Here is a 144,179-nt window from a genome sequence, read left to right on the forward strand (position 1 = left end):
TTGTGTGATTCAAAGGCCTTAAAAAAAGTCTCTTGGCATTCACGGTTTTTGTCAGTGTCTCAGTAAATCTCAGCACATTCCCCAGGTTCTCAGTGGAGTTCATTGCCATTCTCTGGGTCACAGTGTTGCTCAGGTCCTGCCCAGAGTCTTTGTCCCAGGGCATTCCCCAGGATTACAGTGATCTCCAGGAACTTCTGCAGAGTATTGTGGTGTCACTGCCTTCCTAGAGACTCAGTGATGCTGTAGTCTTCCCAGGAAACACTGATGATCATGGTCTATGCTAATTTTTCTGTGACAGGAAGGATATCAAAGGGATCAGCTTCTTTCCCAGGGTCAGTGGGCCTCAGGGCCTACCCTAGACCTCAGGAGGGCTCAAGGCCTTCCCAAGAATTTCAATATTGTTTAGAAAGTTCTATGTGTTATTCATGGTGTATGTAATATTGCCAAGTATTTAGAAGAGGTTCAAAGCTTCAACAAGAATCTCAGATTTGTTAATTTTCAATGGTGATCTAAATGATCTTCAGAATTTTTGGAAAGCCACAGCCCTTCCTTTGTTTTACTGATGTGTGCACAACCTTCCCAAGAGTTTAGTGGTTTCAATTCTGTTCCAGATGTTCAGTGCAGATCGGCATCATTCACAATTTCACCATGTGCTCAAGGCCTTCACAAGGTTCTCAATGGGTCTTATTGCTTTTGCAGTAGAACACTGAGTTTCAGAACTAAGCTCAGTATCCAATTATTTATGTATTTTACAGGTTGTCTCTGAGGCTCAGTGGTATTCTCAGTGTCTTTATGATGCTCAGTGCTTCTTCTAGCTTTGGAGCGAGGCTCTGAATCTCCTCAAGCAAAACACTGTTTATGGCCAAGGAGGTTTTCTCAATGCATCTCAGGACCTTGAGCAGGGTCTCTGTGAAGCTAAGTGCCATTCCCAGCATCACAGTTGTGCTCTTCATCCTCCATAGTGTTCAATTGTTTGTAAGGCCTTTCAAGTACAGTAGTGTGGCGTACAGCCTATAGTACTCTTTTAGTGTATTTATGTACTCTGTGCAATATCTATTGGTGCTCAGATCCTTCCACCATATTTTGTGAAACAATGGCCTTCCATAATGTCTTATTGGGGAATAGAGCTTGCCAGTGTGTCATTATAACTGAGAGATATTCCCATTGTCATGGTCATTCCTATTTCTCAAGGACTTCTTCACTGTGTCAGTGGCACTCAGGGCTACTCCATGTTTCTTAGGGTAAGCTCAGGGCTTTCTGCAGGGTCTCAGTCTGGCTCAATGCTTTCCCCACTGACTTAACACAGGCTCAGGGATGCTCTTGGTCTTTTCTGAGATCTCAGGTATAATTGGATCTCAGGCTAAACCTCTTCAATAAATAGCATTACAGTGGTGTTGAGGGCCTCCACCAGGGTCATTGGCATTGGGGTCTTGCTCATGGTCTCCTTGTTTGTCAGTGCTTTTCCAGCTCAACAATAAAGCTGATAGCCTTCTCATGTTCTCTATTGGGTCTCAATGACTTCCACAGGGTATCTGCAGTACTTAGGATGATCTCTAGGATTTCTTTGTCACTAAGGGCTTTTCATGTCATTTCAGCAGTGTTCCAATGCTTTTCATGAATTTATGTGATTCAAAGGCCTTCACGATTGTCTCTTTCTATTTGGCTCTTCATTGGTTTTTAACTGGTGTTCTGGCCTTTTCCAAGTGTTATCACTGGAATTCAGGGTTTTTCAGGTCACTAAAGATGCTCATGTGCTCTACTACTAATTCAGTGGATTGTGAATCCTTGCCCAGGGTCTCGCTAAATTTCATGGTCTCCTCCAGTCACAGTCATGCTCAGACTATTCCCTCAGAGTCTTAACATTCTTCTTCCTTTCATCATGCATTCAGTTGTGCCCTTAGACCTTTTCAGCTTAGTAGTGTTGTTCAAGGTATTCTCCAGGTTTTCAAAAAGCCTTGCCCAGGGCCTCAGTGGACCTCATGGCACTACCAGGTTCATGGCCATGATCAGGCTCTCCATTTGTCTCAGGGCCTTTTTCAGTGTCTCAGTCAAGTTCAGTGCTATTTCAAAGGGTCAGCTTGGACTAGATAATTCCCCAAGTATACACTACATTCAGGGTTTCTACCACAGTGTCAGAAATATCTTAGCACCTTTCCCATGTTCTCATTGGAGTTCTTTGTCATACCCAGGGTCACAGTGTTGCTCAGGACCAACCCAGTTCCTTACCATTAGAACAAAGAGACTGGGCTTGAGGCAAACTTCACAGATTATTTTAGGTCTTATTCAGGTGCCACAGTCTGGCTGCAGCAAAGTAACCGGGGGTGACAAGGAATTTGTGAAGGTTGATACAGCAGGAATGGGACCCGCTTTATTACGGGACAGAGATATATACATAACTGAATACACAGCTTAACTTAATACACAGCTTAACTTAATTAACAAACTAGATACAGCAGTCAACCAATAAGGAATCATCATCTTAATGATTACACACAGCTTAACTTAATTGACATAATCTAGACACAGCAGTCAGTCATTAAGGAATCTCTATCATCTTAATGGCTCACTGGCATTACTTCTCAAACCACTCCCTCTGTCAAAATGCCAGGCGCCATCTTGACTTGTTTATGGACCCTAACATTCAGGAGCAGGACTCACCAATGAAAATGCACCCATTTTACTGGTGGAACATGAGCTATAAAGGAGGAAAATGGGCTTATGTAAGTTGAGTGTGATTTAGTGAGCTTGTGAGTCTGGGCACTCAGGGATTTGAATCCTTGTGCTGGGGTGTTGGTGGCCAGTACTGGGAGATGAGTTGTATCCAAGGAAATTAATGTTTTTTAGAAAGTATCACTTCTAGGTTGACTGAGACACTTTCTCCCTTTCTGTGCTCAGTGTTCGGGAAGGATTTATAATGGGAGAGAAGAAAGTCATAAGTGTATGGCTTTCTATTCTATTTCTTTCTCCTAGGTCTCACAATTTGTGGGTATTTCTTTTTTTATATTAAACAGTTACTGAGTCTCAGAGCATTCTCCAGGGTCACAGTGATGCCAGGGCCTTCTCCAGTATCTTAGTGGCTTCACAATCTTCCTGGGACTCAGTGAAATTATATTATTCCCAGGTTCTACTGGTGATCAAGGCTTGCCCCAGAGTCTTAGTGATCCTGAAAGTTTCTTCAGGGCCTTAGAGGGTTTCAAGTCATTTTCCAGTGTCAGTGGGTCTGAGTCCTACCTTAGAGTCTCAGGAAGGCTAGAGGCATTTCCCAGAATTTCATTCTTGTTTAGAAAGTTCCACATGCTGTTTGTGGTCATCAACATATTTCCCAGTGTTTAAAAGAGGCTAAAGTCCTCAGTAACAGTGTCAGAGAGGTTAAGTTCACTCACAGTTGTCTCAATGATATTCAAAATCTTCTTCAGAGTCTTCAGAAATCCAAGGACCTTTCTAGGGTTGACAAATGTTTGCACAACATTCTCAAGAGTCTTAGTGGTCTCATTTTATTCCCAGGATCGCTGTGCATCTCCGCTCCACTCCCAAGGTCAGCAAGTACTTGGACTTTCCTGAGGCTCTCAACAGGTCTCTTTACTTTTTCCAGAGGCTCACTGAGTTTCAGATCCATCCTCAGAGTCTCGTTCTCTTTCAGGGTCTTTTCCAGCTTCTTCTCAGGACTCAGTGCTATTCTTAGAGTCTCAGTAATGCTCACCACTTCTCCTAGACTCAGAGCTCCCCCCAAAATAGTAGTTTTAGGGCCTTTTAGGGTTTCTCTCTGAATCCCAGGCCTTGCCCAGGGTCTGTGTGGAGTTTAGTGCCATTTCCCACATCACAGTGTTCCTCGGCATAGTCCCCAGAGTATGATTTTGTGTCAGAGTTTTCCCAACAGACTTGAATAGTTCTAGGGCCTAGCCTATTATTTCAGTGGGTTTAAGGACTCTGCAAATTATTCAGTGGTGCTTAGATTCTCCTACATCAATCTGTGAAAATAATGGCCTTCTCTAGTGTCTCAAAGGGAAATAGTACCTTGCTCAGTGTGTCATTGATACTCAGGGATATTCCCATTGTCATAGTGGAGCTCTGGGCCTTCCCTTCTGTGTCAGCAGCACTCAGTGCCACCCCAAGTTTCTGAGTGTGAACTCAGGGATTACTCCTGGGTCTTAGTCTGCTTCAGTGCTTTCCCAATTGGATTATAGTGGCTCAGGGCATCCTCTGGGGTCTTTTGTGGATCTTAGGTATGATTGTGTCTCAGATTTTTCCAGAGCTTCTGCTGGGCTAAAGGTCTTCAGTATCTCCTCAGTGGGTTTTAGGGCCTCCACCAGTGTCTATGTTAACTTGTAGATTTTTCCCAGTTTATGTTGTGTTCCAGTGCTTTCCAAGTCAATAGTGTGTTTCATGGCTTTTCCGTATTTTCTTTGTGGGCCTCAGTACTTTCTTCAAGATATCAGTAAGTCTCGAAACTCCTTTCCCACGATTTCACTGTGGCTCAGGGTTGTCCACCATATTTCAGGTGTGTTTAGATCATTTCTATGAGTTTGTTTGTACCATCTGTATCTCCAAAAGTGTCTCTTGGGAGTTTCCAAGGTTTCTAAGTTGTGTTCTGTTCTTTTTTCAGTGTACCATTGGGTTTCAGGGATTTTTTAGGTCACTAATGAGGCTCAGGTTCCCTTGTACTGATTTCATGGATTGTGAGGTCTTGCCATGGGTCTCAATAAGTTTCAGGGTCTTCTCTAGTCTCACAAATATGATATGAGTGTTTCCCCTGAGTTTAGTATTTTCCTTCCTTTCCCTGGCATTCATTGGAATTCTTGGACATTCCTAGCATCTCAGTGTGGTTCACGATATTCCCCAGGTTTTCAACTAGCTATTGGTTTTGCCCAGGGCCTCAGTGGGACTCATGGCGTGTGGAAAGTCACTCTTAATGGACACACTTTCCAGTCCTGAGGCATGGGGCTCTGACCAGTTACTACATTTCTTAGTGACTTGGGTATTGTCCCTCCTCAGATAGCAAGGTGTGACTTCAGGTGCAGGTGTACCCACTGGGGTTGAGTTACACTCACCTGCTCCCTGTAGTCCTACCCCTTCTGCCCTTTTTTGGATAAAACTTCCTAAGAACAGCATCCCCCCAAATAAAAATCCACTTTTGAACCTGCTTCCCTCTCTCTCATCAGCCTCTTGTGATTTTCTCTTGTTCTCCTTTCAGGGGAGCTTGAGTTTGAGAACTGGGGAAGGCCATCCTGAAACTTGTGTAAAGGTAATTTGTGTCTGTATTTTATTTTGCATCACCCCAAATTCACACAAATGATTTTAGTTTAGTCTTCTGCACTGGATGGGGTAGAAATGGCATTTACCAAGATTTACTTTTTCTCAGGGCAATTTGCAGTGTCTCAGTCATGTCCAGTGCTATTGCCAGGGTCTCAGTGGGGCTCAGATAGTTAACCAAGGACACACTGGATTCAGGGTTATGCCAGGGTCTCCGTAACTCTCAGCACTTTTCCCAGGTTCTCAGTTGAGTTTACTGTCATTCCAAGGGTCACAGTGTTTCTTGGGGCCTTCCCAGCATTTTACTGAGTCTCAGGCCTAGTGCCTAGTCCCTAGGCACAAGGGACCTAGTGCCTCTGAAGTTTCTTGCTGAGTCTGGTGTAAGGGTTCTGACTGTGGAAATGTAGAAGACAGAAAATTTGTCTGGTGAGCAAACTCCCAGAGAATACTAAGTGTCTTATTTCTCACAGATGGAATTCTGCAGTTTCTCCCAGAATCTATCAAGATAACTAATGCATGCTTGGCCAGAACTCCTATCTGATCATTAGCAAGAACATCTTACATTATAACCCAATGTATCTGACTTAGTGATATAATGAACAATAATGTACCAATGATGCCAGTGAGTTACTGTAACCTAAAGGTATAAATAAAGATAGCTGCTTAGACAAGCAGCCATTTTGCATGTGCATCTAAGTTTCATTTTCATTTGTTTTCTTACAGCTGGTGCCCATGTGGTGTCTTAACATCTGAAACAGGGACCCTTCTGGACATGTTATTGGGGAAGGGAGCAGCTTATCACCTGGAGCAGGCTGATGCATGACTTTCATCAGCTGGTACTGATCCCCATTGGTAAGCTATGGGAAATTACCTGTCTGATGCTCAACGATGTCACTGGGCTGAGTTCTCCTATTTAGTTTACAAGGCTGGTCATGCCATATGTAATGTTGATCTTGATGCTTTGCTGGCAGAAGTAAGTTCTTGTTGCTCTTGGTACCCAGAAAGTGGTTATTTAAGTGGAGAAGATTGGGAATATGCTCATGAGAAGGTGTGAGCTCTGATTACATGCTTGTCATCTTTGTCCAATGCTATTTGTCTCCCAGCAAACACCTCCTCCTCTGTCTGCTACCACCCACCTGCCACTTGTAATCCAGACATTCTTTATGGAGATGTTCCCTCTGCCTTCACCAACTCCTCCTCCTCTGCTGCCACCACCACCACTGGTCAGATCTCATTTGGCTGAATGTTTACACCAAGTGGAAGAGGAGGAAGAAACTCACAACTTAGCTGTTTGTCCTATTAGGCTAAATCCTGATGGACAGGCAGAGGATAAGCAATATCTTTTGCTGCATAAATGCATTTAACTGTCATTTATAACTAATTAAAACAAATAAAAAATTTTAAAAAGAAAAGCTGCTGGGGGAATGAGATGGACATCATTACCCTAGGTACATGTATGTCTGCACATATGGTGCAATGATACATTGTGTACAACCAGAGAAATGTAAAGTTGTGCTGCAATTGTGTACAGTGAATCAAAATGCATTCTGCTGTCATATATACTTAATTAAAATAAATACATAAATAAAAAAATAAATGTATAAGAATTTCAGTCAGCTCTTTTGGAAAGTGGCAAAAAGGAGGGAAAGCATATTTCTAGCCTTCTCAAGATCCCATGACACAAATGTTCCCAATCCAGACACAGCTGTCTCTTTGGGTTCAAACAGAGCATTGTTCCAGAAATCCTTTCATGCCCCTAGAGGGAGCACTGGCATAGATTTAATTAGTACTGAAAAAGCCCAGTGTGGCTTCCTGGGGAGGTGTATAAAATTTCCACTCAAATTCAGGAGACTTTGCAAAAAAAAAAAAATGTTTTTGTATTTTCTTTTTTTCATTCTCATAGTGTTAAAGAAAATTTGTTATTCCAGAGGTAATTGATTCTGTTTACACTGTATAATATATGGCCTAATGTGATCCCATATGCTCTGAAGACTCCCCAAAGGAACCTCTATTGCTCAATTAATTGTGATTCCCTATGATACTGCTCAACAGCCTTTAAACAAAGAGGAAATGCAAGGTTTCGCTCTACTATCATGGGAGTATGTTTACTGGTCACTGAAAGTAGACCTAAATTGACTCTTTACTTAAATGAACAACCAATTATGGGATCATTGGACATAGGTGCTAATATCATACCCCTTTTCGTATGGCCTCATACATGGCCCCTTCAAAGGGCAACTCTGGTTTGGGACATAAGAGGCAATAATGAAATGGTGTCCAAGAGCTCCCTGTTTTCACAATGCTCTGCCCTTACCAATCCAACACAAATCAACACTCATGTACAGTCATATGTGATGGCAATACCTTTTGCTACATGGGGCAGAGACATGCTACATAAATTCCAGATGTCTGCAGAATTACCTTTTCCATAGGGTTCTCTGCAGATCTGACTGCCTTGTCACTACAGTGGAAATTCTCCACTCCTTTGTGGGTTGAATAATGGCCACTGTAAAAAGAAATTTGGCAGCTGCAGAGGCCCTTGTTCAAGGACAGCTATAATCAGGACATATTGAACCTTCTACTAGCCCTTGGAATATGCCCATTTTGTTATAAAACCAAAATCAGGAAAATGGACATTATTTCAAGATTTAAGAGAAATTAATAAATGTATAAACTCATGGGTCTGCTTCAATGCAGATCACCAAACACAAACTTAATTCCTCAGGATTTTTATTTATATGTCATTGACTTAAAACAATGTTTTAAAAAAGATTCCTCTCTTTATTTGATGATCAGAAAGATAAAAAAATTGCTTTTACTATCCCCATTTTTAACCATCAAAGCCTACTAATAGATTCCATAGGAAAGTTCTCCTACAAGAAATACTAAGTATCCCAACATTATGTCAATATTTTGTTAATACAGCCTTGTTCTCATGTGATCAGAAATTTTCTCATTTACTTCTTTATCATTGTATGGATAATATATTGCTTATAGGATGAAACATCATAGATGAAATTCTACAAACATTACAGGAAGTGTTATTACAATCAGAACTCCATGTTACAGAAAAAAATCAACATTAATGACCTATCACCTACTTGGGATATACATTATTTCAAAAATATTCAATTGCTCACATCCCAAATTTGATCCTTGTTTCTAATTTTTTTTTTGGTTCATTTATAGCAATTTCTAGTACATTTACATTGGGTAATTTCCTATATTCCATTAAATATTGGTATGCTGTCTCATTTTTTCTAGTTGTTAAAGAAACAACACTACACTGCCTTCTTTAAGCTCTACAAAACATTAACAGAAAATTTTTGCCAGTAATGGTGGATCAATCTCCTGCATATAATGGGCTATTATTGTTGCTAATTTTTGTTGGAAAACTTTATGCTTTTATAGCAGTAATTGCTATTTATAATCAAAGATTGTGTATATCAGAATGGTTACATTCTCCTCATTTTTCAGGCTGTAATTTTCTGCCTTTGGCTGATATATGCATAATTAACTGCTGATGGTTGCACTAAAATTTTATCTTTAACAGGCATGGATATTCATGTTTTATATCTCACTTATGGAAAAATTCTACATCTCCAATACTTACAATTTTTCTCCTATTATCAAGTTGAATTAATAGATTATTTTTAAGCACTTATTTCTTTTCACATGTCTCATGATGGGTGAGGCTCTTTATTATGTCATATTACACACTCCCCCTCTTTCTTGATCTCTACCATTCTTCTTATAGCTGGGTTGATGTTGTATACAGATGGAGGTAAGCAAAGCAGGTATTATCTGTTTTTATTAATGATAAATTCCTGGACCTCTGATGGAAGGTAACACACAGATGCGACTCTGAGATCTCTTTATACTTTATTTTCAGATGCTGTAGAAGCTCATAGATATTTTCATCAAAACCCTCGCTCACTAATGAAGATGTTTTCCATTTTTTCCCAACAGGCTGTGCCATTGTCAGTAACTGTTCTCACTGTATGCCCTTCTGGGAACCCATGTGGGAATCTGTAAATCCACAGGGCCTACAGTCTAATGCACTTTGGGAAATGGATAATGTCCATTTCCTTTCCATCTCCCTTTTATCCTTTTTCCTTTCTCCATATTTCCATTAAGACTAATTCTGGGTTCATTTGGGCTAGTGCCCATAGGTCTGAAAAGGTACCTGCTTGCATTTCTCATTTATTACTCTACTTTGCCACTATGGGCAAATACATTTAAAAATATATCAATATATGCACTTTCATATATGTCCTATGCTTTTGCATAATTTTGTACTCATTGGATTGACTGTCAGGCTTACAAACAAACTATGAAATTGGCCTGTGATATGGTGAAAAATATGAATTATAACTCTATGGAAATCAATATGCTAAATGAAGCACAAAAATCATCAAGTCATTCTTCACAATTGGGCTGCAAATGATTATTTATTAGTATTATATCATAAAGGCTGTAATAATCTTAACAATATATGTTGCTTTAATTTAAGTGACAATAGTACCTCTAGTTCAAAAGAGTTATATTACCTTATAGACATCATTAAAAAGATCCAACTGGATTATGGAAGTTTAGATATACTGGATTGGTTAATCGTGTGGTTAACCAATCTTACTTGGATTAAACAACTAGTCATAGGTGAGTGTCTACTAATACTCAGATTGTTGTTTTGTTTTTGTTATTATCATAGCCTACCCTATTTTTTACCTCCACCAATATTGAAAAACAAAACAAACCCCAAATGTTATCCCTCCAAAAGGCCACACAAACCAAAAAAGAAGAAGCTATAAGTGTGTGACTGTGGAAATGTACTAAACAGCAAGTGTCTCTGGTGAGCAAATTCTTGGAGAATAAAGGTGTCCTGTTTCCCACAGCTGGAACATTCTGCAGTTTCTCCCAGACACTATTACGATAACTAATGCATGGTTGACCAGAACACCTAATGTACTAATGGTGCAGTGAGCTAATGTAACCTATCAGTATAAATAAAGACAGCTGCTTAGACAAGCAGCCATTTTGCCCCTGCATCTTGTTTCTTTCTCTTTTTGTTCCCTTACAGTCTCAGGACCTTCCACAGGTCATAGATGTGTGCACGAGGATCTTCAATGTTTTACTGGTTTCTTTCCCTACTCATGCAGTCATTGGAGCTTAGCAACATTGCCACGTTCACAGTCATGCATAGTGCCAACCTCTGACCCTTCATGATGCTAAGGTTTTTCTTCAAGGTATTTAAATATCTTAGATATTTTCTCATCATGAGTGAGTTTCATGGCCAACCCTAGCATCTAAGAAGATCAGGGCCTACCCAAAAGCCTCAGGAGGACCCAAGGACTTCTCCAGAATTTCAGTCATGTTTAGAAAGGTCCTCATGGTCTTCATGGTGCTCAGATTATTGCTCAGGTTTTAGAATAGGCTAAAGTCCTACAAAATCTCAGAGGGGTAAAGTTCATTTACTGTTGACTCAATAGTGTTCAAAATCTACTCAGAGTATTAGGGGGCTCAGGGTCTTCCTTAGGTTGACAGATGTATGCATGGCCTTCCCCAAAATCTCAGTGTCTCATTGCCTTTCCAGATTCTCAGTGAAGCACAGCACCATTCCCAAGGTCTGTAAGAGCTCTGGGCCTTCCTGAAGGTTCTCAATAGGTGCCATTGGTTTCTCTAGGGGCTCACTGAGTTTGAGAACCATTCTCAGAATCCCCTTCTCTTTAAGGCTCTTTAACACCTTCTCTATGAGGCTCAGTGCTATTCTTGGGATCTCAGTGATGCTCACTGCTTCTCCCAGCCTCAGAGCTAGTCTCTGAATCTTTCCCAAGCAAACGGTAGGTTCAGGGTTTTTCAGAGTTTCTCATTGAATCCCAGGGAATTGCCTAGAGTCTCTGTGGAGCTGAGGGCCATTTCCAGCATCACAGTTGTGCTCAGCTGTTCTCCAGGATTTGATTTTATGTCAGGACCTTCCCAAGAGTAATAGTGAGAACTAGGGTCTTCCTTTCTATTTCAGCTTAGATTCTTCTATGGAATTCTAGATAACTAATTGCCTTCATTAATGACTCAGTGGGGATTATTGTCTTTCCAGTCTGTCATTGAAATTCTGGGACATTCTCATTGTCACAGTGGTGGTGAGGGCCTTCCACTTTGTGTCATGGGTCCTCAGAGCCACCAAAAGTTTCTGAGTATAAGCTCAGGGCTGTCTCCATCTGATTTTAACTCTGAAGTATTCTGCATGATGGTTAATAGGCTCTTGTCTGTCAGATCTGGTCTGCTGGAGAACACTTCATCCATGACATCAGTGCAGTTGTAATAGGTTGTCCTGTTCTGATAGGCAGCAGAGTTTCTGGGTTTAGAGTCTAGAAAACTTCAAAAAGCCTATGTGGATTTTCATAGAACATGCCCTGGTATCTGTCCATTCTTTCATTATTCAGCCAATATCATCCTTTGTAATCTTATAATGTCAAAATTAATGAGGAACAGGTACACCTAATTCTTGTTTCATAGCCAGTTTATTAGCTTCCAATACCATAAGGGCCATGACTGCAAGGGCCCATAAGCAAGGTGGCCAGCCTTGGGCTACATACAGAGTCCAGCTCTTTAGATAGATAGGCCCCTGGATGTGCCATGTTCCCAGCATTTGAGACAGGACCCCTACAGCTATTCCATACCATTCATGGACCTACAGGAAGAAAGGCTTTGTGAGGTCAGGGAGTCCTAGTCCAGGTGTATGGGTGAGTACTTCTTTAGTATCCTCCCCAGAGTCCTTTTGTTTTTTTGGTCCTCCAAATTGAAGATTCTGTTTTTCCTTTGTGTGCCTTCATAGAGAGGTTTTGCCATAACTGAAACGTTGGGGATCCATATACAGCAGAATTAAGTATGACCATCTCTATGATTTGACAGCAGGTTGAAGGGACTTGAATTGAGCAGGTCACCTGTTTAGTCTTGTAGCCCAGTTGCCACTGACTCTGAGCCAGACAGAAACTTGACTTTTTCTTAACAGATCTGCGCTTTATTTTTTGAAATTTTGTAACCAGCCTTAAGTAGGAGAGTGAGAAGCTGCTGCGTTCCTTTTATGCCATGTTCTCTGGTTGATATCCCGGTATTTCAATTTAGCAGGCCATGTAGTAGTCATGGCCTGCTAAATTGAAATGCTGGGATAAGAGGAAAGGATGATGAGTTTGTTTCCTGGGGCCATCTTAATTGTGGTCTCTTTCTTTGAAAGTGGGCCCACAGGTTGGGTCACAACCAAATGGTGAGCCCCAGTGTCCACCATAATTTTCATAGGTTGGTTCCCTATAAGTGTTGGGACCACAGGTTTCTGGGTGCCCAAAGAGATGGAGCCCAGTCAGTCCTAGTCCTCATCATAATTTTCCAAGTCTTCAAATCCCACAAAATTTATTCATGGGCATCATAGGGGTGTCTGTGGCATTGAGCATGATGGGGGACATATTTGTAGGGTTGGTATCATCCTTGAAGGACTTGTCCTCACTTATCCTGGTAAGGAGTAGAAAGAACCCAGTTGACTTTCTTCAGTGTGGGGCATTCATTTTCCCAGTGTCCCTCTGGCAGTGGGTGCATTGGTTTAGTCTCAGCCTAGTCTCCAGGTGAGGAGGTTGGTCCAGACCATCCTCCAGCCCTGCATCTGGTTCTGATTCTGATATTTGTTTTGGCTTTGTCCTGGTGGGAACCCCTTTGGGTGACTTCTGGGTCTGTAGTAAGGGCAGCTGCAAGGAAAAACCATCTTCTTCATTTTTCAGTCTGCTTCTTGCTGGGTCTCTTGGTCTTGATTGACAAACACTGTGGTGGCCACTTCAAACAGCTCACTGGCATTCTTCCCAGCAAAACCCTCTAACCTACCTGCTTTTGTCTGTTTTGTAGTTTTGTTGACTGTCACTCTGGGCCTGTCCCACAATGATTGTGTTGTCCACCTGCTGGTTGTCTGGTGCCTCAGGATCAAAGGGAGAAAAGAGAGGCTTCACAAGGTTGTCCATAGAACTGGCTGGGGCTTTCATCAGGCTTTTGGAGTACTTCTGACATCTTGTTCATATTTAGGGCTCTCCTTCCCCTTCTTTGAAGTCTCCTACGAGGGGTTCTTTATATCTGTTTATGTTTCAGAGTTCTTCATCTTTGCTGGGGTCCCACCCTGAGTCTGTGTTGGGGAACTGGGCCTGGGCATAGGATTGGATGTTGCCTTGTGCATCTGGAACATGTTTCTCTAGCCATTTTAAATCACTTGGTCACCCATTTGCCCTCATCTGTAATGAATAGATTAAGAAGTAGCTGGCAGCAGTTCCCCCAGTGTTTTAGTCAGCTATTTTGCTGTTTGACTAAAGGATCTGACCAGAACAATTTTAAAGGAGAAAAAGTTAACTTGAGGAATCAGTTTTAGATGTCCTAGTCTATAGAAGGCTGAGTTCATTCCTTGGGGCTCCAGTTGAGGCAGAACATCATGGCAGATGAATGTGGCAGAGGGACACAGATCACATATTGATCAGTAAGCAGAGAGAGAGATTCCACTTGTGAGATACAAATATATATCTAAAACCACACCTCAATTCCCATTCCCTCCTGCCACACGCTACCACTTTAGTTATCACTCAGTTAATCTGTATTAGGTGATTAAATAATTAATTAGATTAAGACTCTTACAACCCAACTATTTCTCCTCTGAACCTTCTTGCATTATATAACAATAATGCAAGTGAGCTTTTGGGGGACACCTCACATCTAAACCATAACAAGCAGGTAGGTTAGTGGGTCTGGATAATGAATCTCATCATACCAATCATGGTCTGAGTTTTCTCTGTGTAGGAGTGTATGATTTTTCCAATTTTAGAGATAATTTTAGGAGAAAGCCTGATACTTAAAAATGCTTTAGGCCCCTCAGATGATTTTCTCCTGGTCACTGTAGGCAGGTCTTCTAGTCTCTCACAGGGGCATCTGGAGAGGTGTCAGCTGGTTGTGGCTCTGGTCTTAGGATGGGTTCCCATCTTGGTCTTGCAAGGTGGAGGAGGAACCTTTTTCTTTGGGGAAGCCTCTGGCCTTGAGGATCTTATAGAGGAAGGAGGAGCTGGTATTGAAGGGCTATATTCTGCAGTTTCTGGAAACAAGGGGGCTGAGGGCACTGCCCATTGTCTCGATGGTCTTGAGAATGTTGGGTAGAGTGGCATGTAAGGAGGTGGGTTCTCTTCTGACTCACTGGGCAAAATTGGTTCTTGTTCTGCCCTTTGTCAGATTTTCTCTGCTTAGTTGCCTTTTGGGGGGTCATAGAGGCTGGTATAATCTGAGCTAACAACAATTTGGATTGTCTATCTAGACAGGCTCTCAACCAAAGGGTATGTTTCCAGACTATATCTTTCCAGCATTCAAGGGATCTATTCTGGGTATCCAGGGATTCCAACAACTATTAAAAAGACTTCAGCAATGAGAGTTTTAATTAAAGATCCTCCTGGTGGCCACACCTAAGCTTGGCCATTCTAATTCACAGAGAGTACACAACTTTGCTGAGTAAATTTCACCCCATAGTCTCTCCTAAAACCTTTATTAAGGTTTCACAACAGACATTCCAAGGGCTTTAAGGGATTTAGTTACTTTGTGTGCCTCCCATATTCCACCTTGCAACAGTGTCACACACTTCTGACAAGAATCACATAGTCCATCTCCAGCCTTTCTCCTCTTAGGACTTAGGGTCCTCTCAGCCTTGTCGGTCCATGTCAACCCCCAACCTGGAGCTTCCACCTAGATGTTGGTTGGTGCAATTCTGTCACAGACTGTATGAGGTTCCATGGAACCATGAATTGGGACTCAGCACTCACTTTGTACTCAGGTTGGGTCTGAATTCTTCCCTTGTTCATCTCATTTACACTTTCACATAGACATGGTGTTATGGGCCAGGCTCTATGAGCAATGACCAAACAGACTCCATTTTATCCTGAGACTCTATGTCATGTAAGAAATGCTTCTCCCATGAGAAAATTCTGCCTCTGCCATCCTGATCCTGCTTATCACACCCTGCTTAGAAACAGTTTTTTTTTTCTGTTCTTATATAATGTAAAATGTTTTTGGTTCCCATTTTTTTTTTTTGGATAGTGTATCCTGTCAGAAAAATATTGTCTAGATGTTAATAACTATTGTTTAACTGGTACTCAAATGGGGTCATTTTGACTTTCTTCCCCTTCTGCTTATGATTTTAGATATCATGTTGTTTGTTTAGTTTGAATCATAGCAAGAGCCTCTTATAATTAATGTGGTTTTGGACTATAAAGCTCTATTCTAACCCTTTGACAGGGTAAAGAAGATTATAAACTTGCAATCTTCCCCTTAGCCTATCAGCTGGTAAATCCAGACTACCCGCTATTGAATAAATATTCCACATCCTGCTTAAGACAGATGCAGTGATTTACTGCAATCTTGCCATAGCAATTGTCAGAGCAATATTTTACACCCCCATATTACACAACAAAAAGGGAGGCATGGTTTCCCCTATGCTTGCTGACCCCAAACAGAGACTAATTAGGTGACTCCCTGGATCCTTTTTGGCTCCAACTCCTTTTGGAGGTTATTTAGGACCCTCAGATGTTGAACAAGCCTCTCTTCTACCTACATAGGCCTCTTGGTTGAAGTCAGATGGGATATAACTGAAGAACCTGGGACCTACCTGTTTGGTCAGGTGGTGCTCCATGTTCCCTATTCTTGGATTCTTCTCCTCATGGGTTCTGTTATGCTTCAGGGTGGCAGCTCTGAGATGTCAGGTGAGTCGTGCCTCCTTCAGTAGAGTTGCCTCTGTGGTGTGCTAAGGGGTGCAATGTCCTCCAACATCCCAGACTCCAGAGACAAGAGAGGCAACTTCACCATTTCCATCCCATATGGATTGCCAAATGATGCAGGACAGATGAGGCTGCACACCTGAGGAATTAGCAGAAGGAAGGTTTATTGGTGACAGCTGGTTCAGAGTGTGGCTATATCCTAAAATTTCCTCTACTGAACCATTAGTCTAGAAACTCTTTGAACTTTATACCCACTGGGAGGAGGGGCTTGGATTTCCACTTTTACTGGAGTCTACCTAAAAGTATCTTTTTTTCTTTGAGTTCATAGTGCTTTTGTCTCACTTTTTTAAAGATGAGTCAGAGGTTATATGCTTTACCACAAAAGCAGAAGTAACATCACAAAGTGTTTTGCCAAACTTAGCTTTTACAAGACAGAGTAATAGGAAATAGAAAGTCTAACCACATTTGGGTTTTTTTTTTTTTTTTTGCAGAATTTTTTTTTTCTGATGTTCTCTTAATAAAAACAGATATGTTGAAAGTACCTTTAGAAACTTAATTAAGGTTCTTTGGTGGAGGAGGGTGCACCACTACACTGTGGGACTTCACACAGTTTCAGTAGGTCTTATTGACTTTTCCTGGGGCTCATGGATTTCAGAGCCATCCTCAGAGTCCACTTTGTCTTCAGGATCTTTTAAATGTTCTCCATGAGGTGTTGGGGATGCAAATCAAGTCAAGATGGCACCTGGCACTTTGCCAGGAAGAGTGGTTTGTGAAGCAACGCCAGCGAGCCATTAAGATGGTGAGGATTCCTTATTAGCTGACTGCTGTATCTAGATGATGTTAATTAAGTTAAGCTGTGTGTAATTAGTTGAGTATATATACCTCTGCTGTCCAGCAGAAAAGCGGCTCCAGCTACTTTGAGTTCTTGCTGAGTTCCTGCTGAGTTTACTCCCAATAAAGTAGTTCCTGCTTCGACCTTCAAGTTGCTTGTCACCTCTCAGTTATTTAGCCCAACTGGACTATGGCATATGGTGGCCCGTATGGGGAATCTCCACGCCTGGGAGTAAGTGACAAGGTAAGCTGCTCACTCCTGACAGGGCGAGAAGATGTGTGACCATTTCAGGGGGTAGTGTGTTCTTGTGTTGATTTGTTTCATTTTTGTTTCAAGCTGCCTGTCCCTAGAAATAAATAGGATGGGAGAAAAGTTGTTCGCCCCTGATGAAGAGATAGAGATAGACTATGGATGCACATGTCAAGATAGAAAAATTGATACAATGAATTTTGTTCCATTTTTGTCTTGTTTTGTCTCAGATTTGTTTTGCATTATCTTAGTGAGGGGTATCTTTGTCATGGAAATATGGGATTAAAAATTAGTAAGAGGGGCTGAGGTTGTGGCTCAGAGGTAGAGAGCTTGCCTACCATGTGTGAGGCACTGGGTTCGATCCTCAGCACCACATAAAAATAAAATAAAGATATTGTGCCCATTTATAACTAAAAATAAATATTTTTAAAAATTAGTAACAACCAAACCGAAAGGGCATTAAGTAAATTGCTAAAGGAGGGAGGCATCTCAGTAAAATCAAGAACAGTTAGGGCATACGTTAAGATGATACAAAGGTGTAGCCCATGGTTCATTAAAGAGGGGTTGTTAAATATATCACAATGGAACCATCATGGTGAAGATTTTAAAAAGATAGAAAAGGAAAGCCCAGGAACTCTGCCAGTTGTCACATTACCATTGTGGACGTTAGTACGATCCTGTTTGCTTAGTCAAGGAAGTCTCTCAAGTTAGTCAGACAAGGGAAGAAAGTTTAGAGGAGAAAGGGGCTATCAGGGGAGAAGTTACAACAGGAGGTTGCTACTAACCCCTTTCTATCACCAGAGGGCATATGTATTCAACAAACAGCTCCACCTATGGAGACAACATATGCTGAGTGGCCCTCAACCCCTATGGTTGATAGATGGGTCCTGAGACAGGACCTCAAAGATTAGCATGCCCTGTATTTCAGAATGAGGAAGGGCAGCAAATTCACCATGCTTTATATTTCAAAACTGTGAAGCAGCTGAAAGAGGCTGTAACAACCTATGGTCCTCAAGCCCCTTTCAATGTAAGTATGGTTGAGTCCATTGCCAATTTGAATATGCCGTTGGCGGATTGGGCTAGCATGTGCAAAGCTGTGCTGAATGGAGGACAATATTTGCTATGGAGGGTTGCCAATCAGGAATTTTGTATGGAGATGGCTAGGTGAAATGCAGCAGCCGGTTATCCTCAGAGAAATCTAGATATGTTGCTAGCAGAGGGACCTTATGAGGGTCAGCAGCAACAAATTGGATATGATCCTGCCATATATTCACAAATCACTTCAGCTGCTGTTAGGGCATAGAAAACTTTACAAGGACATGGAGATTTACAAGGTCAATTATATAAGGTAATACAAGGAACTAATGAACCTTACGTGAATTTGTAGATAGGCTTATACAAACAGCTACCAGAGTCTTTGGGGATGCAGAACAAGTGATGCCATTGGTGAAACAGCTAGTCTATGAACAAGCCAATAGATGGTGTAGGGAGGCCATTAGACCATGGAAACATGGAGATTTAAACACATATATTAAATTATGTAGACATTAATGAACAAGGGCAAGTTTTGGCAGCTGCAGTACAACAGGCTTTAGGTGCCAGGCCAAAAACATGCTACAATTGTGGACAAATAGGACATTTTAAAAGGAGTTGCCCCATAGGAGGAGGGTTTAACAAAACTGGGTATCAAAGGGGTAGAATACCAGGTATTTGCCCACGATGCCATAGAGGGAGACATTGGGCTTATGAGTGCCGTTCTCAGACTACTGTAGAGGGTACTCCATTGTCAAGAAACAGACAAGGATCAGGTGTTTACCCACGATATTGTGGAGGAAAACATTGGACTCCAGGCCCCAAAAACATGCAGGGGGGCCCAATGCTCTGGGGCCCACAACCACAAATATACAGGGCATTGGAGGAACCCAGCAACACCATCAGGTTAGTGCCCAGGACACATTATCCATTAGATCCCTCATTAGACAAGCCATAGGGAGCACAGAGTTGGACATCTGCACCTCTGCCAGAGTAGTACTAACTCCAGAGATGGGAGTTCAAATCATTCTCATAGGGGTAAAAGGACCTCTTCCCCAAGGAACAGTAGGCTTATTATTAGGACGTAGTTCTACTCTAAAAGGACTTATGATAAGTCCTGGGGTAATTGATCCCGATTTTTAAGGGGAAATAAAAATTATAGCAGTTCTTCAAGGGGTATATCTGTAATTTCACCAGGAGATAGAATTGCAAAGTTATTAATAATACACAGCCTACATGATAAATTTTCCAATTGTACTGTAGAAAGAGGTTCCAGGGGATTAGGCTCCACAGGTGTAGATTGGGCTATGCTTTCTTTAAATTTAGATTCTCACCCCATGATAAAACTAAATATTCAAGGACATGAATTTAATGGGCTACTGGATACAGGTGCAGATGTTAGCATTATCTACCATCAAGAATGGCCAAAACATTGGCCATTATAACAAGCCACTCAAACGCTTCGAGGCCTAGGAGTGGTGACTAATCCCCATAGAAGTGCGATGGTATTAGATTGGAAGGATCCTGAAGGATGTGAAGGAACTATACAGCCATATGTATTGGATCATCTTCTTATAAATTTATGGGGACGAGATGTTCTAGATCAATTAAGATTAACATTGACAAATAACATCAATTCAAATGTGCCCACTATTATGGCTAGACAAGGTTTTAGGAAAGAAAAAGTATTAGGAGAACAAGGACAAGGTATAGTGGCACCAATACAAATAGATCAAAAAACAGATAAACATGGATTGGGTTTTCAGGAGGAGTCACTGGGACAATAAAAATTACTTGGAAATCAGAAAGACCAGTAGGCGTTCCTCAGTGGCCCCTGACTAAAAAAAAAAGATACAAGCAGCCCATGACCTGGTCAAACAACAATTAGTGGAGGGACATATACAACCTTCTGTATCTCCCTATAATACTCCCATTTTTGTCATCAAAAAGAAATCTGGTAAATGGAGATTATTGCAAGATTTAAGAGCTATTAATAATGAGATGGTTATCATGGGACCTGCTCAATCAGGGATTCCTCGATTACCTGCTTTGCCAAAAACCTGGTATGTTTTAGTTATAGATATTAAAGATTTTTTTTTCCATTCCAATTCATCCTGAGGATAGTCCACATTTTGCATTTACTGTCCCTGCGCTGGATCATGAGGGTCCAGATCAGCGATATGAATGGAAAGTACTCCCTCAAGGGATGGCTAACAGCCCAACTATGTGTCAAATTTATGTTAACAAAGAAATCCAGCCACTTAGAAATCAAAATCCTGAACTACAAATATTTCACTATATGGACGATGTATTATTAGCACACAAAGATAAAAACACATTGCTAGAATGTTATGCCACACTTACAAACTTATTAAAAAATTATAATCTAGAGATAGCAATAGATAAAGTACAATTAAATTTTCCAATTAATTATTTAGGAGTTCCATTATCCTCAACCATGGTCTGCCCACCAAAAATTCAAATATGAGTAGATCAACTTAAAACATTTAATGACTTTGAAAAGTTGTTAGGAAACATAAATTGGATGAGGCCTTATCTAGGCATACCAACAGGAGAGTTGGGACCTTTATTTGATATCCTAAAAGGTCCATCAGATCCAAATTCACCCCGAATGTTAACGCCTGAAGCAAGAAAGTCATTAAAACTCATTGAAACATATATGAAAAATATGCATTTGGATAGAATTGATACAAGTTTGCCTTTTTTATTTATTGTACTACCAACAAAAAATATTCCTACAGGAGTATTTTGGCAAAAAGGTCCATTATTATGGATACATTTATCTTATTCTCCTAACACTATTCTTACTAGGTATCCTGAGGCTGTAGGACAATTAATACTCAAAGGAATAAAAGCAGCAAAGGGAGTGTTTGGAATTTCTCCCAATAAAATTATTACTCCATATAATGTGGATCAAATTCATGAGTTAGCTAATGAGTTAAATACTTGGGCAATAATCATGTGCAAATCTAATGTTTCATTTGATAACCACTTACCATCTAATCCTTTGTTGTCTTTTTGGTCCTCGCATCCTATAGTTTTTCCAAGAATGACAAGAAAAACACCTATCATGAATGCTCCAAATATATTCACTGATCGATCAAGGAATGGTACAGCAACAGTAGTTACCCCTGATCAAGGTTTTACATTTTTAATACTTGAACAATCAGCTCAAAAGGTTGAACTTAATGCAGTATTAAAAGCTTTTGTGATGTTTAAAGATTCCGTATTTAATTTATTTTCTGACAGTTTATATATAGTTAATGCTATAAATTCCCTTGAAGATGCTGGTAGGATTTCCCCTTCCTTTATTGTTTTCCAATATACAAAGTCTAATCTGGGACAGAAAAGATCCATTCTTTATAGGATATATCAGGGCACATACAGGATTGCCTGGAGCCCTTAGTTTGGGCAATGATTTAGCAGATAAAACAACATATGACATACATATATTTTTCTGTACTAGAAGAAGCTACAAATTTTCACAAATCCTTCCATGTTAATGCTAATACTTTATGAAAGCATTTAAAAATAACTAAGGAACAAGCTAGACATATAATAAAACAATGTCAAAATTGTGTGACCTTTATACCACAAGTTAATCTTGGAATCAATCCTAGAGGACTGATACCTAATCATATCTGGCAAATGGACGTCACACATTTGCCAGAATTTGGAAAATTAAAATATTTACATGTTACAGTTATACTTCTTCCAGATATTTGATGGGCTCCCTTCATGCCAGAGAAAAAACTAAAGATGTTATAGCTCATTGCTTACAAAATTTTGCCACTGTGGGCATTCCAAAACAGTTAAAAACAGATAATGGCCCTGGCTATAATTTTGCTTCTTTTAAACAATTTTGCCATAATTTGACATTACTCATATAACAGGTATCCTGTATAATCCATAGGGACAAGGCATAGTTGAAAGAGCCCATCAAACTATTAAGATGTACTTATTAAAACAAAAAGAGGGAATTGGGAAAGGATATAAATCCCCCAAAGATAAATTTATCATAACCCTTTTTATGTTAAAATTTTTTAATTTGGATTCATCAGGACTTAGTGCTGCGGAAAGGCACATGTGTCCAAAAAATGTACATAAGCCAAAGGTACTTTGGAAGGATATTCTAACTGGACAATGGAAAGGTTCTGACCCAGTGATTTTCTGGAGTCAGGGGTCTGTTTGTGTGTTTCCACAGGGAGAACAGCAGCCAATTTGGATTCTAGAGAGACTAACTAAAGCGATTTCTACAGACCAAGAAGAAGATGATTTGGCTCAAAATCCATAACAGCTGATATCCAGAACTCCAGTTTAGCTATCTTTACATCTGAAAAAATGGTTCCCACACCTGGAGGCTAATGAATAATAGCACCATTAAGGTCTATTTCAAATGTAAAAAACCTTGAGGCTTACTTATGGGAATACCTTCAAACCCATATGCAAGTTACAAGAAGAAGTTTTCTATTCTATTTTTTGAGCTCATACAGACCTAGGTTAATGTTTTTCTGATTATTTTTATTTTTTAATCAACTGTGGAGTTTTTAAACATTGCAATGGAAATTTCACCTGTGAAAAGCTACAAGGCTTTTACTATTGTGTTATGTGTACACACTTGTGCTATGTGTTGTATGTCTGTATGTGTGTATGTCCATATATCAGGAGCACTCATGAAAAAATTGGATCCAAATATCTTTTATTCACATGATTTAAATGTTTAATTTAAATTGGGTATTGTTTTAATATGTGAACAAAAAAGGAGGTTAACAGATCTGTTTGTTTACTTTCACCTTTCCTTTTCATTATATCTAATAATTCTGTTCAGAATATTGTACTAAATTGTTCAGAAAATTGTTTTCTTAGTGCTTGCTGGAATGCTGCACAATTTTCTTTAGCCATTATTGCTAGAATTCCTACCTTAAGACAAAAATAGAAGAATTACCAGTATTACTGAAAAACTAAATGAGACTTCGTAATTACAGCTAACATCATCACAGTTGTTGCTGTTTCTGCTGCTGCCACTACAGCTTCTGCAATAGCTATCACACAAACTGTATAAACTGATGCATCAATGAATAATGTAACTCAACAAGTAATGCTCAAAGAGTTGATTTGCTGTGAGAAGAAATAGACATATTAATGGACTTCTCTGCTTTGAGCAGAGAACAACAAAATAAAAATAAAATACATACCCCAAAGTAAATAAAGTATATACCCCAAAGTAATGCCCCAATGTCCTACCTCTCCAGTCACACCCTATCAGTCTTCAGCTATCACTCAGTTAATTCCTATCAGGGAATTAACTCACTTATTGAATTAATGCTCTTAGGACCCAATCATTTCTTCTCTGAACATATTGCATTGTCTCCCATGTGAGCTTTTGGGGGACACCCCACATTGTGAACATAACATTCCACACCTGGCCCCCAAAAGCTCACAACCATCTCACAATGCAAAGTCCATTTTGTCCATTCCCAGAGTCTCCATGGTCTCAACAGTTCCAAGACTGCTCTGAGTTCAAGTCCAAAGTCTTCTCTGAGGCTCAATGCAATCTTTCATTATGAGCTTCTATAAAATTAAAAGCAATTTACAATTACCCAATATATAATGGGTACAAAGTAAACATTTTCATTTACAAAATTAGGGGCATAGAAAGAAGGGATAGGATCAGAGCAAGACCAAAATCCAGCTGGTCAAACAGGTCCTGTAGTTCTGTGTCCACATCTGAAACACATGGCATCATGATGTTCTTCCCAAAGGTCTTGTGTATCCCTGCCTCTGTGGCCTTGTTGCTTGTAGCCCAAGTGGTTGTTTTGGGCTTGTCTCTGCTCAATTCCTGCAGCTTTCCAAGAATGATGTCTATGTTACTGGCATTTCTTAATGAGGAGGGTTTATCTCGACTGCAGCTTCAGTTTCCTCCTCATAACTGCAGACTTTGACTTCTCAGGTGCCCACAGGGACTCCAATCCTGTTGCCCTTTGTCTGGTATCCCAGGCCTTCCTTTGAAATCATGGAAGAACCCTCCATAAATCCCTAACTCAAGCATCCTACATTCATGCAGAGCAAGAACCTCATGATTGGTCCCAAGGACTGCCAGTATGTTGAGCAATAACCAAGCCTCCAGGGATGCTGGCTTCAACAGCCTCTGAGTGTTTGTGTAGTGGAGCCTGTGGAAAACACTCTGTAGGCCCCCTTGCATAAGAAGGTTTACCCTCTGTTTTCTTGTTAAGAAAACTCTCACCTTTACTCCCAGGAGCTTGGAGTGTAGACTTGCTAGATTTTGAGAAGCCCTTAAGCCACCTTTCTTATTGTCTCTGTTCAAAGTCTTTAGCATTTTTGTAGTGGTGATAATGGCTTTAACAACTGAAACTTCCTTAGCTTTAGTTTTATGACCTTTCAAGTTAACTATTTCCAAATATTTCTTCTCTGCTTTCTGCTCCTGAATAACCCAATAAATTTTGCTAAAACATGTCAGCAATATCTATGTCATGGCCTATATGCTATGCTGCCTAAACATTTCTTCCACCACATAAGGAAGTCACTTCTGGGGCTAGGGTTGTGGCTCAGTGTCAGAGCACTCACCTAGCATGTGTGAGGCACTGGATTCAATCCTCAGCACCACATCAATAATAAATAACTAAAAATAAAGTTATTGTGTTCATCTACAACTAAGAAAATGTCCACTGCTTCTAAAATCAGCCCCACTGAAAGTCTCAGGACCTGGGCAAAATGCAGATACTTCTCAGCCAGAACATAACAAGAATGGTCTCAACTCCAAATTCCCATAAAGTCCTCCATTTCTAAACCCTCTTGAGCCTGGTCTTCACTGACTGGTGTCCTGTTGCCATTCTGGTCTTCTGAGCTCCCGCCAGAATCAGCCATTAATCTCTGCTTACAAAAATATAAAGCATTTCCATCTGCACAGCTACACATCGCAAAATTCCTCCCACCAATTCCAAAAAGCTCAAAATGCTTATTAAACATGAGTGAAACCCCAGAAGGCTTTCCTGATAAGAGGAAACAGCAAAATCATCAATGTGGAGACCAACAGACCAGATGTTTCTGACCACAGGGTAAATAATGTCACTGAGAAATCTGGTGGTAGCTGGTAAGGATTGAAAAGGTGGTTAAAACCCCCAAATTTTGTATGAATAATAGAGCAAATGAACAAGAATTCAGCCAGCTGAAACAAGGATGCACTCAAGCTGGAGAGCCTTATGAGGACCTGACATCCCATCACTTGTCACATCCCCTGAGCCTCTGCGTAATCGTCACCACTCTCAAACTCTACCACCTAATCTGGACCTTGGTGAGAGCCACAACTTCTCCCTATGACCCTCTCCGCAATTGGTCATCCACTCCATGCCAGGAAAAGCCTGCCTTGCTTCCAGACCTGATCACCGGGTCTGAGTGAGAGTGCATCTGCTGGACTTAAAGCCTAAGACTTGCAGAGAAAATGTCTGTCATTAGACTATCATGATTAAGTGTGTTTTGCAGTGCTTAGAATTAATCTAGAAGTTTTGCTGTGAATTAATTAATCTAGAATTGTTTGCTGTGAATTGATTATGTCTATTGCAATGCCTAGCATTAAGGATTGTCATTTTCTTGATTAAAAACCTATAAAATGAAACTGCATGGAGTAATTTGAGTGAATAAATCATTGAAAGGGGCAGAAGAGAATGGACATTCTTTACTCCTCCCCTCGACTGTGTATATCACAATTTCACCCCTCGTTACAATGGTGAAAGAGTGTGGCAGAGGGAAGAAACTCACATGGCCAACAGAAAGCAGAAGATAACTCCATTAACCAGATACAAAATGTGTATCAGAAAGCCATGCCCCAAAAGTCCCAACTCCTCCAGCCACACCTCAACAGCCTTCAGTGACCACTCAGTTAAACCAAATGAGGAAACTGAATCACTGAGTATGTGAAGGCTCTTAAAACACAATCATTTCTCCTCTGAACCTTCTTACATTGTCTCGTGTAAAGATTTGGAGTATATCTTACATCAAAACTATAACAAGAGTTGTGGTCCTTTCCCAGGGTCTTCTTATATCTCTGAGCTTTTTGAGATCAACAATGAAGCTCATTGCTTTCTCATGTTCATTTGTGGTCCTCAGTGCCTTCCACAGAATATCCATAGTACTAAGGATACACTGAAATTCAGTGTGACTCAGAGCAATGTCTCTAGGCATTCAGGGTCTTCACAGGTATCTAATTTGGGTGCAGGACTCTTCCCAGTGTATCACTGGAATTGAAAGATTTTGCATATCTCTAAAGAGCCTCACAGCATTTCATACTGATTCAATGGAGTGTGGCACCTTGCCCAGGGCATCAGTGTGTTTCATGGTCTCCTCAAGTTTCACAGTTATGCTCAGGGTGTTTTCCCCTGAGACTTAATGTTATCTTTCTTTTCCTTGGGTATTCATCAGTGATCTTAGAAATTTCCAGCATCTCAGTGTGGTTCAGAAGGTTCCCCCAGGTTTTTAAAGAGCCAAAAGCCCTGCTTAGGGCCTCTGGGGATCTCATGGCCATTACCAGGCTCTCAGTGTTTCTCAGGGCCTTTTGTAGTGTCTCAGTCATATTAAGTGCTATTCCCAGCATGTCAGCTGGAATTAGGTAGTTCCTCAAGGGTACCGTGTTCAGGGTTTCTGCCAGGGTCTCAGAAAATCTCAGCACCTGGGTCTAAATGGGATTCAGGGATTTTCCCAGTCAATCACTGGAATTTAGAACTTCTCCAGGTCAGTATGAGACTCATGGCCTTTCATATGCATTCAATGGAATGTGACTCTGTCCTTGCCCAGAATCTCAATAAGTTTTATGGTCTCCTCTATTCTCACAGTCATGTTCAGGGTCGTCTCCCAGAGTCTCAGTGTTCTCCTTCCATTCCTCTGGCATTCAGTGGGTCTCTCAAATATTCTCAGAATCTAAATGTGGTTCAGGATGTTCCCCAAATTTTCACAGAGCCAAAAGCATTGCCCAAATAATCAGTGGGACTCATGACCATTACTGGACTCTCAGTTTTTCTCAGAATATTTTGCAGTGTCTCCCTGGACTTCAGAGCCATCCACAGTGTCTCCGTTTTTTCTTGATTTTATAGGGTTCCCCCATAGGCTCAGTGGTATTGTCAGAGTATCAGTTGATATTCAGTGTTTCTTCCAGCATCAGAGTGACACTGAATCTTCCTAATGGAAACATTGGGTTCAGGGCCTTTCAGCATTTTTTACTGAATCCCAGGGATTTTCCAGTGTCTCTGTGGAGCTCAGTGCCATTCCCAGCATCAGTGGTGTTCTTGGTGTTTAATTGAGTGATAGAGACTTCCTAAGTATCATAGTGAGTCCTGGGGCCTACCCTTAATATTTCAACGGGTTTTAGGATGCTTCTCAATATCAAGTGATGCTTAGATTATTTTCCAGAATTCTTGGAAAATATTGGCCTTCATTAATGTCTCAATGGAGATTAGTTCCTTGCCTAGTGTGTCATTGAAACTCAGGGATATTCACATTGTCACAGTGTTGCTCAGGGCCTACCCACTCTGTCAGTGGTACTCAGGGATACTCCATGTTTCTTAGTGTAAGCTCAGGGCTTTCTCCGGAGTCTCAGTCTGGCTTAAGTGTTCACTTCAATGGCTTATCAGACCTCAGAGTATTGTCTAGTTTGTTTTTTTTTTTGAGGTCTCAGGTATGATTTGGTCTTAGATTTCCCCCAGTATTTCTGTGAGAGTAAAAGCCTTTAGTATGTTTTCAGTGGGATTTTTCAGCTCCACCAGCTCTAAATGTGTTTGTGGACCTTTCCCTGATTCCCCTTGTTTTTGTTTTTTTTTTTTTTTTTTCTGCTCAACAGTGAAAGTCAAGGCTTTCCCATATTTTTTAGTGGGACTCATTACCTTCCATAGCGTATCAGTAGTTCTCAGGACTATCTCCAGGATTTGGCTATGATTCAGTGTTGTCCATAGAATTTCAGGGATACTGAAATTCTTTTCATAATTTTGTGTGATTTAAAGGCCTTCACAAATGTCTCTTGGCATTCAGGCCTTCACTGGTATCTAATTGGCATTCAGAGATTTTTCCCAGTGTATCACTGGAATTCAGGGCTTTCCCAGGTCACTAATGAGGCTCATGGCCTCTGGTACTGATTTAGTGAATAGTGGAGCCTGGTGTTGTGGCATGTTCTAGATAAATCACTGGATGAAGCTTGAAGGAAGACATGGATATTTATTTACTGGCTGGTCAAGGGCCACTGACCACATTGCTTCTGCATATCTCAACCCCTTGCAGAATGTAGGATATCTCTTTTGTAGCCAAAACATGAAAACTACCAGTAATTCAAAACCATAGCAATGTAGGAGATGGGCCAGAATGACCCAGTTCAGGGAACAGTACACTTCCAATGAGAAATATCAACTAAAAGAGAACATCTTACAACTGTATTTCTTGATAATACATTGTATAAGAATAAGAAAAATATTTTTCAACCACCATGGCTTGCCAAACAATGTGTGGTTTGCAGGAGGTGGTAGAGGCAGAGGTTTCTCATGGAACAATCTTTCTTATATGAAATGGAATCTAAAGGTAGAATGGAGTTTGTCTGAGAACATGTAGTTTGGTCCATAATATTCCAATTTTATCTAGAAACAATCAAACCCTTGACTTACCTTCTGAATCCAGGAAGAGGTTGTAATTGCCAAACAAATATAATAATTTGACTGACAAAATATGTTATTTTAATAGCTAGGGTTTTATAAAATGTCTGAGTAATAGACAAAACATGAGCAATATGTTCTAATCTTACATTTAGAGGGTGGTTGGGGCCTCTCAGAGCTATTTGCTCTTTTCTTTTTTTCTTTCTTTATTCTTCTCCTTTAATTAACTCATTCATTAATTATTTTTTTAGCAGACACCTTTATGCTGTCGACATAGTCTCCTGTCTGGAAAGGATATTGAAAATCAGTGGTCTCTTGTGGTTTGTTCTCTCCAAGGAACTTATAAGCTTCAGGTTGAACCTGTTAAGAGACTTAACAATAGGTTGAAACAGGAGTATGCTATCTTAGAATGGAGGAAGTGCTCTGGAGGTCTGAACATTTGAATAATCCAGAGCTGGTCTCCAACTTTTTGGACCCAAAATGGTCTCCATTTTTTTTTTTTTTTTTTTTTTTTTTTTGTGATCTGACCCAATTACCTCTCTACACTAACTGAAATTTTTATTTTATTTTCCCATCTAATTCTAGAGACTCCTTGCTGCTGTAAGAAAAAGGGGGAGGATCACTCTTGTTGCTACAAGGTTATAGGTGACATCATGGTCATGGGACAAGCAGTTGGAGTCCCCTATTAGAGATAGGGTGGGTCAAGGGGTCTATGGTAAAAGTGTGATTTGTGATGAACCTGTTGTAAAGTCATCTTGAGGTGGATGTGGGAAGCCACTTCTGAGCTATTCAGTGTCTTCACTTGGCCTTGAGCCATGGAGATTTCGGTTTGGAATTGCAAGTCATTTTGTGGCTTCTCCCACTTCATGAATTATGCAATACAAGTGACTTCAGTCTTACCTTGGCTGAAGGGGCTGCTCTTATAGCTTCAGAATTAGGTATGACCCACTGGGCCTGGACAGCCCACCTACTACCTTATTTGGCAGAAGAACATTGTATGGAAAATCTTTGAAGTTTCTCCATATATAATAAAGCAAATTTGGGCTCTCTCTTCCCAGTGTGGAAGCTTGATTTGTAAGGTCAAAGAGCCGTCTCACCCTGCTTTTCAAAATTACTTTCTGTGTAGTGTGGGTTTTCTGCTGCCTTCTTTTCTTTCTTTCTTTCTTTTTTTAAATTTTTATTTTATTTTATTTTATTTATTTATTTATTTGCCTTCTTTTCTTGGCTGTATTTCACAGCTAGACTGCTTTATGCAAAAGAAACCCCAAATTCCACCACCTGTGCAGGAGGTTGTGAGGAGCCACTCCAAAGTCATGCACCTTTAAGTCCTGATGCACCACAGGGATCTGAAAGATTACTGCAGTCTGGGATGGTAGTGCCATGGCTCATGACTTGGTCTTATTGTGGGCTGAATTGTAGAAAGTGAATTAGACAGAAGAAAAATCTTGTGACATTATACTTTTAATATTTGGGAATATTTTGCCTTTATAAAGGGAAAAAATAATTTTTACAATTCTAGAGACTCTAAATAAATGTAAAGAATTATTAAGATGACTAATGGGATATGTTGTAAGTTCAGTCCTCTCCCATGAAAAAAGTGCCTCTGTGGACTTTTAAAAATTGTTTTTATAATTCTTTATATTGTAAAATATTAGGTAAAGTTTTTTGGGGGGGGTGGGGAGGTTGGTTATGTACTAGAAGTCTGTGCTTGGAGAGTGAGAAAAAAAAGAAGGGATTTGTGATGAGACTTGATACAAGGATTCTTTACCTGTAGAGATGTGAAATTTCGTTTTTGTGTGTGAATACTCAGTTTATACTGAACCTCTTTGATACATTCTTGTCCTACCACATCAGAATCAGAAGACTTTAGCCACTGTTCTATAATGGGGTCCATAACTAGACCCACCACCAGCAGTGCTTTTAACCCTTAAACAACCTGAACTAGGTGCCAAATGCAGACTGCCTTAAGATCTGATAGTGACACTGGCATCTGCTGTTAAAACACACATTTTAAAGTCCCACGTGCTGCAAGGGAAGATACAAAAGACAGAAGAACACCAGCTGCAGCAGGCACAGGGAGCAGAGACAAGGCAAGCTGCCTCCCACCCTAGGACCCTCCCCAGCTGCAGAAAATACAAGCAAATCAAATGGAATGCAAGTGGCTAGGGAAGCTCAGGGAGCCTTTGCCCCAGACAAGGAACAGCTGGTCCCCGCTGTTTCCATCACCATGGTAACAACAGGAAGCCTGGAAGGCCCAAGCTGGTTTCCGGGTCCTGCCTCCTGTATTTTCTCGGCTTCCCATTGGTCCTTTCACTGTCACTCAGACAGGACTTCTGGTCCCACTTTCCAGCCACTAACCTGTACTTCCTGTTTCATCCCTGCTACCAGGAGCTGTGCAGAGACTGCATTTTTAAGAATATCTACCTAAAATACTAATGAAAGATCTTTTTCTGGCAAAATTTAATTCCACAGGCTTCTACATTCCATCCCTGAGACTTTTTCAAAATTTCTAAGGTAACTTACATTTTTCTCTTTATAGCTGTATTATTAAGAAAAATTGCAGAGATAATGTAACAATTATAAGACATACATATGCTTCTTTATATTTTGCTTTTAATTTTGAAGGTTTTGAGGAGGCATTTGCTTGTCACAGGGACAAAAGCCGGCAATGTCCCTGTGATAATCAAAGAATCCTCATTCTGATTCCTGAGTATAAAATTACAAGACATAAGTTAATGTATACAGAAGGATCTTAATATGTTACGTCAGAAATATAAAACAATGCACTACTAATCCAAGAAAAATTAAAATGGATCCAAATATCATAAGAACCACGTGGTTGCATAAAGTTAATACAATTATATAAGTTATGCTCTTATTCTTTATACATATTTTTCTAGCGATTTGGATAACCTATGGTTGTTAATTCATTAATAATTAGCATATATGTCTAGTTGATTAATTAGTATATATTTATCTAATTGTTTTTCTTCAACAGAAAACATATAATTTATATAATACTTATACATGCATTTCTTTGATGCTCTGCCTTTTAATTACAGGTATTTGAGATAAATGTATTTTACTATAAATTTGCTTTTAAGAGATAATACAACCATCAAGTAATCTCTCCCAAATTGTTGTACAAATTCCATAAGGTAATAAACAAATATAATTAATTTTGTCTAGAGAAATATCTAATGGCTTTAACTATATTTTCATTTGAGATGTTTCTTCTTATCAAGGTCCAATAATTTGTTAGATTCTAAGGTTTTCAAGAATTGTTCCAAGGAAAAAACAGAAAGAGTTCTAAAAGGAAAAGAAGATACTTACACAGAGAGGAAGCACACATTGGAGGTCCTAAGAGGAAGAAGTGAATCATCTTTGGGTAAAACAAGGTCTTTTTAATCTGGATTTTAATGACAAAACTATTTTCCTAAAAAGGAATATCTGTATATCATTATGTAGACAGATGATATAGAAAGTTAAAACAATTGAAAAAGAGATTTATATGTACTGGACTGACTATAAAAATTTTAACTAATTCAAGAGTATTTCAGGCTATATTCTTGATTTCACTGTGCTGATGTGAGTTAAGATTTTGTCCATATTTTGACAGAATAAAGACCTACTAAAATGTTACGTGTATTTTCTTTAAGGAAGGGTTTTATTGCCTAATGATTCGTATTGTTACAGCAAGGATTAATTTTAGTAAATAAATTCACATCCTTGATTAAACACTAAATATATTAAACTACTGACTTAGATTCCAAATTTGACAATTATCCTTTGAGACTAAATTTGATTGATTCAAAGACACTGCTGAAATTTACAAATTCCCTTTTTTTTGCTAGATATTTGTGAGATTTGGAAGAACATTGATATTCTCCAAATTAAAGTCATACATTGCTTTTGAGCAATAAAGGTTGCAAACTTTGCTGGAAATTCATTAGTGTTTTATAAGTTCTTTGACTGGACCTGTTATTTATTTTAAAAATGGTAAAATTTACATACTACTCCCTACACTGGGAAGTAAGCTTAATCGTATTTCCTCAAAGACAATTAAGAGATACCTATTTAAAGGATAATATTCTTAGATATAGAAATATTTTGGAAACTTCTCTCAAGAAGAGATTGAGGGCTCCCTATAATTTAAATTACTGATATTATGATTTATAACAGTCTTTTAAATAAAGAAAAAGAAAAAAAAAACAGGACCCCACAAGCACATACTAGATCTTACAAATATTAAAAAAAATTTTTTTTCTTAAATTGTAATATTGAGAGTTTTATTGTTACTCAACATGATTCAGTAAATTAAATCAGATTTTAAAAGAGAGTTGAAACCTCTCATCATGAAAATGACTGTAGGGCCTGAAATTGTAAGGTAAATCTCACCACTGCAGAATTTAGAGCCATGCAGCTTCATGAGCTTATCAGGCAAGTAAAAATTATGAAGAGACTTGCATGGACCCATTTCTCAGGTCCACCTTTAATGTGCCTTGAAGTGTGGACTGAAAAGTCCACCCATGAACTAGATTAATTGTACTGACTGTAATGTTCAATTATTCCTATATGTTGAACTTATGGTACACAGACTCTCTGGGATTATCTTTTGAGAAAAAGACAGCATGTAAGAAACCTAAACCAGCCAATCATGCTGGTCCTTAAAAGTTAAGATGATATTTACTTTTCTGGACAATTGTCAGAAAGATTATTAAAATAGTTTTTATTCTACACAGGCCAGTTATTTATGTAAGATATCCACCAACATATTATTCTCCTACTCATTCTACAATAGGAATTGTAGTATGGATAGTTGGTGCAAATGTCTTGCCAGTCAACCCAAGATATCTAGAAATAGTGGATATATTTTAGACTGGTCTCCCAGAATTGACAAAGCTGATTATGCAAGGATGCCATAACACATGAAGGTTTATTGGTAATAACCTAGCCCCTCAGTGAGTTGGCACCCAAAAGGATGTTTTGATGTTTGACTTCTATCTTCAAAATATTTACATTATTGACCTAAAAAAACTCATTAAATGTGAGAATTAACTAAAAGGATGATGTATATCCTGTAGTCTGTAAGAATGCAACTTGTCTTATTGTATCACTAGTTATTGCCTGCTAATATTTCAGAGCTATAATATGCTGAGGTTAACATTCAGGCTTTGAAACAGGTGCATGCTAATTAACCAGACCTAGGCAAGCTCCTGCTCTCATGATCCTTGAAGTGACTACATTAAATATAATTTCCTGCTTCTGTAATTATAGTCTTTATGGCTATGTTTTAAACTTAGAACATGTGAATTTTCTTAAGATTTGATTTAAATCACTTCCAAGATCCTTCATAGTCAATTAAGTTCTGATGGAAGAATTGGAACTAAGTTAAAATGCTCTAGAAGACAATATACTGAATAATGCAAATGAGCCTTCTGCTCTATGGTTTGTGGATAGGCTTAAATGCCATGCCAATTAAATAATCTTTGTTAATATGGCCAAATGCAATGCTTCCCAATAAAATTGAAAAAAGATTAAAAATCTTCTGATGAGTGTTTGTCAGAGTAAAAATAATAACTTGGATCTTGCAAGTTGATTATATTATTGAAATGGTATGTTTTCTACTAATTCCTTTTGTGATTCAATGGTAGATTATGTTGAACTTGGAATGTAACAATTATAAGACATACATAAGCTTCTTTATATTTTGCTTTTAATTTTGAAGGTTTTGAGGAGACATTTGCTTGTCACAGGAACAAAAGCCGGCAATGTCCCTATGATAATCAAATAATCCTCATTCTCATTCCTGAGTATAAAATTACAAGACATAAGTCAATGTATACAGAAGAATCTTATTATGTATGTCACAAATTTAAAACAATCACTACTAATCCAAGAAAAATTAAAATGGATCCAGATATCATAAGAACCACGTGGTTGCATAAAGTTAATACTATTATAAGTAATGCCCTTATTCTTAATACATATTTTTCTAGGAATTTGGACAACCTGTAGTTGTTAATTCATAAAATAATTAGCATATATATCTAATTGTTTAATTAATATGTATTTATGTAATTGTTTTTCTTCAACAGAAAACACATAATTTATATATTACTTATACATGCATTTCTCTGATGCTCTGCCTTTTAATTACAGGTATTTGAGATAAATGTATTTTACTATAAATTTGCTTTTAAGAGATAATACAACCATCAAGTAATCTCTCCCAAATTGTTGTACAAACTTTATAAGGTAATAACAAATATAATTAATTCTGTCTACAGAAATATCCAATGGCTTTAACTATATTTTCATTTGAGATGTTTCTTCTTATCAAGATATAATAAGTTGTTAGATTCTACAGTTTTCAAATATTGTCCCAGAAAAAAAAAAAAAACCAGGAAGAATTCTAAAAGGAAAAGAAGATACTTTCACAGAGAGGAAGCACATATTGGAGGTCCTAAGAGAAAGAAATGAATCATCTTTGGGTAAAACAAGGTGTTTGTATTCTGGATTTTAATGATTAGAGTATTTTCCTAAAAAGAAAAATCTGTATAGCATTATGTAGAGAGATGATATAGAAAGTTAAAACAATTGAAAAAGAGATTTATATGTACTGGACTAATTATAAAAATTTAATTGATTAATTCAAGAGTATTTCAGGCTATTTTCTTGAATCTACTGATGTGTGCTAAGATATTGTCCATATTTTGACACACTAAAGACCTATTAAAATGTTACGTGTATTTCCTTTCAAGAAGGTCTTTATTGCCTAATGATTCTCATTGTTTAAGGCAAGTATTAATTTTAGAAAATAAATTCACATTCTTGATTAAACATGAAATATATTTAACTGCTGACTTAGATCCCAAATTTGACAATTCTCATTAGAGACTAAATTAGATTGATTCAAAGAACCTGCTGAAATTTACAAATTACTCTTTTTTTTTTTTTGCTGGATAGTTGTGAGACTTGGGAGAACATTGATGTTCTCCAAACTAAAGTGGTACATTGGTTTTGAGCAATAGAGTTTGCAAACTTTGTTGAAAATTCATTGGTATTATATAAGTTCTTTGATTGGACCTATTATCCACAAAAATATGGTAAAATTTACATACTACTCCCTACACTGGGATTTACATATTACTACTAAGATTTACATACTATTCCCTACACTGGAAGCTTAACCATATTTTCTTGGTGACTAAATCATGTAATACCCCAATTGCCTTTAAATATTAATCAAGGGGAATTTGTGGGTAGCCACTCCAAATTAAGGCACCTTTAGTCCTGATGCACCATGGGGGTCTGAAATATCAATATAGTCTGGAGCAGAAGTGCCATGACTCCATCTTTTCCCATGGTTGGATAATAAGGTATGGCTCTGGGAGTAGCCCTAGGGGTAGGTGGTACCCAGAGGGGGTGAGTGTGGGAAGCCACTCTGAATGATTTATGCCTCCCATCCTGGAGGGGAGAGGCTTTGACAGGCACTAAATATTGTAGTGACCTGGACATTGCCCTGGTCCTGGAAGTTTGAGGGCATGTCTTTAGATGTAGGTCTCTCACCTCATGGCCCTTTGGGTCAAATTACACTCACCTGTCCTTTGTAACCCTGCCACTTCTGACCATTTTTGGATGGAATTTCTAAGAATAAGGGTCACTCAATAAGATTCCACATCCAAATATGCTTACAGTCTCTCACCTGCCCCTTGCGACTTTCTCTTGCTCTCCCATTTGAGGAGCCTGAGGCAGAGAACAAAGAAACCATCCTGAAGTTTGATTAAAGGTACAGTGTGTGTCTGTGTTTTTTTTTTTTTTTTTTTTTGGTGTCCCTGGAAATTCACATGAGCAAACTTAAGTTAACTGCCCATGTGGAAGCAGTTGAGCTACACTCACCTGTTCCCTTGTAATCCTACCATTTGCCTCATTTGAATGGCTTCTTCCCAATGAAAGGGTTCAACCTGTGCTCCTCTCTCTCTTTGCACAGATGCCAAGGTTGCAGGAGCCATCACAGAACCCAAAGAAAAAAGGTATTTCTCAAGAAAAAGATATTTCTCTGCCTCTGTGTGGTTATTTCTTGCCTCCCAGTTCACCTGGAGTGACCTTGAGTGTTTAGTCATGAGACTTTTCAAAACATGGGTGTGTCTGTGAAAGAAACATAAAGACATGAGTACTGTTATGAGATTAATACAAGATAAATGTTTCATCATCTGGAACATGTCAATGAATATCATGAAGATGATAGAAATCAATAATCTCTCACCAGGTGGTGTCAGAGTTGAGAAGTTGTCCTCATAATAAGGCCTAAAAGGACAGAGAGGACAAAGCTAAATTTGGGGATGTAAATCTTTAACCTGGTCACAGATATCAAGAATGTAAACACAACATTTATTTAAGCTACTTAATGCCACCTGATTTTTGTAAAATATCTTTTTATTGGAATGACCTCTGTTTTCATTTTAAGAGTATTTGTTAGATATTCAAGATCAAGCTGGTCAAAGTGAACTTGTTCTTATCTATCATTAGGAGTCAGCTGAGTTCTCTTGGGGTCTCTGTTGGGGAACTAATGAGCAGCTGTTTAGCTCTGCTAATGCCATCCATCAGGATAAGTCAAGGTCTCACTGACCATGTGGCTTCCCTTGGAAACATCAGGGATATCTCTCTTTTTCAATGGCAGTAAGTGTACTGATTGGATTTATTTAAAGATCCCAGTAATCCACCTGATTGGGGGGTCATGTGACCCAGAGTTGCAAAGCTCTTAGAGAATTTCCCTTGTTTCCTGGGTTCAAGCTGACTCAGAGGGCAAGAGCTAAATATTGTGTTTCTTGCCCCCACCCCATCTTTTTAACCTTAATCTTTAAGCCTTGATCTTAAATATCCAGCAACCCAGTCTTAAAGTACGAGTACTGGGCTTTAACTTTAATATTTATAACTTCACAGTCATCTTTACCCCTTTTATTTAATTGGGGTCTCTATTAGTATTGGAAGTTAGCATTATATAGTATCTGTCTGTAGATGATGGCCTTATATTTCAAATTAATTTAGTTTGTTATATTTGAAGTTGTACTTTTGTAAGGCACTTTTGTAAGTAGTTAAAGTTTACAAGAAAAATTTAAAATGAAATTAACAAGAGTAGAAAAAAATATTGTGTTTATACATAATCTTAAACCTTAGCTGAGTTATACATTATATCCTATGTTTGAGACTACAGTAATCTTTAAAATAAATTATCAATCTTTTGAATAAAATTTGAAGTGAGATGAGTCTGGCCTAACTGATTGTGTTAGTTAACACAATATGACATTATCTGAAACAAGAATTAAAGAAAGGCTAAGAAAGGTTTAACTTTCTTTTTGTGGAAAAAGTGGCAAAAAATTTTTATGTTTTACAAGATTAATCTTTAAGTAGGTCAGTCCCTTATTATCTTTTAGAAATACATTTACATTTTTATCCCAGTGTAACAAGTAACATAAGGTTTAGATTTGGTTACAGAACATTCCTTGATATAAATAAATCCCCAATAAAATTTGTTATCCTTATAAGTCTAAAATTATCATTAGAGACAACTTTAGTTTGGAGACCACTAGCTTGATAAAATGTTCTTTCAAAACTTTTTCTTTCAGAGTGGGGTTGTGGCTCAGCAGTAGAGTGCTCACCTAGCATGTGCAAGGGAGGCCCTGGGTTCAATCCTCAGCACCACATATAAATAAAATAAACATATAAAAAATAAAAAAATAAAGTTTTACTTTAAAGACTTCTATGTCTGAAATATATGAACACATTTAATATACAAAGAAGTGTAACAGTGCCATAATTTCATTGATGTTTACATAGTAATCTGGTTTAGCTTTTAAAGAAAAATATAGACTCTGTAATTTAGTACAATACTCTAAAATAACAATATAAACCCCGATTTTTAACAGTAATTGCTCTAGATAGTAAAAGTTAACAGATTCAATGTTAAGAGTGAATTAATATTTGAAAAAAATCCTTGTCATTTCAACATATGTATTAAACTTTGGTTTATATCAGTACATTAATATATGACTTTAGGGAAAAACCTTGAGTAGATTTAACTGATAGTGTTACTTATGTATAACCAATTTAATTGCACACAAACATTTTAAAGTTTACCCTTCATTTATATAGACATTTTTATCAATTATATTCTCTTTTTCTTTTTTTTAATTTAGATATATTCAACTTTACTACATAAAGACTCTCTTACCCAGTGGAAGGTCCTAGCTTAGCATCTGGATGACCATCTTAAGCAACAGCTGCCATCTTAAGAAAAAGGTTTACTTTCCCACCCAAGGGTAGCTGACCATTCTTTCATTATTCAGCCAACATTATCCTTTGTAATCTAATAATGTCAAAATTAATGAAGAACATGGGCACCTAATTCTTGTTTCATAGCCAGGTTATTAGCTTCCAACACCAGAAGGGCCATGACTGAAAGGGCCCATAAGGAAGGTGGCCAGCCTTGGGCTACATACAGAGTCCAGCTGTTTAGATAGATAGTTCCACTGGATGTGCCATGTTCCCAGCATTTGAGTCAGGACCCCCACAGCTATTCCATACCATTCACGGACCTACAGGAAGAAAGGCTTTGTGAGGTCAGGGAGTCCTAGTCCAGGTGCATTGGTGAGTGCTTCTTTAGTGTCCTCAAAGTCCTTTTGTTTTGTTGGCCCCCCCAAACAGAAGATCCTGTTCTTTCATTTTTGGGCCTTCACAGTGGGGTTTTGCCATAACTGAAAAGTTGGAGATCCATACACAGCAGAATTAAGTGGCACCAAAGATCTCTGATTTGACAGCAGGTTGAAGGGACTGGAATTGAGCAGGTCACCTGTTTTCTCTTGTAGCCCAGTTGCCGCTGTCCCCGAGTAATACACAAACCAAGGAACTTGGCTTTTCTTGATAGATCTGGGCTTTCTTTTGTGAAACTTTGTAACCAGCCTTACATAGGAGAGTGAGTAGCAGCTGTGTTCTTTTTATGCCGTCTTCTCTGGTTGCTCCAGACAGGAACAGATCATCTACATATTGGAACAATGTGCATCCACATTGTTTTGCAGGAAAGGCTTTTAAGTCAGAGGCCAGCACTATCCCAATGATGGTTGGTGACTTTTTGAAACCTTGTGGTAACCTATTCCAGGCCATTTGGCCTTTGTTCCCATTGGAGTCTTCTCACTGGAAGGCAAAGGGTGGCTGACTCTGGGGTACAAGTTGCCTGCAGAAGAGGGCATCTTTAAGGTCCAGACATGTGAAATAGCCCACCTCAGCTGGGGGCAGACTTAGGAGATTATGTGGATTGGGGATCACAGGATGTAGGGTGACTGTGGCTTGATTTACTGCATGTAAATGTTGGACTAGCCAATAATCATCAGTTTCCGGTTCTGGACAGGCAAAAGAGGTGTATTTCATGGTGATTGTTGAGTTCTGAGAATTCCATATTGTAAAAGTGTGTCCAAATGTTTTTGAATTCCAAATTTTGCTGTATAAGAAATATGATGTTGTCTTAGGTTTCCAGTATGGCTTCAAGTTTAAATTTCATCACCACTGGGAGAAAGTTTTGGGCTAGTCCAGGTGGGTTGGCCTCTATACTTTATACAAGAAGTCTATACTTCTTGTAGTTGGAAAGGAATGTCTGGTTCCTTTTGTGATGTTTCTACTAGGCTGAAGAGGTGCCACTCCTCTTCCCAGGGATTGTGAGGGTTAAAATATTTGCTTCGGGTTTTCTCAATGATACCAGTGACTGGCCTTTTGCATTAACAGTTATCTGGGCTTAGAGCTTTCCTACCAAGTCTCAACCTATCAATTGAACTGGGGAATCTGGTATGTATAGAAATTTTTGGACTACTTTGTGACCCTCAATTTCAATGCTGTGGTAACAGGAAAGGATAATCTGTTTTGTTTCCTGGGGCCCCCACAATTGTGGTTTCTTTCTTTGAAATTGGGCCCACAGGTTGGGTCACAACCAAATGGTGAGCCCTAGCATTCACCATAAAGTCCATAGGTTTGTTCCCTATAAGCATTTGAACCATAGGCTTCTGGAGGCCCCAAAAAATGGAGCCCATTCAGTCATAGACCTCATCATAATTTTCCATGGCTTCCAGTCCCACAAATTTTTTCTCATGCACATCACAGGGGTGTCTGTGGCATTGAGCATCATGGGGGACACATTTGTAGGACTGGTATCATCCTTGAATGACTTGGCTTCTCTTATCCCAGGGACTATCACAGGGTCTCTGTGGAGGTAATTGCTATTTCCAACATCACATTGGTGTTTGCCATCTTTCTCAGTGTGTTTGTGTGTCAGGGGCTGCCTAAATATTGTAGTGAGGCTTCAGGCCTATGGAACTATTTCAGTTAGTATGAAATTGGGCACAACATCCAGTGGTGCTCAGATACTTCCACAGTGTTCTAGAAAAATAATGTCTTTCCCTAGTGACTCATTGGGAATAGAGCCTTGTCCAATGTGTTAATGTAACATGGAGATACTCTCAGTGTCATAGTGGTGCTCAGGGCTTCCTCTTTCTTTTGTAGGCATTCAAGATAGTGCATGTTTCTTGGTACAAACTTGTGGCTTTCTCCAAGTTTACAGTCTGGCTCAGTGTTTTTCCCAATGACTTACAGAGGTGACAGAATTTTGTAGGGTCATTTTTTGAAATTTTAGATATAATTTGGACTCAGATTTACCCCACAGCATCTGTGATGCAAAAGGACTTCAGTATATAGATTTAGAATGGGTTTCAGTGCCTCCACCAAAGTCAATGTGGTGTTTTGAATCTTTCCCTCAGTTTCCATCTGTCTGGGTACTTTCCCCAATTTTCAATGAAGCTCATGGCTTTTCCTTGTTCCTTAGTGGGCCTCAATGCCTTCCACAGTGTTTTCCAGGGTTACAGTGTGACTCAAGACTGTACTTAACATTCCAGGTGTGTTCAGATGATTTTCATGGGTTTGTGTGATTCAAAGGCCTTCAAAAGTGTCTCTTGGCATTCTGGGCCTCACTGGTTTCTAAGTGGTATTGAGGCTTTTCCCAGTGTATCACTGGTATTCAGGTCTTTTGCATCTCACTAAGCTGGGTCATGGACTCTGGTGTGCATTCAGTGCATGTGGGCCATGGCTCCGTTTCTAGTCTCCTCCAGTCTTACAGTCATGCTCAGGTTGTTCCCACAGATTTTTAGTGTTCTTTTTCACTCCATTTGTTTGTTCCATTGAGCTCTTGTACATTCCCACCATCTCAGTGTGCTTCAGGATGTTCCCAGGTTTTCAAAGAGCCAAAGACCTTGCCCAGACCCTAGTAGAACTCATGGCCATTACCAGGTTTTCTGTTATTCTCAGTGCCTTTGGCAGAGTCTCACTCATGTTCAGTGCTTTTCCCAGAGTCTCACCAGGGCTTAGATAGTTCCCAAAAGACACACTAGGTATAGAGTTTTTGCCAGGGTCTCAGTAATACTGGCACATTTTCCAGGTTCTAAGTAGAGTTCTTTGGCATTCCAAGGATCAAAGTGTTGCACAGAATCAGCCCAGAGTCTATTAATTCTCAGGGCATTCCATGATTCCCAGGGCCTTCTACAATATCTTTATGGTATCATTGCCTTTCCAGCACTCAGTGAAGCTACAATCTTCTCTGGTTACACTGATGATCATTGTCATTAAGAGATTCTTAATGACATTCAGGGTATCACTGGGTTTCATCATCTTTCCTAGTGTCAGTGTGCTTTAAGGTGTATCCTAGAGTCTCAGGAGGGCTCAAGAACTTCCCAAGAATTTTAATCCTATTTAAAAAAAATCCATATGGTCTTCATATGCTTGTAATATTACCCAGTGCTTAGAAGAGGCTCAAAGTTTCAACAAGAGTCACAGATTTGTTAATTTCATTCACTGTTGTCTCAATGGGGTTGAAAATAATCTTTAGATTCCTAGGAAGGTGAAGGCTCCTTTCTTAGTTTGACAGGTGTGCGCACAACCTTCCCAAGAATCTTAGACCCTCATTTTCTTCCTAGGCTTTCAGTGCAGATCAGCGTGATTCACAGGGAATTAATGTGTTTCAAATCCAACCTCAAAGTATTTTTTAATTTCAGGGTTTATTACACGTTGTTTGTGAGGTTCCATGTAATTCTCAGAGTCTTACTGGTGCTCAGTGTTTCTTCCAGCCTTGAAGTTAGGCACTGGACCTTCTGAAAGGTCAACACTATGTCCAGGGTCACTCAAGTTTTCTCAGTGAATCCATGATGGGCCTTGCCAAGGATCTCTGTGGAGCTAAGTACCATTTCCAGCATAATGGTGGTGCTTGCCATCTTTCTCAGTTTTGATTGTTTGTCAGGGTCTTCCCAAATAGTGTAGTGAGGCCTCAGACCTACAGTACTATTTCAGTGAATATAAAACTCCTCCCAATATCTAGTGATGCTCAGATAATACACCATATTCTGGGGAAGTAATGGCCTTCCCTAGTGTGTCATTGGGAGCCGTGCTCAGTGTGTTAGTGTAACATGGAGATAATCTCAGTGTCATAGTGGTGCTCATGGCCTCTCCCTCTCATTGTAGGCACTCAGGGTAGCCCATTTGTCTTGGTGCGAGCTTGTGGCTTTCTCCAAGGTCTCAGTCTGGCTCAGTAGTCTCCCCAATGACATACAGGGGATCAGAGAATTTTCTATGGTCCTTTTTGAGATCTCAGGTATGATTGGGTCTCAGATTTTCCCCACGCACTTTGTGAGGCTAAAGCCCTTTAATAATTTGTTAGTGGAGATCATGGCCTCTACCTGTGTGTACGTTGGTTTGTGGATGTTTCCTAACGTCTGCTTGTGTCTCAGTGCTTTTCTAGATGAATAATGAAACTCCTGGATTCCTGTGTTCCTTAGAAGGCTTCAGTGCCTTCCATTCTGTGTCTTTAGTTTTCCAATTTCCTGGATTTCCATGTGAATCATGGCTGTCCATATAATTTCTGGGGTTTTCATACACTTTCCATGAATTTGTGTGACTCAAAGGCCTTCAAAGGTGTTTCTTGGCACTCAGGTCCCTCATTGGTTTTCAATTGGTGCTCAGTGATTTCCCAGTGTATCAGAGGACTTCAGGGCTTTTGCAGCTCACTAAGTAGTCTAATGGACTCTGGTAAAGATTCAGTGAGTTAGAGGTCCTTGCCCAAATCCTCAGAGCATTTCATGGTCTTCTTATTTCATAGTCATGCTTGGCTTGTTCCTCCAGAGTCTCAGTGTTTTGCTTCTTTTCTGCCTGCATTCAGTTGTGTTCTTGGACATTCCCCACATCTCAGTGTGGCTTGGATGTTCCCCAGTTCATCAAAATTAACAAGGCCTTGCCCAGGGTCTCTCTGGAACTCATGGCAATTACCAGGCTCTCAGCTTTTCCAAGGTCTTTTGCAGTGTCTCAGTCATGGTCAGTGCTATTCCTAGAGTCTTACCATGGTTATATAGCTCCCCAAAACACACTGGTTTTAGAGTTTTTCCCTTGATTCAGTAAATCTCAGCACTTTTCCAGCTTGTCAGTGGAGTTCATTGCCATTCCCAGAGCCACAGTGTTGCTCAGGTTCAGACCAGAACATTACTGTGTCACAGGACATTCCCTACGTAACAATTGTGCCCAGGGCCTTCTGCATTGTCTTATTCTTGACTTGCTCCCCAGGCAATCAGTGAAGCTGTAGTCTTCCCAGGTTACCCTGATTATCAGGGTTTCTCAATGAATCCCAGGACCCTGTCCAAGGTTTCTTTGAACCAAGTGATATTTTCAGCATCACAGTGGTGCTCTGCATATTTCTCAGAGTTTTATTGTGTGTCATGTTTTTCCTGAGATTCATAGTGAAGCCCATGTTTTACCCTACTATTTCAGTGTTTTCAAGAACTCTGTATAATTTCTACTCATGCTCTGATTCTTCCACAGTATTCTGGGAATATAATGGCCTTCCACAGGGTCTCAATAAGGAATAGAGGTTTGCTCTTCACTGTAACAGAGATATATTCTCATTTTCATAGTGGTCCTTAGGGTTTTCCTCCATCTCAATAGAACTCTGGGCTAACCCATGTTTCTTTCTTTCTTTCTTTTTTGAGAGAGAATTTTTTAATATTTTTTTTTTTTTTTTTACTTTTTTTGGTGGATACAACATCTTTATTTTTATTTTTATGTGGTGCTGAGGATCAAACCCAGCATCATGTACAAGCCAGGCAAGGGTGCTACTGCTTGAGCCACATCCCCAGCCCTACCCCATGTTTCTTGATGTAAGCTCAGTACTTGCTGCAGGGTCTCAGTCTCACTCAGTGTTTTGCTCAAAGTCTTTCATGGGCTCAGGGTGTTCTCTTGTATTTTCACTGAGATCTTAGTTATGATTGGATCTCAGTCTTTCCAGAGAGCTTCTGTGAGGATAAAGTCTTCAATAAATAGTTTTACAGGAGTTCAGGGCCTCCACAAGGGTCAATGTGGTGCTGTGGTTCTTTTCCAGGATTTCCTCGTGTTTCAGTCATTTTCAAGATCAGCTAGGAAGCTCATGGCTTTCCTATGTTCTTTAGTAAGTCTCAATGCCTTCCATATTGTATCTGTAGTTCTCAGGACAATGTCCAGAATTTCAATGTGAAATTGAAGTTCTGTGTTCAGAATTTCAGGACTGTCCATAATATTTCAGGTGTCTTCAGATGCTTTTCATGAATATGTGAGATTCAAAGGCCTTCAGAAGTGTCTTTTGCCATTCAGGGCCTTTACTTTTTTTCTAATTGTGGTTCAGAGCTTTTCTTGTGACAGTACTGGAATTCAGAGTGTATGGATTCTGGCTGTGGAGATGTACAGGACAGCATTCCTCTGGTGAGCAAACTCTCAGTGGGTCACAGTCACCTGTTTTCCACACTAGAACTATTCTGCTGTTTTCCACCAGTCAATCATATTGTAACTAATACATGTGCAAGGCCTAGCTGCTGTGGCCATGCCCTGCATGAGGAGGCTCTGTGCTAGAGTCTTAATCAGTCTTGACCTTGATCTTAGGTGCTCAGCTCCTGGGAATAAAGGAATTCTCTTATTAGACAACCACAGTGTTTCACCAAGCTAAACTGAGCCTGAACCTGTCCACATCACAGTAACTTTAAACTATGGACTTTCTTGAGAGCTACATGAAACTCCTAACCTTGCACATTACAACTAAAGTATGTAACTGAGAAATAAGCTGCATAATGTTGCTAACTCTGTAACTGCCTAATGACACAATGAACAGTAATGTAACACTGATGCCAGTGATCTAATGTGGCCTATTGATATAAAGCTTCCAGCTTGACAAGGGGCCTTTGCTGCCTTTCAGCCACTCTGCCATCCTGCTGTTCTGCCACTTTGCCTCTGTACCTTGCTTCTGTCTCCTTTTGTTTTCTTTACATCAGAATTTTTGCAGTCATTAAGGAGGCTCATGGACTCTGGTTTATTCAGTGTCATGTGGGTCATAGCCCAGAGTCTCAATACGATTCCTGGTCCTCTCTATTTTCACATTCATTTTCAGGGCCTGCCCACAGTTTTTTAGTATTTCATTCCCTTTACTATGCTTTCCATCAGCCTTTTGTACATTCCCACAATCTCAGTGTGTTTCAAGATATTCCCCAGGTTTTCAAAGAGCTGTGACCTCACCCAAGCCCTCCTGAAACTCATGGCAATTACTAGACTCTCTGTTTTACTCAGGGCTTTCTGCAGTGTCTCAGTGATTTTCAGTGCTATTCCCAGAGTCTCTCCAGTTTCACAAGGTGACCAGCACCTCACCAGGGTAATTCATCCTGTGAAGGAGGGGATAAGCCATCTGTAAAGCTATCTGAAGTAATTAGTGAAGAAAGAAGAGAAAATTAGAATTACTTTTTGAAAGCATGGAACAACTGGGAGGTCCATTTCACACAGGAGCTGGAGCTCTACTTTTTAAAAAATGGCTCTGTTTGTTTATTTAAGGGTGTAAATCAAATGCAAGGAAAAGATTTGTGTGAGTGGAGGTTTGCTTCATGGTGTCTTGCAGTCAACATGTTCATTTGCATCCTGGGAAGCCACACTTATCTCTGGGAGTCTGTATGGCTAGGTGGTGGCAACAGGTCACCCCATTTCCAGTGGTGTGTGAAATCTGGCAGAGCTGACTAGAGCGCACGTGTCTCTCAGGAGTCTTAACCAGCAGAATGACCACTGAAAGTTTTCTATTCATTGGCTATGATGTCAATTTGGTCCATGAATCAGTCTTTACATCTTTCCCATATTTAATTTTTTAATGCAAATAAGGGATAATTACTTTGAGTTCCTAGATCCTTGTTCTGAGAGTAAGACAACTATTATCATGATATAATAAGAACATAGCATTTCAGTAACATACCATGTAGAATGTTTCAAGGTTGGAAAGCCAATTAATTTCATCAGCTAGAGATACAGGTCCATGAGATTGGTTCTGCCTTTCTGAATATCCTGAATGCTCTAAGGCTCAAGCTATTATTAGTAGTATGTCATATATCCAACAGATGATTTCTGAGTTTTTCCCAATTTTATTGGGAAGTATGATATTTGGCTATAGTAACACAGACCTACTTATAGTTAACGTGGAGGTTAAACCTTTGTTCAAATTCTGAGAGCAGAAAGCTCATTATCAATATTTATAACAACAGTTTTAAAAGTGTTTGATTTAATTTTAATCTCTTCTTCAATACTTACTTCATTGTATAGGACTTTGGAAATATTTTGAGCCAAATTATTAAGTAAATGAGCTTTGTTAGATTACATTTCTTACAATTTACAGGACATCTTTCATCCATTTTTGCTTAATTTTACATTTCTAAAAATTAGAACATAAGAGAATTGAATATAGGCTTGCAGGCCATAGCAGAAACCCTCCTTGTAGTTCCTGACTATTAAGTTAGGTATGGATCCATGTAAGATGGAGAAAATCTTAGGCAACAATTAAATGCCAAAGATCATGTGTAATATTATATTTCCTAAAAGTTAAGAATATTAACAAAGAAACTGCTAGGGGTCATAGTATCATGACAGAATGGATTATGTCCATAGATACAGTGAATATGGAAACACATAAAATCCTGAAAGAGTAAATTAAGATATACAGGACCCAAATTATCATCAAATAAGGAATAACTGCTATAAATCCAAATATAAATTACTGATCTTTCTAGTGTAACATCAATCAGTTTGCCAGGACTTAACTTGCTCTTCATTACATGGTGGCAAAGCAATACCTAAACAATAGGGAGTAATCTAAATCATTTAGATTTTTAAAGAATCAGAACAACTGTATATCTAATGTTATTTTTGTATTCTGAAAATTGTTTGAGATAACTCAATAATTTTCCTAGATTTTTAGATATCTTGTTATATTAAAAATTCAAATTAAACATGGTTGCCTGCAAATTTTTTCAAGAACCAAAGGAAAACACATTCAGTGGCAGTGCTTCCACATCAAGCCCTCCTGGCTTTGGCTTTTTGTAGGAAGAGGCACCTTCACAAGCCTGTCTTTTATCAATTTTTGAAGATCAATTCAAAGCATATCCATCACTTCTAAAGATTTTATTTGCACTGGCAAAGCATTTGTACATTTCATTCATTTAGGAAAGATGTCAAATTCTATTACAGAATGATTAGGGCAGTCAAATATTGGTGAATATGAATGTCTAGTTATGAGAAAGTTCCATTCCAATAACTGTCCCATTTCAATAACCGTTCAGATATATACTCTATATTACAAGGGCCAGGATGATTGTCTGGCTTAAGTCCTTCTATGTTGTCTTTTCCTCAAAGTTACCTTTAAATAGCCAGCATGTTAATCATGGGACCATCATATGTAGCCCATATAATTAAATCTAGCAGCATGAAGCAGTGTAATGTTATCTGTAAAATCTCCCATTATCTATGTATCACTAGAAAATACTGAGATGGATACCTAGTCCACATGGTTAGGTGCATTAAAGGTGGATCTGTGAAATGGGTACAATGAGTGTCACCATGAATACTACTTACCTGACAGATCAAAAAACTCAGCATGTTTATAAACTAAGTGTGGTTGGAGTCTTATTACCTCCCTGTTTCTGAGCTTTCTGTTCAACCTGAAGTGTCAGGTTTTTCAGTTGTTTCCATGATAACAGGTAGGTTTTTCTGGAAATAGACAAATAGAGCCTCTGTGTTATGGAAGCTGGTTTATTCTATTGCTCCATGTGTTGTTCAGCAGCAGTGAGGCTTTTAATATCACAATTTAAAAAATAAAAGTAAAATAATTTTGTGAGATTTAGTGGGATTATGTAGGATTCTTCCCCCACACACACCTTTTTTTTTTTTTTTTTTTTCATTATTTCAAAATTAAAGGGCTGAGGTTGTGGCTCAGTGGTACAGTACTTGCCTCCTCATGCATGAGGCCCTGGGTTCAATCCTCATAACCACATAAAAAAATTAAATAAAAGTAAAGATATTGTGTCCATCTTTAACTGTTTTTTTTTTTAATTGAAGAAAATTATTGATATAAGTTGGAGCATATTTGGCCTTAAATTGTAGACAATGGCCTGGCATTGTACAAGTATTTAAATAATAAGAAGTGACTGAATAAATATTTTTGTCTTGGCAAGAGAATTGTCAAAAGTTACTTGTTAGGCATGTGAAAACCATTAGAGTTAATGTTATTGAACTGAAAATGGTATTACAGTACAAGAAAGTCTAGTTTTTACCAAATGTGAGATTTGATTTTGTCTCTAGTAATAGGCTGAGCAAGAGAATTATAAAACGGAGTCAGTATAGATGCTGAAAGTCAGTTTTAGAACTTTTTGTTCTATGGGTAATAGACTTACTGTTTTAAGTTAACTCATTATGTTAGAATTGATAGTTGTGTATTGTTTGTGTATTAACAATCAAAACTTGTAAGGTTTGGAGGGAAAATACAATACAAAATTAACAAGAGTAAGAATATATTTAATTATTATAAGAGCTATGAGTTAAGAAATATAATTTTATATAACTAATCTCCACATATACTAGTTTTTGTTAAATAATATAGAGAGTTATATAATAAAAGTTTATCTTTTGAACTTAACTTTAAATGAATTTGATTACCTTTACTTGGAATGAGGTGAGAGGCAGACTTTTTAACTTAGGAGTTGGGACCTCTATAAAGGGCCCTGGAAGATATAAATAGACACATTTTTAAAATAATAAATATATGTGTAGTTAGTATAGAAAAAAATTATTATTACTACTAATAAAAATAAAATTGAAGAACAAGTAGTTTTTCACCTACCAATTTAGGAAAATTTTTCATTATCATCAAATCTAGGGTTAATGTAAGTGTTACTGCTGTGTACTGGTGAGGAGTGCTTGCTTCCCCAATGCTGAAGTATAACACCAGAGAAGCTCACCAAGGCAAGTGTAGAATGGAAAGTAGAAGCTTTATTAAAGGAGAGCAAAAAGACTTCTCCCTGGAGGAAGAAGGGGAATCTGTGTAAGGGGTAAGTCTTCCCTCTTTTATAGCTAAGGTCTTCTTTCAGCTTTCTCACATTCATGTCTTTTGTTTCCCATTATCTCTCAGTGATAGAATGCAGGTTGGAAGGTCCAAAAGTTGGGAGATAGGTGGGCTGGAGGAGTAATCTGGGCAGGATGGGTCTGGGGTAGTTTATCACCTCCCTGTTTGCTGGGAGCTGTTTCATTAACATTTCCTTAGGATGGGCTCTGGGCCTTGGGGACATTAACATTTCAATTTTCCCAAGTGCTGCTCTGCTTTCCTGGACTCTATTTTTGATAATGGCCTCCATTTTCTTTATTTTACTCAATATTAGACCTGATTTACCTAACTACACTAACTACCTGTAATGCCAGATTCTTGGGACCCCAGTAGACCTCAGGAGCTGAATCCCATGCAATCACACAAGAGTCTTTATTGCAAGCTTGAGCTTGGACTCACAACTGATTCTGATGCAGAGGTCCCAGGAAGTGAGTCCTCGTCCTTTGTTCAGTGAGATTTTATAGGTTTGGGAGATACTCTATGTCTCACAACAACACTCAGCAAATCATTTCACACCACGGGAAAGTCAAACAACAACTCAACATTGATTAGCACATTCACTGGTGGGAAAAAGTTGGGTAAGGGTAATTGGTTAGTACAAGAGGGGGATTCATTTAAACTGATGGGTTTAATCCATGAGGGATGTACATGCTTAACAACATGGTTTCCCAACATGTTATCAACCACCATAAATTAGTAGGGGGTCATCAGGCATCCCAGGTATTTTCCCTGTCTCATGCTGATTGGAGGTTGCTAGGGGGTTGCTATGCTTACTCACCTACACTAACTGAGTCAGGGACACCTGGCACCACAGGATCTCTCCTGTTATTTGCAGACAAACAACTCAGCAGGGTGGGTATGTGCTTAGGAGTGCTCTGTGGGATTTTTCAAGGACAAAGGTCATGCCCTCTTCCTTGGACAGGCTTTGCTCCAAGGTAAAGGCTGGTTTCCAAAAATGATATCACATCAGTTTCTCACTACCTATCTTTAAATCTGGCTTCATAAGGATGAGGACTTTTTACTTATAAATATTGTTGGGTAGAAGTGTTGGGTAGTGTTCAAAATATTCTTCAGAATCATTGGAAGGTGAGGGCCCTTCCTTAAGTGTTCAGATGTGTGTACAAACTTCCCATGAGTCTCAGTGTTCTCCTAGCCTTCCCAGGCCCTCAGTGCATATCAGCACCATTCACAGTTTCCCCATGTGCTCGGGCCTTCCCAAGGTTCCGGAAGCTCTTAGTGTATTGGGCACAAGAATACTGTATTTAAAAACCACCCTAAGAGTCTCCTCTTCTTTTAGAATCTATTGAGATTGTCCCTGAATGCTAGTTCTCTTCTCAGAATCCCCATTCACTCTGTGTTTCTTCCAGACTCAGGGTGAATCTCTGAATCCTTTCCCTGGAAACTCTGGGCCCAGGGAACTTGAGCCTTGCTCTATGAATCTCAGGGCTTTATCTGGGTCTCTGTGAAGTCTCATGTCTTTTGCAGAAGCACAGGATGGCTCAGCATCTTCCCCAGAGGTGAGTGTATTTGAATGTGTGTCACAGCCATTCCCCAAATCCTAGTCATGCTTAGGAATACTCTACTATATTGGATTGAAGGCTTTGTATGCCATCTAGTGGTGCTCAGGTTCTTCCACAGCATTCTGGAAAAACAAAAAAAAAACAAGGGGTGTCACAAGGCTTTAAATAGGAAATAGAGCCCTGCCCAGGGTGTCTTTGTAACTGAGAGATATTCCCAGTGTCCTTGTGGGGCTCAGAGCCTTTTCCCACTGCATGGGTAGTACTCAGGCTCCCCTATGTTTTTGAGTATAAGCTCAGGGCTTTGTCCAGGGTCTTAGTCTGGCTCAGTGTATTGAGAAATGACATCCAGGGGCTCAGGGATTTCTCTGGGGTCCTTATTGGGACCTCGGGTATGATTGATTCTCAGATTTTTCTCCTGAGCTTCTAAGTGGCTAAAGGCTCTCAATAAAGCCTTTATATTGACAGTAGGTTTCAAAGCTTCCACCAGGATCAAAGTGGGGTTGTGTGTCTTTCCCAGGGTGTCCTGTGTTTTAGTGCTTTTCCAGCACAATAATAAAGCTCCTGGGGTTTTCTTGTTCTTTAATGGGCCTTTCAATGCCCTGCATAGTGTATCTGTAGTGCTCAGAACAGTGTGCAGGATTTCAGAGTCACACAGGTTGTACACTAGTTTGATGTGAGATCACCAGCTTTCCATGAGTTTGTGTGACCCACATGTCTTCAGAAATGTCTCTGGGCAATCAGGGCCTTCACTTGTTTCTAATAGTGTTCAGGCCTTTTCCAACTCTTTCACTGGGATTCAGAGCTTTTGCAGGTCAGTAAGAAAGCCATGTACACTGGTACAGATTCCTTGGATTGTGGACTTTTGCCCAGCGTCTCAGTGGGTTGCATGGTCTCCTCCAGTCTCACAGTCATACTCTACAAGCTCCCCCAGAGTCTCAGTGTTCTTCTTTCATCCACCATGCATGCAATTGTACTCTTGGACATTCCTTGCATCTCAGTGTGCTTCAGGATGCTCCTCAGGTTTTCAAAGAGCCAAAGGACTTGCCCAAGGCCTTAGTGGAACTCATGGTCATTAGAGGCTCTCCAATGTTTTTTAGGGTGTCTTATAGTATCTCATTCATTTTCAGTGCTATTCCCAGAATGTCAGTAATGCTGAGATAGTTTCCCAAAGACAGACTGGTTTCAGAGGTTTGCCAGCATTTCAGTCAATCTCAGCACCTTTCTCAGGTTTTAAGTGGACTTCATTTCTCACCTAAGGTCACAGTGTATCTTTGGTCCAGATCAGAGTCTTAGTAAACCTCAGGGCATTCCCAGGGTCACTGTGATATTCAAAGTTTCTTTACAGAATCTTAGTGGTGCCATTGCCTTCCCAGGCACTCAAGAAGCTGTAGTCTTCCCAGGTTACTCACATGATCAGGGCCTACTACAGCGTCTTAGGGACACTGAGGGGTTCAGAGGAGCTCAGGGTCTTTTGCATTGTCATGTGCCTCAGGGCCTACCCGAGACACTCTGGAGGGCTCAAGGCCTTTTCCAGGATTTTTGTCCTGTTTACAATGTCTTGTTTACAAAGGTCCACATGGTCTTCATGGTACTGATTGACCTATTGCCCAGTTTTCCAAAGATGCTTGACTCTTCCCAAAGCATCTCACAGTCATGAGTTTTATTCACTGTGGTCTCATTAGAGTTCAAATCATTGTTCTTATTTGTAGAAATGTGAAGGGCACTTCCTTTAGTATGTGCACAGTCTTCCCCAAAGTCTGATTGTTCTCCTGGCCTTCCAGGCTCTCAGTGAAGATCAGCACAAGTCACCATTCCACCATGTGCTCAGGGCCTTGCACAAGTCGCAAGAGGTCTCATGGCATTTTGCAGGGTTACACTGAGTTCAGCCCCCATGTCAGTGGCTCCTATGATTTCAGGGTCTGTGACAGGTTGTCCATGAGGCTCAAATCTATTGTCAGAGTCTCCTAGATGTTCAGTGCTTCTTCAAGCCTGGGCACAAGGCTGTGACTCTTCCAAAGGAAACACTGGCTTCAGCGTAGTTCCGGGTTCCTCAGTGACTCCCAGGGCTTTCCCAGGGTCTCTGGGAAGCTAAATGCCATTTTGAACTTCACAGTAATGCTCAGCATCTTCCCTGCACTCTGATTTCTGTCAAGAACTTTCAAACTGTAGAGAGGCCTAGGGCCTATGCTTGACTTTCAGGGGGCTTTAGACTCTACACACTATTGAGTGGAGCTCTGATTTTTCCACACTGTTCTGGGAAATGAAGACCGTTCACCAGTGCCTCTGGAATAGAACTTTGTGTCTTGTGACCTCATGACATGGACAGCTTCCCATTGTTCTTGTGGTGCTCAGGGCCTTGCCCAGTGTGTCAGTGGCCCTCGGGGTTACCCCAAATTTCTTAAAATAAGCTCAGGGTTTTCTCCCGCATCTCAGTGTGGCTCAGTGCTTTCCACAAAGACTTACAGGCACTCAGGGACTTTACTAGGCTCTCTTGGAAATCTCAGGTGGGATTGGGCATCAAATTGTTCCTCAGAGCTTCTGGGAGGCCAAAGGCCTTCAAGAGATTGACAGTGGGTTCAGGGCCCAGTCAGGATCTTGAGGGTTTGTGGAGCTTTCCCAGGGGTGTCCTCATGTCACAGTGCTCTTCCCACTCCAGGATGGTGAACATGACTTTCCTTCTTCTTTCCAGGGCCTCCATGACTTCCACAGTGTGTCTTTTCTTCTCAGCACCATCACCTGGATTTCATTGTGACTCAGAGCTCTCTGTAGAATTACCGTGGTGTTCAGGTGCTTTCTGTGAGTTGGTTTGCTTCAAAGGCCTCCCAAACTGTCTCTTGGCATTTGGGGCCTTCACTGTGTTCTGATTGTTGTTTGGGGATTTTCACTCTGTTGCACTGGAATTCAGGATGCTGGCAGGTCACTAAGGAGGCTGCTGGACTCTGAGAAGTGATTCTGTGAACTGTGTCTTCTTTCCCAGGGTCTTGGTGGTTTTCATGGTCACCTCCAATCTCACACTCACGGTCTGGGTATGTCTCCAGAGACTGAGGGTTCTCCTGAACTGCCTCATGCATTCTGTTGAGCTTTGGGACACAGCCACCATCTCAGTCCAGTTCCAGAAGTTCCTCAGCTTTGGAAGGAGCCAAAGGCCTTGCTCTGGGCCACTGTGAAAGCCATGGACATTTCAGGATGTCAGTTGATTTCAGGGACTTTCCAGAGTCTCAGTCATCTTCCATGCCATTCCCAGAGATCCACTACTGCTGAAATAGTTCCCCCGGATGCACTGTTTTGAGTTTTAGCCAGGGTCTCGGTCCATCTCAGCACTTGTCCCAGGTTTGCAGAGGACTCCCTTGCAATTCTTATGGTCACAGTATTTCTCAGGGCCATTTCAGAGTTGAGGTGAATGTCAGGGCATTCTCCAGGGTCACTGGGGTACCCAGGGGTGTGTGCAGAGTCTTAGTGTTGTCATTGCCTTTCCAGGCACACATTAAAACTCTAGTCTTTCTATGTCACATGGATGATTGGGGCCTACCCTACTGAAGGTATCCGAGTGGCTCCTGGTTTTTCTTGGTGTCAGTAGATTTCTGGGACTACCATAGAATCAAGGAAGTGCTCCCAGCCTTCCCCAGAACTTCTGTCTTGTTTAGAAAGGTCTACTTGGTCTTCATGGGACTTTGAATAGACCCCAGTGTTCAGAGATATGTCATCAAAAGTCTCAGAGGGATCAGGTTCATTCCCTGTGGTCACAATAGTGTTAAAAACATTCTTACAAATCTTCAGAAGTTGAGATCCCTTCCTTGTACAAATTTCCCACAAATCTCAGTGTTCTCCTAGCCTTCCTAGGCCCTCAGTGCATATCAGCACCATTCACAGTTTCTCCATGTGCTTGGGGCCTTCCCAAGGTTCTGGAAGCTCTTAGTGTATTAGGCACAATAACACTGTGTTTGAAAGCCATCCTGAGAGTCTCCTCTTCTTTCCGAATTTATTCAAGGTTGTCTCTGAGGGCTGCATATATTCTGAAAATCTCCATTCATTCTGAGTTTCTTCGAGACTCAGGGTGAGTCTCTGAACACTTTCCCAGGAAACACTGGGCCCAGGGAACTTGAGGATTGCTCTGTGAATCCCAGGGCTTTCTCAGGGTCTCTGTGAAGTTCCATGCCTTTTGCAGAAGCACAGGATGGCTCAGCATCTTCCCCAGAGATGACTTTGTTTGAAAGTGTGTCACAGCCTTCCCCCAAATCCTAGTCCTGCCTATGACACACTCTAGTATATCATTGGATTAAAGAACTTTGCACGCCATCTAGTTGGGTTCAGGTTCTTCCACAGCATCCTGAGAAAACAAGGGGTATCACAAGACTTTAAATAGGTAATAGAGCCTTGCCCAGTGTGTCATTATAACTGAGAGATATTCAGATTTTCCTTGTGGGGCTCAGGGCCTTTCCCACTGCATGGGTGGCACTCAGGCTCCCTCATGTTTTTTGTTTTTTTTAATATTTATTTTTTAGTTTTAGGTGAACACAATATCTTTATTTTACTTTATGTGGTGCTGAGGATCAAACCCAGTGCCTCTCACATGCTAGGTGAGCACTCTACCTCTGAGCCACAACCCCAGCCCCTCCCTCATGTTTTTGAGTGTAAGCTCGGGGCATTGTCCAGGGTCTCAGTCTGGCTCAGTGTATTTTGAAATGACATCCAGGGGCTCAGGGATTTCTCTGGGACCTTTAATGGGAATTCAGGTATGATTGATTCTCAGATTTTTCTCCTGAGCTTCTGAGGGGCTAAATAGATTGACAGTAGGTTTCAAAGCTTCCACCAGGATCAAAGTGGGGTTGTGGATCTTTCCCAGGGTGTCCTGTGTTTTAGTGCTTTTCCAGAACAATAATAAAGCTCCTGGGGTTTCCTTGTCCTTTAGTGGGCCTCAGTGCTCTGCACAGTCTATCTGTAGTGCTTATAACAGTGTCCAGGATTTCAGTGTGACTCTGGGTTTTATACTAGTTTGATGTGATATCACCAGCTTTCCAAGAGTTTGGGTGACTCACGTGCCTTCAGAAGGTCTTTGTGCCTTCAGGGTCTTCTCTGGTTTCTAATTGGTATTTAGGGCTTTCCCAAAAATTTCACTGAAATTTGGGGCTTTTGCAAGTGAGTAAGAAAGCTCATGGTTAGTGGTACGCATTCATTGGATTGTGGGGTTTTGCCCAGAATCTCATTGGGTTGCATGGTCTCCTCCAGTCTCACAGTTATACTCTGTGAGCTCCCCCAGAGTCTGAGTGTTCTACTTTCATTGATCATGCATGCAATTTTAATCTTGGTGATTCACCACATCTCAATGTGGTTCAGGACATTGCTTAGATTTTCAAAGAGGGAAAGGACTTGCCCTAGGCCTTAGTGGAACTCATGGCCATTATGAGACTCTCAGATGTTTTTTAGGGCCTCTTGTAGTGTCTCAGTCATTTTCAGTGCTATTCACAGAGTGTCATCATGGCTGAGGAGTTTCTCAAAGACACACTGATTTTAGAGGTTTTGCCAGAGTGTCAGTCAATCTTCGAACTTTCTTAAGGTTCTCAGTGGACTTCATTGCTCACCCAAGGTCACTGTGTATCTCTGGTACAGATAAGAATCTAAGTGAGCCTCAGGGCATTTCTCAGGGTCACTGTGATATTCAAAGTTTCTTTGCAGAATCTTCCTGGTGCCATTGCCTTCCCAGGCACTCAAGAAGCTCTAGTCTTCCCAGGTCACTCGCATGATCAGGGCCTACCACAGGGTCCTAGGGACACTGAGAGTTTCAGAAAAGCTCAGGGTCTTTTGCATTTTCATGTGCCTCAGGGCCTACCCCAGACACTCCAGAGGACTCTAGGCCTTTCTTGTGATTTCTGTGTTGTTTATAGATGTTGACCTAGTCTTCCTGGTACTGAGTGACCTATTGCCCAGTTTTCCAAACATGCTCTAGTCTTCCCAAAGCATCTCACATTCATAAATTTTGTTCACTGTGGTCTCATTGGGGTTCGAAATATTCTTCATATTTGTAGAAGCTTAAAGGCACTTTATTCATTTGAGGGAAGGACTTTTCCTTCCATTTACAGATGTGTGCATAACTTTCCAATAATTTGTGTGTCTTGTAGCTTCCCAGGCTCTCAGTGCAGATCAGTACAATTCATAATGTAACCATGTGCTCAGGACCTTACCAAAAGTCTCAATAGGTTTCATGGTGATTTGAAATGGAACACTTAGTTTCAGAGTCAAGTTAAAACTTCATTATTATTTAAGGATCTCATAACAATTACCATGCTCAATTTTTCTTAGGGCCTTTGGCAATGTCTCTGTCATTTGCAGTGCTATTCCCAGAGCCTCACCAGGGCTTAGATAGGTTTATAAACACTTATTGGTTTCTGAGACTTTGCCAGAGTCTCAGTAAATCTCAACACCTTTTTCCAGGTTGTCAGTAGAGTTCATTGCTCTTGAAGGGGCCTGTCCAGAGTTTAAATGAGTTACAGGGCATTTCTCAGGTCACAGTGGTATTCAAGGCTTATTTGGAGAGTGTCAGTGTTTCCATTGCCTACCCAGACCCTCAGTGAAGCTGTAATCTCCCCAGGTCATGCAGATAATTAGGGCCTGTTCCAGAGTGTTAGTGATACTGAAGGTTTCAGAGGGATCAGGTCTTTTTCATTGTCAATGAGCCTTCAGACATACCCTATACACTCAGGAGGGCTCCGGGCCTTCCACATGATTTCTGTCTTGTTTATAAAGGTCCACGTGGTCTTCCTGGTACTGATTGGAACACTGCCCAGTGTTTAGCATCATGCTCAAGCCCTCAAGAAAAAACTCACTTTCATTTTATTCACTGTAGTCTCATTGCAGTTTAAAAAACATTCTTCATATTCTGAAAATAGTGAAGGGCCATCATTTCCATGGATAGATGTGTGCACAACTTTCCCCAAAGTCTTATTTTCCTCCTTGCCTTCCCAGCATCTCAGTGAATATCAGCCTTGTTCACAATTTCACCATGTGCTCAGGGCCCTTGAAAACATCTAACTTGGTCTTATTGCTTTTGCAGAGGAACACTGAGTTTTAGAGCCAACTTAGAGGCTCCTGTTCTTTCAGGATCTTTGACCCATTGTCCATGAGGCTCAGAGTCTCAGTAATGCTCAGTGCTTCTTCTGGCCTTGGAGCCAGGCTCTGAACCTTCCAAAGGAAACACAGGCTTCAGTGCTATTCAGGGTTCCTGTATGAACCCCGGGGTTTCCCCAGATTCTCAGTTAAGCTAAACTCCATTTTCTGCTTCACACTGCTGCTGAGCAGGTTGCCCAGTGTCTGATTGTGTGTCAGGGCCTGCCCAAATATCCTAGTGAGGCCTAGGGACTATATTAGTCTTTTAGTGGTCTTTACAACTCTACAAAAATTGAGTGGTGCTCAGATTCTGTTACACTATTCTGGGAAAATAATTGCCTTCACTAGTCTCATTGCCCCCAGTGTCCTTGTAATATGGAAATATTCCCATTTTCATTGTCATGCTCAGGGCCTTCTTCACTGTGCCAGGGGCACTCATGGCTAGCCTGTGTTTCTCAGTGTAAGCTCAGGGTATTCTCCCCAGTCTCCATCTGGCTCAGTGCTTTCCCCAATGACTTACAGGGACTCAGGGTAGTCACTAGCCCCTTTCTGAAAATCTCAGGTATAACATGTCTCTGATTCTTCCCTAGAGCTTCTGTGAGGCTAAAGGCTTCACAGTAATTACAGTAATGATTTACAGTAATGTTCAGGGCCTCCCCCATGGACTACATGGGGTAGTAGATTTTCCCAGTGTGTCCTTGTGTCTCAGTGTTTCTCAAGCTCAACAATGAAGCTCATGGGTCTCCCAATTATCTTTCTAGAACCACAACACCTTCATGGCTTATGTGTATTTCTCAGAACAATCTCAGGAATTCATTGTGACTCAGGACTACCCATTAAATTTCAGGGGTGTTCAGGTGCTTTCCATGAGTTTGTGTGATTCAAAGACCTTCAAATGTTTCTTTTGGCATTCAGGGCCTTCACTGGTTTTTTTCTTGGGGTTCAGGGATTTTCTCAGTGTATCAAAGAAATTCAGGGATTTTGTAGGTCACAAAGAGGCTCATGGACTCTGCTACTGATTCATGGATTGAGGGGTTTTGTCCAGGATCTCAGTGGGTTTCATGGACTCCTTTAGTCTCACAGTCATGCCCAGAGAGTTCCCCAGAGTCTTAGTGTTCTTCTTTCCTCCCTCCTTCATTCAGTTGAGCTCTTGGACATTCCCATCTCCTCAGTGAGTTTCATGATGTTCCCGAGTTATTCAAAGAGCCGAAGGTCTTACCCAGGGCTTCAGGGGGAACTCATGACCATTACCAAGCTTTCAGTTTTCCTCAGGGACTTTGCAGAGTCTCAGTCATGTTCAGTGCTGGACTCTCACCTGGGCTTAGATAATTCCCTAAGGACACACTGGGTTCATAGTATTTGCAAGGTCTCAGTAAATCTCAGCACATTTCCTATGTTCTCAGTTGAGTTTATTGCCATTTCCAGGGTCACAGAGTTTCTCGGGGAATGCACAGAGACTTACTGGGTCTCAGGGCATTTCTCAGGGTCCCAGTGGTACTCAGGGTTTTCTGCAGAGTCTTAGTGATGTCATTGCCTTCTGAGGTACTAAGTAAATCTATAGTCTTCCCAGTTTACATTGATGATCAGGGCCTACCCCAAAATCTTTGTGACACTCAGGGTTTCAGAGGGGCTCAGGGTCTTTCCAAGTGTAAGAGCACCTCAGGACATACCTTAGATTTTCAGGGGTGCTCAAGGCCTTCTTCAGAATTTCATTGTTGTTTAGAAGAACCCATTTGTTATTCATGGTGCATGGACTCCTGACCAGTGTTTAAGATGCTAAGGCTTCTACATTGTCTGATTGGTTAGTTCCATTCATTGTGGTCTCAGTGGTGTTGAAAATAGTCTTCATATTCTTAGGAAGGTGAAGGACCCTTACTTAGGTTGACAGATGTGTACACAACATTCCCAAAGTCTTAGTAATCTCAGTGCCTTCCCAGGTTCTCAGTACAAATCAGCCCCATTCACAATTTCACCATGTGCTCAGGGTCTTCTTAAGATTCTCAATTGGTGTCACTGTTTTTTGCAGAAGAACATTATGTTACAGAGCCAACCTCAGGGTGTCTATTATTTCATTTTTTTTTTTTACACTTTGTGTAAGAGGCTCAGAGTTATTCTCAAAATCTCCAGATGCTTGGTGTGTTTTTCAGTCTCAAGAAAGTCTCTGAATCTTCCCAAGGAAACACTGGATTCAGGGGCATTCAGAGATTCTTAATGAATCCCAGTACCTTGCCCAGTGTCTGTGTGGAGGTATGTGCCATTTGCAGCTTCACAGCTGCAAATGAAGATGCTCAGCATCCTCCCCAGAGTTTGACTGAGTATCTCAGCCTTCCCAAGAATCCTGGTGAGGCCTAAAACCTACCCTAGCTATTTCAGTGTGTTGAAGAACTCTGCACAATATCTAGTGGTACTCCAATTTCTCCACAGCATTCTGGGGTGGGGTGGGGGGTGGGGGGAAATAGTCTTTGCTAATGTCTCACTAGGGAAGACAGCTTTGCCCAGTGTGTCATTGTAACACAGAGATATTCCCACTTTCACAATGGTGCTCAGGGCATTCCCTACTGTGTCACTGGCACTCAGGGCTACCCATATTTTTTACCATAATTTCAGGGCTTTTTCCAGGGTCTCAGTTTGGCTCAGTGCTCTCCCCAGTAACTTACATGGGATCAGAATATTTTCTAGGGTCTTTTTTGATATTTCAGATATTACTGAGTCTCAAATTATTTCCCCAATCGTCTGTGATGCTAAAGGTCTTCAGTATATTACAGTGTAGTTGAGGACTTCTTCCAGCATCTAAGTAGGATTGTGGAACTTTCCCAGGTTGTCCTTGTATCTCAGGGCTTTTCAGGCTCAACAATGAAGCTCATGGCTTTCCCAAGTTCTTTAGTGGACTTCAAGGTGTGAAACTATGCATTGAATGCCTTTAGCCTCACAGAAGTTCTGGGGGGAAAACTCTGAGACAAATCATACCTGGCATCTCAAAAAAGACCCAAGAGAATTCCCTGAGCACTGTAAGTCATTGAGAAAAGCACCAAGCCAGAATGAGACCCTAGAAAGAGCCCTGAGCCTATACGTGTAAGCATGGGGTAGCCCTGAGTGCTGCTGACACATTGGGAAGGGCCCTGAGCACCCCTATGGTAATGGGGCTATCTCTCTGTTACAGTGACACACTGGACAAGGATCTATTCCCCAAGGAGACAGTAGGGAAGGCCATTTATTTTCTTGAATACTGTGGAAGATTCTGAGCACCACTAGATATTTTATATCCACTGAAATAGTACTGTGGGCCCTAGACCTGTGGAGCTAAGTGCCATTCCTAGCACCTCAGCTGTGCTCAGAATCTTCCCTAGAATTTGACTGTTTGTCAGGGCCTTCCCTAGAATTGTAGTGAGACCTTGGGCCTACCACAATATTTTAGTGGTTTTAAGAATGTGGAACAATATCTAGTGGTGCTCAGATTCTTCCACAGTACTCTGGGTCAATAATGGCCTTTGTAGTGTCTCATTGGGGAACAGAGCTTTCCCCAGTGTGTCATTGTATCAGAGAGATGTTACCTAGCACTGCTCAGAGTGTTCCCAGTGTGTCAGCAGCACTCAGGGCCACCACAAGTTTCTTAAGGTAAGCTCAGGACTTTCTGCAGGGTCTCAGTTTGGCTCAGTGTTTTCCTGCAATGACTTCCAGGGGCCTAGGAATTCTCTGGAATCTTTATTGTGATGTCAGGTACATTGGGTGTAAGAGGTTTCCCCCCAGGCCTTCTGTGAGGCTAAAGGCCTTGTATAAAGAGTTTCACAGTTTTGTTCAGTGCCTCCACCAGGGTTAATGTTGGCTTGTGGATCTCTTCCAGGGTCTCCTGTGTCTCAGTGCTTTCCCAGCTTAGCAATGAAGCTCATGGCTCCCCATGTTCTATAGTGGGCCTCATTGTTTCTCATTGTGTATGTGTAGTTCTCAGGTCCATCTCCATGTTTTCAGTGGGACTCAGGCCTGACTACAGCATTTCATGGATATTCAGTTGCTTTCCATGTATTTGTGATTTAAAAGCCTTTAGAAGTGTCTCTTGTAATTCAGGGCACTCACTGGTTCCTATACGGTGTTCCGGGCCTTCCCAGTGAATCACTGAAATTCAGGGCTTTGCAAGACACTAAGGAGGCTTATGGTCTCTGGTTCTGATTCATTGGATTATGGGTCTTGCCCAGATTCTCTGTGGGCTTCATGGTCTCCTCTAGGCTTAGTGCTGTGTCTGAGTATTCCCCCAGAGTCTTAGTGGTCTCTTTCCCTTCCTCGTGCATTCAGTTGAGCTACTGAACATTCCCATAATATCAGTGTGGTTTAGGATGCTTCCTAGGTTTTCAAAGAGCCAAAGGCTTTGCCTGTTGCCTCAGTGGAACTCATGGTCATTACCAGGCTCTCAGTTTTACTCAGGGTCTTTTGCAATCTCTCAATCATGTATACTGCTTATCCCAGAGTTCCACCAGGTCTTAGATAATCCAGAAAGAAATAATGAATTTTTACCAGGGATTCAGAAAAATTTCAGCACACTTCCCAGTTTGCCAGTGGAATTTATTGTCATTCCCAGCATCAGAGGTTCGCTCATGGTTAGACCAAATCTTACTGAGTCTCAGGGCATTCCGCACAGTCACAATTTTGTCCAGGACCTTCTGTAGAATCTTAGTGGTATCTTTGCCTTCAAAAGCCCTCACAGAAGCTATAGTCTTCCCAGGTAACAGTGATGTCAGTACCCCAGAGCCTTAGTGACACTCAGGGTATCAGAGGGGATCTGGTCTTTCCCAATGTCAGTGGGCCTCAGAGCCTAACCTAGAGTCTCAGGAGGGCTCCAGGCCTTCCCCACATTTTCTGTCACGTTTAGAAAGGTCCAAATGGTCTTTCTGGTGCTTGGAATATTGCCCACTGTGTAGAAGAGGCCTAATCCTTAAACAAGAGTCTCAGCTCCATTAATTTTATTCATTATTGTCTCAGTTGTGTTCAAAATAATCTTCAGATTCATAGGAAGGGGAAGAGTCCTTTTTTATTTTGACAGAAAATTTGTGCACAATTTTTCTAAAAATCTCAGTGGTCTCATTGCCTTTCCAGGCTCTCAGTACAGGTGAGCACCATTCACGGATTCACAGTTTAATCCAAGCCTTCCCAAGGGTTCATAGGTCTCATTGCTCTTTGCAGGAAATGACTGAGTTTCAGAGCCAACCTCAGAGTATATTTTATTTCAGGGTCTATTACAGGTTGTCCCTGAGGCTTGTTTCCAATCTCAGAGTCTCAGTGATGCTCAATGTTTCTACCAGTTTCAGAGTGAGGCTCTAAATCTTCTGAAAGGAAACATTGAGTTCATGGATGACCAAGGTTTCTCAGTGAATCCCACAGCCTTCCACAGGTTCTTTCTGGAGCTAAGTGCCATTTCTAGCATCACAGTGGTGCTTGGCATCTTTCTCAGTGTTTGATTGTGTGTGAGGGCTTTCCTCAATCTCATATTGGGGTTTAGGGCCCACAGTACTATTTCAGTGGATATAAAATATCTAGTGGTGCTCAGAATCTTCCACAGTATTCAAGAAAATAAATGACCTTCCCAAGTCTCTCATTGGGGAATAGATCCTTGCCCAGTGTGTCACTGTAACAGAGAGATAGCCCCACTACCATAGGGGTGCTCAGGGCCTTTTTCAATATGTCAGCAGCACTCAGGGGTACCCCATGCTTTCATATATAGGCTCAGGGCTCTTTCTAGGGTCTCAGTCTGGCTCAGTGCTTTTCTCAATGACTTACAGTGCTCAGGGAATTCTCTTGGGTCTTTTTTGAGATGCCGTGTATGATTGGGTCTCAGAGTCCCCCCAACCAGAACTTCTGTGAGGCTAAAGGCATTTAATACATAGTTTCACACCTTGTTTCAGGGCCTCCATCAGGGGTCAAGGTAGGGTTGTGGATTTTTCCTAGGGTCGCCTTGTTTCAGTGTTTTTTAAGCTCAGCAATGAAGCTCATGGTTTTCCCATGCTATATAATGGATGTCAGTGCATTTCCCAGTGTATCTGTGGGCATCTGAAATATCTCCAACATTTTAGTGTAACTCAGGACTGTTCATGGAATTTCAGGGGTATTCAGATGCTTCCCTTCTGTTTTTGTGATTCAAAGGCTTTCAAAGTGTCTCTTGGCATTCAGAACATTTATGATATTTTAATTGAGCTTTCCCACTGTTTCACTGGATTTCAGCGCTTTTGCAGATCACTAAGGAATCTCACAGATTCTGATAATGATTCAGTAGATTTTGGGCTCTTACCCTGGGTCTCAGTGGATGTCATTTCTTCTAAAGTCTCACAGTTTAGCTCAGGGTGTTTTCCCAGAATCTTAGTGTTCTCCTTCCCTCCCTCATGCATTCAGTTCAGCTCATGGACATTTGTAGTATCTCAGTGTGGTTCAGGGTGCTCCCCAGGTTTCCAGCCTCACCCAGGGCTTCAGTGGAACTCATGGCCATTACATTACCAGACTCTGAGTATTACTCTGGGCCTTTTGCAAAGTCTCAGTCATGTTCTGTGCTATTCTCAGAGTCTCACCAGATCTTAGATAATTCCCCCAAATCACATTGAGTTCAGAGATTTTGCCAGAGTCTCACTCATCTCCGCACCTTTCCCAGGTTGTGTGTTTACTGTAATTCCCTGGTTCTTGCCCAGCTCTCAGGGGGTTTCATGATCTTCTCTCTAGTCACAGTAGTGCTCAGGGTGTCCCCAGAGACTAACTGTTCTCCTTCACTTCCTTGTGCACTCATTTGAGCTCTTGGACATTCTGAGCCTCCCAGTGTGATTCAGGATGTTCCCCAGGTTTTCAAAGAGCCAGAGGCTTTGCCCAGGGCCTCTGTGGAAATCATGACCATGACCAGGCTCTCAGTTTCTTGCAGGGCCTTTTACACTGTCTCAGTTATGTTCAGTGCTATACCCAGAGTCTCCTCATGACTTATATAGTTGCCTAAAGATGCAATGGTTTTAGCGTCTTTGCCAGGGTTCAGTGAATCTCAGCACTTTCTTCAGGTTCTTAGTGGAATTTATTGCCATTCCGAGGATCAGAGTGGTACTCAGGTCCAGGACACAACCTCACTGATTCTCAAGGCATTCTCTGCAGGGTCATAGTGGCGCCCAGGGCCTTCTCCAGAATCATTGTGGTGTCATTCCTTCCCAGGGACTCAATGAAGCTATAGTCTTCCTAGGTTACACTGATAATCAGCGCCTATCTCAGAGGCTTAGAGACATGTTGGATATCAGACATGGTCAGGGACTATTCCAGTGTCAATGGGCCTCAGGACCTCCACTAAAGTCTCAGGATGGCTCAACGTCATCCCAGAATTTCAATCTTATATAGAAAGGTCCTTATGGTCTTTGTGGTGTTTTGAATATTGCCCATTTTTTAAAAGAGGCTCAAGGCTTCAATAAGAGTCTCAGATTCATTAATTTTATTCACTGTGATCTCAATGGTGTTCAAAATATTCTTCAGATACTTAGGAAGGTGAATAGACCTTCCTTAGGTAGACATAGGTGTGCACAACCTTCCAAGAGTCTTAGTGGTCTTACTGTCTTCCCAGGCTCTCAGTGCAGATCAGCACCATTCACAATTTCCTCACATGCTCAGGGCCTGTCCAGAGGGCTCAATATGTCTCATTTCTTTTTTTCAGGGTAACACTGAGTTTCAGAGCCAAACATAGAGGCTCCTAGTATTTCCAGGCCTTTTACAGGTTTTCAATACACTCAGTGCTATTCTAAGAGTCTCAGTGATACTTAGTTATTCTTCCTACCTTGGAGTAAGGCTCTGAATATTCCCAAATGGAACACAGTGTTCAGGGCCTCTCAGGGTTTCTTATTGTATCCAAGGACCTTGCCCAGGGTCTCTGTGAGCAAAGTGCCACTCCCAGCATCACAGTTGTGCTCAGCATCTTCCTAGCAGTTTGATTGTGTGTCAGGGCCTTCCAAAATATTGTAGTGCGATCCAGGGCCTACCCTACTATTTCAGTGGATTTAAGAACTCTGCACAATATCTAATTGTGCTCAGATTCTTCTCTAGTATTCTGTGAAAATAACAACCTTCTGCCAGTGTCACATTGCTGAATAGAGCCTTACTCAGTGTGCTCTTGTAACAGAGATATTCCCACTGTCATACCTGTGCTCAGATTTTTCCCAATGTGTCAGCCACATTCAGGGCTACCCAATGTCCCTTAGTGTAAGCTCAGGGCTTTCTGCAGTGCCTCAGTCTGGTTCACTGATTTCCCCAATGAATACAGGGGCTCAGGGAATTATCTTGGATATTTTTGGAGAGCTCAGGTATGATTGGATCTTGATTTTTTTCTTCAGAACTTCTGTGAGAGTAAAGGCTTTAAATACACAGTTTTACAGTGGGCTTCAGGGCCTCCACCAGGGTCTCAGTGAGATTGTGAATCTTTTCCATGGTGTCCTTGTGTCTCAGTGCTTTTCCAGCTCAACAACAAAGCTCTTAGCTGTCCCACACTCTGTAAAGGGCCTCAGCCTTACACACTGTACCTGTAGTTCTCAGGCCAATCTCAAGATTTTAGTGTGACTCTGGGAAATCCATAAAATTTCAGGCATGTTCAGATGCTTTCCATAAATTTGTGTGACTCAAAGTCCTTCAAAAGTGCCTCTTGGCATTAAGAGTCTTTACTCAGTTCTAATTGGTATCCTAATTGGCTTTTCCCAGTGTGTCACTGGAATTCAGTGCATTTGCAGGTCATCAAGGAGTCTCATTGAGTCTGGCAGTGATTCAGTGGGTTGTAGGTTTTTTCCCAGGATCTCAGTGGGTTTCATGGTCTCCTCCAGTGTCAGAGTCATGATTAGCACATTCCTCCAGAGTCTTAGTGTTCTCTTTCTTTTCCTCGTGCATCCAGTTGAGCTTTTGGACATTCCCCACAGTCCAGTGTGATTCAAAATGTTCCCCAGTTAGTCAAAGCAACAAAGGCCTTGCCAGTTGCTGTGAAACTCATGTCCATTACCAGGCTCTCAGTTTTCCCCAGTGTCTCAGTCATGTTCAGTGCTATTCCCAAAGTGTCTCCATGGCTTCTGTACTTCCATAAAGACATATTATTCTGGAATTTCTGCCTAGGTCTCAAAAGTCTCAGCTGCTTTTCCAATTTTTCATTGGAGTTCATTGCCATTCTCAGGGTCACAGTGTTGCTCAGGGTAAGCCCCAAGTTTTACTGAGAATCAGGGCATTCCTCAGGGTCACAGTGGTACCCAGGGCCTTCTCCAGTCTCAGTGCTGCCATGACCTTCCCAGGCACTCAGTGGAGCTATACTGTTCCCAGGTCACACTGATGATCAGTGCCTACGCTGTGTCTCAGTGACAGTCGTGGTGTCAGAGGAGTTGAGAGTGTTTTCTAGTGACAGTGTTCCTCAGGGCCTACCCCAGAGTCTCAAGAGGGCTTAAGGCCTTGCCCAGAATTTTAATCTGGTTTAGAAAGTTCCACATGGTCTTCATGGTGCTTGGGATATTGTCCAGTGTTTAGAAGATGCTCAAGTCTTCAACAAGAATCTCAGATTCATTAATTTCATTCACTTTTGTCTCAGTGGTGTTCAAAATATCCATCAGATTTTTAAGAAGGCAGAGGGCCCTCCGTACATTGACAGATGTCTACACAACTTTCCCTAGAAAGTTAGTGTTCCATTGCCTTCCCAGCTTTCAGTACATATCAGCACCTTCCACAGTTTCACCATTTCCTCAGGGCCTTCCCTGGGGCCTCAATAGACAATTATTTTTGTAGGGGAACACTGAGTTTCAGAGCCAACCTCAGAGTCTCCTGTTATTTCAGAGTCTTTTCCAGGATGTTTAAGAATCCCAGTGCTATTCTCAGAGTCTCAGTGATGCTCATGCTTATTCCAGCTCGTTATAATGCTCTGAATCTTTCCAAAAAATAAAAGTACAGTTTTCATGGCTGTGCAGGGTTTCCCACTGAATCCAAGGGCCTTGTCCAGAGTGGAGCTAACTGCCATTCCAAAGATCACAGTGGTGCTCAGCATCTAAAGTGTTATATATGTCAGGGTCTTCCCAAGAAAATAGTGAGTCCAAGGCCCTACCCTAGTATTTCAGTGAATTTAATAACTTTATACAATATCTAGTGAGTTTAGATTATTTCCCATTATTCTGGGAAAATAATGGACTTTCCTGTGGTTTCACTAGGAAAGGGAGCCTTTTGCAGTGTGTCATTGTAACAGAGAGATATTCCCATTGTCATAGTGGTGCTTAGGACCTTCTCCACTGTTTCAGTAGCAGCCAAGGCTACCCCATGTTTATTAGTTTAAACTCGGGGCCTTCTCCAGGATTTATGTCTGTATTATTGGATTTTCCAGTGACTTACAGGGACTCAGGGAATTCTCTAGGGTCTTTTGTGAGAACTTAGGTATGATTAATTTTTAGATTTTTTGCTTCATATCTTCTGAGAGGCTGAAGATCTTCAATTAATAGATTCACAGTAGGGTTCATGGCTCCTTCAACATTAAAATGGGGTTGTGGACCTTTCCTAGTGTCTCCTTGTGTCCCAGTGTTTTTTCAGTTCTCTGATGAAGCTTATGGCTTTCCCATGTTCTTAGTGGGGCTCAGAGCCTTCCACAATATATCTGTAGTTGTCAGGAATATCTCTAGGATTTCAGCATGACTCACAACTTTCCATAGAATTTCAGGGTGTTCCATGAGTTTGTGTGATTCAAAGGCCTTAAAAAAGTCTCTTGACATTCAGAGTTTTTGTCAGTGTCTCAGTAAATCTCAGCACTTTCCCCAGGTTCTCAGTGGAGTTCATTGCCATTCTCCTGGTCACCGTGTTGCTCAGGTCCTGCCCAGAGTCTTTGTCCCAGGGCATTTTCCCAGTATTACAGTGATCTCCAGGAACTTTTGCAGAGTATTTGTGGTCTCACTGCCTTCCTAGGCACTCAGGGCCTACCCTGGAGTCTTCCCAGGAAACACTGATGATCACAGTCTAAGTGACAGGCAGGGTATCAAAGGGACTCATCACCTTTCCCAGGGTCAGTGGGCCTCAAGGCCTACCCTAGATTCTTATGAGGACTCAAGGCCTTCCCAAGAATTTCAATATTGTTTAGAAAGGTCTACATGTTATTCATGGTGTATGTAGTATTGCCAAGTGTTTAGAAGAGGCTCAAAGATTCAAAATTTGTTAAATTTGTTAATTTTCAATGGTGAGCTAAATGATCTTCAGAATTTTTGGAAAGCCAAGGCCCTTCCTTAGTTTTACAGGTGTGTGCAAAATCTTCCCAAGAGTGTTAGTGGTCTTATTTCTGTTCCAGATGTTCAGTGCAGATTGGCATCACTCACAATTTCACCATGTGCTCAGGGCCTTCCCAAAGTTCTCAATAGGTCTTATTGCCCTTTTTAGTGGAACACTGTGTTTCAGAACTAAGCTCAGTATCCAGTTATTTCAGATAATATTATTAAAATAATATTCTTTATTTTCAGAATATCTCTGAGGCTCAGTGATATTCTCAGTGTCTTCACGATGCTCAGTGCTTCTTCTAGCCTTGGAATGAGGCTCTGAATGTTCCCAAGCAAAACACAGTTTTCAGGGCCAAGCAGCGTTTCTCAATGCATCTCAGGACCTTGACCAGGGTCTCTGTGAAGATAAGTGCCATTCCCAGCATCACAGTTGTGCTTTGGATCTGCCACCATGTTCAATTTTTTGTAAGGCCTTTCCAAGTTCAGTAGTGTGGCGTACAGCCTACAGTACTCTTTCATTGGATTTAAGTACTCTGTGCAATATCTATTGGTGCTCAGATTCTTCCACCATATTTTGGGGAAATAATGGCCTTCCCTAATGTCTTATTGGGGAATAGAGCTTGCCAGTGTGTCATTATAACAGAGAGATATTCCCATTGTCATTGCCACTCCCAATGCTCAGGGACTTCCTCACCGTGCCACTGGCACTCAGGGCTACTCCATGTTTCTTTGGTAAGCTCAGGGCTTTCTGCAGGGTCTCAGTCTGGCTCAGTGCTTTCCCCAATGACTTAACACAGGCTCAGGGATGCTCTTTGTCTTTTCTGAGATCTCAGGAATAATTGGATCTCAGGCTAAACCTCTTCAATAAATAGCATTACAATAGTATTGAGGGCCTCCACCAGGGTCATTGGCATTGGGGTCTTGCTCATGGTCTCCTTGTTTGTCAGTGCTTTTCCAGCTCAACAATCAAGCTGATAGCCTTCTCATGTTCTTTATTGGGTCTCAATGACTTCCACAGGGTATCTGTAGTACTTAGGATGATCTCTAGGATTTCTTTGTCACTAAGGGCTTTTCATAGCATTTCAAGGTTGTTCCAGTGTTTTTCATGAGTTTGTATGATTCAAAGGCCTTCACAAGTGTCTCTTGATATTCAGGCTCTTTACTGGTTTCTAACTGGTGTTCAGGCCTTTTCCAAGTGTTATCACTGGAATTCAGGGGTTTTTACCCAGTTTATTTTGTGTTCCAGTGCTTTCCAAGTCAATAGTGTGTTTCATGGATTTTCTATATTTTCTTTGTGGGCCTCAGTACTTTGTCCAAGATATCAGTAAGTCTCAGGTTCTTCCCCAAGATTTCACTGTGGCTCAGGGTTGTCCACCATATTTCAGATGTGTTCAGGTCATTTCTATGGGTTTGTATCATCAGAAGGTCTCCAAAATTGTCTCTTGGGCTTCAGGACTTCCAAGGTTTCTAAGTTGTTTTCTGTTCTGTTTTTTTTTTTTTTTTTCAGTGTACCATTGGGTTTCAGGGATTTTCCAGGTCACTAATGAGGTTCAGGCTCCCTTGTACTGATTTCATGGATTGTGAGGTCTTTCCATGGGTCTCAATAAGTTTCATGGTCTCCTCTAGTCTCACAACACATGATATGAGTGTTTCCCATGAGTTTAGGCTTATCCTTTCTTTCCCTGGGCATTCATTGGAATTCTTGGACATTCCTAGCATCTCAGTGTGGTTTAGAATATTCCCCAGGGTTTCAAGAAGTTATTGGTTTTTCCCAGGGCCTCAGTGGGACTCATGGCCTGTGGGAAGTCACTCCGAATGAACACACCTTCCAGTCCTGAGGCAGGGGGCTCTGACCAGTTACTACATTTCATAGGACTTGGGTTTTGTCCCAGCTCAGATAGCAAGGCATAGATCCAGGTGTAGGCATGCCCATTAGGGTTGAGGTACACTCACCTGCTCCCTTGTAGACCTACCCCTTCTGCCTGTTTTTGGATAGAAATTTCTAAGAATAGCATTCCCCCAAATAAAAGTTCACTTTTAAACCTGAAAGAATGAACAAGGCTCATAGTTGGAGAAAATGCCCATTTATTGAGAAACAGCTCTGCATATTTATAGAGCCAGGGGTGGTTTGATAGTTATGACAGTTTAAAGGTTGAAGGGTTTGACAGTTGGCATGGGGTGCTTTCTGATTGTTGGGTAAGGATCATGTGAGTCAGCAGGGATAGTCTGATTGGTGGGTAAGGATCATGTGAGCCATCAGGGCTAGTCTGAGTGGTGGGTAAGGATCATGTGAGCCAGCAGGGCTCACCATTGGATGGCTCTTCTCAGGGGATGGGGAAGTTAGTCTTTGGAGCTGGGGCTACTCCCAACATTCCTCCCTCTTTGTTATTAAATGAGAGTGTGTGTTGGCTCATTCTGGCTGCTTCCTGCTGAGATGGGGCAGCATGGGAGAATTGGACGGAAGTAGGGAGTCCCCGCAGGAGGGCAGAGATGACTGGTATAACTTCAGGAACCAGATCAATGAAGGTTCCTTGCCACCCCAGATCCATGATGATGTCAGTCCATTTGGCATAGGTCTCAAATGGAGGTATCATCAGTAGCCATGAGTTGGTAATTCCTGAGGAGAAGCTGGTTAAAAGCTTGATTAGAATTTTTTTACCCACCTGAGTCTGAATGAGCTTTATGATAAAGGGAAGGAACATGCACAGGGAGTTTATATAGCCCAAATCTAATGGGGTCTCTTGGTCTGCAAGCTGCCTTGTTGGCACAAGGGGGGTTAAGTGTTTGCCTTGAGTGGGGGCTTGGGCATTTGAGCTTGAAGCAAACAGGTGATAAAGAACCAGACAGAGGGTTTGAGAAGCCAGGTCATCCTGCAGCTAACTTTGTTTGGCATGCCCTGCAGACAACTTATTCAGCCTGTCATGCACATCACACCCTCAATTCCACTCTTCATTCCTAGTCCAATCTAGTTCCCTCCCCTCTCTATTAAGGCTGCTCTTATTGATCATCGAACTCTCTCCTACCTGGGTGTCTCTGAAACCAGCTTGCTTCTCTCTTTACCTTTCCCAAAATATCACTGTTCCCAGCTTTCCCTAGTCTTGTCTCCCTTCACAGCAAGAATGCACAGGTTTTGTAATAAAGAAGACAGCTTCTCCCATGCTCTGAACGAAGGCAGCCAAGGGAGGAAGGTGGCCCATTGTTACCAGATTTCCCTTTGAGAGAAGTCAGATCTCTCCAGGTTTTATGTGAAACACCTCAGCCTTAAATACTGATACTTGAAATTCTTACAAAACTGCAAGGGTAAACAAAACACACATGTTCCTCCTTAGGCCCAGAAGGCAACTGGTAAAGTGCTCTCTTATGATAAAGGTAGTTCACACTTATTCAGGGGTCACCATGCTCCAGACACCTAAGTGGTTTGTCAGAAGGACAGCACACAACGGTCGCACTACCAGCCAGATCCAAGCAAGTAGGGGGTCTGTAAGGAGGAGAAGAGGGTCTGGCTGGAGGGGGCCCTTAGGGTCACTTGCTTTGAATCTCCAGACATAGAGCAAAGAGAGGACCTAAAAGGGGCCAGAAATGAGGGGGAGCATTGACAAGACTACTTAATTACAGGTGACGATCCTTGGCTCATCTGATGAAGGTGTAGGAGCGCCGGGCTTAAGCCTGAAAATGTGAATCCATGGGGTAAGTTGGTTTTAGACAGCTTGAGTTTGGCTGCCAAGGGAGTGCACATAATCACCTGAGCAGGACCCTCCCATTTGGTTTTAGAGGGGGCTTTTCCCTGGTGGGCAATAGTAAACAAGTTGACCAGGTGTTAAATAGGTAGGGTTTTGAAAGAGACTAGGGTCAGGAAGGAGCCAGTCTTGATAGCGCCAGAGTTCAGAATGATGATGTAAGAGGAGGGGCAAGGCATAGGTTTCAGAGATGGGTAAGGGTTAGGGGAGAAATGAGGGGACAGCCATACATGACTTCAAAAGGTGAGAGATTAGAAGGCTTCTTTGGCAAGGCTCTAATGTGCTTTAAAGCCAAAGGGAGCACTTTTACCCAGTCCAGGCTTAATTCCATGGTGAGTTGGTGAGGGTCTCTTTAAGGGACCAATTGGTCCTTTCAACCTTTCCGGAAGCCTGTGGATGGTAAGAGCAATGGAAATGCCAAGGGAGTGATAGCGTGTGAGCCAGTCCCTGAGTTATCTGTGAGGTGAATTCTGGCCACTGTCTGATTGGATAGAAGTAGGCATCCTGAAATAGGGGATTATGTGAGTAGAGGCCCACTTGTTAGAAGTGGGAAAGGCTTCAACCCATCCCAAAAAAGTATCTACCAATACAAGAAGATATTTTATGTTTTTTACTTGGGGCATTTTGGTGAAATCAATCTGCCAGTCTGCAGCCGGGGTATGACTGTGGGCCTGATGAGAAGGGAAAGGTTTAGGTTTTAATGGAGTATTGGTATTGGTTAGTGAGACTCTGTGGACTAGAATGGAATAGAGAGTGAGAAACTGGAAGAGTTGTTGGGGATCTTTGGGACGTTCCCCGGTGGTAACGAAGAGTATTGGAGAGGAGGTAAAGCTCTATAGGGCGGCTGATGGAGCCGCTTGATCAGCCTTGGAATTCCCCATAGTAAGGGAGGAGTCAGTTTGATAGGCCTTTCATTCCCAGTTGGGAAGGCAGCCTGGAGGCTTGTAGGGAGAGGGTTTTTGCATGCTCTTGTGGCAGCTATGAGTTCAGCTTGTTGGTTGGTGGTATTGGGTGGGAGAGGTTTTGCTTCTATGATGGATGAGAGGGAAATGACAGCATGCCCCACCACTTTAACCCCTTTGTATATAAAGGAGCTACCATCTGAGAACCAGACAAGGTCCAAAGAGGGCAGGGGTCCCTCAGAAATGGTAGTAGGGCAGGGTAAAATCATCTCTAATACCTCCAGGAATTTTTGGATGGGATTAATGGAGAGCAAGACTGAAAAGAGATGGAGGGTTTTTCAAGGAATGAGATAAGGAGGGATAGAACCCTGGAAGGAGGAAGTGACTGTAGCCCCTTGTAAGTGAGGAAATCCTTTATTGGTAAGGAGATGGATGGTTAGCAGGGAGCTAAAGGTAAGCTTGTGTGCTTCTTTCTGGAGGTCATGGGCTGCTGCTAGGTCTCTGAGGCATGGGGGCCAGCTCCTGACAGTGGGGTCAAGCTGTTTGGATAGGTAGGCCACTGGTGTAAATGTGGGGCCATATTCTTGACCCAGAACACCCAGACTTTGTCCGTGTTTTTCATGTACATAGAGGGTGAAGGGTCAGGAGAGGTCGGGGAGGAGGGCCTTTTTAAGGAATGTAAAGGGCTTCCCTGCCGCTGAGGGTAGGGGTTCATCTTGGAGGCCCTTGGCCAGATTATATAGCAGCCTGGAAAGGAGGGAGAAATTCAAAAGTAATCCAGGCCCTGAAGTACCCAGCCAAACTCAAGAAGGAGAGTATGTCATCTTTGGTCTTTGATAAGCTGTTTTCTGTCTACTGTAATGGCCTTTTCCCCTTGAGAGATATCCCTTTAAGGCCAAGAAAGTAGGAGAACTGTGTCATCTGTTGAGTGCTCTTTGGACGAGCTAGAAGAATTTGTAGAGGTTTGCAAGAGGTGCAGAGAGCAGGATCGGATTGGAGCAAGAAGAAAGCCTGGAAGAGACCCCTTAGAATGGAGGGATCCAGGGACCCCAAAAGGGGCCATCTGCTTTGGTTGTCTAAGGGATAAGTGGGCCAGGCCCGGGTGCTATATTTGATCCAAGAGGCATTGTAGGGGAGAGTTGACCACCAGAGAGTACACATTACCCATGTAAGGAGGAGGGAAGAGGACACTGAGAAGGAGGAAATTGATTTATTGGCCAAAGAGGCATCCCTGCTAGAGCCAAAAAATCAGGAGTGCCTAAGTGGCAGGTTTGAGCTGCAGAGATTGGTTGTCACCGAATCCTGACAGTCGAAGCTCTCATCCTGGATGGAGACAGAGCCATGGGAGATCTTGGCCAAGGCTTTTCGGGACCCCTCCTAGAAAGGCCAGATACTCCCAAGGCCAGAAAGAGGGGAGAGGCAGGGCAAGAGAGAGGAAGGGGAGGGTAAGCATCTCTCTAGCGGCCGAGTCTTAAAGGTGAGAAGACTAGGACTTTAGGAATCTGCCCAAGGAAGGAGTCCCTGAGGGCCACCGTAGCCTTAAAGGCTGTGGTGGGGTGCTTTCCTCCCTGCAGGTGGGCAAAGAGATTTGCCAGACAATAATCAACATATTGCAAGAGGGTGGATTTGGGGCACTGGGGGTGAAAAGATTGGAGGTTGGAGGCCAAGGTTTGTCCAAAGAGGTGTGGACTATCTTGAAATCCCTGAGGAAGGACAGTCCTGGTTAGTTATCGAGAATGTCTGGTGGTGAGATCTGTCCAGGTAAAGGCAAAAAGATCTTGTGATTCGGAGGCAAAAGGAATGGAGAAGAAAGCATAAATCTATGACTGAGAAGTGGGTGGCAGTGTGGGGGATCTGAGACAGCAGGGTGTATGGGTTGGGAACCAAAGGATGTATGGGCCTAACAGAGGTGTTGATGAGTCGTACGTCCTGAACTAAGCGATAGGACCTGTTGGGCTTTTTTACTGCTAGTATGGGACTATTGTAAGGGGAATGAGCAGAACAGAGGTACCCCTTGCTAAGAATGTCCTGAATAATAGGTTGTAGGCCCAGAAGAGCTTTTGTGAACAGGGGTATTGAGCCTGATTGGGGAAGGTGTTGGGATCTTTGAGATGAATGTTAACTGGTGGGCAGGAAATGGTGGAGGGGGTGTGGGTATCCCATACAATTGGGTCAACCAAGTTAGTATGGTATTTCATGTCAGCCTCCCAAGTGGAGCAGAATGGCCAGTCTTCTGCCAAAAGGGCAAGAAAAGACAAACAGGCCGATTCTGGGGCCTGATTTGATGCCAGGAGCCCAGATGTTGATTGTTGTACTGAATTTAAAGAGAATGTCTCAGCTGAGCAAAGGAACTGGACATTGGGGCATAACTAGGAATGTCTGAGAGAATGGGAAGTTGTCTATGGAACAGAGTAATAGGGAAGTCTTTTTTGGATAGATGGTCTTTCCTCCTACCCCGACAATAGGAGAGGTGGATGGCACTGTTTGCCCCCAGAATTCTGTCAGGACTGAGAAGGTAGCCCTGGTGTCAAGGAGAAAGTCGACCTTGCACCTATTCACCTGAATCTGCACCCTGGGTTCCTGTCTCCTTACGGCCGGGGACAAGGACCCAAGGCTCCTTCAATTAATTGCCATGCCCAGAAGGTTGGAGGGTTCCCTGGCCATAGGCCTCTTGTGGGATCTAGGACAGTCAGAGCTCCAATGACCTTGTTGTTGACATTTAGGGCAGGGGTATGTAGAGTGCATGGTGCAGGGCATGCCCTGGCCCAATGTCCCTCCTTGCCACACTTGAAGCAGTCACCCCGGGGGGTGTTGACCTGTGGTGATGGGTGAAAAACTTAAAGGCTACCACCAAGATCTCAGTCTGGGGGTGGCAGGGCCTTGTTCGAGCTTTTTTAGTTTGGCCCAGATGTCGGGGTAGCTCTGCAAGAGGAAATATGTCATAAGGACATGACAGCCATCTGGGGTTTCGGGATCTAGGTTACAGCTGAAGGGCTTTTGTAAACTGATCCAGAAATTCCGATGGGGTCTCTTTTAATTTTTGGAAATTGATGGCCTTACGTGCCGCTTTTTCAAACCCAGCAATAATACATGCGGAGAATCAGTCCCTACTCTGTATGCCAGCTTCTGTATAATCCCAGTTAGGAGTTTCTGGGGCAGCAAGTGGCCCCGGAGGGTGATTGGGATTAACTCAGTGAGTTTCATCCACATAGGCTCTGGCAAGTTCCCAGACTCTGGTGAGTAAGGCTATAAGCCTGGAGGACCCATTGAAACTCTCGGGACCTAGTTTGGGGGGAACTAAAGGTGTCAGCCGAGTCAGGGGGCGCACCTGAGGGGCTGGATGGAGCCGATGGGGGAGGTTGGTAGGAAGGGGGTTCATCTGCTGGATACATCAGGGTACAATGAAGAGGAGAAAAAGCCTCAACCTAGGGGATCTCCTTCCACTTTTTCGAGCATTCACAGAAGTTAAACAGATCTCTGAGAATTGCGGGAGCTAGGGATCCTCCTGGGGGCTATTGACTTTGATTGTCTAATTGATAGTAAGGCCAATCTTGGGTCCAGAATTTAATAAGGGGGAGTCTGCAGGTAGTTAAGAAGAGGCTCCCATACAAGGGTGGTTATTGAGAGAGAGTGGGGGGGGGAGAGAGGGGAGTGCCTGTTCTTCCACCCCTCAGTACCTCCCGCTCATGAACCGGGCTCCAGAGAGTCCACCGTGACCATGAAGGTCATGGTGGGGTACGCTCTCTCCTCCAGATTGGGTGTCAGAGGTTTGCTGGATGATCACGGTCAAAGCCCCTGCGTAGCCCGTCTGAAGTTGGATACCCAATAGGGGAACTCACCTACTGAAGAGCTGGTGTTGTGTGAGTAGCAGCAGAGCTCGAAAGAGTGGGTGAGTATGGCAAGACTTGAGAGAGGGGGCCCTGGAACAGTAAGGCTTTCCCCCTCCTGGGTTTTGGCACCAGTGAAAGAACGAACAAGGCTCATCGTTGGAGAAAATGCCCATTTATTGAGGAACAGCTCTGCATCTTTATAGAGCCAGGAGTAGTTTGACAGTTATGACAGTTTAAAGGTTGAAGGGTTTGACAGTTGGCATGGGGTGCTTTCTGATTGGTGGGTAAGGATCATGTGAGCCAGCAGGGCTCACCATTGGATGGTACTTCCCGTGGGATGGGGAAATTAGTCTTTGGAGCTCGGGTGACTCCCAACAGAACCTGCTTTCCTCTCTCTTGTCAACCTCTTGTGATTTTTCTCTTGTTATCCCTTCTGGGGAGCTCGAGTTGAAGAACTGGGAAAACCATTCTGAAACTTGTGTAAAAGTAATTTGTGTCTGTGTTTTATTTTGCATCACCCCAAATTCACACAAATGACCTTCGTTTAGTCTTCTGTGCTGGATGGGGGTGAAAATGGCCTTTACCAAGCTTTTGCTTTTTCTCAGGGCCTTTTGCAGTGTCTCAGTCATGTCCAGTGCTATTGCCAGAGTCTTAATGGGGCTCAGATAGTTCCCATAGAACACACTAGATTCAGGGTTATGCCAGGGTCTCTGTAACCCTCAGCACTTTTCCTAGGTTCTCAGTTGAGTTTAGTGTCATTCCCAGGGTCACAGTGTTGCTTGGGGCCTCCCCAGCATCTTACTGAGTCTCAGTCCATTTCCTAGGGACCTAGTGCCTCTGAAGATCTTGCTGAATCTCATGTAAGGGTTTTGACTGTGGAAATGTACACAAGACAGCACATTTCTCTGGTGAGCAAACTACCCTAAAATAATAGGTGTCTTATTTCCCACAGCTGGAACATTCTGCAGTTTCTCTCAGAAACTATTAAGATAACTAATACATGCTTGGCCAGAACTCCTATCTGATTATTAACAAGAACATCTTACATTATAACCTAAAGTATCTGACTTAGTGATATAATGAACAATAATGTACTAGTGGTACGGTGAGCTACTGTAACCTAATGGTATAAATAAGGACAGCTGCTTAGACAACAGCCGTTTTGCCTCTGCATCTTGCTTCCTTCTCCTTTTGTTTTCTTACAGCTGGAGCCCAATGTGGTACCTGGACATCTGAAACACGGACCCTTCTGGATGTGTTAATGGGGGAAGGGAGTAGCTTATCATCTGGAGCAGGCTGATGTGTGTCTTTCACCAGCTGCTACTGATCCCCTTTGGTAAGCTATGGGAAAATGCCTGTCTGACGTTCAACTATGTCATTGGGCTGAGCTCTCCTATTTATTTATCAAGGCTGGACATGCCATATGTAATGCTGTCTTCACTACTTTGCTGGCAGAAGTAGGTTCTTGTTTCTCCTGAAACTCAGAAAATGGTTATGTAGGCACAAAATATTGGGAAGATATAGGTAAGAAGCTTCAGGGGGAATGTGAGCTCCCGTTGCATGCTTGTTATCTTTCTCCCAATGCTATTTGTCTCTCAGCAAACACCTTCTCCTCTGTCTGCTACCACCCACCTGCCATTTGTGATTCTGATATTCTTTATGAAGGTGTTCCCTTCACCTTCACCAACTCCTTCTCCTCTGCTGCCACTGCCACCACTGGTTAGATCTCATTTGGCTGAATGTTTTCAGCAAGTGGAGCAGGAGGGAGAAACTCACACCTTAGCTGTTTGACCTATTAGGCCAAATCCCACTGGCCAGCCAGAGCAAAAGCAATTGTCTTTTGCTGCATAAATGCATTCTGCTGTCATGTATAACTAATAAAAACAATTAAGGAAAATTGCTAGTGGAATGAGATGGACATCATTACCCTAGGTACATGTATGATTGCACATACGGTGCAATGCTACATTGTGTACAATCATAGAAATGAAAAGTTGTGCTGCAATTGTGTACAATGAATCAAAATACATGAGAGCAGTGTCATATATACCTAATTAAAATAAATAGATAAATTTAAAATAAATAAATAGGCTTATCAATATATGTTTTGGAAAGTGGCAATAAGGAGGGAAATGCATTTTTCCAGCCCCCTCAAGATCCTATGACATAAATGTTCCCAGTCTAGACACAGCTGTCTCTTCATGTTAAAACAGAGTGTCCTTCCAGAAATCCTTTCATGCCCCTAGAGGGAGCACTGGCACAGATTTTATTACTATTGAAGAAGCCTGGTGTGGCTTCTTCGGGAGGTATATAAAATTACCACTCAAATTCAGGAGACTTCACCCCAAAATGCTTTGGGATTCTTTTTTCTTATTCTCATAGGGTTAAAGAAAGAAAATTTATTATTCCAGAGGTAATTGATTCTGATCATACCAGTATAATATGAGCCCCAATGTGGTTCCATATGCCTATAAGTCTCCCTAAAGAATCTTCTATTGTTCAATTAATTGTGATTCCTTATGTTACAGCTCAACACCTTTAAACAAAAGAGGAAATGCAAGGTTTGGCTCTACTGTAATGGGAGCATGTTTACTGATCACTGAAAGTGGACTTAAATGAACAACCAATTATGGGATTATTGGACCCAGGTGCTAATGTCACTGTCCTACCCCTTTTGGTATGGCCTCATACATGGCCCCTTCAAAGGGCAACTCTGGTTTGGGGCATAGGAGGCAATAATGAATGAGTCAAGAGCTCCCTGTGATTACAATGCTCTGCCCCTTCCAATCCAATCCAAATTATCACCCATGTGCAGCCATATGTGGTGGCAATACTTTTTCCTATATGGGGCAGAGACATGCTACATAAACTTCAGATGTCTGCAGAATTACCTTTTTTGCAGGGGCCTCTGCAGACCTGACTGCCTTGTCAATAAAGTGGAAATTCACCATCCCTGTCTGGGTTGAATAATGGCCATTGTCAAAGGAAATGTGGAGCTGCAGAGGCCCTTATTCAAGAACAGCTATAATTGGGACATATTGAACCTTCTACTAGCCCTTGGAATATGCCCATTTTGTTATAAAAATAAAATCAGGACAATACAGGTTATTACAAGATTTAAGAGAAATTAATAAATGTATAAATCTATGGGTCTGCTTCATTGTGGATCACCAAACACAAATTTAATTCCTCAGGATTTTTCTTTATATGTCATTTAATTAAAAGAATGTTTTAAAACTATTCCTCTCTTTCCTGATGTTCAGAAAAAAAAATTGCTTTTATTGTCCTCATTTTTAACCATCATAAGCTTACTAATGCTTGCATTGGAAAGTTCTCTCACAAGGAATGCTAAATATCCCAACATTATGTCAATATTTGGTTAATAAAGCCTTGCTCTTTTTCGGTCAGAAATTTTCTCATTTACCTTTTTATCATTATATGGATCATATATTGCTTATAGGATTAAACATCACAAATGAAATTCTACAAACATTACAGGAAGTGTTATTACAATCAGGACTCCATGTTGTTACAGAAAAAAAAAATCAAACTTAACTCTCTATCAGGTACTTGGGACATACATTACTTCAAAAATATTCAATTCCTCACATCCCAAATTTGACTCTTCCTTCAAAAAAATTTTTTTGGTTCATTTACAGCAATTTCTATTATATTTAAATTGAGCATGTTCTTATATTCCATTAACTATTGATATGCTCTCATTTTTTCTAGTTTTTAAAGAAACAACACTACACTGCCTTCTTCAAGCTCTACAGAAATTAACAGAAAATTTTTGCCAGTAATGGTGAGTTGATCTCCTTTATCTAATGTGCCATTATCATTGGTAATTTTTGTTGGAAAACTTTATGCCTTTATATCAGTAATTGCTATTCACAATCAAGGATTGTGAATATTAGAATGGTTCCTCAGTCCTCATTTTTCAGGCTGGAATGTTCTGCCTTTTTCTGATACATATGCATAATTATCTGCTGATGGTTGCACTAAAATATTATCTTTAACAGGCATGGACATTCATGTTTTATATCTCACTTGAAAAATTCTACCTCTCCAATTCTTACAATTTTTCTCCTACTATCAAGTTGAATTGACAGACTTTTTTTTAGCACCAATTTCTTTTCACATGTCTCATGATGATGGGTGAGTCTCTTTGTTATGTCAGGTTACACATTCCCCTCTTTCTTGATCTACCCTTCCTCTTGTAGCTGGGTCAATGTTGTATACAGATAGAGGTAAGCAAAGAGGGGTAGTATCTGTTTTTATTAATGATAAATTCCTGGACCTCTGATGGAAGGTAACACATAAGATGCAGCTGTGAGATCCTTTTATCCTTTATTTTCAGATTCTGTAGAATCACATAGATATTTTCATCTAAACCCTTACTCTCTAGTGAAAATGTTTTCCATTTTTTCCCAGAAGGCTTGTGCCAGTGTCAATACTGTTCTCACTCAGATGATCAGAGAGTACCCAGGGTATCAGAGGGGATCTGGCCTTTCCCAGTGTCAGTGCGCTTTAGAGCCTCACCTAGTCTCAGGAGGTTTCAAGGCCTTCCCCAGATTTTCAATCTTGTTTAGAAAGGGCCACATGATCTTCCTGGTGCTTGTAATATTGCCCTGTGTTTAGAAGATGTCTAACCCTTATAAAGAATCTCAGCTTCATTAATTTTATTCATTATTATCTCAATTGCGTTCAAAATAATCTTCAAATTCATAGGAAGAGAAAGGGGCTTCCTTATTTTGACAGATGTGTGCACAACCTTTGCAAGAATCTTAGTGGTCTCATTGCCTTTCCAGGCTCTCAGTACAGATCAGCACCATTCACAGATTCACAATTTAATCCAAACCTTCCCAAAGGTTCATAGGTCTTGTTGCTTTTTGCAGGGGAACCCTGAGATCAGAGCCAACCTCAGAGTATTCTTTTACTTCAGAGTCTATTATAGGTTGTCCCTGAGGCTCGGTGCTATTCTCAGAATCTCAGTGATGCTCAATGTTTCTTCCAATTTCAGAGTGGGGCTCTGAATCTTCTGAAAGAAAACATGGGGCTCAGGGTTGACCAGGGTTTCTCAATGAATCCCAGAGCCTTCCACAGGTTGTTTCTGGAACTAAGTGTCATTCCCAGCAACACAGTGGTGCTTGGCATCTTTCTCAGTGTTTGATTTGTGTCCAGGCTTTCCCAAGTCTCATTGTGGGTTCTTGGGCCTACAGTACTATTTCAGTGGATATAAAACTCTGCACAATATCTAGTGCTGCTCAGATACTCCCACAGTATTCTGGGAAATTAATGACTTTCTTAATGTCTGATTGGGGAATAGATCCTTGTCCAGTGTGTCACTGTGACAGAGAGATAGCCCCCTTATCATAGTGGTGCTCAGGGCCTTTCCCAGTGTGTCAGCAGCACTCAGGGTTACCCCATGATCACACGTGTAAGCTCAGGGCTTTCTCCAGGGTCTCAGTCTGGCTCAGTGCTTTCTCAAATGACTTACAGGTGCTCAGGAAATTCTCTCGGGTCTTTTTTGAGATGCCAGATGTGATTGGGGTTCTGAGTTTTCCCCTAGAACTTCTCTGAGGCAAAAGGCCTTCAATACACAGTTTTACATGTTGTTTCAGGGCCTCCACCAGGGTCAAGTTTGAGTTCTGGATCTTTCCTAGCGTTTCCTTGCGTCAGTGTTTTTGCAGCTCAACAATGAAGCGCATGGCTTTCCCATGCTATAATGGATCTCAGTGCATTCCCCAGTGTATCTTTAGTTGTCAGAAAAATCTCCAAAATTTCACTGTGACTTAGAGCTGTCCATGAAATTTCAGGGGTATTCAGATGCTTTCCTTCTGTTTTTGTGATTCAAAGCTTTCAAAGTGTCTCTTGGCATTCAGAACATTTATAATATTTTAGTTGAGCTTTCCCACTGTTTCACTGGATTTCAGGGCTTTTGCAGGTCACTTAGGAAGCTCATGATTCTGGTAATTACTCAGTGGATTATAGATTCTTGCCCAGGGATTCGGTGGATGTCATAATCTTCTACAGTCTCACAGTTTAGCTCAGGGTGTTTTTCCAGAATCTTAGTGTTCTCCTTCCCTCCCTCATGCATTCAGTTCAGCTCATGGACATTTATAGTATCTCAGTGTGGTTCACGGTGTTACCCAGGTTTCCAAAGAGAAAAAGACCTCACCCAATGCCTCGGTAGAACTCATGGCCATTACCAGACTCTGACTATTACTCAGGGCCTTTTACATAGTCTCAGTCAAGTTATATGCTATTCCCAGAATCTCATAATGGCTTAAATAATTCTCCCAAATCACATTGAGTTCAGAGATTTTGCAAGGGTCTCACTCATCTCAGCACCTTTCCCAGGTTGTGTTTTTATTGCCATTCCCTGGTTTGCAGGGTTGCCCAGGGCCAGCCCAGAGTCTACTGAGTTGTAGGATATTCCCCAGAGTCTCAGTGGTGTCCAGAGTCTTCTGCAGTGTCTTAGTCATGAAATTACATTTCAGGCACTGAGTGAAGCTATAGTCTTCCGGTAATACCAATGATCAGGCATACCCTAGAGTCTTAGTGACACTCCATGTATCAGAGGGGCTCAGAGTCTTTCCCTGTCTCATAGACCTGTCAAGGCTACACTGAGTCTCTTCCTGTAAGCTCAGGGCATTCTCCATGGTCTCGGTCTGGCACAGTGCATTTATCCATGAGTTACGGGGCTCAGGGAGTTTTCTAAGGTATTTTTTGAGGTCTCAGGTATAATTCGGTCATAGACTTTTCCCCCCAAAATGTATGACCACAGTTTCTGGAGGCTAAAGGCCTTCAATAAACAGATTTACCATTGTGTTTAGGGCTTCCAGCAGGGATTTCTACAGTATCTCAGACTGGTTCACTGCTTTCCTCACTGAACACAGGGGCTCAGGGAATACTCTGGGATTTTTTTTTTTTTTTTTTTTTTGAGAGCTCTTGTATGATTGGGTCATAGTTTTTTGTTTTTTTTCAGAACTTCTGTGAGAGTAATGACTTTTAATAAACACTTTTACCATGAACTTCGGGGCCTGCACCAGGGTCTCAGCAAGATTGTGGATCTTTTATATGGTGTCCTATGTCCCAGTGCTTTTACAGCTCACCAACAAAGCTCCTGTCTTCTCACACTCTGTAGAGGGCCTCCACCTTACATAGTGTACCTGTAGTTCTCAGGCCAATCTCAAGATTTGAATGTGACTCTGGGCAATCCATAAAATTTCAGGCATGTTCAGATGCTTTCCATAAATTTGTGTGACTCAAAGTCATTTAAAAGTGTCTCTTGTCATTGAGAACCTTTACTCAGTTCTAATTGGTATCCTAATTGGCTTTTCCCAGTGTATCACTGGAATTAAGTGCATTTGCAGGTCATCAAGGAGTCTCATTGAGTCTGGCAGTGATTCAGTGGATTGTAGGTTTTTGCCCAGGATCTCAGTGGGTTTCATGGTCTCCTCCAGTGTCAGAGTCATGATTAGCACATTCCTCCAGAGTCTAAGTGTTCTCTTTCTTTTCCTTATGCATCCAGATCAGCTCTTGGACATTCTCCAGATCTCAGTGTGATTCAAAATGTTCCCAGTTAGTCAAAGTAACAAAGGCCTTGCCAGTTCCTGGGGAACTCATGGCCATTACCAGGCTCTCAGATTTTCCTCAATACCTTACAGTGTCTAAGTCATGTTCACTGGTATTCCAAAAGTGTCACCATGGCTTCTATTATTCCTTAAAGACACACTATTCTAGAGTTTCTGCTCAGGTCTCAGAAAAATCTCAGCAACTTTTCCAATTTGTCAGTAAAGTTTATTGCCATTCTCAGGGTCACAGTGTTGCTCAGGGTCAGCCTTGAGTCTTACTGAGACTCCTGGCATTCCCCAGAGTCACAGTGGTGCCCAGGGCCTTCTCCAGTCTCAGTGCTGCCATGTTTTTCTCAGGCACTACAGTGACACTATACTGTTCCCAGGTTACACTGATGATCAGGACCTATTTTGGTGTCTCAGTAACCATCTTGGTATCAGAGGAGTTGGGTGTCTTTTCCATGTCAGTGTTCCTCAGGGCCTACTCTAGAATCTCAGAAGGGCTTAATGCCTTGCCCAGAATTTCAATCTTGTTTAGAAAGTTTCACATTGTCTTCATGGTGCTTGGGATATTGCCTAGTTTTTAGAACATGCTAAAGGCTTCAATAAAAGAATCTCAGATTTGTTAATTGTATTTACTATTGTCTCAGTGGTGTTCAAAATATCCATCAGATTTTTAAGAAGGCAAAGGGCCCTCCTTACATTGGCAGGTGTTTGCACAACTTTCCCAAGACTTAGTATTTTCATTGCCTTCTCAGATCTCAGTGCAGATCAGCTCCATCCAAAATTTTACCATTTTCTCAGGGCCTTCCCAGGGCCTCGATAAGTGACATTTCCTTTTATAGGGGAATACTTGGTTTCAGAGCTAACCTCAGGGTCTCCTGTTGTTTAAGAATCCCAGTGCTATTCTCAGAGTCTCAGTGATGCAAATGCTTAGTCAAGCCTCATTGTGATGCTCTAAATCTTCCCAATAAAAATACAGTTTTCATGGCTGTTTAATTTTCAGGAAAATTTTTAGGATTTCAGCATGACTCACAACTGTACATAGAATTTCAGGGGTGTTCCATGAGTTTGTGTGATTCAAAGGCCTTTAAAAAAGTCTATTGGCATTCATGGTTTTTGTTAGTGTCTCAGTAAATCTCAGCACTTTCCCCAGGTTCTCAGTGGAGTTCATTGCCATTCTCTGGGTCACAGTGTTGCTCAGGTCCTGCCCAGAGTCTTTGTCCCAGGGCATTCCCCAGGATTACAGTGATCTCCAGGTCCTTTTGCAGAGTATTTGTCATGTCATTTCCTTCCTAGGCATTCAGTGATGCTGTAGTTTTCCCAGGAAACACTGATTATCACTGCCTATGCCAAATTCTCAGTGACAGGAAGGGTATCCAAGGGACTCAGCATCTTTCCCAGGGTCAGTGGGCCTCAGAGCCTACCCTAGAGTCTTGTAGCTGGGTTGATGTTATACACAGATGGAGGTAAGCAAAGTGGGTAGTATCTGTTTTTATTAAATTGATAAATTCCTGGACCTCTGATGGAAGGTAACACACAGATGCATCTGTGAGATCCTTTTATACTTTATTTTCAGTTGCTGTAGAAGCTCATAGATATTTTCATTAAAACACTTGCTCACTAATGAAGATGTTTTCCTGTTTTCCCAACAGACTTGTGCCATTGTCAATAACTGTTCTTACTGGATGCCCTTCTGAGACCCCATGTGGGAATCTGTAAATCCATGGGGCCTATAGTCTAATGCACTTTGGGAAATGGATAATGTTCATTTCCTTTCCATCTCACTTTTATCCTTTTTCCTTTCTCCATGTTTCCATTAGGACTCATTCTGGGTTCATTAGGGCTAGTGCCCATGGGTCTGAAAAGGTACCTGCTTGCATTTCTAATTTTTTACTCTGCTTTGTCACTATGGACAAATAAATTTTAAAATATATCAATATATGCACTTTCATATATGTCCTATGCTTTTGCATAATTTTGTACTCATTGGATTGACTGTCACAGCTTACAAAAAAGTATGAAATTAGCCTTTGCTATGGTGAAAAACTCTATGGAAATCAATATGTTAAATGAAGAAAAAAATCATTAAGTCATTCTTCACAATTGGGCTGAAATTGATTATTTATTATTATTACATCATAAAGGCTGTAATGACCTTAACAATATGTGTTACTTTAATATAAGGGACAATAGTAACTCCATTTCAAAAGAGTTAGATTACCTTGTAGACATCATTAAAAAGATCCAATAGGGTTATGGAAGTTTAGATATATTGGATTGGTTAACTGTGTGGTTAACCAATCTTACTTGGATTAAACAACTAGTCATAGGTGAGTGTCTACTAATACTGGGATTGTTCTTTTGTTTTTGTTGTTGTTGAAGCCTACCCTATTTTTTACCTCCACCAATATTAAAAAACAAAACAAAACAAAAAATAAACCCCAAATGTTATCCCTCCAAAAGGCCACACAAAACAAAAAAAGGAGGAGCTGTAAGGCTCTGACTGTGGAAATGTATTTAACAGCAAGTGTCTCTGGTGAGCAAACTCCTGGAGAACAAGAGGTGTCCTGTTTCCCACAGCTGGAACATTCTGCAGTTTCTCCCAGACACTATTACTAAAACTAATGCATGCTCAACCAGAACACCTAATGTACTAATGGTGCAGTGAGCTAATGTAACCTATCAGTATAAATAAAGACAGCTGCTTAGACAAGCAGCCATTTTGCCTCTGCATCTTGCTTTCTTCTCTTTTTGTTTCCTTACAGTCTCAGGACAGTCGCAGTTCATAGATTCACAGGTTCTTCAATGTTTTACTGGTTTATTTGCCTTCTCACACAGTCATTGGCGCTTAGCAACATTGACACATTCACAGTCATGCAGAATGCCTGCCTCTGACCCTTCATGATGTCAAGGATTTTCTTCAAGGTATCTATATCTTTGGTATTTTCTCAACATGAGTAAATCTCATGGTCAACTCTAGCATCTAAGATCAGGGCCTACCCAGCAGCTCAAGAGGACCCAAGGACTTAACCAGAATTTCAATCATGTTTAGAAAGGTCCTCATGGTCTCCATGGTGCTCAGATTATTGCCCAGGTTTTAGAATAGGCTAAAGTCCTACAAAATCTCAGAGGGGTTAAGTTCATTTACTGTTGACTCAATAGTGTTCAAAATCTACTCAGAGTAGTAGGGGGCTCAGGGTCTTCCTTAGGTTGACAGATGTATGCATGGCCTTCCCCAAAATCTCAGTGGTCTCATTGCCTTTCCAGATTCTCAGTGAAGCACAGCATATTCCCAAGGTCTGTAAGATCTCTGGGCCTTCCTGAAGGTTCTCAATAGGTGCCATTGGTTTCTCTAGGGGCTCGCTGAGTTTGAGAACCATTCTCAGAATCCCCTTCTCTTTAAGGGTCTTTTACACCTTCTCTATGAGGCTCAGTGCTATTCTTGGGATCTCAGTGATGCTCACTGCTTCTCTCAGCCTCAGAGCTAGTCTCTGAATCTTTCCCAAGCAAATAGTAGGTTCAGGATCTTTCAGAGTTTCTCATTGAATCCCAGGGATTTGCCCAGGGTCTCTGTGGAGCTGAGTGCCATTTCCAGCATCACAGTTGTGCTCAGCTGTTCTCCAGGATTTGATTTTATGTCAGGACTTTCCCAAGAGTAGCAGTGAGAACTAGGGTTTTCCTTTCTATTTCAGCAGGTTTAAGGACTCTTCAAAATATCTAGTTGTGCTTAGATTCTTCTACAGTATTCTAGATAACTAATGGCTTTCATTAATGACTCAATGGGGATTAGTGTCTTGCCAGTGTGTCATTGAACTTATGGGACATTCCCATTGTCACAGTGGTGGTCAGGACCTTCCACATTGTGTCCTTTGTCCTCAGAGCCACCACAGGTTTCTGAGAATAAGCTCAGGGCTGTCTCCATCTGCTTTGAACTCTGAAGTATTCTGCATCAGGGTTATTTAGGCCCTTGTCTGTCAGGTCTGTCTGCTGGAGAACACTTCACCCATGACATCAGTGAAGTTGTAATAGGTTGTCCTTTTCTGATAGGCAGCAGAATTGCTGGGTTTAGAGCCTATACAACTTCAATGTGGATTTGTGGATTTTCACAGAACATGCCCTGGTATTTGACCATTCTTTCATTATCAAGCCAATATTATCCTTTGAACTTTTATAATGTCAGAATTAATGAGGAACACAGATACCTAATTCTTGTTTCATAGCTTCCAACACCAGAAGGGCCATGATTGAAAGGGCCCATAAGCAAGGAGGCCAGCCTTGGGCTACATACAGATTCCAGCTGTTTAGATAGATAGGCCACTGGATGTGCCATGTTCCCAACATTTCAGAAAGACTCGTACAGCTATTCCATTTCATTCATAGACATACAGGAAGAAGACTTTGTGAGATCAGGGAGTCCTAGTTCAGGTGCATTGGTGAGTGCTTCTTAAGTGTCTCAAAGGCCTTTTGTTTTGTTGGTCCACCAAATAGCAGATTCTGTTTTTTCCTTTGTGTGCCTTCATAGAGAGGTTTTGCCTTAACTGAAAAGTTGGGGATCCATACACAGCCTAATTAAACAGCACCAAAGATCTCTGATTTGGCAGCAGGTTGAAGGGACTGGAATTGAGCAGGTCACCTGTTTCCTCTTGTAGCCTAGTTGCAAGTGACTCTGAGTCAAACAGAAACCAAGGTATTTGACTTTTTCTTGACAGATCTGGGCTTTCTTTTTTGAAACTTTGCAATGAGCCTTAAGTAGGAGAGTGAGAAGCCGCTGTGTTCCTTTTATGCCATCTTCTCTGGTTGTTATCCCAGTATTTCAATTTAGCAGGCCATGTAGTAGTCATGGACTGCTAAGTTGAAATGCTGGGATAAGGGGAAAGGATGATGAGTTTGTTTCCTGGGGCCATCTTAATTGTGGTTTCTTCCTTTGAAAGTGGGCCCACAGTTTGGGTCACAACCAAATGGTGAGCCCCAGTGTCCACCATAAATTTTAAAGGTTGGTCCCCTATAAGTGTTGGGACCATAGGTTTCTGGGTGCCCAAAGAGATGGAGCCCAGTCAGTCCTAGTCCTCATCATAATTTTCCAAGTCTTCAAATCCCACAAACTTTTCTCATGAGCATCATAGGGGTGTCTTTGTCATTGAGCATCATGAGGGACACATTTGTAGGGCTGGTATTATCCATGAAGGACTTGTCCTCACTTATCCTGGTAAGGAGTAGTAAGAACCCAGTTGACTTTCTTCAGTGTGGGGCATTCATTTTTCCAGTGTCCCTCTGGCAGTGGGTGCATTGGTTTAGTCTCAGCCTAGTCTCCAGGTGAGGAGGTTGGTCCAGACCATCCTCCAGCCCTGCATCTGGTTCTGATTCTGATATTTGTTTTGGCTTTGTCCTGGTGGGAACCCCTTTGGGTGACTTCTGGGTCTGTAGTAAGGGCAGCTGCAAGGAAAAACCATCTTCTTCATCTTTCAGTCTGCTTCTTGCTGGGTCTCTTGGTCTTGATTGACAAACACTGTGGTGGCCACTTCAAACAGCTCACTGGCATTATTCCCAGCAAAACTCTCTAGTGTTTTGTAGTTTTAGTGACTCTCACTCTTGGTCTGTCCCACAATGGTTGTGTTGTCCATCTGCTGGTTGTCTGGTGCCTCAGGATCAAAGGGAGTAAAAAGTCAGAGGCTTCACAAGGTTGTTCATAGAACTGGCTGGGGATTTCATGAGGATTTTGGAGAACTTCTGACATCTTGTTCATGTTTAGAGCTCTCCTTCCCTTCTTTGAAGTCCTATGAGGGGTTGGTGATATATCTATATCTTTTGGAGGTCTGTGTCTTTTCTGGGGTCCCACCCTGAGTCTCTGTTGGGGAACTGGGCATGGGCATAAACTTGGATGTTGCCTTGTGCATCTGGGACATATTTCTCTAGCCATTTTAAAGTACATGGGTCACACATTTGCCCACATCTATATTGAATAAAGTAAGAAGTAGCTGGCAGCAGTTCCCCCAGTGTTTCAGTCAGCTGGTGTGACTAAAAAAATCTGACCAGAACGATTTTTAAAAAGGAAAAGTTTATTTGAGGGCTCACAGTTTCAGATGTCCTAGTCCATAGAAGGCTGAGTTCATTCCTTGGGGCTCCAGTTGAGGCAGAACTTCATGGCAGAAGAATGTGGCAGAGGGACACAGCTCACGTATTGATCAGTAAGCAGAGAGAGAGAGATTCCACTTGTGAGATACAAATACATATCTAAAACCACACCTCAATTCCCACCCCCTCCAGCCACACCCTACCACTTTAGTTATGACTCAGTTAATCTGTATTAGATGATTAAATAATTAATTGGATTCAGACTGTTACACCCAACTATTTTCCTCTGAATCTTCTTGCATTATCTAACATGTGAGCTTTGGGGGGACACCTTACATTCAAACCATATCAAGCAGGTAGATTAGTGGGTCTGGATAATGAATTGCATCATATTAATCATGGTCTGAGTTTTCTCTGTGTAGCAGGTAGTATGATATTTCCAATTTTAGAGATAATTTAGGTGAAAGCCTGATACTTAAAAATGCTTTGGGCCCCTCAGATGATTTCCTCCTGGTCAACATAGGCAGGCCTTCTAGTCTCCCATAGGGGCATCTAGAGAGCTCTAAGTTTGGTTGTGGCTCTGGTCTTAGGATGGGTTCCCATCTTGGTCTTGCAAGGTGGAGGAGGAATCATTTTCCTTGGGGAAGCCTCTGGCCTTAAGTACCTTATAGAGGAGGAGGAGCTGGCCATATTCTGCAGTTTCTAGAAATGAGGGAACCAAAGGTCCTGCACATTCTCAATGGTCTTGGCAATATTTGCTAGAGTGGCATGTAAGGAGGTGGGTTCTCTTCTGACTCACTGGACAAAATAGGTTCTTGTTCTGCAATTGCTTTGTAAGTTTTTCTCTGTCTAGTTGCCTTTTGGGGGTGTCTTAGAGGCTGGTATAATCTGAGCTAACATCAATTTGGATTGTCCATCTAGACAGGCTCTCAACCAAGGAAGGTGTTTCTAGACTATCTCTTTCCAGCAATCAAGGGAACTATTCTGGGTATCCAGGGATTCCAACAACTATTAAAAAGACTTCAGCAATGAGAGTTTTAATTAAAGATCCTCCTGGTGGCCGCACCTAATCTTAGCCATTCTAATTCACAGAGAGTACACAAATTTGTTGAGTAAACTTCACTCCATAGTCTCTCCTAAAACCTTTATTAAGGTTTCACAACAGATATTCCAAGGGCTTTAAGGGATTTAGTTACTTTGTGTGCCTCCCATATTCCACCCTGCATCAGTGTCACATACTTCTGACAAGAATCACATAGTCCATCTCCAGCCTTTCTCCTCTTAGGACTTGGAGTCCTCTCAGCCTTGTCGGTCCATGTCAACCCCCAACCTGGAACTTCCACCTAGATGTTGGTTGGTGCAATTCTGTCACAGACTGTATGAGGTTCCATGGAACCATGAATTGGAACTCAGCACTCACTTTGTACTCAGGCTGGGTCTGAATTCTTCCCTTGTCCATCTCATTTACACTTTCACATAGACATGGTGTTATGGGCCAGCCTATATGAGCAATGACCAAACAGACTCCATTTTATCCTGAGACTCCATGTCATGTAAGAAATGCTTCTCCCATGAGAAAATTCTGCCTCTGCCATCCTGATCCTGCTTAGCACACCCTGCTTAGAAATATTTTTTTCTTGTTCTTATATAATGTAAACTGGTTTTGGTTTCCATTTTTTTTTTTTTTTTGGACAGTGTACCCTGTCAGAGAAATATTTTCTAGATGTTAGTAATCATTCTTTAACTGGTAATCAAAGGGGGTCATTTGACCTTCTTCCCCTTCTGCTTATGATTTTAGATATTATGTTATTTGTTTACTTTGAATCATAGCAAGAGCCTCTTATGATTAATATGGTTTTGGACTATAGAGCTGTACTCTAACCCTTGGAGGTGGTCAAAGAGTGTAAACTTGCAATCTTCACCTTAGCCTATCAGCTGGTAAATCCAGACTACCAGCTGTTGAATAAATATCCCATCTCCTGCTTAAGACAGACTCAGTGATTTATTGCAATCTTGCCATAACAGTGGCCAGAGCAATATTTTAAAACCCCATATTACACTAACAAAAAGGGAGTCACGGTTTCCCCTATGCTTGTTGACCCCTGGATCCTTTTTGGCTCCAAATCCTTTTGGAGGTTATTCAGGATGCTCAAATGTTGACCAAGCCTCTCTTCCACCTACGTGGGCCTCTTGGTTGAAGTCAGATGGGATACAACTGAAGAATTTGGGACCCTACCTGTTTGGTCAGGTGGTGCTCCATGTTCCCTATTCCTGGATCCTTCTCCTCATGGGTTCTGTTGTGGTTCAAAGTGGCAGCTCTGAGATGTCAGGTGAGTCATTCCTCCTTCAGTAGAGTTGCCTCTGTGGTGTGCTAAGGGGAAGCAATGTCCTCCAACATCCCAGACTCCAGAGACAAGAGAGGCAACTTCACCATTTCCATCCCATGTGGATTGCCAAATGATGCAGGACAGATGAGGCTACACACCTGAGGAATTGGCAGAATGAAGGTTTATTGGCAACAGCTGTTCAAAGTGTGGCTATATCCTAAAATTTCCTCCACTGAACCATTAGTCTAGAAACTCTTTGAACTTTATACCCACTGGGAGGAGGGGCTTGGATTTCTACTTTTGCTGGAGTCTACCTAAAAGTATCTTATTTCTTTGAGTTCATAGAGAGTACTTTTTTCTAACTCTTCTTCTTTTTTTTTTTTTTTTTAGAGTGGTCTGAGGTTATATGGTTTACCACAAAAGCAGAATTAACATTACAAAGCTTTTTTTTTTTTTTTTTCCAAACTTAGCTTTTACAAGACAGAGTAACAGGACATAGGAAGTCTAACCACATTGGGGCTTTTTTTTTTTTTTTGGCAGGAATTTATTCTGGTATTCTGTTATTAAGAATACATATGTTGAAGGTACCTGGAGAGGCTTAATTAAGGTTCATTGGTGGAGGAGGGGGCACCACTACACTCTGGGACTTCACAGGGTTTCAATAGGTCATATTGATTTTTCCTGGGGCCCATGCAGTTTCAGAGCCATCCTCAGAGTCCTGTTTGTCTTCAGGATCTTTTACATGTTCTCCATGAGTCTCAGTGCTGTTCTCAGAGTGTCAGTTGCTCAGTGCTTTGTCCAGCCTCAGTGTAAGGCTCTGAATCTTCCCAAAGGAATCACTAGGTTCAGGCTCTTTGGGGCTTTTTTAATAAATCCCAGGGCCTTTCCCAGGGCCTCTGTGGAGCTAAAGTGCCATTGCCAGCATCACAGTGGTGCTTAGCATCTTCCCCAGAGGTTGCCTGTGTGTCAGGGCCTTCCCAAGAGTCTTAGTAAGGCCTAGGGCCTACCCTACTGATTCAGTGGCTTAAAGAACTCTGCACACTCTGTAGTGGTACTTAGATTCTTCCACAGTTTCCTGGGTAAAGAATGGCCTTCACCAGTGTCTCAGTGGGGAATAATTCCTTGCGCAGTGTGACATTAAAATTCAGGGAAATTCCTCTTGTCACTGTGGTGCTCCGGGCCTTCTGCAGTGTCAGTGGATTTCAGGGTCACCACATGTTTCTTAGTGTAAGCTCAGGGCTTTTTCTAGAGTCTCGGTTTGGCTTAGTGCTTACCCCAATGGGTTACAGGGGCTCAGGGAATCTTTCAGTTTTTTTTGTTTGTTTGTTTTTGTTTTTGTTTTGTTTTGTTTTGTTTTTTTGTCCCTGGGTCTTCCATGAAGCTAAAGGCCTTCAATAGCCTCTCAGTGGGGTTTGTGGACTTCTTTAGCATCTAAGTTCAGTTGTTTTAGTCATCTTTTTTGTTGGTTTAATGTAAGAACCTGAATAAAACAACTGTGGAGGAGGAAAAGATTATTTGAAGGCGCAGAGTTTTAGAGGTCTTGGTGCACAGAAGACTGGCTCCACTCCTCAGGGCTCGAGGTGAAGCAGAAAATCATGATGGAAGAGTAAAGCAGCTCACAGGATGAATAGGAAGGAGAGAGCAGGAACTCTACTCATAAGATATAAAATATATACCCCAGGCTGGGGCTGTAGCTCAGTGGCAGAGTGCTTGCCTTGCACACATGAGGTACTGAGCTCGACCCTTAGCACCATATAAAAATAAATAAAATAAAGACATGCTGTCCATCTATAACTACAAAAATAAAATAAAATAAAATATATACCCCAAAGAAATGCCCCCAAAGTTCTACCTCTCCAGTCATACCTTACCAGCCTTCAGTTATCACTCAGTTAATTCCTTATTGAATTAATGCTCTTAGGACCCAATCATTTTTTTCTCTGAACCTTTTTGAATTGTCTCCCATGTGAGCTTTTGGGAAACACCTCATATCCTAAACATCACATTCCACACCTGTCCCCCAAAAGCTCACAACCATCTCACAATGCAAAGTACATTTTGTCCATTCCCAAGAGTTTCTATGGTCTCAACAGTTCCAAGACTGCTCAGAGTTCAAGTCCAAAGTCTTCTCTGAGGCTCAATGCAATTTTTCATTGTGATAAAATGAAAAGCAATTTACTATTACCCAATATATAATGGGTACAAAGTAAACATTTCATTCACAAAATTAGGGGCATAGAAAGAAGGGATAGGATCAGAGCAAGACCAAAATCCAGCTGGTCAAACAGGTCCTGTAGTTCTGTGTCCACATCTGAAACACATGGCATCATGATGTTCTTCCCAAAGGTCTTGTGTATCCCTACCCCTGTGGCCTTGTTGCTTGTAGCCCAAGTGGTTGTTTTGGGCTTGTCTCTGCTCAATTCCTGCAGCTTTCCAAGAATGATGTCCCATGTTACTGGCATTTCTTAATGAGGAGGGTTTGTCTCCACTGCAGCTTCAGTTTCCTCCTCATAACTGCAGACTTTGACTTCTCAGGTGCCCACAGGGACTCCAATCCTGTTGCACTTTGTCTGGTTTCCCAGGCCTTCCTTTGAAACCAAGGAAGAACCCTCCATAAATCCCTAACTCCAGCATCCTACATTCATGCAGAACAAGAACCTCATGATTGGTCCCAAGGCCTGCCACCATGTTGAGCAATAACCAAGATTCTAGGGACCCTGGCTTCAGCAGCCTCTGAGTGTTTGGGTAGTGGAGCCTGTAGAAAACATTTTCTAGCCCCCCTTGGGTTAGAAGGTTTCCCCTCTAGTCTCTTGTTAAGAAAATTCTCACCTTGAGATGAGTGTAGACTTGCCAGATTTTGAGAAGTCCTTAAGCCACCTTTCTTATTGTCTCTGTTCAAAGTCTTTAGCATTTTTGTAGGGGTGGTAATGACTTTAACAACTGCAACATCCTTAGGCTTAGTTTTATGAACTTTCAAGTTGATTTTTTCCAAATATTTCTGCTCTGCTTTCTGCTCCTGAATATTACAATAAATTTGGCTAAAAGGTGCCAGCAATGTCTCTGTCATTGTCTGAATGCTACGCTGCCTAGATATTTCTTCAATCACATAAGGAAGTCATTTTTGGGGCTAGGATTGTGGCTCAGTGGCAGAGCATTCACCTAGCATGTGTGAGGCACTGGATTCAATCCTCAGCACCACATCAATAATTAAGAAAGAAAGGAAGGAAGGAAGGAAGGAAGGAAGGAAGGAAGGAAGGAAGGAACAAAGAAAGAATTGTGTTCATCTACAACTAAAAACAAACAAACAAACAAACAGAAAGTCCATCACTTCTAAAATCGGCCCCATTGAAAGTCTCAGGGCCTGGGCAAAATGCAAACACTTCTCAGCCAGAACATAACAAGAATGACCTCAATTCTAAATTCCAGTAAAGTCCTCCATTTCTAAACCTTCTTGAGCTTGGTCTTTACTGACCTGTGTACTGTTGCCAATTGGTCTTCTGAGCTCCCACCAGAATCAGCCATTAATCTCTGCTTACAACAATCTAAAGCATTTCCATCTGCACTGCTACACATCTCAAAATTCCTCCCACCAATTCCAAAATGCTCAAAATGCTTATTAAACATGAGTTTAATAAGTACTTAGTCACAAAAATTACTCACTTCTTGGTACAATATCTCTTTTACTCAGCTTTTTGCACTCCTGTGACTAAAATAACCCACAAGAACAATCACAGGGGAGGAAAAGTTTATTTGGGGGCTCATGGTTTCAGACATCTTAGTCCATACAAAGCTAGCTCCATACCTGAGAGCTTAAGGCAAGGCAGGACATCATGGTTGTTAGGATGGCCTTAGGCCTGAGCCTAAGCAACACCATTTTAAAAATTCCTGTTTAAAACCTGCAGTTTCACCAGACACACACACAGAGCCCTTCAGTGTGGCCACAAACAAGTTACATACCCTCACCATGATAAACAGAGTGAAGCCCCTGGCAGGCTGTCTTCACCTGATAAGAGAAAAAGTGGAGAAGATCAGGGTCAGATGTTTCTGACCCCAGGTAAATGATGTCACTGAGAAATCTGGTGGTAGCTGATAAGGATTGAAAGGGGGTCAAAACCTCAAAATTTAGTATAAATAATAGAGCAAATGAACAGGGATTCAGCCAGCTGAAACAAGGATGCACTCAAGCTGGAGAGCCTGATGAGGACCTGACATCCCATCACTTGTCATCATTTCCTGAGCCTCTGTGTAATCCTCACCACTCTCAAACTCTACCACCTTGTTTGGACCTTGGTGAGAGACACAACTTCTCCCTATGACCCTCTCCTCAACCAGTCATCCACTCCATGCCAGGAAACAGCCTGCCTTGGTTCCGGACCTGATCACCGTGGTCTGAGTGAGAGTGCATCTGCTGGACCTAAAGCCTAAGGCTTGCAGATGAAATGTCTGTCATTAGACCATCATGATTAAGTGTGTTTTTGCAGTGCTATAATTAATCTAGAATTGTTTGCTGTGAATTAATTAATCTAGAATTGTTTACTGGGAATTGATTATGTCCATTGCAGTGCCTAGCATTAAGGATTGTAATTTTCTTGATTAAAAACCTATAAAATGGAATTTTATTGAGTATTTTGAGTGAATAAAGCATTGAAAGGGGCAGAATAGTGTGGACATTCTTATTTCTCCCCTCGACTGCATACATCACAATTTTGTCTCCTCGTGACAATGGTAAAAGAGTGTGTCAGAGGGAAGAAACACACATGGCCAATGTAAAGCAGAAGATAACTCCATTCACCAGATACAAAATATATATCAGAATGCCATGCCCCAAAAGTCCCAACTCCTCCTGACACACCTCAACAGCCTTCAGTGACCATTCAGTTAATTCAAATGAGGGGACTGAACAACTGAGTATATTAAGGCTCTTAAGACACAATAATTTCTCCTCTGAACCTTCTTGCATTGTCTCATGTGTAAAGATTTGGAGTACACCTTATATTAAAACTATAACAAGACTTGTGGACCTTTCCCAGGGTCTCCTTGTATCTCAGAGATTTTTGAGATCAACAATGAAGCTCATTGCTTTCTCATGTTCATTAGTGGTCCTCAGTGCCTTCCACAGAACCTCCAGAGTACTAAGGATACACGGAAATTCAGTGTGACTCAGAGCAATGTCTCTAGGCATTCAGGGTCTTCACAGGTATCTAATTTGGGTGCAAGACTCTTCCCAGTGTATCATTGGGATTGAAAGAATTTGCAGATCTCTAAAGAGCCTCACAGCATTTCATACTGATTCAGTGGAGTGTGGTGCCTTGCCCAGGGCATCAGTGTGTTTCATAGTCTCCTCCACTTTCACAGTCATGCTCAGGATGTTTTCCCCATAGTCTTAATGTTATCTTTCTTTTCCTTGGGTATTCAGGTGTGATCTTAGACATTCCTAGCATTTCAGTGTGGTTCACTGAAAAAGAGACAGAAGCCCTGCTTAGGGCCTCTGGGGATCTCATGGCCATTACCAGGCTCTCAGTGTTTCTCAGGGCCTTTTACAGTGTCTAAGTCATATTAAGTGCTATTCCCAGGGTGTCATCTGGAATTAAGTAGTTCCTCAAGGGTACCGTGTTCAGGGTTTCTGCCAGGGTCTCAGAAAATCTCAGCACCTTTACTAGGTTCTCAGTAGAGTTCAGTGTCATTCCCAGGGTCACAGGGTTGCTCAGTCCAGTTCAGAAACTTTTTGAGTCTCAGGGCATTTCCCAGGGTCACAGTGGTGCACAGAAACTTCTCCAGAGTGTGAGGGGTGTCATTTTCTTTCCAGGCTCTCAGTGAAGCTATAATCTTCCTAGGTTACAATGATGCTAAGTGCCTTCCCCAGAGTCTTAGTGATCCTGAGGACCTTCTTCAGGGTATCAGAGGAGTTCAGGGTCTTTCCCAGTGCCAATGGAACCCAGGGCCTACCCTAGAGTTTCAGGAGGACTCAATGTGTTCTCCAGAATTTCAATCTTGTTTGAGAGGTCCACATGGATTTCATGGTGCTCAGATTTTTTTTCCCAGTGTTTAGAAAGTCTAAGGTCTCAACAAGATTCACAGAGTTGTCAAATTCATTCATGGTTGTCTCAATGATGTTCAAAATTTTCCTCAATGTCTTTAGAAGGCAAAGAGCCATTCTTAGGTTGACAGATGTATTCACAACCTCCCCAAGAGTCTTAGTGGTCTCATTGCCTTCCCAGGCTCTCAGTGCAGCTCAGCAACCTTCCGATGGTCACCATGTGCTCAGGGCATTAGTGAGGGTCTCAGTAGTTCTCCTCACATTTTCCAGGGCTCACTGAGTTTCAGAGCCATCCCCAGAGTCTCCTTTTCTTTCCTGTATGTTTACAGGTTCTCCATGAGGCTCAGTGCTAGTCTCAGAGTCTCAGTGATATTCAGTGCTTCTTCCAACCTCAGAATGAGGTTCTGGGTGTTCTCCAAGGTTTAGGGCCATTCAGGGTTTCTCAACAAAGTCCAGAGCACTACCCAAGGTCTTTGTGAAGCTGAGTGTCATTTCCAGCATCACAGTGGTGCTCATCATCTTCCCAAGAGTTTGATTAATTGTGTCAGAGCATTTCTAAGTGTCATGGTGAGGCCTAGGATCTACCCTCTTCTTTCAGCACATTTACAAACTGTACACAATATATAGTGGTGCTTAGACTCTTCCCCAGTATTCTGGAAACATAATGGCTCTTACTAGTGTCTCCAAGGGGAATAGTGCCTTGCCCAGTGTGTTATTGTAACAGATAAATATTTCCATTGTCACAGTTGTGCTCGGTTCCCTCCCCACTGTGTCAGTGGCATTTGGGCAACTCCATTTTTCTGAGTGTAAGCTCAGAGTTTTCTTCAAAGTTTAGCTCTGACTCAGTGCTTTCCTCAGTGACTTACTGGGTTCAGAGAATTCTCTAGGGGTGTTTTGTTTGTTTTGAGTTATCAGGTATAATTGGTTTTCAGATTTTCCCCAAGAACTTCTATGTGCCTAAAGACCTGAAATAGCTTCTCAGTGGGTTTTGTGACTTCCACCAGGGTCTAAGTGGGTTTGAGGACCTTTCCCAGGATATCATTGTGTCTCAGTGCTTTTCAGACTCAACAAGGAAGCTCATGGCTCTCTTCTGTTCCTTACTGGGCCTCAATGCCTTCCACAGTATATCAGTAGTTCTTTTAATCCTCTCCAGATTCTCAGTCAGACAAAAGGCTATCCATGGTATTTCAAGGGTGTTCACATGTTTTTTTAACAAGTGTGTGTTTTAAAGGCCTTCAAAAGTGTGTCTTAGAATTCAGCCATTCACTGGTGTCTAAATGGGATTTAGGGGTTTTCCCAGTGAATCACTGGAATTTAGAACTTCTCCAGGTCAGTATGAATCCCATGGCCTTTCATGTGCATTCAATGGAGTGTGATTCTTTCCTTGCCCAGAATCTCAATGAGTTTTATGGTCTCCTCAATTCTCATAGTCCTGTTCAGGGTGGTCTCCCAGAGTCTCAGTGTTCTCCTTCCATTCCTCAGGCATTCAGTGGATCTCTTGAACATTCCCTGAATCTCAATGTGGTTCAGGATGTTCCCCAAAATTTCATAGAGCCAAAAGCATTGCCCAAATCCTCAGTGGAACTCACTACCATTACCAGCTCCTCAGGTTTTCTCAGAATATTTTGCAGTGTCTCAATCATGTTCAGTGCTATTACCCAGAGTCTCACCTCGGCTTAAATATTTCCCCAAAGGTAGACTGGGTTCAGTGTCAGTAAATCTCAGCCCCTTTTCCAGGCTCTCAGTGGAGTTCATTGCCATTCCCAGGGTCACAGTTGTTCCCAAGGCCTTCTTCACAGTCATAATGGTGTCATTGCCTTTCCAAGCAGTCAATGAAGCTATAGTTTTCCTAGGTTACACTGGTGACCATGGTGTACCCCATTGTCTACCTGACACTCAGCGCCTTCTTCATGATATCAGAGGAGCTCAGGGGCTTTTGTTTTTGTTTAGTTTTGTTTTTGTCAGTGTGTCTCATGACCTATTCTATGGTCTGAGGAGGGCTCAAGGCCTTCCTCAGAATTTCAGTCATGTTTAGAAACCTCCACATGTTCTTCATGGTGCCCAGATTATTGCCCACTGCTGAGAATGGGCTGATGGCCTCAATAAATGTCTCAGTGTTTTAATCACTGTTTGCTCAGTGGTGTTCAAAATTTCTTCAGAGTCTTAAGAATGCTAAAGGCCTTCCGTAGGTTGACAGTTGTATTCACAGCCTTCCTAGGTTTCTTTGTGCTCTCATGACTTTCACAGGGTGTAAGTGCAGATGAGAACCATTCCCATGATCACCTTGTGCTCAGGTTCTTTTCTGGGGTCTTAATAGGTCTCATTGCCTTTTCTAGACCTCCCTGGACTTTAGAGCCATCCCCAGTGTCTCCTTTTTTTCTTGATTTTATTGACTTTCCCCATAGGTTCAGTGCTATTTTCAGAATATCAGTTGATGTTCAGTGTTTCTTCCAGAATCAGAGTGACACTGAATCTTCCCAGTGGAAACATTGGGTTCAGGGCCTTTCAACAATTTTTACTGTATCCCGGGGATTTTTTCTGTGTCTCTGTGGAGCTAAGTGCCATTCCCAGCATCACAATGGTGCTCAATATATTCTTGGTGTTTAATTGAGTGTTAGAGACTTCCCAAGTATCATAGTGAGGCCTGGGGCCTACCCTGACCTTTCAGGGGGTTTTAGGATGTTTAACAATATCTAGTAATGCTTAGATTTTTCCCAAATTTCTTGGAAAATATTGGCTGTCACTAGTGTCTCAATGGGGATTAGTTCCTTGCCTAGTGTGTCATTGAAACTCAGAGATATTGACATTATCATAGTGTTGCTCAGGGCCTATCCACTCTCTCGTGGTACGCAGGGCTACTCCATGTTTCTTAGTGTAAACTCAGGGCTTTGTCTGGAGTCTCAGTCTGACTCAGTGTTCACTTCAATAGCTTATCAGACCTCAGAATATTTTCTAGGCTTTTGTTGTTGTTGTTGTTGTTTTGAGGTCTCAGGTATGATTTGGTCTTAGATTTTCCCCCAGTTCTTCTGTGAGAGTAAAAGCCCTTAGTAGCTTGTCAGTGGGTTTTTGGGATTCCACCAACTCTAAATGTGTTTGTGGACCTTTCCCACTTCCTGAATTATGCAGTGCAAGTGACTTCAGTCTTACCTTGGTGGAAAAGGCTGCTCTTGTAGCTTCAGAAATAGGTATGATCCACTGGGCCTGGACAGTCCACCTTCTACCTTATTTGGCAGAAGAATATTGTATGGAAAATCTTTGAAGTTTCTCCATATATAATAAAGCAAATTTGGGCTCTCTCTTCCCAGTGTGGGAGCATGATTTGTAAGGTCAAAGAGCCGTCCCACCCCTGCTTTTCAAAATCACTTTCTGTGTAGTGTGGTTTTTCTGCTGCCTTCTTTTCTTGGCTGTATTTCACAGCTAGACTGCTTTATGCAAAAAAAAAAAAAAAAAAAAAAAACCAAATTCCACCACTTGTGCAGGATGTTGTGGGGAGCTACTCCAAATGCATGCACCTTTAAGTCCTGATGCACCACAGGGATCTGAATGATTACTGTAGTCTGGCATGGTAGCACCATGGCTCATGACTGGGTCTTATTGTGGGCTGAATTGTAGAAGATAAGTGAATTAGAAGAAAAATCTGTAACATTATACTTTTAATATTTGGGAATATTTTGCCTTTAGAAAGAGAAAAAAATAATTTTTTACAATTCTGGAGACTCTAAATAAATATAAAGAATTATTAAGATGACTAATGGGATATGTTGTTAAGTTCAGTCTTCTCCCATGGGAAAAGTGCCTCTGTGGACTTTTTTGAATTGTTTTTATGAATCTTTATATTGTAAAATATTAGGTAAAGTTTTTTGTTGTTTTTTTTTTTTTGGGGGGGGGGTTATGAACTAGAAGTCTGTGCTTGGATAGTGAGAAAAAGGAAAGAAGGAATTTGTTATGAGACTTCATACAAGGATTCTTTACCTGTAGAGAAGTGAATTTTATTTTTCTATTGTTTTTGTGAATACTCAGAAAGTTTATGCTGGACCTCTTTGCTACATTCTTGATCTACCATATCAGAATTGCCACTATTCTATAATGGGGTCTGTAACTAGACCTACCACCAGCAGTGCTTTTAACCCTTAAACTACCTGATCTAGGTGCCAAATGATAGTAACACTGATAGTAGCAAATCTGATAGTAACACTGGCATCTGCTGTTAAAACACACATTTTAAAGTCCCACATGGTGCAAGGGAAAATACAAAAGACAGAAGAACATCAGCTAAAAGCAAGCACAGGGAGCAGAGATAAGGCAAGCTGCCTCCCACCCTAGGATCCTCCCCAGCTGCAGAAAATACAAACAAATCAAATGGAATGCAAGTGGCTAGGGAAGCTCAGAGAGCCTTTGCCCCAGACAATGAGCAGCTGGTCCCTGCTGTTTCCATCACCAAGGTAACAACAGGAAGCCTGGAAGGCCCAACCTGATTTCCTGGTCCTGCCTCCTGAATTTTCCCGGCTTCCCATTGGTCCTTTCACTGTCACTCAGAAAGGACTTCTGGTCCCACTTTCCAGCCACTAATCTGTACTTCCTGTTTTATCCCTGCTACCAGGAGCTGCATTTTTAAAAATATCCACCTAAAAATACTAATGAAAGATCTTTTTCAGGCAAAATTTAACTCCACAGGCTTCTACATTGCATCGCTGAGCCTAACTTTTTCAAAGTTTCTAAGGTAACTTACCAATTTTTTTCTTTATAGCTGTATTATTAAAAAAATTGCAGAGATGATGTAACAATTATAAGAACTACATAAGCTTCTTTATATTTTGCTTTTAATTTTGAAGGTTATGAGGAGGCATTTGCTTCTCACAGGAACAGAAGCCAGCAATGTTCCTGTGATAATCAAAGACCTCATTCTCTTGTATATAAATACAAGATGTAAGTAAATATACAGAAGGATCTTAATATGTTACAGCAGAAATATAAAACAACGCACTACTAACCCAACAAAAATCAAAATGTATCCAAATATCATAAGAACCATGTGGATGCATAAAGTTAATACAATTATAATTTATGCCCTTATTCTTAATACATATTTTTCTAGGGATTTGGATAACCTATAGTTGTTAATTCATTAAATAATTAGCATATATGTCTAATTGTTTAATTAGTACATATTTATCTAATTGTTTTTCTTCAACAGAAAACACATAATTTATATAGTACTTATACATGCATTTCTCTGATGCTCTGCCTTTTAGTTACAGGTATTTGAGATAAATGTAGTTTACTATAAGTTTGCTTTCAGGAGATAATACAACCATCAAGTAATCTCTCTCAAATATTTGTACAAACTCTATAAGGTAATAAACAAATATAATTAATTCTGTCTACAGAATAATACAATGGTTTTAACTATATTTTCATTGAGATATTTCTTCTTATCAAGGTACAATAATCTGTTAGATTCTAAGGTTTTCAACTATTGTTCCAAAGAAAAACCAGGAAGAATTCTAAAAGAAAAAGAAGATACTTCAACAGAGAGGAAGCACACATTGGGGGTCCTAAGAGGAAGAAATGAATCATCCCTTTGGGTAAAACAAGGTCTTTGTATTCTGGATTTTAATGATAAAAGTATTTTCCTAAAAAAGAAAATCTGTATATCATTATGTAGACAGATGATATAGAAAGTTAAAACAATTGAAAAAGAGATTTATATGTACTGGACTGTCTATAAAAATTTTAACTTACTCAAGAGTATTTCAGGCTTTTTTTTTGATTTTACTATGCTGATGTGAGCTAAGATTTTGTCCATATTTTGACACAACAAAGACCTACTAAAATGTTAAGTGTATTTTCTTTAAGGAAGGTTTTTATTGCCTAATGATTCTTATTGTTACAGCAAGGATTAATTTTAATAAATAAATTCACATCCTTGATTAAACACTAAATATATTAAAGTACTGACTTAGATTCTAAATTTGACAATTATCCTTTGAGACTAAATTTTATTGATTCAAAGACACTGCTGAAATTTACAAATTACTTTTTTTTTTTTTTGCTAGATAGCTGTGATTTGGGAGAACATTGATCTTCTCCAAATTAAAGTCATACATTGCTTTTGAGCAATAAAGGTTGCAAACTTTTTTGGAAATTCATTGGTATTATATAGTTCTTTGATTGGACCTGTTATTTTAAAAAATTGTAAGATTTACATAATACTCCCTACACTGGGAAGTAAGCTTAATCATATTTTCTCAAAGACAATTCAGAGACACCTATTTAAGGATGATATTCTGAGATATAGAGATATTTTGGAAACTTCTCTCAAGAAGAGATTAAGGGCTCCCTATAATTTAAATTACTAATATTATGATTTATAACAACCTTTTAAATAAAGAAAAGGGGAAAAACAGGACCCCACAAGCACACACTAGATCTTTCAAATATTTTTAAAATTTTTTCTTAAATTGTAATATTAAGACTTTTATTGTTACTCAACATAATTCAGTAAATTAAATCAGATTTCAAAGGGGAGTTGAAACCTCTCATCATGAAAATGACTGAAAAGCCTGAAATAGTAAGGTAAATCTCCAAACTGTAGAATTTAGAGCCATGCAGTTTCATGAGCTTATCAGGAAAGTAAAAATTATGAAGAGATTTTTATGGACCCATTTCTCAGGTCCACCTTTACTGTGCCTTGAAGTGTGGAGTGGAAAGTCCACCCATGAACTAGATTAATTGTACTGACTGTAATATTCAATTACTCATATATGTTCATCTTATGGTAAACAGACTGTCTGGGAGTATCTTTTGAGAAAAAGACAGCATGTAAGAAACGTAAACCAGCCAATCATGCTGGGCCTTAAAAGTTAAGACTATATTTACTTTTCTGGATAATTGTCAGAAAGATTGTTAAAATATATATATTTTTTCTATACAGGCCAGTTATTTACATAAGATATCCACCAACATATTATTCTCCTACTCATTCTACAATGGGAGTTGACACCTTTCCTAAGTGGATAGATTGTGCAAATGTGTTGCCAGTGTGACAGAAGATATCTAGAAATAATGGATATATTTTACACTGGTCTCCCAGAATAGACAAAGCTGATTATGCAAGGATGCCACACACCTGGAAGTTTACTGGTAATAACCTAACCCTCAGTGAGTTGGCACCCAAAAGGATGTTTAGATGTTTGACTTCTACCTTCAAAATATTTACATTACTGACAGACCTAAAAACCTCATTAAATGTGAGACTTAACTGAAAGGATGATGAATATCCTGCAGCCTATAAAAATACAACTTATCTTATTGTATCACTAGTTATTGCCAGCTAATATTTCAGAGGTATAATATGCTGAAGTTAACATTCAGGCTTTGAAACAGGTGCATGTCAATTAACCAGACCTAGGCAAGCTCCTGATCTTATGATCCTTGAAGTGACTACATTAAATATCATTCCCTGCTTCTATAATTATAGTCTTTATGGCAATGTTTTAAACTTACAACATTTGAATTTTCTTAAAAATTGACTTAAGTTACTTCCAAGATCCTTCATAGTCATATAAGTTCTGATGGAAGAATTGGAACTAAGTTAAAATGCTCTAGAAGACAATATACTGAATAATGCAAATGAGCCTTCTGCTCTATGGTTTGTGGATAGGTTTAAATGCCATGCCAATTAAACATATCTGTGTTACTATGGCCAAATGCAATGCTTCCCAATAGAATTGAGAAAAAATTAAAAATCTTCTGATGAGTGTTTGTCAGAGTAATGATAATAACCTTGGATCTTGCAAGTTGACTACATTATTGAAATGATATGTTTTCTACTAATTCCTTTTGTGTTTCAATAGTAGATTATGATGACCTCAAACCAAGAATCCAGTGACTAAAAATGTAATACCCCAATTGCCTATAAATATTAAGAAAGAGGGAATTTGTGGGTAGCCACTCCAAATTTAGGCATCTTTAGTCCTGATGAACCATGGGGGTCTGAAAGATTGCTGTAGTCTCATGCAGCAGTGCCATGACTGGTTCTCCATCTTTTCCCATGGTTGGATAATAAGGTGTGGTCCTGGGAGTAGCCCTAGGAGTAGGTGCAACCCAGAAGAATTGAGTGTGGGGAGCCACTCTGAATGATCTGCTCCTTCCATCCTGGAGGGGAGATGCTTTGACTGGCACTACATATTATAGTGACCTGGAAATTGTCCTGGTCCCGGAAGTTTGAGGGTATGTCTTAAGACATAGGCATGTCACCCCATGGCCCTTTGGGTTGAATTACACTCACATGTCCTTTGTAACCCTGCCACCTCTGAACTTTTTTTGATGGAACTTTCTAAGAATGAGGGTCCCCCAATAAAAGCCCATTCCTGAGTATGCTCATTCTCTCTCACCAGCCTCTCTTGACTTTCACTTGCTCTCCCATTTGGGGAGCCTGAGGCAGACAGCAGGGAAACCATCCTGAAGCTTGGTTAAAGGTAAAGTGTGTGTCTGTGTTTTCTTTGGTGTCCCTGGAAATTCACATGAAGGACCTTAGGTTCAGCTGCCCACATGGGCACCAGTTGAGTTACACTCGCCTGTTCCCTTGTAATCCTACACCTTGCCTAATTTGAATGGCTTCTTCCCAATGAAAAGGTTCAGTAAGTGCTTCTCTCTCTCTTTCAACAGACCCCAAGGTTGCAGGATCCATCTTAAAATCCAAAGAAAAAGGTATTTCTCTGCCTCTGTTTGGTTAGTTTGTGCAGCCCATTTCACCTGGAGTGACCTTGAGTGTTTAGTTGTGTGACTCCACAGGACATGGGTCTATGAAAGAAACAAAGACATGAGTGCTGATATGAGATTAATACAAGATAAATGTTTCATCATCTGGAACATGTCAATGAATATCATGAAGATGATAGAAATCAATAATCTCTCACCAGGAGGTGTCAGAGCTGAGAAGTTGTCTTCATAATAAGGCCTAAAAGGCCAGAGAGGACAAAGCTAAATTTGGGAATGTAAATCTTTAACCAGGTCAGAATTATCAAGAATGTTAAGCTACTTAATGCCATCTGATTTTTGTAAAATATCTTTTTATTGGAATGATCTGTGTTTTAATTTTAAGTGTATTTCTTAGGTATTCAAGATCAAGCTGTTTAAAGTGACCTTGTTTTTACCTATCATTAAGAGTCAGCTGAGTTGTCTTGGGGTGTCTGTTGGGTAACTAATGAGCAGCTGTTTAGCTCTGCTAATGCCATCCACCTAGATAAGTCAAGGTCTCACTGACCATGTGGCTTCCGTTGGAAATACCAAAAATATTTCTCTTTTCCAATGACTCTCCTTTTTCACAGTATGTATCCTGATTGGATTTCTTTTTTTAAGGTCCACCGGCAGACAGCAGGGAAACCATCCTGAAGCTTGACCCAGATTTGCAAAGCTCTTAGAGAAGTTCCCTTGTTCCCTGGGTTCAAGCTGACTCAGAGGGCAAGAGCTAAATATTGGGTTTCTTGCCCCCAACCCCACCTTTTTAACCTTAATCTTTAAGCCTTGATCTTAAATATCCAGCAATCCCATCTTAAATTAAGAGTACTGGGCTTTAACTTTAATATTTATAACTTTACAGTCATCTTTACCCCTTTTATTTAATTGAGGTCTCTATTAGTTCTGGAAGTTAGCATTATATACTATCTGTCTATAGATAATGGCCTTATATTTCAAATTAATTTAGGTTGTTATATTTGAAATTGTACTTTTGTAAGGCAGTAACATATAGCTATTAAAGTTTAAAAGAAAAAGTTAAAATGAAATTAACAAGAGTAAAAACTCTTGAAATTATCAAGAGTAAAAAAAAAATAATTTGTACATAATCTTAAACCTTAGCTGAGTTATACATTATATCCTATGTTTGAGACCACAGTAATCTTTAAAATAAAATATCAATCTTTTGAATAAAATTTGAAGTGAGATGAGTCTGGCCTAACTGATCATGTTAGTTAACACAATATGACATTATCTAAAACAAGAATTTAAAAAAGGCTAAGAGAGGTTTAACTTTCTTTTTTGGAAAAAGTGGCAAAACATTTATATGTTTTACAAGAATAATCTTTAAGTAGATCAGTCCCTCATTATCTTTTAGAAATACATTTACATTTTTATCCCAGTGTAATAAGTAAAATAAGGTTTAGATTTGGTTACAGAACATTAAATGATATAAATAAATTTGTTATCCTTATAAGTCTAAAATTACCATTAGAGACAACTTTAGTTTGGAGACCACTAGCTTGATGAAATGTTCTTTCAAAACTTTAAACTGTCAGGGTTGTGGCTCAGCAGGAAAGCACTCACCTAGCATGTGTGATGGAGGCCCTGGGTTCGACTCAGCACCACATATAAATAAAATAAACATATAAAAAATAAAATAAAAATTTTACTTTAAAGTCTTCTATACCTGAAATATATGAACACATTTACTATACAAAGAAGTATAACAGTGCCATAATTACATTGATGTTTACATATTAATAAAGTTTTGCTTTTAAAGAAAAATCTAGACTCTGTAATATAGTACAATACTCTAAAATAACAATATAAACCCTGATTTTTAACACTAACTGCTCTAGACAGTAAAACTTAACAGTTAAGAGTAAACTAATATTTGAAGAAATCCTTGTCATTTCAACATATATAGTAAACTTTGGTTTATATCAGTACATTAATAATTGACTTTAGGGAAAAACCTTGAGTAGATTTAACTGATTGTGTTACTTATGTATAACTGACTTAACTGCACACAAACCTTTTAAAATTTACCCTTCATTTGTATAGACATTTTTATCAATTATATTCATTCATTCTCTCTCTCTCTCTCTCTCTCTCTCTCTCTCTCTCTCTCTCTCTCTCTCTCATTTAGATGTATTACAACTTTACTACATAAAGACTCTCTTACCCAGTGGAAGGTTTTTGCTTAGCACCTGGATGACCATCTTAAGCATCAACTGCCATCTTAAGAAAAAGTTTTGCTTTCCTGCCCAATGGTAACTGACCATTTTTTTGTTATTCAGCCAACATTATCCTTTGTTCTCTAATAATGTCCAAATTAGTGAAGTACACAAACACCTAATTCTTTGTTTTTATAGCCAGTTTATTAGCTTCCAACAACAGAAGGGCCATGGCGGCAAGGACCCATAAGCAAGGTGGCCAGCCTTGGGCTACATACAGAGTCCAGCTGTTTAGATAGATAGGCCACTGGATGTGCCATGTTCCCAGCATTTCAGTAAACCCCCTACAGCTATTTCATACCATTTATGGACATAGAGGAAGAAAAGCTTTGTGAGGTCAGGGAGTCCTAGTCCAGGTGCATTGGTGAGTGCTTCTTTAGTGTCCTCAAAGTCCTTTTGTTTTGTTGGTCCCTCCAAAGAGCAGATCCTGTTCTCTCCCTTTTTGGGCCTTCATAGAGGAGTTTTGCCATAACTGAATACTTGGGTATCTATACACAGCAGAATTAAGTGGCACCAAAGATCTCTGATTTGACAGTAGGTTGAAGGAACTGGAATTGATCAGGTGACCTGTTCCTCTTGTAGCCCAGTTGCTACTGTTTTTGAGTTGGACAGAAACCAAGGTTCTTTACTTTTCTTGACAGATCTGGGCTTTCTTTTGTGAAACTTTGTAACCAGCCTTACATAGGAGAGTGAGTAGCAGCTGTGTTCCTCTTTTGCCATCTTCTCTGGTTGCTCCAGCCAGGAACAGATCATCTACATATTGAAACAATGTGCATCCACATTGTTTTTCAGGAAAGGCTTTTAAGTCAGAATCCAGCACCATCCCAAAAATGGTTGGTGACTTTTTAAAACCTTGTGGTAATCTAGTCCAGGTCAATTGGCCCTTGTTCCCATTGGAGTCTTCTCATTGGAAGGCAAATGGTGGCTGACTCTGTGGTACAAGTTGTGTGCAGAAGAAGGCATCTTTAAGGTCCAGACATGTGAAATAGCCTGCCTCAGCTGGGGGCAGATTTAGGAGATTATGTGGATTGGGGACCACAGAATGTAAGCTGACTGTGGCTTGATTTTTTGCATGTAAATGTTGGACTGGCCAATAATGATCAATTTCTGGTTTTTGGACAGGCAAAAGAGGTGTAATTCATGGTAATGGGTGAGTTCTGACAATTCCACATTGAAAAAGTGTGTTCAAATGTTTTTGAATTCCAAGTTTTGCCTTATAAGGAATGTGATGTTGTCTTAGGTGACTCATATGGCTTCATGTTCAAATTTCATCACCACTGGGAGAAAGTTTTGGGCTAGTCCAGGTGGGCTGGCCTCTGTCCATACTCCTTATATTTGGAAAGGGATTTGTGGGTCCTGTTATGATGTTTCTACTAGGCTGAAGAGGTGCCATTCCTCTTCTCAGGGAATTGTGAGGGTTAAAATATTTGCTTCAGGTTTTCTCAATGATACCAGTGACTGGCCTTTTGCATCAACAGTTATCTGGGCTTGGAGTTCTCCTACTAGATCTCAACCTATTAATTGAACTGGGCAATCTGGCATGTATAGAAATTTGTGGACTACTTTATGGCCTGCTGAATTTCAATGCTGTTGTAACAGGAAAGGATGATCTGTTTTGCTTCCTGGGGCCCCCACAATTGTGGTTTCTTTCTTTGAAAGTTGGCTCACAACCAAATGGTGAGCCCCAGCATCCACCATATAGTCCATAGGTTTGTCCCCTATAAGCATTTGAATCATAGGCTTCTGGGGTCCCAAAACAATGGAGCCAGTCAGTCTTCATCCTCATCATAATTTTCCATGGCGTCCAGGTCCCACAAAAATTTTTCTCATGGGCATCATAGTAGTATCTGTGGCATTGAGCATCATGGGGGACACATTCTTAGGACTGGTATCCACCTTGAATGACTTGGCCTCTCTTATCCTGGTAAGGAGTAGCAGGAACTCAGTTGGCTTTCTTCAATGTGGGGCATTCATTTTTCTAGTGGCCCTCTAGATGGCACTGGGTGAATTGGTTTAGTTTCAGCCTAGTCTCTGGGTGAGGAAGTTGATCCAGACCATCCTTCTGCCCTGCATCTGGTTCTTATTCTAATATTTGTTTTGGCTTTGTCCTGGTGGGAACCCCTTTTGGGTGACTTCTGAGTCTGTAGTAAAGGTAGCTGCAAGGAGAAATCATCTTCTTCATCTTTTAGTCTGCTTCTTGCTGGGTCTCTTAGTCTTGATTGACAAACACTGTGGTGGCCACTTCAAACAGCTCACTGGCATTCTTTCTAGCAAAACCCTCTAGTGTTTTGTAATTTGGGTGACTGTCACTCTGTGCCTGTCCCACAAAGCTTGCATTGACCACCTGCTGGTTGTCTGGTGCCTCTGGACCAAAGAGAGTAGAGTCAGAAGCTTCACAAAGTTGTTCATAGAACTGGCTGGGGCTTTCATCAGGATTTTAGAATACTTTTGATACCTTGTTCATGTTTAGGGCTCATCTTCTTCTTTTAGGCCTCCTATGAGGAGTTCTTGATATCTCTTTTTCTTTTGAAGGTCTTCATCTTTGCTAGGCTCCCACCCTGAAACTGTGTTGGGAAACTGGGCCTGGGCATGGGCTTGATGTTGCCTTGTGCATCTGGTGCATGTTCTTCTAGCCATTTTAAAGTGCTCGGGTCACCCATTTGCTCTCCTCTGTATTGATAGAGTAAGACATAGCTGGCAGCAGTTCCCCCAGTGTTTTAGTCAAGTATTTTGCTGCTTGACTAAAGGATCTGACCAGAACAATTTTAAGGGAGAAAAAGTTTATTTGAAGGGTCACAGTTTCAGATGTCTTAGTCCATAGAAGGTGACTCCATTGCTTGGGGCTCCAGTTGAGGCAGGATGTCATGGCAGAAGAATGTGGTAGAGGGAAACAGCTCACATGTTTATCAGGAAGGGGGGGGGGAGAGAGAGAGAGAGAGAGAGAGAGAGAGAGACTCACTCCACTTTCCTGATACAAATATATATCTAAAGCCACACCTCAATTTCCACCTTCTCCAGCCACACCCTACCACTTTATTATAACTCAGTTAATGCGTATTAGGAGATTAAATAATTAGTTGTGTCAAGACTCTTACAACCCAATTATTTCTCCTCTGAACCTTATTGCATTGTCTAACATGTGAGCTTTTGTGGAATACCTCATATCCAAACCTTAACAAGCAGGTAGGTCAGTGGGCCTGGATAATGGATTGTATCATATGAATCATGGTCTGAGATTTCTGTGTGTAGGAGGTAGTATGATTTTTCCAATTTCAGAGATCTTTGGAGGTAAAAGCCTGATACTTGGAAATATATTGGGCCCCTCAGATGATTTCTTTCTGGTCAACATAGGCAGGTCCTCAAGTCTCTCACAGGGGCATTTGAAGAGTTCTCAGCTGGGTTGTGGCTCTGGTCTTAGGATGGGTTTCCATCTTGATCTTGCAAGTTGGAGGAGGAATCTTTGGCCCTTGCAAAGCCTCTGGTCTTGAGGACCTCATAGGGGAAGGAGTAACTGGTTTTGAAGAGCCTTAATCAGCTGTTTCTGGGGATTTGGGGGCTGAGGTGACTGTCCATTGTTTCAGTGATCTTGGAAATGTTGGATAGATTGGACATAAGGTGGTGGGTTCTCTTCTGCCTCACCAGATAAAACTGGTTCTTTTTCTGCCTTTTCTTTGTCATATTTTCTCTTCTTAGTTTCCTTTTTTGGGTCTTAGAGGCTGCTACCATCTGAGATAAACTCAATTTTGATTGTCCACCTAGACAGGCTCAACCCCTGGGGTGTTTCTAGACTATCTCTTGCCAGCAGTCAAGGAAACTATTCTGAGTGTCCAGGGGTTCCAACAACTATTAAAAAGACCTCAGCAATGATACTTTAATTAAAGATCCTTCTGGTGGCCATCCCACACCAAAGCTTGGCCATTCTAATTCACAGAGAGAACACAACTTTGCTGAGTAAATTTCTGGGGGTAAACTGGCAGTCTTCCCCTTAGCCCATCAGCTGGTAAATCCGGAGTGCCAGGTGGTGAAAAAAGGTTTCATCTCCTGCTTAAGATACACCCAGTGATTTATTGCAATCTCGCCATAATAATGGTCAGAGCAAAATTTCAAAACCCTCAAATTACACAAACAAAAAGGGAGTGACAGTTTCCCTTATGCTTGCTGACCCCAAACAGAGACTAATTAAGTGACTCCTTGGATCCTTTTTGGCTCCACCTCCTTTTGGAGGTTATTCAGGACTATCAGGTGTTGAACAATCCTCTGTTCCCCCAACTAAGTCCTCTTGGGGGAGGTCAGATTGGCTACCACTGAGGGACCAGGACCTACCTTTTTGGTCAGGTGGTGCTTCTCATTTCCTATTTCTGGTTCCTGTTCCTCGTGAATTCTCTTGTGCTTCAGGGTGGAAGTTCTGAGATGTCAGGTGAGTTGTTCCTCCTTCAGCCAAAGAGCTGCCTCTGTGGTATGCTAAGGGGAAACAATGTCCTCCAACATCTCAAAAAGCCAGACTTCAGAGATAAGAGAGGCAACTTCACCATTACCATCCCATTTCGATTGCCGAATGTTGCAGGACAGATGAGGCTGAACACCTGCAGAATTAGCATAAAGCAGGTTTATTGGCTACAGCCAGTTCAGAGTGTGGCTATATCCTAAAATTTCCTCCTCTGAACCATGAGTCTAGAAATTCTTTGAACTTTATACCCACTGGGAGGAGGGATTTAGATTTCCACTTTTGCTGGAGTCTACCTAAAAGTATCTTTTTTGTTTGAATTAATTCATAGAGAGTGCTTTTGTTTTACTTTTTTTTTTTTTTTTTTTTACTTTTGGTTTTAATTTAGTCAGAGGTTATATGCTTTACCACAGAAGCAGAAGTAACATCATAAAGTCTGTTGCCAAACTTAGCTTTTACAAGACAAAGTAATCAGAAAAATGAAGTCTAATCACATTTGGGCTTTTTTGCAGGAATTTTTCCTGATATTCTGTTAATAAGAACACATATGTTGAAGGTACCTGGAGAAGCTTAATTAAGGTTCATTGGTAGAGGAGGGGGCACCACTACACTCTGGGACTTCACAGGGTTTCAATAGGTCTTATTGATTTTTCCTGGTGCCCATGGAATTTCAGAGCCAGAGTCTTCTTTGTCTTCAGGATCTTTTACATGTTCTCCATGAGGCTCAGTGCTGTTCTCAGAGTGTCAGTTTTGCCCAGTGTTTCTTCCACCCTCAGAGCAAGACTCTGAATCTTCCCAAAGGAATCACTGGGTTCAGGATCTTTGGGGTTTTTCAATAAATCCCAGGGCCTTGCCCAGGGCCTCTGTGGAGCTAAGTTTCATTCCTGGCATCACAGTCATGCTTAGCATCTTCCCCAGAGTTTGTCTGTGTGTCAGGTCCTTCCCAAGAGTCTTAGTGGGGTCTAAGGCCTACCCTACTGATTCAGTGGCTTAAAGAACTCTGCACACTCTCTAGTGGTACTTAGATTCTTCCACAGTATCCTGGGTAAAGAATTGCCTTCACCAGTGTCTCAGTGGGGAATAATTCCTTGCCCAGTGTGCCATTGAAACTCAGGGAGATTTCCATCATCATTGTGGTGCTTAGGACCTTTTGCAGTGTCAGTGGCTCTCAGGGTCACTACATGTTTCTTAGTATAAGCTCAAGGCTTTCTCCAGAGCCTCAGTGTGGCTCAGTGGTTACCCCAATGGCTTACAGGGGCTCAGGGAATCTTTCAGGTTTGTTTTCTTTCCCCCTAGAGCTTCTGTGAGGCTAAAGTTTTCCAACAGCTTTCAGTGGCGTTTGAGGCCTTCTCTAGCGTCTAAGTGGGGTGGTTTTAGTCAGCTTTTTTTGCTGGTTTATTGTAAGAACTTAAATAGAATAACTTTGGAGAAGGAAAAGTTTATTTGAGGTCTCACAGTTTGAGATGTCTTAGTGCATAGAAGACTGGCTCCATTTCTCAGGGCTTGGGGTGAAGAAGGAAATCATGATGGAAGAGTGTGGCAGAGTAAAGCAGCTCACATGATGAACATGCAGAAGAGAGAGGGAACTCCACTCACAAGATTCAATATCTATACTCCAAAGTGATGCCCCCATGTCCCACCCCTTCCAGTCACACCCTACCAGCCTTCAGTTACCACTCAGATAATCCCTATCAGGGAATGTATTTACTAACTTAGGACACATCATTTCTCCTCTGAGCCTTCTTGCATTGTCTCACACATGATCTTTTGAAGGATACCCCACATCCTAACCATAACATTCCACACTTGGCCCAGAAGCTCACAACCATCTCACAATGCAAAGTACATTTTGTCCATTCTCAAGAGTCTCCATGGTCACAACTGTTCCAAGACTGCTCAAAGTTCAAGTCCAAAGTCTTCTCTGAGGTACAATCAATCTTTCATTGGGAGTTCCTATAAAATTAAAAGCAATTTACAATTACCCAATATATAATGGGTACAGAGTAAGCATTTTTATTCACAAAATTTGGTGCACAGAAAAAAGGCATAGGACCAAAGCAAGACTAAAATCCAGCTGGTCAAACAGGTCCTATAGTTTTGTGTCAGCATGTGGAACACATGATGTTCTCTCCAAAGGTCTTGTGTATCATTGCCCCCGTTGCCTTGTTGGTGTAGACCAAGGGGCCATTTTGTTGACTGGTCTCTGCTCAATGCCTGCAGTGTTCCAAGGATAATGTCTCATGTTACTGACATTTCTTAATGCAACTTCAGTTTTCTCTTCACATCTCCAGACTTTGACTTCTCAGGTGCCTGCAGGAACTCTAATCCTGTGTTACTTTATCTGGCTTCCTAGGCCTTCTTTTGAAATCTTGGTAGAACCCGTCATAAGTTCCTCACTCCAGTATCCTACAGAACCAGAACAACATGACTGGCACCAAGGTCTGCCACCATGTTGAGCCAAGCCTCCAGGATCCTGGCTGCAGCAGCCTCTGAGTGTTTGAGCAGCTGAGCCTGTTTTTTAAATTAATTCCCTGTTAGAGATTAACTGAGTGGTAACTGAAGGCTGCTAGGGTGTGACTTGAAGAGGTGAGACATTGGGGCAAGGCTTTGAGGTATATATTTTATATCTTCTGAGTGCAGTTCCCTCTCTCTCCCCCCTGTTCATCGTGTGAGCTGCTTCACTCTGCCACACTCTTCCACCATGATTTCCTAAACTTTCTAGGCCCCATTGTGTAAGAAAGATGCCTCACTGGTCTCTTCTTAAGAAAATTCTCACCTTTACTCCCAGGAACTTGAGATAGGTGTGGTCTTGCCATATTTTGAGATGCCTTCAAGCCATCTTTCTTATTGTCTCTGGTCAAATCTTTAGCATATTTGTAGTGGTAGTAATGACTTTAACAACTGAAACTTTATTAACCCTAATTTTGTGGCCTGTCAAGTTCACTTTTTCCAAATCTTATGCTATGTGTTCTGCTTCTGAATATTACAATAAATTTGGTTAAAAGGTGCCAGCTGTGTCTATGCCATTGCCTGAATTCTATGCCACCTAGAGATTTCCTCCACCACATAAAGAAGCCAATCACTTCTGGGGCTAGGATTGTGGCTCAGTGGTTGAACACTCATCTGGCATGTGTGAGGCACTTGGTTTGATCCTCAGCACCACATATCAAATAAATAAATAAAAATAATGGTACTGTGTCCATCTACAACTAAGAGAGAAAAAAATAACCTGACAGTCCCTTCTAAAATCAGCCCCACTGAATGTCTCAGAACCTAGGCAAAATGCAGACACCTCAGCCAGAACATAACAGGAATCACTACTAATTCAAATTGACTTCTACCCTTTATTTCTGAACCTTCTTAAGCCTGGTCTTCACTGACAATTGTCCTATTGCCATTCTGGTCTTCTTAGCTCCAATCAGAATCAGCCATCAATCTCTGCTTACAACAATCTAAAGCATTTTCATCTAGCATTGCTACACATCTCAAAATTCTCCCAAAGAGCTCAACATGCTTATTAAACATGTGGTCACTTAGTCACCAAAATTACCCCACTTTTTGGTATCAATATCTGTTTTATTCAGCTTTTTCACTACTTTGACAAAAATAACCCCACACCAGAACAGTTGTAGGGGAGGAAAAGTTTATTTGAGGGCTCATGGTTTCAGAGGTCTTAGTTCATAGAAGGCTGGCTCCATATCTCAGGGCTTGAGGCAAGGCAGGACATCATGGTGAAAGAGTGTGGCAGAAGAAAGAAACTCACCTGACCAACATAAAGCAGAAGACAATCCTCCATTTAAGAGGGTTCAGAAATAAGCCATGCCCCAAAATTGCTAACTCCTCCAGCCACACCTTAATGACCTTCAGTGACCACTAGTTAATCCAATTCAGAGGACTGAATCACTGATTATGTTAAGGGTCTTAAGACACAATCATTTCTCTTTTGAACCTTCTAACATAGTCTTATATGTGAAGATTTGGAGTACAACTCACATCAAAACTATAACAAGGGAGAGGGAACTGTGACCACGCACAGAGCAGGCCCAGCGGCCTGCTGAGGGGCAGAGCCACCCCCCACCCCCCGCGCCTGCCAGGTGACCACCGACAGAAAAGGCCCAGTGGCCCGCGGTGGGACAGAGCTTCCAATCACTCCTGCAAGGTAGGCAGGCCTGCGACCCACCGGCAGAAGAGGAGCAGCGGCCTGCTGAGAGGCTGAGCCGCCCCCTCCCCCTGTGCCGGCAAAGTAGAGGGAACTGTGACCATGCACAGAGCAGGCCCAGCGGCCTGCTGAGGGGCAGAGCCGCCCCACACCCCCCGCGCCTGCCAGGTAGGGGAACTGTGACCACTGACAGAAAAGGCCCAGTGGCCCGCAGAGTGGCAGAGCTTCCAATCACTCCTGCAAGGTAGGCGGGCCTGCGACCCACCAGCAGAAGAGGAGCAGCGGCCTGCTGAGAGGCAGAGCCGCCCCCTCCCCCTGCGCCGGCAAGGTAGAGGGAACTGTGACCACGCACAGAGCAGGCCCAGCGGCCTGCTGAGGGGCAGAGCCGCCCCCCACCCCCCGCGCCTGCCAGGTAGGTGGAACTGTGACCACCATCAGAACAGGCCAGACCTGCAACCGAGAGACAGAACAGGCCCAGTGGCCTGAGGAAGGGTAGAGCCGCCCCCCCCCCCGCGCCTGCAAAGTAGGCGGACCTGCGACCCACTGGCAGTACAGCCCCAGAGGCCTGCAGAGGGGCAGTGCCGCTGCCTGCACCTGCAAAGTAGACAGAACTGTGACCACCGACAGAACAAGCCTAGCGGCCCGCAGAGGGACAGAGCGCCGCCCGCGCCTGCGAGGGAGACTTTGCAACTATACAAGACCAATATAAATATATAGGGGGAAAATTCAATAGCACAACAGTTTCACCAAGTAGAAAGGAACGCGAACAGTATTAAGAGACAAGGAAAGAAAGAACCACAAGCATTGCAGGTCAACTCAACGTTAGAAGAGGTAATAGCTGCAGCAGATGGAATGTCAGATAAAGAATTCAGGATATACATGCTTCAGATGATCTGGAGTCTCAAGGAAGACATCAGACAGCAAAATCAGACAATGAAAGGTCACTTCAACAATGAATTACATAAACAAATCCAAGAAGCAAAAGATCAACTATACAGGGAAATAGAGGTTATAAAAAACAAACAAACAGAAATCCTAGAAATGCAGGAAGCAATAAGCCAACTTAGAAACTCAATTGAGAATACTACCAGCAGAGTAGAACACTTAGAAGACAGAACATCAGACAATGAAGATAAAGTATTTCAACTTGAAAAGAACATAGACAGCTCAGCAAGACTGTTAAGAAACCATGAGCAGAACATCCAAGAAATATGGGATAACATCAAGAGACCAAATTTAAGAGTCATTGGGATACAGGAAGGGACAGAGTTTCAAACCAAAGGAATGAGCAATCTATTCAATGAAATAATACGAGAAAACTTCCCAGACTTGAAGAATGAGACAGAACCCCAAATCCTAGAAGCCTACAGGATGCCGAATGTGCAAAATCATAAGAGACCCACACCTAGACACATTATAATGAAGATGCCCAACATACAGAATAAGGAGAGAATTTTAAAAGCTATAAGAGAAAGGAAGCAGATCACATTTAGGGGTAAGCCAATCAGGATAACAGCTGATCTTTCAACACAGACTCTGAAAGCTAGAAGATCCTGGAATAACATATTTCAAACACTGAAAGAAAATGGGTTCCAACCAAGAATTGTGTTTCCAGCGAAATTAAGCTTCAGGATGGAAGATGAAATTAAAACCTTCCATGATAAACAAAAGTTAAAAGAATTTGCAGCTAGAAAACCATCTCTTCAAAACATCCTTGGCAAAACATTACAGGAAGAGGAAATGGAAAATAACAATGAAAACCAACAGTGGGAGGTAGGACACTAAAGGGGGGAAAATAATCAAAGAGGAAAACAAACCATGTTTAGTAACATAAATAAACAAATATGGCTGGAAGAACAACCCATATCTCAATAATAACCCTAAATGTTAATGGCTTAAACTCACCAATCAAGAGACACAGGCTAGTAGAATGGATCACAAAACAAGACCCAACAATATGCTGCCTACAGGAGACACATTTGATAGGAAAAGACATACATAGGCCGAAGGTGAAAGGTTGGGAAAAATCATATCACTCATATGGACTTTGGAAACAAGCAGGAGTGTCCATACTCATATCAAATAAAATAGATTTCAAGCCAAAGTTAATCAAAAGGGATAAAGAGGGACACTACATACTGCTCAAGGGAACCATACACCAACAAGACATAACAATCATAAATATATATGCCCCAAACAATGGTGCAGCTATGTTCATCAAACAAACTCTTCTCAAGTTCAAGAGTCTAATAGACCAACATACAATAATCATGGGAGACTTCAACACACCTCTATCACCACTGGACAGATCTTCCAAACAAAAGTTGAATAAGGAAACTATAGAACTCAATAACACAATTAATAACCTAGACTTAATTGACATATATAGAATATACCACCCAACATCAAGCAGTTACACTTTTTTCTCAGCAGCACATGGATCCTTCTCAAAAATAGATCATATATTATGTCACAGGGCAACTCTTAGACAATATAAAGGAGTAGAGATAATACCATGCATCCTATCTGATCATAATGGAATGGAACTGAAAATCAACGATAAAAGAAGGAAGGGAAAAGAATACATCACTTGGAGAATGAACAATAGGTTACTGAATGATCAATGGGTTATAGAAGACATCAAGGAAGAAATTAAAAAATTCTTAGAGATTAATGAAAACACAGACACAACATATCGGAATCTATGGGACACATTGAAAGCAGTTCTAAGAGGAAAATTCATTGCTTGGAGTTCATTCCTTAAAAAAAGAAAAAACCAACAAATAAATGATCTCATACTTCATCTCAAAATCCTAGAAAAAGAAGAGCAAAACAACAGCAAAAGAAGTAGAAGGCAAGAAATAATTAAAATCAGAGCTGAAATTAATGAAATCGAAACAAAAGAAACAATTGAAAAAATTGACAAAACTAAAAGTTGGTTCTTTGAAAAAATAAACAAAATCGACAGACCCTTAGCCATGCTAGCGAAGAGAAGAAGAGAGAGAACTCAAATTACTAACATACGGGATGAAAGAGGCAATATCACAACAGACACTTCAGAAATACAGAAGATAATCAAAAATTATTTTGAATCCTTATACTCCAATAAATTAGAAGATAGTGAAGGCATAGATAAATTTCTTAAGTCATATGATCTGCCCAGATTGAGTCAGGAGGATATAGACAACCTAAACAGACCAATATCAATTGAGGAAATAGAAGAAACCATCAAAAGACTACCAACTAAGAAAAGCCCAGGACCGGATGGGTATACAGCAGAGTTTTACAAAACCTTTAAAGAGGAACTAATACCAATACTTTTCAAGCTACTTCGGGAAATAGAAAAAGAGGGAGAACTTCCAAATTCATTCTACTAGGCCAACATCACCCTGATACCTAAACCAGACAAAGACACTTCAAAGAAAGAAAACTACAGACCAATATCTCTAATGAACCTAGATGCAAAAATCCTCAATAAAATTCTGGCCACTCGGATACAAAAACTTATCAAAAAAATTGTGCACCATGATCAAGTAGGATTCATCCCTGGGATGCAAGGCTGGTTCAATATACGGAAATCAATAAATGTTATTCACCACATCAATAGACTTAAAAATAAGAATCATATGATCATCTCGATAGATGTGGAAAAAGCATTTGACAAAGTACAGCATCCCTTTATGTTCAAAACTCTAGAAAAACTAGGGATAACAGGAACATACCTCAATATTGTAAAAGCAATCTATGCTAAGCCTCAGGCTAGCATCATTCTGAATGGAGAAAAATTGAAGGCATTCCCTCTAAAATCTGGAACAAGACAGGGATGCCCTCTCTCACCACTTCTGTTCAACATAGTTCTCGAAACACTGGCCAGAGCAATTAGACAGAAGAAAGAAATTAAAGGCATCAAAATAGGAAAAGAAGAACTTAAATTATCACTATTTGCAGATGACATGATTCTATACCTAGCAGACCCAAAAGGGTCTACAAAGAAACTATTAGAGCTAATAAATGAATTCAGCAAAGTGGCAAGATATAAAATCAACACGCATAAATCAAAGGCATTCCTGTATATCAGCAACAAATCCTCTGAAATGGAAATGAGGACAACCACTCCATTCACAATATCTTCAAAAAAAAATAAAATACTTGGGAATCAACCTAACAAAAGAGGTGAAAGACTTATACAATGAAAACTACAGAACCCTAAAGAGAGAAATAGAAGAAGACCTTAGAAGATGGAAAAATATACCCTGTTCATGGATAGGCAGAACTAACATCATCAAAATGGCGATATTACCAAAAGTTCTCTATAGGTTTAATGCAATGCCAATCAAAATCCCAACGGCATTTCTTGTAGAAATAGAGAAAGCAATCATGAAATTCATATGGAAAAACAAAAGACCCAGAATAGCAAAAACAATGCTAAGCAGGAAGTGTGAATCAGGCGGTATAGCGATACCAGACTTCAAACTATACTACAGAGCAATAGTAACAAAAACAGCATGGTACTGGTACCAAAACAGGCGGGTGGACCAATGGTACAGAATAGAGGACACAGAAACCAATCCACAAAACTACAACTATCTTATATTTGATAAAGGGGCTAAAAGCATGCAATGGAGGAAGGATAGCATCTTCAACAAATGGTGCTGGGAAAACTGGAAATCCATATGCAACAAAATGAAACTGAATCCCTTTCTCTCACCATGCACAAAAGTTAATTCAAAATGGATCAAGGAGCTTGATATCAAATCAGAGACACGCCATCTGATAGAAGAAAAAGTTGGCTACGATCTACATACTGTGGGGTCGGGCTCCAAATTCCTCAATAGGACACCCATAGCACAAAAGTTAATAACTAGAATCAACAAATGGGACTTACTCAAACTAAAAAGTTTTTTCTCAGCAAAAGATACAATAAGAGAGGTAAATAGAGAGCCTACATCCTGGGAACAAATCTTTACTCCTCATACTTCAGATAGAGCCCTAATATCCAGAGTATACAAAGAACTCAAAAAATTAGACAATAAGAGAACAAAGAACCCAATCAACAAATGGGCCAAGGACCTGAACAGACACTTCTCAGAGGAGGACATACAATCAATCAACAAGTACATGAAAAAATGCTCACCATCTCTAGCAGTCAGAGAAATGCAAATCAAAACCACCCTAAGATACCATCTCACTCCAGTTAGATTGGCAGCCATTATGAAGTCAAACAACAACAAGTGCTGGCGAGGATGTGGGGAAAAGGGTACACTTGTACATTGCTGGTGGGACTGCAAATTGGTGCAGCCAATTTGGAAAGCAGTATGGAGATTTCTTGGAAAGCTGGGAATGGAGCCACCATTTGACCCAGCTATTCCCCTTCTCGGTCTATTCCCTAAAGACCTAAAAAGAGCATGCTACAGGGACACTGCTACATCGATGTTCATAGCAGCACAATTCACAATAGCTAGACTGTGGAACCAACCTAGATGCCCTTCAATGGATGAATGGATAAAAAAAATGTGGCATTTATACACAATGGAGTATTACTCTGCATTAAAAAATGACAAAATCATAGAATTTACAGGGAAATGGATGGCATTAGAGCAGATTATGCTAAGTGAAGCTAGCCAATCCCTAAAAAACAAATGCCAAATGTCTTATTTGATATAAGGAGAGTAACTAAGAACAGAGTAGGGTCGAAGAGCATGAGAAGAAGATTAACATTAAACAGGGATGAGAGGTGTGAGGGAAAGGGAGAGAGAAGGGAAAATGCATGGAAATGGAAGGAGACCCTCAGAGTTATACAAAAGTACATACAAGAGGAAGTGAGGGGAAGGGGAAAAATAATAAAAGGGGGACAAACGAATGTCAGTAGAGGGAGCAGAGAGAGAAGAGGGGAGGGGAGGGGAGGGGAGGGGGGATAGTAGAGGATAGGAAAGGCAGCAGAATACAACAGACACTAGTATGGCAATATGTAAATCAATGGATGTGTAACTGATGTGATTCTGCAATCTGTATATGGGGTAAAAATGGGAGCTCATAACCCACTTGAATCAAATTGTGAAATATGATATATCAAGAACTATGTAATGTTTTGAACAGCCAACAATAAAAAATTAAAAAAAAAAAAGACTTGTATACCTGAACAATATAAACACATCTAATATACAAAGAAGAGCAATAGAGTCATAATTACATTTATGTTTATATATTAATCAAGTTTAGTTTTTGTTTTTAAAGAGAGAGAGAGAGAATTTTTAATATTTATTTTTCAGATTTTGGTGGACACATCTTTTTTTAAATTTTTTTATGTGGTGCTGAGGAATGAATTCAGCGCCCCATGCATGCCAAGCAAGCATGCTACCTCTTGAGCCACATCCCCAGCCCCTAATCAAGTTTAGTTTTTAAAGGAATTTCTAGACTCTGTAATTTAGTACAACACTCTTAAATAACAATATAAAGCCTAGTTTTAACTCTAGTTGTTCTAGATAGTAAAACTTAACAGACTCAATGTTAAAGAGTAAATTAATATTTGAAGAAATATATTAATATCTTTATTTTTACTTATCTATGTTTTTATGTGATGCTGAGGATTGAACCTGGGTCTCACTCACAGCGAGGCAAGCACTCTACCACTGTAGATTAACTTTAATCTTTAAGCATTGATCTTAAAAATTCAGCAAACTTTACAGTCATCTACCACTGAGCAACAACCCCAGCCCATGAAGAAATTCTTGTTCTTTCAACATATAGATTAAACTTTGATTTATATCAGTACACCAATATTTGACTTTAGGGAAAAACCTTCAATATATCAAACTGATTGTGTTACTTATGTTTAACCAACTAATTACACACAACCTTTTAAAATTTACCCTTTATTTACATAGATATTTTTATCACTTAATTAGATTCTCTTATTATTTACATTTATTACAACTTTACTACATAAAGACTCTCTTACCCAGTGTAAAGTCCTTGCTTATCATCTGCATGGCCATCTTAAGTGACAGTTGCCATCTTAAGAAAAGGTTTCCCACCCAAGGGCCTTTCTAAGAAAGGCTCACCACTCCCTCATGTCAGCCCTATCCTTCATCACCTACATAACAACCCAGTTCCTCTAATTTCCACCCCATAAAAGTCACAAACCTGAAGCTTGTATTGCCTCTCTCTATCTATGGAGAGATGTGCCTTTATTTGTCAGCTCTGACACAGAAACTCTCCTTTGTATCTCTGCCTGGTCTTTGTCTTTTATTTCTAGCTCTCCCATCTCATCTCCCAGTTCCTCACTTTTCTTTTACCAAGAAATTTTTTAAGTATATAATATATATGTTAATATAAATTTAAAAATATATATTTAAGAAATTATATATACTATATATATTTGTGTATGTGTGTGTGTGTGTGTGTGTGTGTGGTGCTGGGAATTGGACCTTGTTCATGCAAGTGAGCACTCTACCAACTGAGCTATATATCCTTGGACCACTAAATATATTTTTATACTTAGAACCTTTTAATTTTTTATTATTGATTTATGAAAACACCAATAATGTTTAAAAATGTTGTCTTATGGAATTTAGGAGTTAACAGTACTTGATATTATATTTAACAGCACTTTAACTTTGTAAATTAATCAGATGTCTCTAACAAACACATTTATGATTAATCTCATATGTCAAATCTTTGTTTTTAATTTAATTTTATTTTAACATAAATGGAGAACAACTTTTCATTTTCTTGTTGTACATGATGTAGAGTCGCACCATTCATTCAATCATACCTGTACATAGGTAAATAATGTCCATCTCATTCTACCATATTTTCCCCACATACACACTCTCCCCTCTCCTCTTTCCCCTCTGCCCTATCAAAAGTTCCAAGTTCTGCCATTCTTCCCTATTCCTGCTCCCATTATGGATCAGCATCCGCATATCAGAGCAAATGTTGGCCTTTGATTTTTTGAGATTGACTTAGTCATTTTGCATGATATTCTCCAACTCAATGTATATATGTCAAATCTAATTTATTTATTTTTAAAAACCAAGGTATCAGAGAAATGTATGAACAGCATTAGTAATCTCTTTCTTAGTGAAGAAGAATCCTAGAAACATTTTGTAAACATCAAAATTTTAGTAGTTTTTTGACTACCTAGATAAACCTGTGAGTTATTAATTTTAAAGACATATTTATTTTTATTTGTTTACCTAATTTATGTATTTATTTATTTTTCTTTTCTTTTTAAAAATTTATATATGACAGTGGAATGCATTACAATTCTTATTACACATATAGAGCACAATTTTTTATATCTCTGGTTGTATACAATGTATATTCACACCAATTCATGTCTTCATACCTGTACATGGGATAATAATGATCCTCACATTCCACCATCATTAATAAACCCATGCCCCCTCTTTTTCTCTCCAATCCCTCTGCCCTAACTAGATTTCATCCATTCCTCCCATTCTCCCTGCTATCCCACTATGAATCAGCCTCCTTATATGAAAGAAAACATTTGGCATTTGTTTTGGGGGGGATTGGCTCACTACACTTAGCTTTATCTTCTCTAACTCCATCCATTTACCTGCAAATGCCATGATTTCATTCTACTTTATTGCTGAGTAATATTTCATTGTGTAAATATGCCACATTTTTTAATCCATTCATCTATTCAAGGACATCTAGATTGGTTCCACAGGCTAGTTCTTGTGAATTGTGCTGCTATAAACATTGATGTGGCTGTGTTTCTGTATATACTGTTTTTAAGTCTTTTGGGTATAGACCCAGGAGAGAGATAGCTGGGTCAAATGATGTTTCCATTCTCAAATTTCCAAGAAATCTCCATACTGCTTTCCATATTGGCTGCAGCTTTTTGCAGTCTAACCAGCAGTGTATGAGTGTACCTTTGTCCTCCACATTTTCACCAACATTTATTGTTTTTTGAATTCATAATAGCTGCCATTTTGACTAGAGTGAGATGAAATCTTACAGTGGTTTTGATTTGCATTTCTCTGTTAGTGATGATGAACATTTTTTATGTATTTGTTGGTTGATTGTACATCATCTTCTGAGAAATGTCTCTTCAAGTCCTTGGCCCATTTATTGATTGGGTTGTTTGGTTTTTGTTTTGTTTTTTTGTTTTTTGGTGTTTAGCTTTTTGAGTTCTTTATATACCCTAGAGATTAGTGCTCTATCTGATGTATGAGGGGTAAAGATTTGCTCCCAAGATGTAGGCTCTCTATTCACCTCACAGATTGTTTCTTTTGCTAAAAGAAACTTTTTAATTTGAGTCCACCCAATTTATTGATTCTTGATTTTAATTCTTGCACCACAGGAGTCTTATAAAGGAAGTTGGGGCCTAATGGCACATAATGGAAATTAGGACCTACTTTTTCTTCTATTAGACACAGGGTCTGTGGTTATATTCCTAAGTCCTCAATTCATTTTGAGTTGAGTTTTGTGCATGGCAAGAGATAGGAGTTTAATTTCATTTTGTTGCATATGAATTTCCAGTTTTCCCAGCACCATTTGTGAAGAGGCTATCTTTTCTTCAATGCATGTTCTTGGCACCTTTGTCTAATATAAGATAATTGTAGTTTTGTGGGTTAGTCTCTGTGTCCTCTATTCTGTACCATTGGTCTACCCAGTCTGTTTTGGTGCCAATAACATGCTGTTTTTGTTACTATTGCTCTGTAGTATAGTTTAACGTCTGGTATAGTGATGCCACCTACTTTACTCTTCTTACTAAGGATTGCTTAAGTTATTTTGGATCTCTTATTTTTCCAGATAAATTTCATGACTGCTTTTTCTATTTCTATGAAGAATGTCATTGGAATTTCAATCAAAGTTGCATTAAATCTGTATAATGCTTTTGGAAGTATGGTAATTTTGATAATATTAATTCTGTCTATCCAAGAGCAAGGTAGATCTTTCCATCTTCTAAGGTCTTCTTTGATGTCTTTCTTTAGAGGTCTGTAGTTTTCATTATATAGGCCTTTCACCTCTTTTGTTAAGTTGATTCCCAAGTATTTCATTTTTTTCAGGCTATTGCAAATGGGGTAGTTTTCCTCATTTCCTTTTCTGAGGATTTGTCACTGATATACAGAAATGCCTTTGATTTATTGGTGTTGATTTTATATCCTGCCACTTTGATGAATTCATTTACTAGTTCTAGAAGTTTTCTGGTAAAATTTTTTGGGTCTTCTAGATATAGAATCATATTGTCTCACATAGTGCCAATTTGAGTTCTTCTTTACCTATGTGTATCCCTTTAATTTCTTTCATCTGTCTAATTGCTCTGGCCAGTGTTTCAAGAACTATGATAAATAGAAATGGTGAAAGAGGGCTTCCCTGTCTTCTTCCACTTTTTAGAGGGAATGCCTCCAATTTTTCTCCATTTAGAATGATGTTGGCCTGGGCTTAGCATAGATAATCTTTATGATGTTGAGATATGTTCCTGTTATTCCTCGTTTTCCTAGTGTTTTGAACATAAAGGGTTGCCGTATTTTGTCAAATACTTTTTCTTCATCTATTGAGATGATTATATGATTCTTATTTTAAGTCTATTGATGTGATAAGTTACATTTATTGATTTTTCATATGTTGAACCAACCTTGCATTCCTGGGATGAATCCAACTTGATCATGGTGCACAGTCTTTTTGATATGTTTTTGTATTCGATTTGCTAGAATTTTATTGAGAATTTCAGCATCTATGTTCATTAAAGATTTTGGTCTGATGTTTTCCTTTTTTGATGTGTCTTTGCCTGGTTTTGGAATCAGAGTGATATTGGCCTCATAGAATGAGTTTGGAAGTGCTGTCTCTTTTTTTATTTGCTGAAATAAATTGGAGAATATTGCTATTAGTTCTTCTTTAAAGATCTTGTTGAACTTGGCTATGTATCCATGCAATCCTGAGCTTTTCTTGGTTTGTAGACTTTTGATGGTGTGTGCTATTTCATCACTTGGAATTGATCTGTTTAAATTGTGTATATCATCCTAATTCAATTTGGGCAAATTATATGTCCCTAAAAATTAGTTGATGTCTTCAATATTTTCTATTTTATTGGAGTACAAGTTTTCAAAATAATTTGTGATTATCTTCTGTATTTCTGTAGAGTCTGTTGTGATATTTCATTTTTCATCACATACGTTAGTGATTTGAGTTTTCTCTCCTTCTGCTCATTAGCATGGCTAAAGGTCTGTCGACTTTATTTATTTATTCAAAGAAATAACTGTGTTTTGTCAATTTTTTCAATTGTTTCTTTTGTTTCAATTTCATTAATTTCAGCTCTGATTTTAATCATTTCCTGTCTTTTGCTGCTTTTGGTGTTGATTTGTTCTTCTTCTTCTAGGGCTTTGAGATGCAGTGTTAAGACATTTATTTGTTGACTTTTTCTTCTTTTAAGGAATGAATTCCATGCAATGAACTTTCCTCTTAGAATTGCTTTCATAGTGTCCCAGTGATTTTGATATGTTGTATCTATGTTCTCATTCACCTCTAAAAAACTTTTAAAAATCTCCTTCTTGATGTCTTCTGTAACACATTGTTCATTCAGTAGCATATTATTTAGTATTCAGGTGTTGGAGTGGATTTTATTTCTTCTTTTATCATTGATTTCTAATTTCATTCTATTATTATCTGATAGAATGCAGGATAGTATATCTACTTTTTTATATTTGCTAAGAGTTGCTTTGTGGCATAATATATGGTCTGTTTTAGAGAAGGATCCATGTGCTGCTGAGAAGAAAATATATTCTCTCATTTAAGGATGGAATATTCTTAAATGTCAGTTAAGTCTAAGTTATTGATTGTATTATTGAGTTCTATAGTTTTGGGGGAGAGCTTTTGTTTGGAAGATCTTGGATGAAAGAGGTGTGTTAAAGTCATCCAAAATTATTGTGTTGTGGTCTATTTGACTCTTGAACTTGAGAGAGGTTTTTTTGATGAACATAGCTGCTCTGTTGTTTGGAGCATATATGTTTATAATTGTTAAATTTTTGATGTATGGTTCCCTTGAGCAGTATGTAGTGTTCTTCTTTATCTTTTTTCTTTTAAATAAGACTTTATTTTTAAGAGCAGTATTAGCTTCACAGAAAAGTTGAGTGATTTCTCACATAACTCCTAGCCCCCTCTTCCCCCATCAGAGTGGTACATTTGTTGCAGCTGAAGAACCCACATTGACACAGCAGTGTCAACCAAAGTTTATAGTTGATATTAATCTTCATACTTGGCGTAGTGCATGTATAGGTTTTGACAAATATTATGATATGTACCCCCATGATGGTGTTATGCAGAGTAGTTTCATCCTCATAATAACCCCCTGTACTTCTGTATGTCAGTCCCCTGGACAATTGTTAATGCTTATTTATTTTTATTATTGGATAGTATAAATATTTTTTTTCATTTTTTATTAGCTACATATGACATTACAATGACCTTGGCAATTCATACATTTGAATCAATTGGGGTAAAATTTCTCATTTTTCTGATTGTACAGATTGCAGAATCACACTGTTCATAGAGTCACCTATATACATACAGCAATTATAATGTCTATTCTATTCTGCTGTCCTTCCTATCCCCACTTCCCCTCTCCTCCCCTCCCATCATTTCTCTCTATCCAATCTAATGTAACACACTTTTTTTTTTCTTTTTCTCCTCACAACATCATATGTGTATTCTGTATAACAATGAGGGTCTCCTTCCATCTTCCATGCAACTCCCCTTCTCCCTCCTTTTCCCTCCCACCTCTCTTCCCTATTTAGTGGTAATCTTCTTCTCATGATCTTCCTCCCTATCCCATTTTGAGTCACCCCCCCTTGTATCAGAGAAGACATTCGGCATTTGTTTTTTAATTATTGGCTAACTTCACTTAGCATAATCTGCTCTAATGCCATCCATTTCCCTGCAAATGCCATGATCTTGTTATTTTTTAGTGCTGAGTAATATTCCATTGTGTATAAATGCCACATTTTTTAAAATCCATTCATCTATTGAAGGGCATCTGGGTTGGTTCCACAGTCTAGCTATTGTGAATTGTGCTGCTATAAACATTGATGTGGCTGTGTCCCTGTAGTATGCTCTTTTTAGGTCTTTTGGGTATAGTCCGAGAAGGGGAATAGCTGGGTGAAATGGTGGTTCCATTCCCAGCTTTCCAAGGAATCTCCATACTGCTTTCCAAATTGACTGCACCAATTTCAGTCCCACCAGCAATGTATGAGTGTACCATTTTCCCTGCATCCTCGCCAGCACTTATTGTTGTTTGACTTCATAATGGCTGCCAATCTTACTGGAGTGAGATGGTATCTTAGAGTAGTTTTAATTTGCATTTCTCTGATTGCTAGAGGTGGTGAGCATTTTTTCATGTATTTGTTGATTGATTGTATATCCTCTTCTGATAAGTGTCTGTTCAAGTCTTTGGCCCATTTGTTGATTGGGTTATTTGTTTTTTGTTGTTTAACTTTTTGAGTTCTTTGTATACTCTAGAGATTAGAGCTCTATCTGATGTTTGAGGGGTAAATGTTTGTTCCCAGGATGCAGGCTCCCTATTCACCTCACATATTATTTCTGTTTCTGAGAAAAAACTTTTTAGTTTGAATTCATCCCATTTGTTGATTCTTGGTTTTAACTCTTGTGTTATAGGTGTCTTATTAAGGAATTTGGGGCCTGCCCCCACGTGATGAAGATTAGGGCCAAGTTTATCTTCTATTAGATGCAGAGTCTCTGGTCTGATTCCTAGCTCCTTGATCCATTTTGAGTTGACTTTTGTGCATGGTGAGAGAAAGGGATTCAATTTCATTTTGTTGCATATGGATTTCCAGTTCTCCCAGCACCATTTGTTGAAGATGCTATCCTTTCTCCATTGCATGTTTTTAGCACCTTTGTCTAATATAAGGTAGTTGTAATTTTTTGGATTTGTCTCTGTGTCCTCTATTCTGTACCATTGGTGTACCAGCCTGTTTTAGTGCCAGTACCATGCTGTTTTTGTTACTATTGCTCTATAGTATATTTAAAATCTGGAATCGTGATACCACCAGTTTCATTCTCCCTGCTTAGAATTACTTTAGCTACTCTGGGTCTCTTATTTTTCCAGATGAATTTCATGATTGCTTTTTCTATTTCTGCAAGGAATGTCATTGGGATTTGGATGGGAATTGCATTAAATCTGTAAAGTGCTTTTGGTAATATGGCCATCTTAATAATAATAATTCTACCAATCCATGAGCAAGGTAAATCCTTCCATCTTCTAAGGTCTTCTTCTATTTCTTTCTTCAGGGTTCTGTAGTTTTCATTGTATAGATCTTTCACCTCTTTTGTTAGGTTGACTCCCAGGTATTTTATTTTTTTGAGGATATTGTGAATGGGGTAGTTGTCCTTATTTCCATTTCAGAGGATTTGTCACTGATATACAGGAATGCCTTTGATTTATGGGTATTGATTTTATATCCTGCCACTTTGCTGAAATCATTTACTAGTTCTAGAAGTTTCTTGGTTGAGCATTTGGGGTCTGCTAGGTATAGGATCATGTCATTGGCAAATAATTTAAGTTCTTCTTTTCCTATATTTATGCCTTTAATTTCTTTCATCAGTCTAATTGCTCTGGCTGGTGTTTCAATATCTATGCTGAATAGAAGTGGTGAGAGAGGGCATCCCTGTCTTGTTCCAGATTTTAGAGAGAATGCTTTAAATTTTTCTCCATTTAGAATGATGCTGGCCTGAGGCTTAGCATATATAGTTTTTACCATGTTGAGTTAATTTCCTGTTATCCCTATTTTTTCTAGTGTTTTGAACATAAAGGGATGCTGTATTTTGTTGAATGCTTTTTTAGCATCTATCAAGATGATCATATGGTTCTTATCTTTTAGTCTATTGATGTGGTGAATTACATTTATTGATTTCATATATTGAATCAGCCTTGCATCCTGGGGATGAATCCCACTTGGTCATGGTGCATAATCTTTTTGATATATTTTTGTATCCGCTTTGTCAGAATTTTATTGAGGATTTTTGCATCTATATTCATTAGGGATATTGGTCTGAAGTTTTCTTTCTTTGAAGTGTCTTTATCTGGTTTTGGAATCAGGGTGATGTTGGCCTCATAGAATGAATTTGGAAGTACTCTCTCTTTTTCTATTTCCTGAAATAGATTGAAGAGTATTGGTATTAGTTCTTCTTTAAAGTTCTTGTAAAACTCTGCTGTATATCCATCCAGTCCTGGGCTTTTCTTGGTTGGTAATCTCTTGATGGCTTCTTCTATTTCCTCACTTGATATTGGTCTGTTTAGGTTGCTTATGTCATCCTGACTCAATCTGGGTAACTCATATGCCTTAAGGAACTTATCGATGCCTTCACTATCCTCTATTTTATTAGAGTATAGGGTTTCAAAATAATTTCTAATTATCTATTTCTGAAGTGCCTGTTGTGATGTTGCCTTTTTCATCCCGTATGCTATTTAATTTGGGTTCTCTCTCTTCTCCTCTTTGTTAGCATGGCTAGTGGTCTGTCAATATTATTTATATTTTTAAAAGAACCAACTTTAGTTTTGTCAATTTTTTGATTGTTTCTTTTGTTTCAATTTCATTGATTTCAGCTCTGATATTAATTATTTCTTGCCTTCTACTGTATTTGCTGCTGATTTGTTCTTCTTTTTCTAGGGCTTCGAGGTATAGTGTGAGGTCATTTATTAGTTGGCTTTTCCTTCTTTTAAGGAATGAACTCCATGAAATGAATTTTCCTCTTAGTACTGATTTCATAGTGTCCCAGAGATTTCAATACATTGTGTCTAAGTTTTCATTTACCTTTAAGAATTTTTTAATTTCCTCTTTGTTTTCTTCTGTAACCCTTTGTTCATTCAGTAGCATATTGTTTATTCTCCATGTGATGTAGGAATTTTTTTTCTTATTTTATCATTGATTTCCAATTTCATTCCATTATGATCAGATTAAATGCATGGTAGTATCTCTACTTCTTTGTATTTGCTAAGATTTGCCCTGTCACATAATATATGATCTATTTTTGAGAAGGATCCATGTGCTGCTGCGAAAAAAGTGTATCCACTTGATGTTGGGTGGTATATTCTGTATATGTCAATTAAGTCTAAGTTATTAATTGTATTATTGAGCTCTATAGTTTCTTTATTCAACTTTTGTTTGGAAGATCTGTCCAGTGGTGAGAGGGGTGTATTAAAATCTCCTATGATTATTGTGTTGTGGTCTATTTGACTCTTGAACTTGAGAAGAGTTTGTTTGATGAATGTAGTTGTACCATTGTTTGGGGCATATATATTAATGATCATTAAGTTTTGTTGGTGTATGGCTCCCTTGAGCAGTATGTAGTGTCCTTCTTTATCCCTTTTGATTAACTTTGGCTTGAAGTCTATTTTATTTTTATACAAGTATGGACACCCCTGCTTGCTTTCAAGGTCCATATGAGTGGTATGATTTTCTCCAACCTTTCACCTTCAATCTGTGTATGTCTTTTCCTATCAGATGAGTCTCCTGTAGACAGCATATTGTTGGATATTTTTTAATCCCATCTTCTAGCCTATGTCTTTTGATTAGTGCATTTAAGCCATTAACATTTAGGGTTACTATTGAGATATGATTTGTACTTCCAGCCATATTTGTTTATATATATATATATATATATTACTTAACATGATTTGTTTTCCTCTTTGATTAGTTTTTCCTTTACTGTACTACCTGCCGCTGTTGGCTTTTATTGTTATTTTTCATTTCCTCTTCCTGTAATGGTTTGCCAAGGATGTTTTGAAAAGCTGGTTTTCTAGCTGCAAATTCTTTTAACTTTTGCTTGTCATGGAAGATTTTTATTTCGTCTTCAATCCTGAAGCTTAATTTCACTAGGTTGGAACCCATTTTCTTTCAGCATTTGAAATATGTTGTCCCAGGATCTTCTAGCTTTCAGAGTCTGTGTTGAAAGATAAGCCATTATCCTGATTGGTTTTCCCCTAAATGTAATCTGCTTCCTCTCTCTTGTGGCTTTTAAGATTCTCTCCTTATTCTGTATGTTGGGCATCTTCATTATTATGTGTCTTGGTGTGGATCTCTTATGATTTTGTACATTCGGCCTCCTGTAGCTTCTAGGATTTGGATTTCTGTTTCATTCTTCAAGTCTGGGAAATTTTCTAGTATTATTTAATTGAAAAGATTGTTCATTCCTTTGGTTTGGACCTCTATACCCTCTTGAATCCCAATAACTCTTAAGTTTGGTCTCTTTATGTTATCCCATATTTCTTGGATGTTCTGCTCATTGTTTATTAACATTCTCGCTGAGCTGTGTGTGTTCTTTTCAAGTTGAAATACTTTGGCTTCGTTGTCTGATGCTCTATCTTCTAAGTGTTCTACTCTGCTGGTAATACTCTCATTTGAGTTTTTAATTTGGTTTATTGTTTCCTTCATTTCCAGGATTTCTGTTTGTTTCTTTTTTTATAACTTCTATCTCCCTGTAGAGTTGATCTTTTGCTTCTTAGATTTGTTTATGTAATTATTGTCAAAGTGATCTTTCATTGTCTTATTTTGCTGTCTAATGACTTCCCTGAGATTCCAGATCATCTGAAGCATGTATATCCTGAACTCTTTATCTGACATCCCATCTGCTGCAGATATTACCTCTTCTAATGTTGAATTGAACTGCATTGTTTGTGGTCCTTTCTTTCCTTGTCTTTTCATACTGCTCATGTTTCTTTCCAGCTTTGTGAAACTGTTGTGTTAATGATTTCCCCCTTATATATTTATATTGCTCTTATATAACTCCAAAATCCCTGTATCAGCTACAGAACCGTGCTGGTAACCACGCCCCCATTGATGGGTTTTAAGGGCTTCCTCCTCTGGTCTCTCTTCTTTATTTTTTTGATTGACTTTAGTTTGAAGTCTACTTTATTGGATATCAGGTTGGAAACCCCTGCTTGCCTCCATGGTCCATGTGAGTGGTATGATTTTTTTCAACCCTTCACCTTCAGTCTGTGATTGTCTTTTTCTATGAGATGAGTCTCTTGGAGGCAGCATATTGTTGGGTCTTTTTAAATACAATCTGCTAATCTATGTCTTTTGATTGGTGAGTTTAGGCCATTAATATTCAGAGTTATTATTGAGACATGATTTGTATTCCCAGGCATTTTTGTTGATTTTGGTATTTAACATGACTTGGTTTCTCCTCTGATTAGATTTTCCTGTAGTGTAATCCCTCCTTTTGCTCATTTTTATCATTGTTTTTCATTTCCTCTTCTTGGAATATTTTGCTGAGGATGTTCTCTAGTGCATGCTTTCTAGTTGTAAATTTTTTTAACTTTTTTTATCATAAAAGGTTTTTTTTTTTTCATTATCAATCTAAAACTTAGTTTTGCTGGATACAAGATTATTGGTTGGCATCCATTTTCTTTCAGAGCTTGGTATATTGGTATATTGCAGTATATGTTGTTCCAAGATCTCTTGGCTTTGATGGTCTGAGTTAAAAAGTCTGCTGAGATACAAATTGGTCTCTCTCTATATGTGATCTGATTCTTCTGTCTTGCGGCTTTTAAGATTCTATCCTTATTCTATATGCTTGGCATTTTCATTATAATGTGCTTTGGTGTAGATTTGTTGTAATTTTGTACATTTGGTGTCCTGTAAGCCTCTTGTATTTGGTTTTCCAATTCGTTCTTCATGCTTGGGAAATTTTCTGATATTATCTCATTGAATAGATTGTACAGTCCTTTGGTTTCAAACTGTGTGCCTCCCCCTATCCCAATAACTCTTAGATTTGGTCTATTGATGCAGTCCCATAATTCTTGAATGTTCTGTTCATGGTTTCTAACTTTCTTCGCTGTGTGATCAACTTTATTTTTTTTTAATTGCATACTTTGTCTTCATTATCTGACGTTCTTTCTTCCAAGTGGTCTAGTCTGTTGGTTATGCTTTTTACTGAGTTTTTTATTTGATTTATTGTATCCTTCATTTCAAGGATTTCTGGCTGGTTTTGTTTTGTTTTGTTTTGTTTGGGTCTCTATCTCTGTCTTGAAGTAATCTGTTGGTACCTGTATTTACTCTCTTATCTCTTGTTGGAGTGATCAATTTTTGCTTGTATTTGCTCATTTAGGTCATTCTTTAATTCACAGATCATTTTAATTATGAACCTTCTGAACTTCTTCTCTGACATTTTATCAACTTTGCTGTCCATGAGTCTGTTATTATAGTGTCCTGGTTTGTTTGGAGCACTTTCCTCCCTTGTTTTTTCATGTTGTCTGTATGTCTTCTTTTATTGTAGTGTGGGTCTGAGATATTACAGCTTCTTCCCTATATTCTTACCTATATTTTTGGTGCCTCTCAATATATACTACTGCATCCTGGATCTGGGTCCTTTATAAGTTGGAGAGGCTGTATCTGGGCTGCTGGTCTTGACCTCCTGTGGTAGTCTGCTGGTCGGAAGGTGTGGTTCTGCACCCAAGACAAGGCTCTGGCAGTGTGTACCTCATCAGCAGAGTGGTGAACCAGGCTTACTGAGATCCTGGATCCTGCTTGGGATGGTGTGGGCTGTCTGGGCTGGATCTCAGCTCCCAAGCTGTAGTCCACTGGTCAAGAGGGGATGTTTACCTAATTTAAATCGAACCATTTAAATCATGTGAACCGAAGGTATTTGAATCCATTTTTTAAAACTTTAACCTATGAGTTTATTTGCCAGTTTTGATATTAAACATGAAGGGGTTGGGATTGTGGCTCAGCAGTAGAGCAATTGCCTAGCATGTGTGACTTACTGGGTTAAATCCTTAGCACCACATAAAAATAAACAAACAAAATAAAGGTATTTTTTCCATCTACAAGTAAAAAATTAAAAAGCAAAAAAAAAAAGACACATGTAGACATGACAATATATTGGTGAACATCATACACAAAACAAACAAAAGCCTTGAAGCCTTTAAAAATCTATTAGATTGAGAGATAAATCTTGTAAGTTGTCCACTACACAAAGCAGAGTGTATATATAATAAAAGTCTATAGCTGTATAAACTAGGTCTGATTAGAAAAACACATTAATCTAGGTACAGTGGATGAAAATCATGAACTCAAAAATACATAATTTTTAAAACAAGATTCCTGGAAAAAAATAATATTGCCTTTAAGAGTAAAACAGCATAAGAAAGCAAGAAAGAGACACAGGGAGAGAAAGAGAGTGCACTGAAACCATTGTTTCTGTGTCTCAGCCAGGGAGAAGATAAACTGAAACTTTTCCTTCAGTTTCAGATTGGTCCCCTCTGAAGACTTTTGGCAGCTGTTTACATTCCAGTGCATGCCTTAGTGAGCTGCCTAGGGCTATTTAACCATTTTCTCCAGATGGCAATCAGGCCACTTTTGCGTTAGGTTTCCAATGACAAAGCTAACAATTTTAAAAACTGGCAGAAATAAAAGGAAGGTTAAAGTGAAGAATTTGACAAGGTCTGAAGATGGGGATTTCTGAGTTGCTGATGAGTCCAATCTGTTAAAATAAAAAGAAAGTAGGTGCTGGGGCAAACAGACAACAATGTCAGGAACAGATGGATGGACATGAACAAACAAGGGACAGAAAGTGGTGGGCAAGACACTGTCTCTTCCAATACCCAGACACAAGACTTTCATCACGGCCCATTTACTGGCTTTCTGGGTTAATGACCAAGGTCCCAACAGATACACTTTCACAAAGTGCTGGGGTTACAAGTTTGACTCTCACCAGATCTGGGTTTACAGGCACGAGCCACACTACATACATTCAGCAGCCTTGAATTGGTCACTGCAGGGGGTCCAGAACCTCATGGAGCAGAGGGCTACCAAACTTGAGAGAAAGGGCACACTTCTCTGTGTCCAAGGATCTGGAATACTGGTGTACTCAAGAGTCACAGCCCAGACTCCAGGAATCTTACTGGATCCTCCAAATGTTGAGGTGCATTTGAAATGAAACATAAGTTCAGTCTTGAAGCAAAAAGTAGAAATTTAATCAGTGGCAGGTCTGGGGCAGTGACCAAGTTGCCTCTGCAAATCTCCATGCCTTGCAGAAGGCAAGATACCTCTTTTATAGCCTCAAACCACAAGCAACCAGTAAGTCAAAACAATAGCAATGTATGAAGTGGACCAGAATGACCCAGTACCAGATAGAGTACACTGTCCAAGAAAAATGGGAACTAAAAGAGAACATCTTACAAATGTATTTTCTTTTTTAAAAAAAAAATCTGTTTTATTTATTTATTTTTTAATGTGGTGCTGAAAATTAAACCCTGTGCCTCATGCATGCAAGGCAAGAGCTCAACCACTGAGCTACAACCCCAGCCCACAAATGTATTTCTTAATAATACATTGTATATGAATAATAGGAACATTTTTCAAACACCCTGGGTTGCCAAACTGGCTGTGCTTAGCAGGAGATGACAGATGCAGCGTTTTCTCAAAGAGAAGCATTTCTTAGATGAAATGAAATCTCAGATTAAAATGGAGTTTATCAAGTTAAGGCACATACAGTTTGTTCCATAACATTGCCCAGAGTCTCAGTGGATATCATGGTCTCTTTCAGTCTCACAGACATGATCAGAAAGTTCTCTTAGTAAATTGATGTTTTCCTTCCTTTTCTCAGAAATTTTAGGGGAGGTCTTGAACACTCCCAGCATGTCAGTGTGGTTCAGGATGTTCTCCAGGTTTTCAAAGAACAAAAGGATTAGCTCTGTGACCAGTGAAACTCATGGCCATTTCCAGATTGGCTCTCAGATTGATTCAGGGCATTATGAAGTGCCTCAGTCATATTTAATGTTATTTGTAGAGTCTCAATTGTGATCAGATAGTTCCACAAGAACACACTGGGTTCAGGGTTTTGCCAGGGTCTCACTAAATCTCTAAACCTTTCTCACATTCTCAGTGTAGTTATTGTCATTCATAGGGTAACAGTGCTGCTGAGGGCCAACACAGAGTCTGAGTTCTAGGGCATGCCCCCAGGACATGGGTGCCCAGGACCTTATGCAGAGTCTTTGTGGTGTCATTGTCTTCTAAGACAATCAGTGAGCTATTGTCTTCACAGGTTACTTTGATGACAAGGACCTGCCAAAGAATTTTAGTGGTGCAATGGCCTTCTTCGGGGAACCAGAGAAGCTCAGGGTCTTTCTCAGTGTCTGTGGGACTCAGGCCCATCCTAGGGTCTCAGAGGGGTTCAAGGAAATTTATTCTTGTTAGAAAGGTCCACATTATCTTTATCATGCTAGAAATGTTGCCCAGTGTTTAGAAGGGGTCCAAGATTCAACAAGGATCTCACATTCATAAATTTCATTCACTTTTGCCTAAGTGGTGTTCAAAATATTCTTAGATTTTTAGGAAGGCAGAGGGCCATTCTTTACATTGACAGATGTGTGCACAACCTTCCCAAAATTCATAGTGGTACCATTGCCTTTCCAGAATCTCAGTGTGGATTAGCACCATCCACAATATCACATTCTACTCAGGGTCTTCCAAAGGGTCTCAATATTTCTCACTCTAATTTGCAAGGGAACACTGAGTTTCAGAGCCAACATCAGAGGCTCCTATTATTTTAGTCTTTTACAGGTTGTTCATTGGGCTCAGTGCTATTCTTCAGAGTCTGTGTGATGCTCAGCACTTTCTTTCAGCCTCAGAGCAAGGCTCTGAATCTTCCCAAAGGAAACAGTGGGTTCAGGGCCATTCAGGGTTTCTCAATAAATTCCAGGGCCTTGCCCAGGGTCTCTGTGGAGCTAAGTGCTCTGTGGAGCTAATTCTCAGCATCAAAGTTGTACTTAGCATCTTCTCACAGTTTGATTGTGTGTCAGGGCCTTCCTCACAACCTTAGCAAGGCCAAGGACCTACCCTACTATTTCAGTGGATTTAAGAATTCTGCACAATATTTAGTGGTGCTCAGATTCTTTCAAAGTATTCTGGGAAAATAATGGCCTTCCCTACTGTCTCATTGAGGAAAAGAGCCTTAACCAGTGTGTTACTATAACAGAGAGATGTTCCCCTTGTCAAAGGGGTGCTCAGGGCTTTCACCATGGTGTCAGCAGCACTTAGGAATACCCCCATGTATTTGAGTGAAACCTCAGGGCTTTTCCAGAGTCTCAGTTGGCTCAGTGCTTTCTCCAATGACTTATAGGGGCTCAGAAAATTCTCTAGCGTCTTTTTTGAGATCTCCGGTATGATTTTGTGTCATATTTTTCCCCAGAGCTTTTGTAAGGCAAGAGGACTTCAATAAATACATTTACAGTAGGGTTCAGGGCCTCCACCTGGGACATTGTGAAATTGTGGCTCTTCCCCATGGTCTCTTTGTGTCTCAGTGCTTTTCCAGCTCATATATGAAGATCATGGCTTCCCCATGTCCTTCAGTGGGCCTCAAAAGCTTACACTTTGTATCTGTAGTTCTCAGGAAAATCTCCAAGATATCAGAGTGACACAGGTCAGGTCTCTCCACAGGATTTAAGGGGTGTTCACAAGTTTCCATGAGTGTTGCATCTCACGACTAAAACACTCAAGGTCACTCCAGGTGAACTGAGCTGCATGAAATAATCACGCAAGAGACAGAGATACCTTTTTCTATGGGTCCTGTGATGGCTTTTCTAATCTTAGAGATCTGTGGAAAGAGCAAGAGAGAGAACTCGTGCTGAACTCTTTTATTGGGGAGAAGCCATTTAAATGAGTCAAGGAGTCATGTTTCAGGGGGTTGAGTTTAGCTTCCTAATGTCTGCTGTCAGTAGATTGACTAACATCTGAGGAGGCTATGTCCATCTCAGGAGCTCTGTGGGATCATCACACAGTAAGAGAAAAGACTGGAGCAAGACCCATCCTTACCGAGGGGCACAATCAGTTTATTCCACTTTGTGCACTCAAGGCCCATAGTTCACACACACAGACCATGGCTGGCTTTTGCCACATCTCCCATTCTCACCACTCAAGGCTAAAGGGTGCTCATTTCCTATGTGGAAGCTCCTGACATATGAGTTTGTATTATTCAA

The 144,179-nt window shown here is 40.5% G+C and overlaps 2 long non-coding RNA genes across 4 annotated transcripts; both read left to right on the plus strand.

Annotated features, from left to right (window-relative positions):
* The first annotated feature begins 12,367 nt into the window (after nt 1–12,367).
* LOC131424189 (uncharacterized) lies at nt 12,368–25,792 on the plus strand. The gene is made up of 2 exons (XR_009226834.1): nt 12,368–17,100; nt 21,198–25,792. It is a non-coding gene; the product is annotated as an uncharacterized LOC131424189 (long non-coding RNA).
* A 4,814-nt stretch (nt 25,793–30,606) lies between these two features.
* Nucleotides 30,607–119,062, plus strand: LOC124092917 (uncharacterized). 3 transcript variants are annotated; one of them, XR_009226832.1, is made up of 14 exons: nt 30,607–31,319; nt 31,868–31,963; nt 32,051–36,597; nt 36,799–36,841; nt 50,089–50,260; nt 51,681–51,830; nt 73,760–73,831; nt 78,537–78,672; nt 79,819–79,949; nt 82,346–105,352; nt 106,073–107,775; nt 109,032–109,112; nt 109,303–109,344; nt 111,524–119,062. It is a non-coding gene; the product is annotated as an uncharacterized LOC124092917 (long non-coding RNA). The 3 variants fall into 3 exon arrangements; XR_009226831.1 differs by having other exon boundaries at nt 31,868–35,063; XR_009226833.1 differs by lacking the exons at nt 50,089–50,260; nt 51,681–51,830; nt 78,537–78,672 and having other exon boundaries at nt 31,868–36,597.
* The last annotated feature ends 25,117 nt before the right edge of the window (nt 119,063–144,179 follow it).

This window comes from Marmota monax, unplaced genomic scaffold, assembly GCF_021218885.2.
Source record: "Marmota monax isolate L192 unplaced genomic scaffold, Marmota_monax_Labrador192_F-V1.1 WCK01_AAM20220418_F8-fsc00038, whole genome shotgun sequence".
NCBI classification, from domain to species: Eukaryota; Metazoa; Chordata; class Mammalia; order Rodentia; family Sciuridae; genus Marmota; species Marmota monax.